The sequence below is a fragment of the Microchirus variegatus genome, assembly GCF_963457635.1.
Source record: "Microchirus variegatus genome assembly, chromosome: 23".
NCBI lineage: Eukaryota > Metazoa > Chordata > Actinopteri > Pleuronectiformes > Soleidae > Microchirus > Microchirus variegatus.
The window spans coordinates 15,538,915-15,676,384 of NC_139824.1; the positions used below are offsets into that span (position 1 = coordinate 15,538,915).

Consider the following 137,470-nt stretch of genomic DNA (forward strand, 5'->3'; position numbering starts at 1 on the left):
CCCGTCCTTTATCTAGCACTAATCCTTAGTTGGAGACAAGCCCAGCTGACACTGGGCAACAGGCAGGGTTTTACAGGTGCGACGACATATGGACAAAACAACCACACACATTCAATTTTACTCAGGAAAAAGTAAACACAATATACAGCCAGAGGTTCCACGACGTTAAGCTTTCATTCCATACAAGACTGAGATCTGGGAATCTATAAAATCCTGTTCAAATCCCCCATTATTGTAATACTTGGAAGTCTTTACTGTTCACCTTATCTGTGTTAAGACTACGACACAAACAACCTCTCACTGTCTGCTTCACCTGCCTCACAGTGAAGACAAAGAGTCTCTGGTCTTGGTGTTAGAAAGAAGAGCGAGGGTGAACGTTAGCGTTTGATAAAGCGAGGAGGAAAAACGTGGAATTTAAAAAAAAAAAAAGAAAGAAGAGGAAACGGGGATGAAAGACGGGGATAAACGGCGGGAAAGAGGTGCTGCGCTGAGCGCCGATTGAAGATGAGAGGAGCGAGCTGGAGACCAGGGGTTTCCCTGCACATCTCCCACCAGTGGAGAGCAGATGCTGGACCCGCAGGCCTCCACCAGCATGGAGCACCTAAAGTTGGCATCTTTTCAAACACACACACACACAAAATTCAAACACACATTATGTGCATTTACAGTGCACACACACCAGGACACCACGCATGAGTCGGGGTTAAAGCTCAGTCAAGTGATGAAAACACAGGGTCAAACAGTATTCTACACTTGAATTCATACACAGCTGGATGTGAATTAAAAGGTATTTATTTGTGTCCATTGGCTTTGATAAAAATGCATTAGGATTAAGATGAAACTACATGGCTCCTGGTTGCACTAATTATAATGTGGGTTACAATGGGGTTCTCATTCCTCTTCTTTCATTATATACTGCTGGTGAAATTCTGCATAAAAGTTAATAAAAGCAAACAATTGCAGACAGATTTGGCCACATATGGCAAAGCAGCAACCTGCTACTACTTATAATAAGAATAACGGTTATTATAAAGGACGGTAAACTTCCTTTAGTTTCCTCCCACAGTCCAAAAAACATGCAATATGGGGAATATTGGACACTTTAAATCAGGGGTCTCAAACTCAAATGACCTGGGGCCCAATGCGCATCTATTGTGGTCAAGAGGGGGCTGGCCTAGAGAACAAAAAGGTTCACAATATCACACGTATACTTAAAGGTGCATTATGTAATAAATCTAAAGCAACTGGCCATAAAATCATCCTAATATGTCACAGAGACTCAGGAATAATGTTCATATAACAAACTGAACTCACCAACAACAACAGTACAGCCACAATATTTGCATTTAAAAAAACCTTTTGCAGACTGCAAATCATGTTTATGTTTTGAAATCATGTTTTGGCGCCACCTACCGCCATCTACAAATCATTGCAATCAGTAGAGTCTCAGCTGCCGAGCAACCACGGGTTGCCAGTTACGTCAGAAAACGAAACCCAAAATACCTTGGTATTTTGAATTTGAATGTAGTAACCGTTTTTGGCCACATTCTTACATATGGCACCTATAATAATACTATTTATGATGCAAAATTAATGTATTAATATCAAAAACAGACATTTATTTTAAATAACATTAATAATAGTGTGGACAACTGTAATTAAAATTCCAATCCGGGAGCCGTTACGGCTACCGCCATTCGTGGCACCGGCCCTAACAACCGTATTTATATGTCATTGAATGTTGTATATAATACCTTTAATAATGGGATAATAATGACCAAATGTCTTATTATTACTGTTATAAAAAACATTGCTAGCAAACATATATTATATTCTAACACCTCGCTAGCAGCTGTGCCTCATCTACACACTGTGTTTAAAAGACGTGGGCCAAGTTTTTTGGGGGGCTGCATGTAATCGATTGGGGGGCCGTAGTGGAGGATAAAGCAGTATAAAATGGATGCTAAAACTATACCATCCCCAGATAGTCAAGCTGGCAGCTGTGAGCAGAAAAGAAACCCTCCAAAACAACCACATTATCCTTTGTCCCTTTCATTATAACCGCATCACTTGTGGTCATTTAACCACACGTTGCTCCCGTGTCTGCAGCGTTATGAATGGATATGAAAGACCAGCGATAGCCGATATGAAAGTGTGAATGGACATAAAAGCAGCTTTGAGTGGTCATCAAGACTAGAAAAGCTGCTTTATAAATACAGACCCATTCACCATTCTTCCTGTGTCTGCCCGCACAGCGATGTTGACTCATGCTGACAAAAAAAACACGACACTAAGAAGTAATAAGTGTCATGTCATTGGGATGGAATAAAGAGAAACTGGCAGTTTTCTGCTCCAGAGTCAGCTTCTATAATAGACTCTGAGAACATACACTACACACACACACACACACACACACACACGCTTCAATGACATGAGGGCCAGTGGGTCGATGATCATGTGGCAGCAGATGAGAGGCCATTAGGGTGTATGATAAATATTTGAAGTGTAGCACATGCAGATCTGAAAGCCATCAATCACTCTGTCGAGTCTGCGGCGAAACTGCGTTTGTGAGACCGATGGTGTCTGAGACAGTTTGCCGTCTTATGCAGGTGCAGTTTTGTGTCACAGCTGGTGTCAAAGCATTCACTGCAAAATTTGAAGTTGAAAAGTATTCAGGGTCTCTGCAGGTTTCAACAAGTCATATTTAAGACTTTTTTAAGACCACAATGAATACAATTTAAGACCCGTTTCAAATCCATACTGGCAAAAAAAGTACAAAAGACATGAAGGAGAATTGGAGCCACAAATCGTTGAACTCCGTAGCTGTGGGCTTTCATTAAGTTTTCTCCGCTGCTATGCTAAGCTGTAACACACCGCGGCGCGCGCACGGCACACTAGCTTGCTAGCTAGCACAGATGGCCTACTTTAGCTCCGTGTTGTAGTTACGTTATCGCATCCTCAAAAATAGAAACATTTCAAAGCGAGACTGAAGTTTATGCATGTTTTAAAGGTGAAGTAAGTAGTTTATAGCGACATCTAGAGGAGAGGCTGAAATTTACAACAACAAACTGCTCCTCTGCTCACCCCCTCCCTTCCCTGAGCGCTACGGTATCCTCAGCCGGTCAAATGACGTTCCCATTCGTCGTCTTTCTCCGTGTCAGCAGATGAGGTTCTAGTATTTGTTCAGATGTATAAGTGTGTCTTTTGTATATCGTATCTGCTCCGACAGTGGAGGCGGGACTTCCGCTACAAGTAAAGCGACGCTTGATTTGTTCTCTCGCGTTTGTCCTTACAGGCTCCCGTAGAAACATGGCGTCTCGCTGCTAACAGTGGCCCATGACAATGTTATTTTACATAATATATATAAAAAAGTGGATTTTGGGTCATATAAACCTATAAATACTACGCAGTGTCCCATAAAAGTAACGTAAATAGATTAAAACCTTTTAAAATTGTATTTAAGAACTTTTATGAGATTTTAGGAGAATTTAAGACATTTTAAGGCCTTATATTCAAATATTTGGATTTAAGACTTTTTAAGACCCCGCGGATACCCTGGTATTTCATTCATCCCAAAGGTCTCCGAATCTGCGTGCTCGCGTATTAGCCGAATCACACGTTTGTGAAAAAAGGCCACTTTAAAGAATCACACATCTTCAGATGAAGGTCAACAGGGGTCATGAGTTCAACGGGTCGTACGACTCAATCCTTCAAGTGTATTGGCCTGTTCTTTTTTGTGTGTAAGCTCTTTCCCTGAAGGCTTTTGTCCACCTACACTGAACCTCTTAACAGACAAAAGCAAGAAAAAGCTGATTCACATTCACAAAAGGGAACAGTGGATTCACCACCACTGTGCTTTGTTTGTGCTTATTGTTGTGATCTATCATCATCTGAGGGTCCGCTGGTACAGACGACTATAAAAATATCAGCACCAGACGCTGCAGTACCACGTTAGTGAGGTGATAACACCTTTCCCCCTCCAAGCTACAGCAGGGAATCCCATGGAAAGAGTCAGTTCAAGGCATCTCCTGAGGGGAATGAAGGTCTGTAGATGTCAATATTGTCAAGATCTTTTAGTCTGACGCTAAAATGTCAGCCTCAGGAGAAATAAGACGAGTCTCATTTCTTTACTCTATGATTATTATGATGGCAATAATCAAAGCTTCACCCTGTGGGTTTCCCGTGGATTTGTTAAGATATTGGAAGTCTGGAGCCAAAATGGTGGACTGGTATTGAGTGAAAGTTCCTTCCCTAGAGCCCACAATGAAAAAAAAAACAAAAAAACAAAAAACAAATAGAAGAAACCTCAGTGGAGGCAATTAAAAGACCATCACCTTCACCTGAGACAGCAACACGAACCACAGGTAGTCAAAGGGCAATTCAATAAATAAATAAGTGCTAGAATAAGTGTTGTGGCAGTGCAAATAAGACTTGACAAAATAAAATAATACAATTAAATAAATAATTTTATTAATTATTAATAATAGAATAAATATATGATTAGATGATTTGAGCTAGCAACAGCTTCTTTTAGCTAGCAACAGCTTCTGTGAGCTAGCAACAGCTTCTTTTAGCTAACTTTAAGCTAATAGATGGATAGATCTTTGATCTAGCAACATCTTCTTTGAGCTAACGTTAAGCAAATAGATGGATGGATCTTCTTTGGGCTAGCAACGTCTTCTTTGAGCTAGCAACAGCTTCTTTTAGCTAGCAACAGCTTCTGTGAGCGAGCAACAGCTTCTTTTAGCTAACGTTAAGCTAATAAATGGATAGATCTTCTTTGAGCCAGCAACAGCTTCTTTTGGCTAGCAACGGCTTCTGTGAGCTAGCAACAGCTTCTTTTAGCTAACTTTAAGCTAATAGATGGATAGATCGTCTTTGAGCCAGCAACAGCTTCTTTTGGCTAGCAACGGCTTCTGTGAGCTAGCAACAGCTTCTTTTAGCTAACTTCAGGCAGGCAGGCAGGCAGATATTGATGTGTATAATTTATTCATATTCTTTCAGAATTTAGCATTGAGAACAGCTTTTTTTTTTTTCCTTTTATGAAATCTTTCATTTATTTTCTAACACAAAAAGAAATGTGTCACCTAATGTGTGGGTGACATACTTCACCATTAGTTCAGTCAAATGAAATTTAAAGGGATAAATGAATGAATGAATGACTCATTCCTGGGTATTTTCATATGAACAATACACAAACCCAGTCCATTTATTGTAGTTTATGTCCATGTCTGTAAACCTATAGTCATAATAAAGCTTACATTATGGCATTGCCATGTCACTAAGCAATTATTTATTTTAAACCTTTCATAGGTAATATCCTATATATATATAATATATACCCCCCCCCCCCCCACCACACACCTTTTTCTATACAAAAAGTCATCCTGTTATATGGTATTATTGACAGTGAAGTACAGTTAAACTGTAGCAGTGCTGCATTATGGGAAATTGTCCAATTTTCAACCTACACTTCTTCATCTCCCGTTTCTCTCTTACTTAGCTTTATTGATTTGTTTCAATCTACTTTTCTCTCAGTGCTGACTATAAAGTTGTAAATATATTACAATTAAAATACAAGATGCATAAACTCGCAGGCAACTGGTAACAGTTAACAGTGGTATAGCATTCCTAAATGACTACACAATATTTTATTGTTTATGGATTCACACAGCACTGGCTTTTCTACTGTAATTGTATTGCAGAAATATACAGCAATGTAAAAACTTAGAAAAAAAAGTACATAAAAGGCAAGTGGCTACTATAAAGTTTCACGGCAAGCCCTTTACACACCTTTGTTGTGATTTAACCACAGCTGTAATCCCTCTTGTTAAGCAATCTAGATTAATCAAACCTCTGTTTTCACACAAAAGTCCTTTGATGGTTCGGCGGGAAGATTGTTTCCCTATAAATCAGCCATTGTCTCCCGTCCTTGAGAGTGGAGTCTCTTCTCACTCCGCCAGTCAAGAGATCAACTCCCCCGTGCCGTCCTTCAACGCCGAGCGGCGCCATTTGTGCAAAGTGACCCTCAGTCCAAGACCCTGAGGGTTAAAACCCTGTGTGCGTGTGTGTGTGTGTGTGTGTGTGTGTGGATGAGAACGAGGGGTAATCGAACCACTTCTTTTGAAAAAGGGGACAAATGTTGCATGCGGTTGCTGTGGAAACCTTTGTTTGAACATTACAGTAAAAAAGATCTCCATTCCTACACACACACACACACACACACACACTTCCTCCTCCCCCTCTCTTACTGTCATATTAGAGTGTACTTCTTGCATCAGTGATTTGAAAAGAGGCAGCAGATACATAATGAAGAGTCCTTGGATGCTGCAGCAAACAGCCAGCTTCTTCTCTTTTTTTAAAAAATCCTTTTTCCTGCCTGGGAGGGCTGAGTATAGCCAGATCTCAGGAGGATGTTGAGCAAGTGGAGAGGAAAAAAAAAAAGTTCATCAAAATACATATGAATATGAATGCAGGGATGCACACAATACAACACACACACACCCATCTCCCCAGGTGAGCGGCATTCACACTGAGAGTGTGTTGGTAAATTGTTAATATTGTGAGGTGCATTGCGGCTTATACATTTGAATGGTTCTTAAATTACATTTTAAATTTAGATGAGCTGTTTCAGGAGCTCTGACAAATGTGTTGCCCTGTTCGCCGTGTATGGGGAGGCGGGGGGGGGGGGGGAGGAGGCAGTGGAGGAAGCAGCCAATGGGGGGGGGGGGGGGTGGGTGTATGTCTACAAACACACGTGTATGTGTGTGTGTGTGTGTGTGTGTGTGTGTGTGTGTGTGTGTGTGTGTGTGTGTGTGTGTGTGTGTGTGTAAAAAATTAATTAACAGCCTTTCAGTCGAGCACATCCATTAACGGCATGTGATCATGCTCGGAGAAATTTAATGAAATTGAATGTTTGATATTGATTCTGCAATTTCCTCTGCAAGCTAACATTTGCACAGCCTCCTCCTCCTCCTCCTCTCATATATTTAATACCTGTTGGTGATCGTCAACAGTCGACTGTTCCCAAACCAGCTGACTCTGGATGTAACCCCTCAGTGCCGCAGGTGCACCCGTGGTAAACTATCGCGGGACTAATACACAACTTGTGTGTTTATAGGTCACATCCGAGTATTTTTATTGTTTGTTCTTAGGCCACACGTTTTGTATGTAATAATTGTGCAGGTCACAAAAATAGAGCGTAGTAGTTCCAAATCTCAAAAATTCAATCCGATTTTAAACATTACGAGTACTTTTTTGCTCATTTCTGTTTATGTAGATGGTGAAAATGAAAAAAACAAACACATATTCACCATTAACTAGGTGCTTACTAACATATATAAGTAGCATACTAGCACTTTATAAGTAATTTTTAAGCACGTGTTATTCTACATAACCTCATTCTACCTCTATTATGACATGAATTAAGATTTTTCCTACATAAGGTGTTAATACATGCTTAATATTTACTAATAAAGGGCTAGTATGCTACTTATATGCATTCATTAATGGTGAATATGTGTTCTCTTATCTAAAGTTATTTATATAATTTTTGTATGCCTTGATTGTTCTTTCTTTATTGTCTAATTTATACTCCCTTAAAGTGTATATTTAAATATTTCACTGTGGGTCTGAGAGGACGTAATTTCTGTCCACAGCATATTTGACAAATAAAAATGACAAAAAAAAGTGATATAATACACTCTATATTGCACATTCTTACACCCTCTACTGTACATTTTAACATAGTGATGTAAAATCCTCTGTGTTCTAAGGGTTAAATTCCTGTGATCCATACAAATAATGCAGCTGCGGTATTTAAAGCCACATATTTCACAAACTACTGGGTCAAAGAAGGGTTTTCGTGTAGTGATTTATCTGAGGTGAGCAGCTATAGCACAGACGCACAGATACTTCACCGCTCTACTATACTATTATTACTAACTCCAGGTTTATTCACAATGTGCTAAAGAGTAAAGGAGTCTGTGGGCCATCTACAACAGCACGCCTTAGTGAGCGTAGGAAAGATAGATAGAATGAAATAAGTCTCACTATCTCCATCTCGCAAGGTGTCTCTCTCTCTCTCTCTCTCTCTGAGCCCCGATGTACTGTAACCATAGCAACTGGCACCCAGCATCGCCTGAAGGGAACAAGAAAGGGATCCGTGATTCATATCCAAACACACAACAGCCTGAGAATCCAAATATACTTAGGTAAACTTCCACCCCCAGACAGTCAAGCTGACAGCTGTGAGGGGGAGGGGCCAAGCAGAGGGAAAACAAATAAACAAAAACAATCACATTATCCTTTGTTTCCCTTTTTCGCTGCAACCGCATCACTTCTTTTCCGTTTGACTCATAAGGTAACGAAGCACGCGACAGTATAAAGTAAGTAAAAGGTGTCATGCCGAGCGTTAACCTCTGTGATTACAAACCAACGCAATTTAAAGCGGACCTAGACCGGAAGTTCCAATTAACGCTGTTCTTTAGTGTGTATCTGGGTCATTACCTCGTTTACGAAGCCCTGAAGTTTCGAAACAAACAGTTCAGCCACTGCTGAGAACGCTGTGATTTATTGTAATCTCGGGCTCAGCGAGATCTCTGAAAAAACCCGGTCCGGTTACGTAAACATCGGTTCTCCTGAACAGCAGATCCTCCTGCTCCGGGCACTAGTCCGGGCACATCCGGTTGCGTACATTGAACCGCAGAAGAAGAATAACGTCCGTTGTGGAGGTGTTTCACGAACGACAGTGTCTTCTGACTCTGGGTCTGACTCCGGGTCAAAGTCATAAAAGGGACTGCGGGGGAGAGTCGTGAAGAAGCTATTTTTAAACACTGTTAAAACAATGTTTTGATAATGAGTAGCAGTTCATCCACCGCTCCAGAGGGGGGAGCTTTAACCCTATGTCACCCTAACCCCTAACTCGGGTATTGACCAATCACAAGACAGTTGGGATCTACGCTGGCTGGCCAATCACAACACACTCTGTCTTCTGGGTGTGAGATTTATGTCTGAAATATCGTGGCTCAGGACAGCGTCAGAAAAGACAGATTTCTATCGGCTCGTTTAAAGCAACTATGAGGTTTTTGACCATAAAAACAAGCTCATGTATGTAACTGGACCTCCATAAGTAACATATATGTGCAACAGGACCACTCTATGTGAGCTTTAAGACATTTCAGAACAGATAACGGGACGAGCACAAGAACAGTCGCTTAAAAATTAAGATTCAGTGTTTGTATAAAAAACAAATAAAGCAAATGCAACTTTTCAGTCGTGCAACTTTCTTGCCCCCCCCGGAAACCCCGCCGTCATCCAGAAATCACTTTATTAGCCAACAACAAAGAAGCCACAATTGTCTGCCAATAAAAAAAAAACCAAAACATGATAAGCCAGCCAGAACTACTCATATTTAGTGGCCAGATTACGGCGCTGAATCATAATAACCAAGATTGGAATCTCTTCATTACCAACCGTTCCCCCTGTTGTTGTCACTCACATTGCAATCTGGTCGCCTTCGCCACATTTTTTGCCTGCTCAAGTAAGTGGCGGCAATCAAGGCCGTGCCTGCTGGGCCCACTATACGGCAGCTGTGCCTCATTACCAATCAGAAGAAAAGGGAAGACGGGGCCTCTGGGAGGGAGACCCTGGGCTTGGACTGTGGTGTGATGTGCAGATGAAGCATAGAGGACGATGCTCTTCCTGTTTCTGTGTGTCCTCCGTGTTTTTTTTGTTTTTTTTTTACCGACTCTATATCATTCACATATGTCTCTGCTCTGTTGCTAAGCAACTTTTTTTTTTTTTCCCTCCTCTTTGTCATTCAATGCGTTTGGCTAGAGATTTTTGCTGTTTACGTGAATTAAATTACTGTTATAAAAGGTCACGCGGCAGCATAGTGTTTAGTGCTGTTGGTGCCTGGTTGGAATAAGACCTGGGTACACGGGGGGGTTTGCACATTTCACTCCCACAGTACACAAAAACATGCAGAGGTTAACCGAACACTCGTGGGTATGGGGTCTATCCCATCTTTTGCCCTGTGTCAGCTGGGATTAGACAATGGAATGGACGGATTGTAATTATATGTTAAACAAGTGCCAAAGTCATATATTGCACTACATCATAGTGGACTCGCCTACACAAGCAGGAAACCATGAGTTACTGCGAAACACAGTAAATCAAAATGACAGGTATTTCTCCATCTCTGTTTTAAAACATTAAATTGTTTGTCAAATTCGGGATGTGTCTCTTAATGCACCCGTGCATCTACCAGATGTCAACCAGAGCAGCGTTGGATTATTCTATAGGCCGTAGCTGGAAGCCATAGTCAGTCACATGATATATCTTCTATTCCATAGTGAATTACAGGTAGGGTTGAAGCAGAGCTACATTCTGAATTCAAAAGTCCAAGCCCTGTTCTTCAGATTTTTTTGGATACTTGTTCAAATGACAACGTGATGCTGAAAAACAACAAATATGCTCCAAAAAAAAAAAAAAAAATCACAAAGGCATAAAGTGAACCTACCTGTCCAGTAGAAACAGAGCCAACAGAGGCTCGAAATCCGTCTTCCGTTTGCAACCAAAACACCTGTTGTCTGCACCTTTTTTCTGCCATCGCGTTGCTGCAACTGTCTCACGGGGCTTTGGAACTTAGCGTGGAGTGAGATGAGATGAGATGAGATGAGATGGGATGGGGGGGTGTTGGGTGTTGATGAGCAGGTGGTGGTTGGCTGTGGTGTTATTTTTGCCTTTCAGAACAAAAATAAAGACAGATTTTGAGCGGCAGAAACGACAAGAAATCCATTCGTAGATTACAAAAATACAAATGAGGTCAAAGGGACACTTACTGTGGTCAGCAGAGACAGGAAACACACAGGCTAAACACACAGGTGGCTAACGACGCACAAGTGAAACACATCAACGCGAGGAAGCTAATCTTTACAGGAAGCAGACACTGAAACGAAAGGCAATGGTCGTTATTTCAAAATAAAACTGGATGCATTCATTGATTGGGTTACAATTGGGTTGTGAAGAGGATTTTATACAGTACAGTTAAGAAAATGTGACAGAAAATGATGAAAATGAGCACGGGTGTAACTTCTTCTATGGGATAAAGTGTTGTCATGACAACCCCTGATTTATTTGATGTGCTTTGATTTATTTACTGTTAATTTACGTCTTATTTTGACCATTTTGAGACCATCATCCTGTTTCGTCTTGGTTTTATTGATCACTTTGTCCTCCTTGTTCCTGCTCCTTGAGTTTCTTTTATCACCTTATACTCTGGCCTCGTTTAGTTTTCGCCTCTTTTGTTCAGTTTCTAATTAATTAAACACTCTTTACAAACAAATCTTGTCAAAAGTTTGTTTAAAAAAAAGGTTACATTTCAGAAACAATCTAATGAGGCTAAGGGAGGAATCGACTGATTCCCAACTGACACTGAGGCAAGTAAATATTTTGGTGACAGCAAACAGCATTGGTACAAAAGGACACAAGGCTTACTGTGTTATTATTTTGTACTGGTGTTATTCGTGCGGTGCATACAGTGCAATCACTCACGTACATGTCAGGGATTACTCCAGGAAAACAGCACCTCCGGGGAATGAGTGTGCTCGAAATATATGAATCTGTTTTCCATATTTTCATCCTAAATGATTTGGAAAATGCTTTTTTTTTTTTTTTTTTCAATCTGCGACACCTGCGCCATGTCGTCAGCTGCTGTGCACATTACGGCATTTAACATGTGTGTGCATGTACATGATGATAATGTGGTTTAAGAGATACACGTTGTGTGTAATTTAATGTATTTAAAACGGTTGTTTCATTATGGATCGAGATTAAGGTGGGAAAACAGCAGGTTGTCAGGTCCACTTGGTGAACAAAATGGTGAATGTTGAAGGTCATAATACTTGTGTATGGACTTTTATTTTGCGTTTTCTGCAGTCATATGACATATACTGTTATATACCTGACAGCAGCAGCAGCAGCAGCGCTGTACTTTCGCTTCAACCTTTCATCAAGTACAAACCGCACACAGTCGAGGGCAGGTGTAACCTGTGAGCCGCAATATTGTTAGCGTAACTTCATGGACTTTTCTTTTTCCACTTCTCGCACACACAATATCGCAGAGGTCAGGGACCGAACAGACGAGGTATCAAAACAAGTCGATACCTCGCTGCAGGAAAGTGGACGGACTTGAGGATGGAGGACGACCGCGTTTGTTGTCATTTGCGAGCGGATTTTTCGCAGCCTTTGCTGCACTGTATTATAAGCATTATTTATAGTGCACATATTATCAGGGTCTCTGCAGGTTTCAACAAGTCAAATTTAAGACTTTTAAAGACTTTTTTAAGACCACAATTACTACAATTTAAGACCCATTTCAAATCCATACAGGCAGTTTATGCATGTTTTAAATAAAAGTACCGTTAAAGCACATTTAAAGACAACCTCGGTTGAACCAAAGTGCTGCACAGTTATTAAAATACAATATAATCACACACAATCATAAATAAAAACAATAAAGGAATAGAATAGTAAAATAAATAATAATAAAATTAGAATTAAAAAAAAAAAAGTAAAAAAAAAAAAAAAGTATGCCTTTCAAAATTGCATTTAAGACCTTTTATTAAATTTTAGGAGAATTTAAGACATTTTAAGGACTTAAATTCAAATAATTGGATTTAAGACTCTTTAAGACTTTTAAAGACCCCGCGGATACCCTGTATTATGCAAAATCAACTTATAATACTTATATTTGTGACTCTGGAGGCCCTATGAGTCGGCAAAGTGTGAAAAAAAGATGACTCACTCATGTTTTTGTGGTCCAAGGAGATGAAACGCCATGTTGACTTCTGCGTCATTGCTACGTCAATCCTGACCGGAAGACCGGAAGTCCGCAAAGTGTTCTATTCTTGTCTCCACAGTGCAGCAAAGAGATGTAAACAAACTTCCCGCCTCGGAGGATTTACGTGTCTAGTGGACACATGTTATATATGAAGGCAATGTGCCGGCTAGAGCTAGCTTTTCCGAATGCTAACTGCTGTTAGCTGCTAACAGTTGCCCGAGCCTCTTCTTCTTCTTCTTCTTTCTTATTAATGGCGGGTTACAGCGTTTGTTTGCGTGTACCGCCACCTGTTGTACAGGAGTGTGTAAAGGGACTGGATGGGATAGACTCACATTCTCATTTTTGTAAGGAGAAAATAAATAATAAATAAGAAAAATAATAATAATAATAATAATAAATTAATAAATTAATGAATTAATTTTTTTTTTTTTATTTCCATTAATCTTGTATTCTTTAATTATTTTCCTCTGCATACTTTCCAGTATGTTGTGTATTCCTAATGTGACGTAGTTTCCTGTGTCTCATTTGCATTTAAGAGAGACAGGCGCTCAAAAGCGAGCGTTCTGAACAGTTTTGAACTTGCTGTGGTGCTTCATCCTTAGGGTATTTTGACCAAAGCATGTCACAGACATTATAATATGTATATAATATATACAATATTCATATAATACGTCTACTTTAAGTTAATTAATACATTTCAGACGGGACTTTGACCTTCTGTGTTCACACGGTATATCTGTCATATACACTGATGACGAGACCTCTCCGTCTCCCTCAGCCGTCCTGGCAATAATCTAAATGTCAGTGTTTTCTGGGCGCTCAGAATATGTGCTCAAAATAGCACGAGCGTCCATGTTCGGTGTGTGACTCACTCACAGCGGAGGCAGCAGCAGCAGCAGCAGCAGCAGCAGCAGAATCGCCGTTCGCCACCCGAAACCAAATTAGACAGGCATGAGGTCGTGACCTCCAAAAATGCCAGGGGGACGAATCGGTCCATCTCATCCCTCCAGCTTCCCCCGGCTCTGTATCCTGCACCGCTGCCACCGTTGACAAGGCTTTTTTTTTTTTCCTTTTTTTTTTTTTTTCTCTTGTCACCAATTAGAGTGAATTATTCAGGGTGGCCTGTGTTTACCTGTTAAGTGTTTTTCTTCCAATGAGCACTCTCACGGAAAATTGAGGTGAGGAGACGATGAGCGAGAGTGCACATGCTGCAGCACACAGGCTTAGGTTAGGCCACAGCACACACACACACACACACACACACAGACTCACAATTTCAGACTCACAATACACACAAAGAGTATATTGTTTTGTTTCCAGACGTCAGAGGAAGCCCAGTCGCTCAGCTAAATGAATTCCAATTCCTTGCTTAACCCTCAATCTCAAAAATCCGCGCTCCCTCTAGTGCAATTGCTGTCAACCACCCTTGGGAGCAAGGGCTACCCAGAATGCATTGCGTGTTTTGACGTAACAAAGATGGCGCCGAAAGCAGCGAAACGAGTACGCTACAAATTGAGTATTTTATTTGTTAATAGAGATATAAAAATGATGAAAACCATTGTATTATCTTAGTTTAGGCCCATATTATGGATTACTGACGTCATTGTTGCGTAACATTTATTTTTATTTTACCATCTTTTGTCAGTAGGTATGTGGTATTTGTATGAGTATCATCTTATAACTAACTGACAACCTAATAACTTGACTGACAAACGGATCGTACTAAATAATCCTGACGTAAATGTGTTCTTCTTCTTCTTCTTCTTTTTTTGGAGTTGACAGACTGGACGCAGCTTTCGCGTTATTCTGCCCCCTACAGTCTGAAGACGTATCTGCATATAAGGGGTGTCCCATTTCTAAGTGTACAAAATAACCCTCAACACTTGAGAAGAGAATTAAGAGAGTTTTGAAGTCATGTGTTCCATTCCAATCCAAACTAGGACGAGATGGGATGGAACTGTTGAAAATGCCATAGGCTGATTTAATCAAATTCAAGCGTTGCTTTAAATGCCACAGTTGCCTTAATTAACAGAGACCACAGTATTCAACGCTAACACTGGCTGCTGCTGGAATAGCGGCGTCAAATCCATCTCAGTGGTAGAAAAACAGCACAACGATCAGCTTTAGGACTTCAGTAAATCAATCAAACCTTGCTTCCAAATAAACACAATTAAAACATCGGTAAAATGTCGCACACTGCTGAAATCCAGGGAGGGAAGAAAAAAACCCCACAGTAGATTAGATTAGATGAGTAGATTTCTGCCTTTTAATTATGTTGCGGGGCAGATTCCCGAGAATTTCAAGAACATTTCCTAACACACACGAGACGACAGGAAGGATGTGCGGCTGCTTTTTTTTTGTAGTTTTCCACATTTAGATTTTTTTTTTTTTTTTTTTTTTTAAACTTGCCCCATTTAATTTTTAATCAAATGCAACAAACCGATGTATTCCCTTTAATTTCTACACCTCAGAGTCTGAGTGACATGTCACCTTGTAAGACATCATCCTGAATTCCTTCCCTTGAAGGAAGGAAACCAAGAGTCAGAGTTAGAGAGAGAGAGAGAGAGAGAGAGAGAGAGAGGGGGGGAGATAACACAGCCAGGCAGCACTAAGCGATCAGAGCACTCCAGCAGAGATATGACCCACATAGAGCGGCGCTCGTTTAATCAGACTGCTACTGGCACTGGTGAGGGAGGGGGGAGGAAACACAGGGACTATGTCAGTATTAGTTGGTTTCCAAGAAAACTTAAAGAGTATATTAATTTCTTTTAAATTTCGTTCTACGTTCAGACGTTTTTTTTTGCACCGTCAGTCTTTTTTCGTCTGCTCCTTCACCTCCTCACACTCTCTCTCGCCTCAATTTCCCCGTCCTAGACTCAAAGAAGATAAGAATAAAGGAGTGAAAGTCCTCAATATTACATAGATGCTGTGCAGAGATTACAATCCCAACTGAGTCCAAAGGATCATTTGTTGAGGGGCCAAATAAAAGACGGCATATTGCAAATTTCATTTTCGCTTTTTTCGATATTCATCATGGACCAACGTCGGTTGTTCTTTTCACACGTGTAATGAAAATTCATTGCCGGTAAACCGCCGATGCTAACCCGCCTGGGACGTGATAGGAGCGTGCGCTACGAACACAAACAGTCAGGATTATTAACCTCAGTGTTTTTTAAATATACGTCTAAAAAACAGCTCCACGGAGAAATGATGTATAATATATAATATACATCCATCCATCCACACCTAGGTCAAATTAGAGTGTCCAATTGACCTAATTCACCATATATTTCATGGTTTTTTTTGACTGTGGGAGGAAAACCCACGCATATAATATACATTTTATACATAATGACCTATTAGACCATTTACTTTGCATAACAAGGACATTTAAAGTCGTCGCCTGACAATCAGGCTCCTATTGGACGATGCTGTCAATCACACTGGCGGACATATTTCACCGTCTATTTCACTCTGAAAGAGGGAACATCATTTACAAACCTGACATCACGTTCTGTTGAGGAAGACTCCCAAAAGCAGTGATTTATACCATTAACTGCTCAGGAAAATGTTTACTGATGTTATAAATCAAGGCTCATTTTCCCATAGACCCTTCCATTAAACTTAAGTTTTAACAGAGGCTATAAACCACATTTTTATTCTTTTCGAGAGAATGGGAAGTCTTTAAAGATGCCTTCTAAGGTGATTATAACACAAGTTTGCCCCGCTGCCAACCTTTCACGTTACACGTTTACACTTTTATATAGAACACATTCTGACCCCATTGTGACGACTTTAATTGATTTAACAAAAAAAGCTATTAAGCGCATGTTTTCATTAGCATACGAATGAACAGGAAACGTGTTTGGAGAGGTCACGACGACTTTGACCTTTTATTATACCGAATGAATCCAATCAGCTGCAAATACAGGCCATGGCATGAGGCGTCATGTTTTATAACTTTATTTTTATAAAATAAAAAAATAAATATTAAATATATATATATATTTTTTTTATTATATATATTTTTCTTTTCTTTTATATATATATATATATATATATATATATATATATATTTTTTTTTTTTAAATTATTATTACTTTATTTTTATTATACATATATATTTTTTTATTTTATTTTATTTTATATATATATGTATATATATTTTTTATTATTATTGTTTTATTTTTATTTTATTTATATATATTTTTTTACTTTTTTATTTTATTTTATATTTTTTTTAATATTATTATTTTATTTTATATATATATATTTTATTATTCTTTTTTAATTATTATTTTATATATATATATATAAACTCTTTTTATTATTATTTTATTTTATATAAATACACAGTACAATATAACAATACTATAATACTATAAAACTATAATTTGATACCCTCTCACTGTATGCACAACAGACTTCTTAATTTAATTCCATAAATTCTGATATTATGCCGTCACTTACACCCATAGAGGCAACATTTCCTCCAGAAATGCTGAGACAAACATAAGAAAATAATGTCTGTTTTGGTATAAACGCGACTCATAATCTCTCCAAAAACAGCCAGAAATGCAGATCATTTGGAGTGAAATCACTGCTCGTCATGATAAATCTCCAGAGGCGTCACAAAGCTATGTCAGTAATTTATTTGTTGGCAAACAACTTTCACTGTTACAACAAATATTAGTTATGAGATCATTCAACTTGGAACCCATACAAAAAGAATAAATAATCAGCAATAATATTGGAATTATAATCATGAACGTAATAATTTAAAAAAAGAAACAAACAAACAAACAAACAAAAAAAATAAAAGAACCCAGTGCCACTTTATTTATTTACTCCTGTATAAAGCCAGCTTTCCTTTTCCTCCGAGCTTGTTTTGCGAACTTTAAACCAATAAACAGATAAATAAATAATTTCTCTCTTGGGGACGTGGACGAGGGGCTTTGTGGGATACAAGTGCAAACTAAACTTCATACATTTATCAACTTTCTTTCCCCCCCTCCCCCCTTCTCTCTCTCTCTCTCTCCTAAATAAGTAAACATTGGCTTTTTCCACATCGGGACAGTGCTGCTGTGTGCAGGTTTTCACATCTTCATCACACACACACACAGACACACACACACGAGCTCGCACGCACACACGCGCACACGCACGTGTGGCGTTTTCAAATCAAAACAGTGGAAATTCTCTCTGTTTTTCCCCCCGTTTAGAGATATTTTTCTAACAGCACAGCAAGATAACGTCAATAAAATATTTGGCAATAGAGAGGATATTAGTCATAAACCATCTTTTATAATTGTTGTATACGCCCCCCCCCCCCCCTCCCCTCACCACCACCACCCACACATTTTTCCTACTTGTGCCTATAAAACATTGGTTCTCAAAGTGCGGCCCGGGGGCCAATGGCGGCCCGCAGAAACATTTCTGGCGGCCCCCGCGGTGAATTGACAGTTGATAGTTTTAATCCAGGAGCGACTAAGCTTGTTAAATGTTTATTGGACATTACTGGATAATAAACAAAAATAGAGTATTTAAATGGTTTCTATATGGTGAATTTTAGTGTATTATTGGGTTATAAGCTGGTAATAAGCAGTTACTATTTACCCAGTAAATAAATGGTGTTACTTGGTATTAACCTGTAATTAGAAGGTAAGAACAATGGCCAAAATACTTAATTAACGCTTATATTACTTAACGCTAAACTGTAGAACTGCAATCTGGTCATTAAAATGATGACAAATGGGATATATTTCTGGTTTTTTTTTCCTTTGGTGGCCCTCAGTCCAATGTTGGGTTCCTAAATTGGCCCTCAGGTACCAACACTTTGAGAACCCCTGCTATAAAAGAACAAAAGAGACGAGACCCACTTCCAGCGATTTACTAAAACGTAGCATTTCCATAACTGTCTCTTTCACAATTTCCCTTTTATGTCTTTTTAAAAAAAAACAAAAAACGAATGAGTGGTAAAGTATATAGAGACAGTCGTGAGTGAAATAGTAGCTATAAAAAGGACCAGAGTGGGATGTGTGCAGGGTACGTGACGTATTCGTGAATTCATGAGCGGGTGCTTAATCGTCTTCCGTATTTACGAAAAAAAAAGAAGAGTGATATGAAAAGATGGTTCCCTGGTCATTCTGTCGTCAACTCACATCGTGACTACAGGACACATCGTCATCATCATCATCATCATCATCCATGACTTTGCAGAACAGTTCCACACACAAAAAAGGGGTTTGCAAACCTGAAATTAAAAAATAAAAGACTTGGTCATTTATGCATTTTATCTGCATCTGTATTCTGTACAATACATATAGAAACTTTGTGGGTTTTTCCTCGCGATCCTTTGATAACAGAAGAAAGGAAACAAAATCCATTCTTTTGCTTTTCTTTTTTTTTTGGAATGAAGTCTTTTTTGTTATAATAATAATAATGATAATAATAATAATAATAACGCTCCTTCCTTTTCCTCGGTGTGTTTTTTAAGTCACTTCACAACCTCGCGGGAATGTTAGTTACACGTACGAAGAAGTCGGAAACGTCGGCGTGATATGGTCACAGTCCGGGTTTTGTCCAGTAAAAACGTTCCTGGTTCAGAGCGTATATATCGTACACATCCTCCGTTTTGATTGGCGTGTGGTGGTCGGGAGGGGGGGGGGCGGGGCATCTTTGAATATCATCCCAGCATAAGTCAGACAAGAGAGACAGACGTACAGACAGACAGACAAGCAGCTCCTTTAGCTGGGTAGTAGTGGAGACTATGTTCTGCTAGAGGTCCATATTTGGGGGGGATTTGTCGGATCCGAGATTCCAATTTCAAAGTCACAGGTTACAAAGTTTCACACAAAAAAGTCTCTCAGGAACGCCCTCTCTCTCTCTCTCTGTGTGTGTGTGTGTGTGTGACAATACATTCAGTCCCTGCTTTATGACTCTGACCCAACACCACCACCACCATCACAGTTCGTGTCAAATCCAGTGCATCAGTCCAGTCCAGGGGGAGGCGGGGCCAGCTCAGGCTGCTGTCAGTCAACAAACAAAGAATGTCTTTCATTGAAATGTGGGGGAGAAGAGGAAGAGGAGGAGGAGGAGGAGGAGGAGGAGGAGGAGGAGGGGGAGAGAGTGTGGGGTTCAGAAGTCTGTGGGCTGGCTCTATAGACTGGTCACCAGGTGGGAAGGGTCTACGGGCGGCTCGTCGGGCGATGAGTCGGACTCGTCCTTGCTCCCGGACACCATGTAGCCGTCGCTCTCGCCGCGGCCCATGTGGTAGTAGGTCTGCAGCTCGTGCAGGTGATTCCTGGAGCCCAGGTTGGGCATGCTCTTGTAGTAGACGTCGTCCAGCTCCGGGGCGGTGGCGCTCTTGCACGGCTGCAGCTCCCCCGAGCTGTCCTCCTCGCCGTCCGTCAGGCCGTTCACCTGCGCGTCCTGCAGCTCGGTGAGCACCGGCATGCTGGTGTAGAGCGAGTCTCTGTGGCCGGGCGAGTGCGCTTGCTCGTGCTCGTGCTCGTCGGTGTGCTCGTTGGTCAGCAGCGGGAAGAAGCTCTCGCTCGTCGTCTCCTGGGGGATGCGACGGGGCCGCGCGAAGCTGTGCGGAGGCGGCGGCGGCGGCGGCGGGTGGCTGTCGGGCGGAGGGGGCCGCGGCGGCAGCAGAGGGGCGTTGGACTCCTCCCTGATGATCTCCAGGCCCAGGTTCTCGTCGTGGGGGAAGGCGGCGGGGTTGTCCAGCACCATGGGACCGTTGTCCTCTTTGCCGTTGCCCACGCAGCCGCCGACGCCACTGCTGCTGCTGCTGCTGCTGCTGCTGCCTCCTGCCAGGCTCCCTGGAAGACCCGAGGACAAACAATCAAATATGGCATTTTAAAATTTAAAAGCTGCAGTACGTAACTTTGGAATTTCCGCTGTTGATGTGATTATTCTGCAGTAATACAGAAACAATGCAACTATACTATATTTGTATGCTATTTGTACCAAGGTTATTATAGTTTTGACATTTTCATTAGTTTTTATTTAGTTTCTCAGTTTGATTTTTTATTTATTTCAGTTTAGTTTTAGTGAATTCAACAAATCATTTAGTAGTTTTAGTCTTAGTTTTTCAGGTATTCAGACTAAGCCTTGACTTGTAGACGCTGAAAAGGATGAAAGAATGTGTGACACCAAATATTGATTATTATTAAATCCTTTAAGTTCATTCTTTAACCTTTAACACCTGCAGGTAAAACAAAAGTATAAGTCTTTATTGCAGAATGAAGTTTTGGAAAAACGAAGCTGATTTTATCTACGATTCAGTTTGATTTTAGCTGGTTTTTTCGTTTTTTAAATTATTATAATGTGTTAAACTGTTCAAATTTAACATTTAACTGGTATTCGTGCACAATTACAGTGTTTTTTCCTCTTCAAAACTTTTTCGTTTTCTTCATTTTAAATTGTTAATACACTTCTTAAGAAAGTTATTGGTGCAAAAGCACCATTTTTGGCCTGTTTTTGAACATTAAATAACATCCTTTTTTGAGTTTTTGAGACAAGTAATACTTTTTTTGACTCAAGTATTCACGATTTTGGAGTTTATTTGCAATTTATGTGCAATATATAATTGTGTAATATTATTTCGCGGCCAGGAGGAGCGGAAGATGCGTAAACATCTATGCGCGTGCACAGCCTCGAGTGTATTGTTGTTCTCAACAAACACTGGGAGGAAAATGAAATACATTCATGCATTCTTTTTGCAGTCAAACTCTATGGACAAGATTGAATACTTCATGAAATCGCGATTAAGACTTTCTCAATACTTAATTTTCCCAAAATGCATAAACTTTTAATACCTTTGAAGACCCCACGGATCTTGAGTCCGAACACGCTAAAGCCCTCCGTCTAAAAACTCAACTAAAAAACTATTGAAATGACTTAAACTCACCTCCGTTGACCATGTTGCTGTTGACCAGCTTGTTCATCAGGTTGTGGTTGCGCTCCGTCGTCGCTCTCTCGTGGTTGTTGAGGTACGACGGGATGTAGTTGGACGTCAGCTCCTTCAGGATCTTCTTCTCCAGCGTGGTCTCTTTGTGGTTGCCGTGCGTGCCGTAGCCACCGCCAACGCCGCCGCCACCGCGGTCCAGGATCTGGACGCAGTCGCTCAGGTACTCGCTGCTGGCCATGCTGTAGTTGTTGGGATGGTTGCCGTTAAGAGGGAGCGTGTCCATGACGCTGGAGTCCCGGGCGTTGTTCAGGATGCCCTCTGAGGAGAGGAGAGAACATCAGTTAGCATAGCATAGCATGTGCTGTAGCACATAGCAATAGCATTAGCATAGCATTGATGATTTTCTTAGAAGGAAAAAAAGGTTAATTTAAAGGAAACCTTGGAAGTGCTTTCTTTACAAGGAAATATATATTGTTCATACACTTCTTATGAAAGTTATTCTGTGCAAAAGCACCATTTTTTGCACCATTTGAGACAAAAACTCAAACCAATGTTATTTTAAATGTGTTAAATAGTTCGAATTTCAAATTTAACTGGTATTTGTGAACAACTACAGTGTTTTTTCTAAATAAAACTTTTAGTTTTTCTTAATTTTAAATTGTTAATACACTTCTTTTTAAAGTTATTCTGGAAAAAGGTGCAAAAAGCACACTTTTTGGCCTCCTTTTGCAACATTTGAGACAAAAATTCAAACCAATGTTATTTTAAATGTGCTAAACTGTTCAAATGCAACATTTAACTGGTATTCATGTACAACTACAGTGTTCTTTCTAAATAAAAAGTTAGTTTTTTATTCATTTTAAATTGTTAATACACTGCTTATGAAGGTTATTCTGGAAAAAGGTGCAAAAGCAGCATTTTTTTGGCCTGTTTTTGCACATTTGAGACAAAAACTCAAACCAATGTTAGTTTAAATGTGTTAAACTGTTCAAATCTGGTGTTCATGTACAACTACAGTGTTTTTTTATCAATAAAACATTTTTGTTTTTCTATTTTAACACTATTTTATCACTTTTACAAGGAAATATAACTGCACAATTTATCCACAGCAATATTAAAAACCTATGAAACAAATAAAACAAAGTGTGGACTTATTTTGAGGAGAAATCATGTCTGAAAACCACATAAAACAGACAACGATAAATATAAAAGGCAGAGAGATAAAGACAAAGAAGAATAAAGTCAACGTTAGTGAAATAGTGGAGCCTTAACAGAGTGCGTACTTGTGTCTCGGTAAGGTGCTGACGGCAGCATGAAGGAGAACAGAGACACAGAACATTTTCATCAACAGGTTTCACAGTAATTGGATTCATAAATGAAAAATGAAGTCTGTTTTCACGGCCTTATTGTTAACTGGCAAACACGTATGTGTTGTATTACATTATTTACACAGACAAAAACACGAAGACACAAGAAATACACAGTCTATATACTGTATACACACACATTTATACATATATATATATACATTATTATAGGCGTGCAATATTAAAAGCAAGACACAAAACAAAAATGAAGCACTTGTATAAAACACAACACTCACACAACAAGTACAACAAAATATTTCATGGCTCCCAAGCAAACATATCAATGATTTAGTGACACTGTGCGTCCATAACATCAAATAAAAGTGATATAAATAAATAAACAAATAAATACATGAGCGTCTCTTTGCTGTTTTGATATAAATCATGATGAAAATATCATCCTCACATTTATGCTCAGTGGGTTTTTCCCCCGTGTGAGAGATTATTTTACTTGGGAGCCATAATGAGACCGGATCAGAAATACAGCCATTTTTTAACCCTTTAACACCGAGCTTTAACAGCGCATTTCGCATTACGCGATGATTTGTGTTATCATTATTTCAAAAATTTTATTTTAAATATGTTTTTTTACTGATCAAATTTCAGATTTATAAAAGTTCTTCTGGAAAAATTTGCAAAAGCACCATTTTTTGCACATTTGAGACAAAAACCATTGTTATTCTAAATTTGTTAAACTGTTCAAATTTCAAATTTAACTGGTATTTGAGTACAACTACAGTGTTTTTTCAAAATAAAAGTTTTTGCTTTTCTTCATTTTAATACACTACTTATGAAAGTTATTCTGGAAAAATGTGTAAAAGCAGCATTTTTTGGCCTGTTTTTGCACATTTGAGACAAAAACTCAAACCAGTGTTATTTTAAATCTCTTCAAACTGTTCAAATTTAACAATTAACTGGTATTTGTGCACAACTACAGTGTTTTTTCTCAATAAAAATGTTTGCTTTTCTTCATTTTAAATAGTTAATACACTATTTATGAAAGTTATTCTGGAAAAATGTGCAAAAGCAGTATTTTTAAAAAAGCACATTAAATAACAATAAGGCTTCGGTGTTAAAGGGTTAACAATTAAATAACCATGCAAAATCAAAGTCAGCGCTAACTCTGCACATGTTAAAAACATCGATAATAAGAACATCAGCCACACCTTGGGTGTTGTACATGCCCACGGCTGGGTTATTATAGACTGCCGAGTCCCCCAGGAGAGTGTTATAAGGATTGTTAGTACCATGGGGACGAAGGAGAGCATTAGTTATAAGATGATTAGCCATGGCTCCTGGTACAGGCAGATAGAGAAGAGAGAAAAGAGAAGCAACAGCCAAGTGGAGAGAGGAGGAGGAAGAGGGAGGAAGAGGGAGGAAGAGGGAGGAAAAGCAACAGCCAAAGTCAAGAGAGAAACAGAGAGGAAGCACTCGAGGAAAATAAAATAATTTTTAAAAAAAAAGGCAGAGCAGGAAAGGGATAGAGGATAAAGGAGAGACGTCGCAAGAGTGGAAGGAACAAGGAAAGGAAGGGAGGAGGGAGATGGAGAGTGAATGTGTGGAAGGAAGAGGGAGAAGAGGACAAGTGAATCAAACAAGCAAACATAGTTTTGAGGTGAGAACCAAGAAAAAAGCTTGACAAGTCATTCTGGCAGCCACTGCATACAGGCTGAGGAAGAGGAGGAGGAGGAGGAGGAGGAGGAGGAGGAGGAGGAGGAGGAGGGGATGAAAGAGAGAGAGAGAGCAGCAATGCTTGCAGAGTGCTGGTAGTAGTTCAATACGCTTGAGCAGAGAAGCATGACTACAGGATAGTTAATAGACATCACACACACACACACACACACACACACACACACACACACACACACACACACACACACACACACACACACACACACACACACACACACACACACACACACACACACACACACACACACACACACACACACGTGTCCTCAGGAGCATTTTCTTCACAAGGTAAGAGACAGATCATGTCTACAGTAAGACACTGCAGAGAAATATAAATTTTTTTTGTTGTCAAATTTTTGACATTTTTTGGGGACTTTTTTTTCAGTCAATTTTTGGACAACATTGTGGTATGACTTTTTTGACAAATTTTGAAAAAAAAAAAAAATTGGGGGGACTTTTTGGCAAATTTTCAACGACAACTTTTTAAAAAAAAATTTTAGTCAAATTTTGGACAACATTTTTTGAAAAACTTTTTTTCAAATTTTCGATGACAAACAGCGGTATAACTTTTTTGTCAAATTTTGGACAGAAATTTTTTTTAGACATTTTTTTGTCAAATTTGTACAAAGTGACTTTTTTGATAAAAAATGTTGTCAACCTTTTTTGTCAAATTTTTGACAAAAAATTGTTTTTGACTTTTTTGTCAAATTTTGGAAAAAAACATTTTTGGGACTTTTTTTGGCAAATTTTTGACGACATACCACTTTTTTTTTTGGACAAATGGCCCTGACAGCTCCTGAACATTTATCGCCATCCTTTTTATTTTCACGCTATACCTGCACTACTGTCATAGTCCTTCAAAATAAAGGTTGTAGGTGGAACTGGAAACTAAATATCTTCCTTCGCCGAAAAGGAAACAGTAACACTGTCCAATTGACTGGAGGAAGTGGAACACAACACAATGATGGATATTTGAGCACTCAATTTTAAACTAAAAAAGACTTCCAGAAACACATTTAAAAACACTCAGAAGTCATTGTTGTGTCTGCCACGCGTCACAATATCCATCCTGACTCACTAAGCCTCAGCGTGGACTCATTAGAGATCAGCAGCAGCAGCTATCTGCATCATACTGAAAACAGCCTCTGCCTCGCTAAGTGTGTGATAATTCAGGCACTGACACACACACACACACTCACAAACACACACACAGTCACACACACACACACCGTGCCTGCTTCAGCATCAATCTGTCATGCTAACAGCTTATTAGTGGCCTAAAGGAAACGAGGGCCACACCTCGACTTAGACGCTAACAAATGGCTATGATATATTATGTGTGTATATGTGTGTGTCATTCCAGGGACACGAATGTGTGTTTGTGTGTGTCAAAAACGTCTGTGTCCTCATTACCCTCATACTCATGGACCGTTACTGCGTCTTACTCCGGAGGCGACGGCCGAAGACATTTTCTAGAACACAGTGGAGTGGAATACGACGAGAGCTGAGCCTCACACTCATTTTAAAATCTGGATAATTACAGTAGCCTTGGTTTAATGAGACAAGCTCGGCTGCACACGGACGTCCTCAGGTGGAAAACACTGACAAACTTTGCTCCACTGCAGTGAAATTCACCCAAAACAGACACACAAACGTGGTGCGAAGTGACACTCGACTGAATAACAAAGTGTTCATTAACTCTCTGTGTTAAAAATAAAGTTTCTTCAAAAGAAGACGAACCATTAAATTAAATTAAATTAAATTAAATTAAATTAAATAAAGAAGTCGACTCTGCGTTATTTATAATGAAGTTGATGTTTTTTCCTTTAAAAGAGCAGCAGCGTCGTGATACTCACACCCTATTCTGCCACTCGACGAGAACATTTTCAGAACTTTGGACTCCTACCACGTTACTAAATGACAGCGCACGCTTGTGAACGCCTCCCCCCCCGCTATGAAGAAAAAGCAGATATGGTGACAGGGATGAGGATGTAAATGCTCGGGGTATCCCGCGGTTACCTCTGTTGAGCGTGGCGGAGCTGTTGATGTCTCCGGTGATGAAGGAGGACTCCTGTTTCCTCACAGTGTCGTTCCACATGCGCCTGATGCGACTCTGAGCACAGGGAGGGAGGGAGGGAGGGAGGGAGAGAGAAGAAGAGAGCGAAAGAAACGGGAAAAAGAAGAGCAGCAGTGATGAATGAACGGGGAGGGGAAGGGAGGAGGGACATGGTGACAAGAGAAGGAAAGAAATATAAGGATTTTGTGTGCAAATGAAGGGGGAAATTAGTGTAGGAGAGGCAGTAAAGAGAAACAGGTGGGGAAAGATAATCACCCGTCAATGCCATGGTTTTATTTTTACTTGATCTACCTGTGTGTCAGCATCATCATGTACATAAAGGCAGGGTTTTATCTCGGGGCTATCTCGTGGGAACGCTCCGGCCTCACCTGAGAGTCTGCTGTGCTGTAGCGTCCAGGTGTGCAGGCAGGTAAGCTCACCTGTGAGCCTGTGGAGTATCGGCCTGGGGTCCGCGACGTGGTCGTCTTACTGGACGACGAGATGGACGTCTCCACGCTCTTGCCGCTGCAGCAGTGAGTGCGCAGGCATTTGCCGTATTCTTTACGCACCTGAGGGAGAGAAGGTGAGAAGGAGTGTAAACAATGGAGGAGGAGGAGGAGGAGGAGGAGACACTGACTGACGACGCAGACGACACATTCGCGTTATCGAATTTACGCAACGGTTTCCAGCTGCTTCTGAAAGCTGAGACGTTGCACGTCAAAGTCGACGTGTGGTTATTACGGTAATTTCACTCGCACCGTTGCAGGAAGCTGTGAATCAGCGGGAAAAAAAACGCCTGTAGATACTGTAGTTTCCTTTTTTAGCCTGTTTTTGCACCATTTCAGACACAGACTCAAAGAAATGTCATTTAAATGTGTTAAACTGTTAAAATTTTCATTTTTTTGCAACATTTGAGACAAAAACTCAAAGAACTGTTATTTAAATGTGTTAAACTGTTAAAATTTTCATTTTTTTGCAATATTTGAGACAAAAACTCAAAGAAATGTTATTTTAAATGTGTAAAACTGTTCAAACTTTCATTTTTTTGCAACATTTGAGACAAAAACTCAAAGAAATGTTATTTTAAATGTGTTAAACTGTTCAAATTGTCATTTTTTTGCAAAATTTGAGACAAAAACTCAAGCAAATGTTATTTTAAATGTGTTAAACAGTTTAAATTTTCAATTTTTTGGCCTGTTTTTGCAACATTTGAGACAAAAACAAGCAAATGTCATTTTAAATGTGGTAAGATGTGTTCAAATTTCAAATTTAACACATGTTCATGTACAACTACGGTGTTTTTTCCAAAGAAACCTTTTTGTTTTTCTGTTTTAACATGGAGTGAATTGTAAATAACTGTCAGATATTGCAAGCGATCCTGGGAAAATAGGCAAAAGCACTTTTTTATGGACCTTTTATGGTTACTATTATTACGGTAATTTCACTCGCACCGTTGCAGGAAGCTGGAGAATCAGCGTCTTTGTCGCCAGAGAGGAGAGAGTTTGAAAGAAGTGCCTGTACATACAGTTGTTTCCTTTTGTGGCCTGTTTTTGCAACATTTGAGACAAAAACTCAAACAAATGTTATTTTAAATGTGGTAAACTGTTTCAATTCAAAGAATTTTGGTCTGTTTTTGCAACATTTGAGACAAAAACCCAAACAAATGTTACTGTAAATGTGTTAAACTTAGATTGGATGGTCTTAACTTGACAGAGTTAGCTGTTAAATTGCTTCAAAACCCACCACTGAGCCTAAATACGCCATTTCTGCGATATATATATTTGTCTGAAATCAACACGCTCCTGAGGGGGACATATACGACGCACTCGTACACACACAAAACATCTGCATTGAGACGCAGTCAAGTTTGAACAAATAGGGGCTGTAATTGCTTTTTAACAAGCTCGTTGGACTGGCAGACGACGTGTGTTTTTCTGTTTGAACAGCTGTGTTCGTCGCTGAGCATCCTGGGAGAAACCCGTAGTTGGGCCGCGGCCAAAGACAACCTCTGCACTTGTGAGGACATCTCTCTGGATACTTGATCCCAGTGACCTAACACATACCTAAGTATGCTGCATGCTGACATTCACACACACACACAGTTTACTACACCTAAAAACTAAAAACTCTCTGTGGAACTGCAGCCAGACGGGAGAATTAAGCATTTTGATGAATTTCTCTTTCCACAGCCCACTCGACAGTGTGTGGGAGACTGTGTAAAAATATTTGAAGGGATGTGTAGGCTCCTCCTGGAAGCCACATGCAGTATAATTCAAATTTTAAGTGTACTCGCAACGTGCCTCGAAGCATTTAGGCCACGCAAATCAAACGCACGGTTAAAAATGTATAGTAAGGGTTGTCTTTTCAAAATAAGAGCGGGGTTTGAAGGAGGTCAGTGTAATATATGTATAGTTTTTGAAAATTATAACTGTTTTTAAGAATAGGAATAGCCTTTATTATACAAAATTAGAGTCCTTTGGTGCGTAAGAAACATAATAATGTTATAGTACAGGAATAAATAAGCTATATGGTTAGAAAAGAGGAGAATGAAGAGGTGTGGTTGCATTTCTGTGGTATTAATAGTTATGCTAAATATAAATTGGGACGATATATACAACTTTTATGATATTGCAGGATATGTTGTAATGTTTAAAAGACCTTGTCCGATGATGAAAAACTAAAAGTAAAGTCTTTTCTTTTACGGGGGGTTTGACCGATAAACTGCAAGAGCATCGGCTCACTTTGTTTCCTGCTGTCAGACAGTGAAAAGTGAGCGTGAAAAAAATAAGAGCGCTAGGGTTTTTACTGAGTGACCAATCAAACCCTGTGACAGATATGTGTGTGTCTGCCTCACCTTCTTCTGCAGTATGCAGTGGAAGATGAAGATGAACATGCCCTGCAGAGAGTTGAAGATGGTGAACAGGTACGCCATGATGACCGTGCTCTCGTTGATGTACATGAGGCCAAAGGCCCACGTCAGGCCCAGCAGGCACAGCAGAGCGATGGCCCCGATCACCCAGGACCTACAGAGGAATGACAGGGAGAAACCATGATATACTCAACAACAATACTGTTTTATGTGTAAAGAGTGAGTTTATTTTGAAGGTATGTACACGACCGTTGAAAAGTTTGGGGTCACATGTACGATTTGTTTGTGTTTTCCATTAAAAGTCAGACTTTTATTCATCAAAGAGTTGCAAAATGTAGAATATATATATATATATATATATAAGGAATGTAAAGGCTAACATGATACAAACGCTGTGCAACCTCGTCAAGCACAAAGCTAATGTTTTAATTTTCGATTAGCATTAGCGTAGCTAGCTGTTTTGTGACCGTCAGCCACTGGCGTTTGCAGGCATTTGCGTTGTGCCTGATCTGATGGGGTTGCAAAGTGTTTGCATTACGATATCCCTACGCTAATGCTAATTGTAGCCTCGCTAGCTTACCTTTGGACACAGGTTCGCCAGGTTCGTGGCAAAGTAGTAGCATGCTAATGCAAAATAAATATGTGCTCGCGTATTGGTGAATGGACGAGTTGTTTCAGTGGAACATAGAATCTCTAGATTCTGGAATAGACTAGTCCTTTACCACATTAACAATGTGAGCTAACTTAGAAATGTCCTTATTTTTTGAAGGAAAAACGTCTGGTTTTTAATGGAATATGTACATAGCTGTATAGAGGCCCATTTCCAGTGTTCTAATGGTACATTCCAGTGTTCTAATGCTACATTGTGTTGCTAATGGCGTTAGAAGGCTATTGGATGATTAGAAAACCCTTGAAAACCCTTGTGCAATGATGTTAGCACAGCTGAAAACAGTTTTGCTGGTTCTTTGACTGTATTTTCTATTCATTTTGAAACTCTTTTGATCAATAAAAGTCTGACCTTTAATGGAAAACACCTCAAACTTTTGAACGGTAGTGTAAGACTTTTCCCAGGATGTCGGGGGGAATACCTTTTCATAAGCAGGCCTTGGAAGTCGCAAATGCTACGCTAACAATTGAGCGGAATTAAAATTCCATCAAAGTTTCTGCGGCTGTGAAACCTTAAATACCTGCGCCGTAAAAGGCCAAACGTCAGAGAAACTGTGACACGTCCACGTGATACTGTACGAGTGTGTGAGTGTGTGTGTGTGTGTGTGTGTGTGTGGTTTCACTGAGCAGTAAGTAGACCCACACACACATTTACAGCCATTATAAATGACATTTCCCAGTAAAGGTCAGGTGTTTCAGGGTCTACCACAGCGACGACGATGATGGCTGTTAATTTGATCGGCTGAATTGGCCGGTGATCACCTCTCGTGTGAAGACAAAGCAAAGGAGGTGAAGAGAGAGAAAAAGACAGAGGGGTAGATATTAGAAGAGGCAGCAGGAAGGAGGAGAGTAAGTGAGTGAGACCGAGGTGATTGATTGGATGTTGCCCTCTGTGGCACCGCTCAGGCGAGACAGAACCTCCAATAAAGCTGCTCTGACGACCCTCTATGATAACGGCTGTGCTCATCCCTCCGTTTCACCTCTCCGTCCCCTGAACCCTCGTTTTCTCTCTCTACAGCTCTGTGTCCTCTCGTTTGTTTCTCGCCATGATCATAATATTTCACAATAGCACATCGGGTCTACATCGTTCACAGGAGCTCACAAATCAGACATGGAACAAGTTTTCTACAATGGAGGTTAATGGTTAATGAAGGGATATATAAAGACTAAAGACAAACACAACGTCAAACAAACCAATAACCAGTTAGCAGATTTTTGAGGCTAACATTTCGATTCAAAATTGATTTTTTCGATTCAAAACGATTTGATTCTTAATGATTTCTGCTTCAAAGGTTTAAAACATGTATCCACGTTTAGATGGAATTGTTGTAACTGTTGCACAAAAGCAATATAACATTATTGCTCAAGTAACCAAAATAAAGATGACTCTTTATTAGTGCTGGGCACGTTAGCGGCAGTTAGCGGCGCGCGTGACGTCATGTTTAAGTGACTCACGATTGTTAAAAAGAGTCTCTAAAGTAACGCTAAACTTTAAAAACACACATACGCAGTTACACAGGTACACTGGTTATCTGTAGGGCACGCTAATGGCGCTAAACGAGCTAACACAGCTAACGGAGCTAACTGGTAAACGTTGCCTGTAATCTGGTGCCAAAGCACGTAAAAAACATGACACCGATAACAGCGTCAACGTTAACGCACGTTAACGCGCGACGTCTTTCCATGATGACTGACCGGAAAAAAGACACGCGTGACGTCATGTTTACGTGACCCCGGATTGTTAAAACGAGTCTCTAAAGTAACGCTAAACTTTAAAAACAGAGGCACACATACGCAGTAACACAGGTACGCTGATTATTTGTAGCGCTGCTCTTTTCTTTTAAGTAAACAGACCGCTAATGCAGCTAATGCAGCTAACGGAGCTAACTGGTAAACGGTGCCTGGACTCCGATGCCGCGGCATGTAAACATGACGTCAAACGCGTCTTTTTTCCAGTCAGTCGTCATGGAAACGCGTCATGCGTTAATGTGCGCTAATGCTAGCGCATTAACGTGCTCAGCACTACTTTTTATATACAGTCTATGGGGCAGTAGTTTGCAAAGCAGAAGTCTTTAAACATGCCTTCTCGGCGTGCTAAAGGAGCTAACGGAGCTAACTGGTAAACGGTGCCTGGACTCCAGGGCTGCGGCACGTAAACATGACGCCGTTAAAGTCATTTTATATCGATTCTGGATCGTATTAAATGAGAATTGTGATTCTTATGTGAATGGATTTTTTTGGCACGTCCCTAGTTAGAGACAAAAGACAAAGAAAAAATAATAGCATGATGTGTTCAACAAGTAAATGAACCACCAAACGATTTGGAATTGATGAAAAGCTATTCAGCTCTCTGCAGCACACACACACACACACACAGAGGGGGGAAAAGATATAAAAGCATTGTATTCTAAATTTCATTTTAACTTTCATTTGGCTTTTTGATCACATTCCCATGGACCGCAGTGGAACAAAGGCTGCCCTGCTTTTTCAGTCTTTGTGTCTGAAACGCTTCCCACTTCAAGTCTCACATAAAAAAAAAAACTGCCGTCGTCAAAGATAAATGGGCAGTAATATTTAAACCACACAAAAATCAAAACGACTACGCCATTTGGTCATTTGCATTACACATTCAGAGCCGTCGAGCTCGCGCCGCGGCGTATTGTTTGAAACAGACTGAGCCTTTTTGTCTGGAGACGACAAAAAGAGAAAAATAACACAATCCTGATTGGTTAGCTTAGCATACGCAGCTTCAGCGCTCTGTGGGGATGAAGTCATATTTCAGTGATATTCTCTCAGGCTGATCTGAGTAACAGTGACATGAACAATTCAGTGAGTGGTGACTTGAACAAAGGTGAAATGTGTCCCAGGCGACCCATTATGTATGACAAAAAAAAAAAAAGAAAAAAGACATTACATTTAAAATGGGAGAGTTTGACATTTTGGGAATCCAACTTTTTTTTATTAGCATTATCCGAGGAGTTCTATAAGAAGATCAATATCGCGGCTCGTGTCTTACACTAAAAAACCAAAGTGCAGCCGGCAACCTTTGAGCTAAGCTTAGCACAGCGGCGGGAAAACATCTTCACTATTAACTTTTTAACTGTTTCCCACAAAACGTGCCGTTGTAACACGTCGCTTTTATGAATGAATTAATGAAATGTCATTATCGCATCATGTGTATTATCATGAAAATGCCCTCACACCTGATGTTGCTCCCAGAATAAAAACATCTTCATTGTCGACCGGGTAATTATTACAGGGTAATTATTACCTGATTGGTAATTGAGCACTTTTTGTGCAGTGTGTTATTTCAAGTAACAAAGGAATCAATTAAAGCACTGTTATTTAACAAAGTGTTTGGCCAGGCTCATTTTATCCTCCTGCTCCTAACCTTAAAAGTTATTAGTCTGTGTTTTTCTTGCTACTACAAACTATATCTAGTACTAACATGAGAATGGTATCATCCTTTTTATCTTGACAATAAAGACTGTAAGTAGAGCTGAAACAATTCATTGATTAATCGATTATTAATCGATTATGCCAATTGCCAAATCTCTCCCCTGCCTATGATAGGTAACATTAAAATAGCAATTTTTTTGCCTCTTTTTAGATGGAAAGAGTAAAAATTCAGACACATTAAACGGCTATAGATTGTTAGCTTTTGTTTTAGTTATTTTGCTTTAAATAGCTTGAATAGTAAAGCACATTATGTATGGGATAAAAAACAGATTACTAAATTCATCGTCAACTATTCAATGAATCAGTTTGAAGCTTTTTTCATGATTAAAACAAGATTTCTGATTGTTTTAGCTTCTTAAATGTGAATATTTTCTTTGTTTCTTTGCTCCACATAACAAAGAAATCATTCAAACTGAATCATTTTGGTTTGTGGACAAAACAAAGACATTGGAGAACATCGTCATTTCCGTTTCTGACATTTTCATTCATCAATTAATAAAAATAACCGTTAGTTGCAGTTCTAACTGTAAGTGCATTTGTCCAACTATTAATTAAAGGCGCCATATGTAAGAATGTGGCCAAAAACAGTTTCTACATGCAACTTCAAAATACAGCGGTCTTTTAGGTTTCGTTTTCTGACGTAACTGGCAACCCGTGGTTGCTCGGCAGCTGAGACTCTACTGACTGCAATGATTGGTAGACGGCGGTAGGTGGCGCCACATGCCAAAACATGATTTCAAAACATAAACATGATTTGCAGTCTGCAAAATATTTTTTTTATTGAAAATATTTTGTCTGTACTGTTGTTGTTGGGGAGTTCAGTTTGTTATATGAACATTATTCCTGAGTCTCTGTGACATATTAGGAGGATTTTATGGCCATTTGCTTTAGATTTATTACATAATGCACCTTTAAATTGCTTTTACACACAATCACGCACAATTTTCACCACTGTTTCCAACCGTTTACGTGGAGTCTTATGCACACGTGTACTTACTTGATGTTGTCCAAACAGCCAGAGTCTGGTTTGAGAATGGCTGTGTGATGGAACATCTTATACAGCGCGATGCCCAGGAAGATTACATTCAGCTGAAACACACACACACACATATATATATATATATATAAGTTAATATTTTGCAGTGATGAAGCTCATTAAAGAGCTTTTGTCCACCTAAAAAAGTCAGTGCATTTGATTTCATTTTCCCCCTTGCAGCAGTAATTGTCTTGGGGACGCTATCAGCAGCGCCATCAACATCCATATACTGTATGTGCTGAAAATACAGCAGCAGCTTAAGTGTCAGGGAGAAACACAGCAGTCAAACAAGTGCAAACCACTGAGGATCATTGCTATAATGAAAATCCAATTCTCAGCCGCTGCCTATATTCTCCTGGCCCACCTAACGCTTCGATAAGGCGCTTTAATAATGTCTCATCTGGGCTGCTGCTGCTGCTGCTGCTGCTGCTGCTGCTGCTGCTGTGTTAGATGTATAAAAGGTGTGTGTGTGTACGTTAGCATCACAACAGAGCGGTCCCACCTGCGCGGCACACACTCACAGAGCCAGTTAGATCTGCGATCGTCTGGGCTGACATTTCTAAAATGAGTACAGAGCAGGAGAGTGTACACGCTGACATTCAACTAATTGGGAACATGTCCCATTTCATTCATTCTGCCTTTCTCAGAGCCTGTGTTATTTAATGTCTTTATACACACACACACACACACGGTAAATGTCCTTCTGTTTGGCCTCATATTAGATTTCTGTAAACTTGTACTCGTAACAAGCGTCACAAAAATAGGTTTCCAGATTAGTAATCCTGTTGATGCCAAATTCCTTCCCCGTCTATGTTAGGTATCTTCAAAATAGCAGCTGACATTTTTTCAGCTCTTTTTAGATGGAAGGAGTGAAGATATTTCACGCGACACATTCAATGCACCGATGTTTTGGTCATTTTGATGCTTTAGATAGCTTGTATTGTAAAGCACATTATGCATGGGATTAAAAAAAAATAGAGCTGAAACATGCTTTCATTTAGCGTTTGAAGCTTTTTTCATGATTAAAACCAGATTTCTGATTGTTTTTGCTTCTTAAATGTGAATAAGATAACAAAGAAATCATTAAAACGGAATCATTTTGGTTTGTGGTCATTCAAGAACATCGTTGTGTCCAGATTCGATTAATCGTGAAAATAATCGACAGATGAATCGATTATGTCAATAGTTGTTAGTTGCAGCTCTGCACCAAAAACCTAAACCTATTACACAGGTCGTATGCAGGAATTTGTGTCCGATATTTAAGTTTTTTTTTTTTTTTAAACAGTGCCTCCTAGTGGTTGTATAAATGACAGCAACTCGGTACCTTGAATGTGTCGTCATTCAGTAGCTTCGCTGAGATTTCCAGCAGCTGTTCCACGTTGCACACGCTAATTTTTACGAATTTTCAGTATGAATAATAATAATAATAACAATTTTATTATAGCCACTTTCTTGACACTCAAGGTCACAAAACAACAGTAAATAAGACTTCATAATAAAACCAATAAGACGACATAATAATACTAATAAAACACCATAAAAATACTAATAAGACTACATAATAATACTAGTAAGACTACATAATAATACTAGTAAGTCTACATAAAAATACTAATAATAATAATTTTTACTGTCTAACCCTGTCTTTTTTTTAAACCCTTAACCCTAACTTTACTAACACCTATGTGCTAAAAACATACCTATGGATCTTATTAAGGGCTTCACATTTGAGTTAGTGGACATGTGTAAGCATGCATGTGTGTGTGTGTATATCTCACCATGATGATGAGGGTGGCAGGACCTATGAAACTCCAGATAAAGTACGTGTCCAATCGTAGCCAGCAACTACAGAGAGAGAGAGACACAGAGTCACATCATATGTGAGGAAGAGGAGGGAGGATTTACCTGCAGAGCACAGAGGATGCACACACACACATAGTATAGTATAATATTATAGATAAAGGGGGAAGGGCTTATATTATATGCCACACTATATCAAATAGGTGTCTGGTGTCAAACTGGTGTCAATGGAGAAGTGAAAAGAGACGGAGAACGACGTGAAAGGTGTTACAGCACAGTGTATGCCCACCTCATCACACACACACAGAGGGGAGGGGGAGTGTGTGTGTGCACCAAGGGATGAGGAGCACCTGTGATTAATAAACCCTTACTTTACCACCCCCCCCCCTCCCCATAGGGCTCAGATATATGACACAGACGCGTTCTGCAGTTGCAAAAATATGACTTGAGTTATGGATGAGGCCCTCACGTCATCACAGCAGGCTATTTATGGAGGAGTCTGAGAGAGAGAGAGAGAGAGAGTGGCTGTGGAGAGGTTAAAGGACAGAACACACACACACAAGCACGCACAAACACACACTTTATTCTCAGAATTCTCACTTTAAATTCAGAATTCTGACTTCATTCTGAGAATTCTGACTTTAAACTCAGAATTTATTCTCAGATTTCTGACTTTATTCCGATAATTATGACTTTAAATGCAGAATTTATTCTCAGAATTCTGACTTTATTCTCAGAATTCTGACTTTAAAGTCAGAAGTCTGAGAGTAAAGTCAGAATTCTGACTTTAAACTCATAATTCAAATATGTATTTCCTGTGTGGCACTAATCCTCTTCCGTAAAAAGCAGTAAGTCAGTCATGTGACTCATTTATAGTCACATAGTTCAGTCCAGTGTTGAAAATGGCGCTGCTTATCATGTCTGACATTCCAACATTTGAAAACCAAACCCGTGCAAATATCACCTGCCTTCCCTGCTGTGTCACCTTGACATATAATGCACCCCCATTTTTCCCTCCTTCATATTAGCCAGTGGCGCTGGGTCTTAACATCCCCATAATGAAGGTGGCTATGACTTAGCAAAGGAACCCTTACTGGTGGATACAGCGACACAGTCGGGGAGCCATAATGGAGGGCTCTCTCTAATGTGCTGGAAATTGAAAGATTAATAATTCAGAAGCAGCTGGTCATGAATCAGTTGGCCATTTCTGCTCCGCTGTTTTTTCCCTCTCTGCGTCCCTGTGGGTCTGACCTCAGCGGAGGTTAGTTAGAAAACTTTCTTTCCTCTGCTTTTGTGCTGCACTTGATGAGTGGACAGCAATATTTACACTTTACACTAACCTTGTGGTCAGAAATGTTTCCCTGTGTGTGTATGTGTGTGTGTGTTTTTGCATATTTGCTTCTTTTTGGCGATGAGTTTTTGTGGCTTACCCTCTCCTCGTGAATGATTGTCCATTTTCAAGACTGGACCAATAAATGAGTCACATGACTGAGTTACTGCTTTTTATGGAAAAGGATTAGGGCCACACAGGAAAAATATTTGAATACTGAGTTTAAAGTCAGAATTCTGAGTTTTAAAGCCAAAAATTCTGAGTTTATAGTCAGAATTTCTAAGTTTAAAGTCAGAAATTCTGAGTTTAAAGTCAGAATTGTGCGTTTTAAAGTCAGAATTCTGAGAATAAGTCACAGTTCTGAGAATAAATTCTGCGTTTAAAGTCATAATTCTGTGAATAAAGTCAGAAATCTGAGAATAAATCTGAGAATAAAGTCAGAATTCTGAGAATAAAACATCTTTTTCCTGTGTGGCCCTAATCCTCTTCCGTAGCTTTTAATGAAAGGTGCTTTTTCTAAGAAAATTGCCGTCAGATTATTTTAAATCCATGAAGCACACGTTCATGTTCATTTGAGGGATTATTTTGAACGAGGAGGATAATATTGACATTGAATGTGATCGGTTACATACTCATACATGATCTCACTGCCACTCGTGTGATATCACTCTTTGAAAACCTATCATTTCCTTTTGCCACAACCGTTGTCATGAAGACAAGTCTCTTTGTCTCTGTGTCTCTTTGTGGCTAATGGAATGCAGACTCTGATTATTCATCCAGAGCTTTGGCATTCAGACACTCATGTTTTAATGATCATCCCACAATGAAATATTGATCTAAGTGGCACGCGCACACACACACACACACACACACACACACACACAGAGACAGAGTGGTGTGTGGCTGCTTGATGCTTAAATACTGCTAATTCAACCTTTTCCCTTGTTTTCACCCTCTCTGGAGGTGATGTGTAGCTGGAGGAAAAGCGGCGACAAAAGGCAAAACAACAAGAGCATGTGACTCATATGAATGATTTAACAGTTCTACTCTATAGTGTCTTGTCATTTTTTCACTCTCTATATATGGAGCAGCTCATTTATTAAAAATGGAGGGAGAGTTATATTTTTTCCTATAATGCAAGTGTCCACATTAACAATGTCCTCTTTATGCACTGGGGTTACGAAGGAACTGAGGAAGGGTCATGGACGTGTATACTGCACCTATATATATTATATATACTGCACATTTATGTGCTGTGTGAATAAAAACGTGGCCTTTTATGGCCTTTTTTTTCAAAGTCGTGACATTAGCGGCGTGGACTGGTCGTGGGTGTGAAACTGTTGTTATGTTAACGCCAGCGTATTTACCTTTTTATGCAAAACACTGTACTTCACACACTAGCCTTCAAAAGCTTGGGGTCACACATTTCCTTATTTTGTTGAAGGAAAAGCACAACATTTTCAATGAATATAACATTGAATTAATCAGAAATACACTCTATACATTGTTAATGTGGTAAACGGCTATTCTAGCTAGCTGCTAGCTCTGTCAGCTAGCAACATAACTTGAAAAGTCACGGACGGATTTGAATGAAATTTTCAGGAAATGTTCGCAATGGGACCAGGAACAAGTGACCACATTTTAGGGCGTGATCCGTAGATGTTGCACGCCGGCCGGCAGGGTTTATTTTGTAGGCTGCCTTGGTGGAGGTCTGTGCTCTCCGAGTGCTTTTCTAGTTTTTAATGGAATATGCACATAGGCGTATAGAGGCCCATTTCCAATGTTCTAATGGTACATTGTGTTTGCTCATGGCATTAGAAGGCTATTGGATGATTAGAAAACCATTGTGCAATGATGTTAGCACAGCTGAAAACAGTTTTGCTGGATCTTTTATCTTTTATTTTGAATAAAAATCATTATTTCTAATCTTGTCAATGTCTTGACTATATTTTCTATTCATTTTGCAACTCTTTTGATGAATAAAAGTCTGACTTTTAATGGAAAACACAACAAACTTTTGAACAGTTGTGTATATGAATGAGATGGTGGCTTCCCCGCCCTCTCTTTGTTTCTGTGTAAGTGAATCCTGCAATAAATAAGTTAACTGTGTGCTCTTAATACACTGCTAGATCGACTGCTTTGTGCAGAGCCGTTTCTTGCTATATGCGGACTATGCAGTTGCATAGGGCCCCACAGCCACCAGGGGGCCACCAAACTCATATTTTATTAGATTTTTGAGGATTAAAAGTACCTGTCTTTATTTGCATGTATTGGATGCATTCATTATGCATATATTTGTGTTTGTGGGGTAATCAGAAAAAGTTAGGAATCTCTACCTCGAGTTTGAAAAAAAAATAGGGGCCCCCAAATAGCTAGAAACGGCCCTGGCTTTGTGCTCCCTCCAACGAAGCCGTGCCCAATCCGACAGACGACCGGCCGACCCTCCATTCTCTGTCACACATGACTCCAGAAATCCTTGTATTCTGCCATTCAAAGCCTTCTGTATTCAAACACTGTTGCCGCTGTGCTCGTGGTGGCACCACATGCTGCTTCTCTCCCCCCGTCTTCCATCCTTCTTTCCCTCTCAGCCTCTCTCTGAATTGACTCTTCAGATGTGCCACAGCTTGTACAGTCCACAGCCACAGTGGCAGACACAGCCAAAATGACAGCAGGCACTCCAGACACCCCCCCCTCAACCACCACCACCATGCACCACCACCCCCTCCAGTCATCCACGGCTCCCTCCCTCCCTCCACCACGCTATCCTTACTTACACTCGGTCAGTTCCGTAACTCCTGTAGTCCACGGCGGCGGAGACGGCCACTATGACGGCAGGCACTCCGTATCCTGCCAGGTAGAAGTACTTAGTCCTGGAGTGTTCGCTCTCAAACACCTCCACCAACATGATGTAGAGCTGCACGCCTTCCAGGAACATCCAAGTGAAGGCTGCCAAGAAGAAGAAGTGGAGCAGGGCTGCGAAGACAGCACAGGCAATCTGGGGGGGAAACAGAGAGAGAGAGACAGAAAAGACGGGGAGGATTTAGAAAAACACAGCCACATATACTCAAAGTTTGGGCTCACCTGTACGATTTTTGCTGTGTTTTCCATTAAAAGTCACACTTTTATTCATCAAAAAATAGAGTCAAGACATTGACAAGACTAGAAACAATGATTTTTATTCAAAATAATAATTTTGCCCATCAAACACAAGGGTTTTTAAGGGTTTTCTAATCATCCAATAGCCTTCTAATGCCATTAGCAAACACAATGTACCATTAGAACACTGGAAATGGGCCTCTATACACCTATGTACATATTCCATTAAAACCAGACGTTTTTACCACATTAACAAAGTATAGAGTGTATTTCTGATTAATTTAATGTTATATTCATTAAAAAAAAGTGCTTTTCCTTCAAAAAATAAGGACATTTCTAAGAATCTGTGTGCATATTCTTCTAATTATAAGCGTTATTTTAATATTAGAAGATGAAATACACTAATAACTAAAAAACACCACTTTTACATTTCAAACTGCGCCCACGAACACGAGCTTGATCATTATTTTCCGATGACCAGTTGCTGCAAAGTTGGCAGAGCAACATTTTTTTTTTTTTAAATGTTTACTCACTTGATGGTCAGCGGTCGACCACATTAACCACTTATATGAATACAGCAGATTTAGTTAAGCGTGGCGTTCCCGGATTAAATTGAAAACAGACATTTCTGTGGGCGGCTGCTGAACAAACCATATTGGTGTATTCATATTGGAGTTTTGATTTCCAGTACACCGTTTGTGGTTATTTGAGAAAGTATTGCAGATATAAAACATACTATACATATGAGTTAGTTGTTGGTATAATCCCCTGCACTACAGGCATATTCCATGTTACTAATAATATACTTGATAATCTTTTAAATCTTCCTGAAAGCGTCGCTGAGCTTCAGTCCACACGAGCATTTGTTAGTCATTTACTCCCCCCCCGCCTCCTCCCCGCTCTGGCAACAGTAGCAGGGGATCTCCGCGGTTGTGAGGAGGATTTTTCTAAAGGTAATTAACATCTACAAACAAAGCCTATTCGAGGCAGGGATTGTGAAGAATGGGTTCAACCTGCGTTTGACCGTTCTTGTTACAGAGCTGTCAGGCGGTTTTCACAAGGAGGAGCGAGAGAGTCCTGGCAGACATGTTTACTACACACGGTTTTTATTTTTCACTGAAAACGGTCGCTTTATTTTCCCTCTCCTTGCACAAATACGACATACATACAGCGACACTGGCGTTCAAAAGTTTGGGCTCACTTAGAAATGTCCTTATTTTTGAAGGAAAATTACTTTTTTTCAATGAATATAACATTAAATGAATCAAAATGATTATTTTGAATAAAAATCCTTATTTCTAATCTTGTCCATGTCCTTTTCTATTCATTTTGCAACTCTTTTGATGAATAAAAGTCTGACTTTTAATGGAAAAAATTTATAGGTAACAGTACACTCTTAGAAATAAAAGTGCTAATTAGAACCATATAAGGTTCTTCGGCTTGTCATCATAGGAGAACCCTTTTTGGCTCCAGGTAGAACCTTTTTATAAAGGTTCCACTAAAACCCCTTTGGAGGGTTCCATTTTTTTTTAAAACCCTTTATTCAGGAAAGGGGTTTTAAAGGGTTCTCTGGATCAAAATGGTTCTTACTGGAACCATTAGTGTTACCAGGAACCCTTGAAAAACCCTCAGACCTTGTAGAAGAACACCTTTGAAACCCTTATTTCTAAGAGTGTATGTCAGCTGAGATAGAAGCAGGTAGAAGATGGCTGGATATTCCACATTAACAAAACCCAACAAGAGCACACACTGAATTAAAAAGGCTGTGTATATTTAATATGGAGGAGAATCCCTCATCTTTTATTTGTTATAAGCTAAAATAAACACAGTGCTGTTAACACGTGGGTTCGATCAGGTCTTTATCAACGAGCTTAAGGTTTCATTAGCCTCCTCCTCCTCCTTCCTCCTCCTCTGTTGTTGTGAGTTGTAAAAGCGTGAGCACATGAGCAGTGAAGGTAATGCATCATTAACTGTAATAGAACGTCCCTGTGTATGCTCATGTTTGAGTGGTGTGAGTGAAAAAACACACGCAAAGTGACCAATTAGCTTATAACTACTTTAAGTTTACATGCATTTGCACACAAGCAGCAGTGACTGCGCAGAGGAGAGCGACCGCTGTTTAAACCGTAAAAAAACATTTTTTTTCAGTCGAGCTGAAACACGCGGGGCCTTGAGAGGAGGTTTGGCCGTGAAGAACAACTGCCGCGCTCAAAGAGATGTAAAGAGTACGGCACTTATGCACTACAGCAGATACTGGAGCATCACACGCAGCAGCTGACTCTGAAGAAGAAGAAGAAGAAGTCATTGTAGGCTACTTGACATTTTGATGCACGCCATGACATACGGCCAATACAGCCGACACAGCAGCCCAGAATAAAAGCCAAGGTTGGTTTGAATGTCGACGCGCGTTATTTGACCTCACGCGACCTCTGTGCTGCAGCTGCTGTGGAATATATCTGCTCTGCTTTCTTTCAGCCATGAACATACACTACACTCTTAGAAATAAGGGTTCCAAAAGGGTTCTTCTACAAGGGCTGAGGTTCTACCTGGAACCATTTGCTTCTGAAAAACCCTTTCCCAAAGAAAGGGTTTTCTTTTCTTTATCCATCCATCCATCCATCCATCTTCTACCTGCTTCTGTCTCTTACAAATAAGGGTTCCATAAGTGTTCTTTTACAAGGACTGAGGTTAGAACTGGAACCATTTGCTACTGAAAAACCCTTTGCTGAAGAAAGGGTTTTTCAAGGGTTCTTGGTAACACTAATGGTTCCAGTAAGAACCATTTTGATCCAGAGAACCCTTTAAAACCCCTTTCCTGAATAAAGGGTTTGTAAAGGGTGGAACCTTTATAAAAAGGTTCTACCTGGAGCCAAAAAGGGTTCTCCTATGAGGACAAGCCGAAGAACCTTATATGGTTCTACTTAGCACTTTTATTTCTAAGAGTGCATGTCCAGGGTGAACCCCCGCCTATCGCTGAAATAAAAGTGCTAAGCAGAACCATATAAGGTTCTTTGGCTTGTCCTCATAGGAGAACCCTTTTTGGCTCCAGGTAGAACCATATTAAAACCCTTTATTCAGGAAAGGGGTTTTAAAGTGTTCCCTGGATCAAAATGGTTCTTACTGGAACCATTAGTGTTACCAAGAACCCTTGAAAAACCCTTTCTTCAGGGAAAAAGGGTTTTTCAGAAGCAAATGGTTCCAGGTAGAACCTCAGCCCTTGTAGGAGAACACTTTTGGAACCCTTATTTCTAAGAGTGCAGGGCTCACACCTGTGGTCAATTTAGAGAGTCCAGTTTACCTCATCCCCATATTGCATGTTTTTGGATTGTTGGAGGAACCTGGAGAACCCCCCCCCCCCTCCACACACACAGAGAGGAGAACATGCAAAGCCCCATGCAGAAATAACCTGAGTCTTCTTCAGTCATTTCCTATGTCTGTATTCAATATGCCGATCCTGGATTAAGACTTTAAGCCTCATTTGTATGCTGCAAGTTTTTACCCAAAAAAATCAAAGTGGACTGATTTTGAGAGGAGATATTCTCCTTTAGTTTGACGGCTAAATATTATAATATATGCACAATCGTGCAGAGTTTGATGAAGAGACAAAACATTGACATTGAGGTTTGTCTTTGTTTGTGTAGTTGAGATCGTTTTGTTGTTTTTTTTTGGTGTGTATGCATGCTGCTTTATTGGTGTGTGCCATTCTCCTGTTAATTACTGGTGACTATTTGTGACCTCCATTAACATCCTCACCGTCGCTTAGCTCACAGCAGGTTAAGCCAGTTAATTCCAGCAGGAAAAAGTAAATGACTTTGCATAATCAGCCGGGTTGTGTGTGTGCGTTTGCGTACTTTTGCGTGTGTGTGTCTTTACCCGTGTGTGTAATCTACACTGTGTGATCATTAGAAATGGAAATGAGCGACTCCTTTGCCCCCTAAACTCATTGTCTCGCAGACATTAGGTAATCGTCTCTGGCTGAAAACCGCACCGTCGTTACGAAAGTGCGTCCGTTAGCGCTACCGTTCAGTGATTTAGGAGCGACTCTTTTAGATCACAGCATTGCCGTGAATGTGGCGCTCTATCTACGCTCTGATTCTTCTATATTCTGCTGCTAAAATGTTTAATGCAGTTGTCGGTTAGACTCCCTTCTTTTATGTCCCTGACCTTTTGCTGAGCAGTCGCTGCTTTATTTTTTACAGAATTTTCTCAGTATTTTTTTTATCATCTCCCTCTCTAATGCTAAATTCCCCCCTCATCCATATCTGTCCACTGGCTCACCATGTGATTTTTAATCCATTTACTGTGTGACTAGTTAACCACTGGTTAGCACAAATAGCTGAATTAACAATATTCAGTGTTTAGATGATGGAGTTTGTGTAAAATAACACAGTTCAGCTCAGGATAAAAGCATAAAAAACGGTGCCGTGTTCATGTTCCAAGATCCAAAAAAAAGGTGTCAGTGTTTAACGGTGATCTGTCCCTCTCATCGCGACTCAGTGCTGAGTCATTGTCTTTTGCAGCAGCAGCAGATCCACTGGTTTTGTTCATCCTTGGCATCGATCAAAAATCATATTGTATTCTCCACAGCGCTGCCAAGTAATATGCCCTCCTCGATACTCTCCTTCCTCTTGAAATTGCTGTGCTACTTCCATTTGAAATGTGGTCAGTCATGACGAGCTGCAGCGGCGACGTTGTCACTTATGTTTTTCCATCTGTCTTTTTAAATAACCACGTGGAATAAAAGGGTAAAGAAGGCTCGAGTAATATTGTAGTTTTGACCAATTCTGTCCTCTGTAATTGCTCCTTTTTTTGGCTTATCCTGTCTATTCTACTGCCCTGAACTCATCCGTGCAAGTGTTTACCACACAGAATGTTCCCTTAGCATCATTGTGCTGTAGTTACACTACTGAAATGTCTTTATTTTTGAAGGAAAAGCACTTTTTTTTCAATGAATATAACATTAAATGAATCATAAATACACTCTATACATTGTTAATGTGGTAAATGTGGTTAATGGATATAACTGAAAAATCTTCTTCAGCTCCCACTATAATAATACATACTTCCTACGGGCACTGCACTAGTATAACACATTTTGAGAAAGAAATTAAAATTTTGAGAATAAAAAAAAAAATTTGAGAAAAAAAAAAAATCTTTTGGGAAGAAAAATTAAAATTTTGAGAAAACATTTTAAAATTTTGAGAAAAACATTTTTTAATTTTGAGAAAAAAAAATTAAATTTTGAAAAAAAAAATTACTTTTGAGAAAAAAATTAAATTTTGAGAAAAAAATTAAATTTTGAGAAAAAAATTTAGTTTTGAGAAAAAAATTAAATTTTGAGAAAAAATTTTATTTTGTACCGGCTAAACAAAAAGTTTGTTAAACTTCTCACCGGCTGGTCGGCTCTGTTGATCCCGACCAGGAACAGCGACTCGGCGATGAACAGGCTGATGCACAGGTTCTTGTGGATGGTGTTGCGGTCGCTCTGCAGCCCGCGGAAGAAGCAAAAGGTGAAGATGCAGATGAGCAGACAGACCAGCGACAGCAGGATGCCCACCCAGGTGATCACGTCGAGGAGCAGGTCGTGCATGCTGTCTGCTTTCTGTGGAAAAAAAACACAAAAAAAGAGCGACATGAAGGAGGAGGAGGAGGGGGGAGGCGTGTTATTCAGTGTTTGATTTACCAACAAATCAAAATTGTCGTAACATGCGACGCGCCGCAGAAACAGACAGTCAGACGTCTTCCCTCCCTCCCCCGTTGACTGATGTGTGCGTCTGGTTTTGTGTCGCAGAGCGTTCAGGGCCACAGTGTTACGCTGCGCTGCACAGGTGTGCTGCTGCTTCTATCCATCAGTGTCTGGCAGCGTGGCAGCCAGAGCAATGTTCATTGCAAACATTGCACTGCTGTGATGGATCTACTGCTCAAAACCACCCCCCCCCCCCCCACCCCCACCCTCACCCTCACCACTGTGTTCACACAGGTTGGCCAGGCTCGCTCTGACCATGACCCCTTTAGAAAATAACACACATCCTCCGATCCGGAGGGAGCGTCACACATTATCAAGAGGAACGAGAGCCGATTTTTGTTAAAGACTTTAAGTCTTAACGTTAACAAAAGGTGGAGACAAAAAAAGTACTTATCCCACACACACACACACACACACACACAGCAGGACAAAGAGGTTTTTAATTCACTTCCCACTCTGACCTGTGGGCATTAAAATATAAACTTTATCATCATTCAAATAATAAAAGAAAGATTTGCAATTTAAGAGGACAACAGCTTCAAAATCAGAGCTGCAGAAATTAATGATTATTTTAGTAATTGAGTTATCTGTCGATTATTTGCTCGATTAATTGATTAATCGATTGTCAAACGTGGAAATGACGTTGTTCTAAATGTCTTGTTTTGTCAATTAAACCAAAATTATTCACTTTCAATGATTTCCTTGTTATGTGGAGCAAAGAAAGAAGGAAAATATTCACATTCAAAAGGCTAAAACGACCAGAAATCTTGTTTATTTGCTCGATTAATTGATTAATCGATAAATCGCTTGTCAAACCTGGAAATGTTCTCCAATGTCTCCAAAACCAAAATGCTTCCGTTTTAACGATTTCTTTGTTACGTGAAGCAAATAAACAAAGAAAATCTTCAAATTTAAGAAGCTAAAACAAAAAGAAATCTTGTTAATTTGCTCGATGAATCGATGAATCGTTTGTCAAACATGGAACTGACGATGTTCTCGAACGTTTTAATGATTTCGCTTCTTAAATATTTGCATTTAAGAAGCTAAAACAACTGGAAATCTTGTTTTAATCATGAAAAAAGCTTCAACCTAAACGATTAATCGACGATCAAAATGGTTGACGATTAATTTAGCAATCGATCCATTTGTCCGGCTTGTCATGCACTTCATATCTGAGTGCATATTTATTTTACTAACCCAGTGTCATCATCAGACGAGACAACAAATCAGCTGTAAAATTCCCTCTGCCAAGAATGATTACTCAGTATTAAAAAGACTATGAGGAGTTATCATCTATTTTCCTCCCTTCCTCCCTTCCTTCCTTGTTTCCTTCCTCCTTATCCAGGATCAGTTTGACCAGCATCACCAGCCTCTGCTAATGAAATGATGAACAACTGACCCTGTGATGTTGCCCCTCCCACGTCTGGCTGGCAGCAGCAGCAGCAGCAGAATGTGTGTGTGTGTGTGTGTGTGTGTCTACCTTGACCTCCACGTGGGCCATGAGCACGGCAAAGCTGGTGAGGTGTGTGCACGAGCAGCTGGTGTGTGTGCGGTTGGTGGCCAGCAGACGACAGTCCTGAGTCGACCAGAATCCCATCATGGTGCGTTTGGAGTAGCTCCAGAACGAACAGTTGGGATTGAAGTTTTCTTCTGAATTCTACGAGAGAAGAGAGAGAGAGAGAGAGAGAGAGGGTATGAGACGAGATATAGAGGAAGACATTACAAGAAATGGAGGGGGGGGGGGGAGGGGGGGGTGAGAGCGGAAGTAGACACACAACAGATAGTTAGTCACAGAGAGAGGTGGGAGGCAAGAAGCATGGAATTTTCACGGCAGCCAAAAAAGAAGAAGTGAGAAAGTGGTGGGAGGAGGAATTGGTCGGGGAAAGGATGGAAGAAGAAGAAGGAGGAGAAGAAGAATGAGCGAGAGGAGGAGAGAGGAGTCAAAGGCACACGACGACAACACGACAACAAACAGAAGGGACAGAATGAGAGAGCGCAGCAACAAACAAACACTGAGCCATAGCAGGAGGTGACAGTGTTGTGTCAGTCGCGAGCGGACGATCTGCGCGTGTTGTGTAAACTGCTGAAGCTGTGTGCACGTGTGTGTGTGTGTGTGTGTGTGTGTGTGTACATGTGTGTGTGTGTTTTAGCAAAGTTGTCTCAAAATGAGCAAGTGAAACTGCTTGGCGTGCAACAGAGACGGATCATGAACAGGATCAGTGCGTGTTTGTCCGCTAAGTAAAGTTATATAAAAGTGTCCAGACTTCTGCAAAACAAGCTTTATGCAGGGTGTGTTATTGTTGGTATTATTTATTTATTATCTTCTGGGATGAGTAAAAATCAGTCTGGGTCTAAGTCAGGTCTGATCAAAGCAAGTCGCAATTCAATGCAAGAAAATTGCCCAAAAAAATGTTGAAATAAATATATATATACATATACATACATATACATGCATATATATAAAATAATATATATATATACACATACATACATATTATTAATATAATATAAAATGTATTATTTTATACATTATAGGTGCATATATATATATATATATATGTATATATATATATATATATATGTATATATATATATATATATATATATATATATATATATATATATATGTACATAATGGGGAAACTGCATGGCTACATGTGTCATGTTCTCATTTTTCCAAGTCAAAACCAGACTTTTTCTCACTGTATAAATGCCTAAAACTATACATATACATATATAAACACACACATATATATATATACATACACATACACATATATATATATATATATAAAATGGGGAAACTGTGTGTCACATTCTCATTTTTCCAAGTCAAAACCAGACTTTTTCTCGCTGTATAAATGCTTAAAAATATACATATACATATATATACACACCTATATATATATACGTATAAATATATATATATATATATATAAAATGGGGAAACTGTGTCACATTCTCATTTCTCCAAGTCAAAACCAGACGAATGCTTAAAAAGCCACGTCTCTGTTTAGCGCTGTTATCTAATGATAAGGCAGACGCTCTGTTATTTGTTATTGTCAGCGAACCCCGTGGAGACTCTCAAATATCCATAAGCGGAAAAACCGCTAACATCAGTTATTTTGCAACTTATCTGCCCTTCATGTGGCACTGCTCCGTTTCCCTTCTACTTAAGACAAAATGATTTTTCTTAAAAAGCCACGGCCCCTCGCTCACATTGTTTTGTTACTTATTTTCTAATTGACAAATGTTAGGATTGCATTTTATATCACAGCTTTTGGGGGAAAACAAAAACATGAAAGTGACAGACTTTGTTTGTGCCAGACGTGGAGAAATAAGAATTACTTTCCTTTTCAGCCCCAGCCACAATTTCTCACCCATTGGGCAAGTTCTCACTCACTGGGTTATTGACTGTTGATGTCACTTTAAACTTGACAAACACCACCAAACTTCTTTTTGAATACTTTTTCTCATTTACAAAGTTACCTGCAGATGTTTGACAGTGAAGACCACAGGCTCAGACAGGTAAACCTTGTTGCTCTCCTTGTTAATGGACGCCGTGATGACCGGCGAGTTGACGATCACCGAGTAGTTCGGGTAGAGGGCGGCGCTGCTCATCCTGACGCTGGCGTTCTCCGTCGACAGGTAGGCGCCCAGGTTCCTGTACAGAACGAAGGCCATCCTGATCTCACCTGCGAGGAGACACACGTGTGAGGAGCTTTAAAGTCGTGAACTTTACTGTGAAAGAGCGGAAAAGGAAGAGGAATCTGTCGCGTACCGTTTCTGCCGTGCTGTTTCAGAGTGCTGGCCGACAGCTGGATGGAGTTCCCGTGGAGCTCGGACTGAGGGAACGTCAAGTCGGCGAGGTTCCCGTCCGTGCTCAGCCTGGCCACTTCTAACTCTGGAATTACACACACACACACACACATCATATAATAATAATGATACACATCCTGGCATTAGCATAGCATGTTAATGTTAGGATTTGTTTTGCAGCCTCTTATAATAACCATGTTTTCCCACTATGGTATAGGATGATATAAAGGTTTCCCATCATCCCGGAAAGTAAACATGTATCGTTTCGTGAAAAATAAGGAATTTTAGATAAGATTATAGGCTCTGACGCAAAATAAATGAATCACTAGGACTGTATGTTGCAAGGCAGACAGGATTTTGTTAGATTCTACACATATTTATCGATATAGTTTCTTTAACTAGTTGGTTTTGGGATACTGGATATGTGTTCTCGTAGATTATATCATTGATAATAACGAGTGATGGTACTGAGAATGTGTATTTTCTTTGTGTCTGTATGTATGTATATGTATATTTATAAATATATTTTTATATGTGTTTTCATATATTTTATTTGATTTTATTTCTTGGTCAAAAAATGGAAAACTCAATAAATAATAACAATAATAATGAAGTACATATAAATAATGTCTATAATAAAAAGTGTCTCACAGCAGAACACAGACATCAAATACAGTAAAAAGTCGACAAACTTCAGAGTGAAAAACATCAGGGTGGATAATCCAGCCTAAATCTGTTGTATTTGTGGGAATCTAATTTCAATCCAGGTTCATTAGCTCATTCCTGATTAAGGCCGTGTGTGTGATAACATTTCTAATTAACACCTGAGGTGTGTGTTAAATCAGGGCTGAAAACAGGATTGTTTACTGCAGCTTTGGCTGATTTTGCCAAATTTTAACCACTTTGAATTAAACCTTTTTAATGATTTTAATAACGATTTCAAATTACATTCCAATGTTTGATTAATTCCTGCTTGATTTTAAATGATTTTGATTTATTTCTATGATAGATTTGTAAAGCACTATGTGTAAGAATGGCGCTCTACAACTACACTTGCCTTGATTTGTGCTTTTTGAATGATTTGGGTGATTTGGACACTGCTATTGTGGCGGATATATATCTGTATGTATACATATATACATATATACACATACATATACTGTGTATATATAGTGTTCAGGCAATAGGTGTCACACAGAGGAGATGCAGGCGGACGTAAACACAGATACTGATGAGCAAATACTTGCAGAAAGAAAGAGAGTCCCTCTCTTCCACATGAGCCAAACTAAATATTTAAGCTATGTACACACACACACACACACACACACTCATGGCGGCAGGGTATCAAAACACACAGTCTAATCTAATTAAAGGATCCTTGTCATGACAGTCCTCCTCCTCCTCCTCCTCCTCAGAAACACCCTTGTTCATTATCGTTATCACACGCTCACGCTGCGACCGCTGTCACCATCGAAATCGATGATTGGGCTCCAATAATAACGCAACGTATAAACACAATAATAGCACGTTTTTGAAGTATTGTTGAAATAAGTGACTCCTGTCACTCGCTCTGATCAGAAAAGGTGGTGATGGGTGTTGATGGGCGGGGTTAAAATGTGCAAATGTGCAGGGAGAGAGAAGAAAGAGGAACTGGAGAGTGAGAGAGAGATGAGAGGCGGCATCAGGCCAGTTATGAATAAAACTGCAGAGATAATCACGCTGGATCTACCCACTGGATTAGCTCGAAGGGAAGATTAACAGCAGAGAGAAAGGAAGAGGAAAAAGCGATGGACCCAAATTTTTTTCCCCACTAAAAAGATAATTTCCCGTTTTTTTTTTAAAGTCCTTTTTTTAAGAGACGCGCTAGCCTACGTCTTCAAGACTGTTTATGTAAGCGCTCGTGTTTATGTGAAGAACTGGAGGAAATGCAAGTTCTAAAATAAAATTACGGAAGGTGAACGCGCGCGTGGGAGGACGTTTGATGGAAACGAGGCACAAACTTGAAGAGAAGTGGCGTTGGAAGGACTGACAGCCGGATTCGTCTGGAACAAAAACATAATGTTATCACCACGCTGTGCGACTTAAATAGCTGTGATTTCACTGCCTACTGATGTGAAAGAAGAAGGAAAAAACCTGAGAGCATCATTTGACATTCCACCATCAGCCTTAAGCGCGCACTGATTCAGCCTTATTCTCTTACTCATTAGCTTCTTTCTGCCGCTCCTCCTCCTCCACAAGAGAGGTTTTCACGTCTGAGTGACTGAAGTCCAGCGAATAATACCTAGATCGGAAGTTCCAATTAACGCTGTTTTTTAGTGTGTATCTGCGTCATTACCTCGTTTAAGAAGCCCTGAAGGCTCAAAACAAACAGTTCAGCCACTGCTGAGAACGCTGTGTTTAATTGCAATCTCGGGCTCAGCGAGATCTCTGAAAAAACCCGGTCCGGTTACGTAAACACCGGTTCTCCGGAACGGCAGATCCTCCTGCTCCGGGCACTAGTCCGGGTACATCCGGTTGCGTACGTTAAACAGCAGAAGAAGAATAACGTCCGTTGTGGAGGTGTTTCACGAGCGTCAGTGTCTTCTGACTCTGGGTCTGACTCCGGGTCAGAGGTCGTCAAAGTGACTGCGGCGGGGAGTCGTGAAGAAGCTATTTTTAAACACTGTTAAAACAATGTTTTGATAATGAGTAGCAGTGCATCCACTCACAAGACTGTTGGGAAGGCTCTGTGCTGGCTGGCCAATCACAACACACTGTCTTCTGGGGGTGAGATTTATGTCTGAAATATCGCGGCTGAGGACAGCGTCAGAAAAGAGTGATTTCTTTCGACTCGTTTACAGCAACTAGGAGGTTTTTGACCATAAAAACAAGTTAACGTATGTAAGTAGACCTCCATAACTAACATATATGTGCAACAGGACCACTCTATGTGGTGGATCATCGAGGGAAGCGACTCGCGTGGTCTGAGTGCGGATGAAACGACGGCTCAAATATTACAGTATGTCATCGTCTGAAGATGACAAGAAAAGATGACGGGAGGATCAGTTAAAGAACACGAGGTGAAGGAGAGACACCGTAATCACTACCTTATCTCTGTTTTGTCAATTCCTCCTACAAGTGGAGGAGAAAAGAAGACATCTGAAGAAATAAATAGATAAATAAATAAATAAAAATGATTGTCTCTGGGAAACGCCTGCTTTATAAGCCTCAAGGCCAGTTTTTCCTCTCCATGTATTATGTTAGATTAGATTGGGTCTCTGTGGATCGTATCCTTCAAAGCCTTTCAAACAACATTCTGGACCTCTTCATCATGACCTCCCTTTGACAGATGTATGTGCCTTCTCTAAATAATAGAAAGCTGTTGCTAATGTGGTCCAAATTCTATGAAATGTTGTATTTATTGCACAATGTTGTCTAATATTTGGATTATTTTCTCTCTCTAGCCTGACAGGTATTAATGAAGTGCAAATATTTGTAACTGGACTATAATGAACTAATTTAGAGGAATTAAATATTATCACAGCAGGATCGAGGTTGCACATTGTGTCATTTTTTTAATAAAGTGGAATGAAAGGTGTCACAAAGTATACACCTTTTTAAAATATAAGAATTCAGATGTGGCCGATTCTGATCGTGCGTTAATTCATGCGTACAAATGATGTCGTTTGTTTTGTTTTCCTGTCCCGAAAAGGTTCTTTGTGTCTTTAACACCCCTTTGTGGTAAATTAAATTGAATATATTCTGCTATCAGATCACCTAACAGCGTCACGCTCCACTTGCACGAACTCTAGCATAATATGAGAAAGAAGCATCATTCCGCCCTATTTCAACTCGTGTCCATTCACACGTACGGAAAACACGTGAATGATGATTTATTTATTTATTTAGCAACTGTGAATGTCTACTTTGCTGCTACTAATAGAGATCTGAGGTGGAAGGTTCCTGCTGTCATATAATGGCAACACTTTTTACTAAAGGCGCCATATGTAAGAATGTGGCCAAAAACAGTTACTACATCCAAATTCAAAATACCGAGATCTTTTAGGGTTTTATTTCTGACATAACTGGCAACCCGTGGTTGCTCGGCAGCTGAGACTCTACTGACTAAGATGATTGGTAGACGGCGGTAGGTGGCGCCACATGCCAAAACGTGATTTCAAAACATAAACATGATTTGCAGTCTGCAAAATATTTGTTTTAATGCAAATATTTTGTCTGTACTGTTGTTGTTGGTGAGTTCAGTTTGTTATATGAACATTATTCCTGAGTCTCTGTGACATATTAGGAGGATTTTATGGCCAGTTGCTTTAGATTTATTACATAATGCATATAAGTGCATATAAGTGCTTACTAACATGCATATAAGTAGCATACGAGCCCTTTATTATTAATTATTAAGCACCTTATTCTACCTTTATTATCACATGTATCTAATCATCACGTCACTGACTGTAAATTAGTGGACTGTTGTTTCTGAACAATGGTGATTATGTGCACCTTAATATAAAGTGTTACCCACATAATACATCATGACATTACATCATGTCATACACGTCATATTTTCAACAGCCTTTATGTTGTTATACGATCTGCAAAAGAATAACAGAGGAATCTAAGAAGCATCATTACTGCCAAAATGACTCTAAAGTAGACAAAACATCACCGCTGCATATTTCACACTTCTACTGTAGTGCAGTACAACACTGGGACTACACTTGGTGCCTTGCTCGAGGGCATCTCAACAGGATCCTCGACTTGGAAGGCACCAGAAAGAGTACTACTCACGGATGTTGTCGCTGCTCTCCTGCACCGTGTCGGTCTTGAGGAGGTTGTCGGCCAACATGAAAGCGCCCGTCTCCACCGTGTCCAGGAGCAGCGTGGCCGAGTGCAGCTGCTCGCTGGTGGGCAGCTCTCTCCACGCCGGCTGGGCGCGCGGCTGCAGCAGATTATTCACCGTCTCCACCATCGCCTGTGGCAGCAGCAGCAGAAACACAAATGTCACATGGAAAGAAGCTCGCGTGTTAACACTTTAATGCCTGTGAGGCTGCAGATGTAAAATCCCTGTATGGAGGCAGGGCAGCAGTCTATGGGATGCACTGACATGTCATGACAGAACAAAAAACGAGGTGCAGACGTAGCATTCCAATGCAAACAAAGGCAGGAAGTTACTCAAAGCAGTAAGACTGAACATAAACGTCTCTTTTCTATGCTTTTTAATGTATTTTGTAAAGCACTTTGTACTGTTCCTGTTAAATATCTCTTCATTAAAGGTTGTTGTGAAAGAAAATGCATCACAGATGTTTGTAAAAATCAAGCTAGGCTAATTAGCTGATCGCAATCGCGTGTGTTTTCAGCCACAAACCTGTTTCTTTTTCTTTTATTTTTTCAATCTTCTACTGGTTAATGTTTTATTTAAAGCATTTTGTACTTAGTAATGGTAGTTACCACTTTTTTCCTGATAAATATCTCTTTATTAAAGTTTGTTGTGAAAGAAAATGCATCACGGATGTTCTTAAAAATCAAGCTAGGCTAATTAGCTGATCGCAATAGCCGTGTCTCTACAGCCACAAACCCGTTTCTTTTTATTCTATTTACGTTGATTTTCTTTTATTAATCTTCTATTACTTGATGTTTTTCATACATATATTACCTGCTTGTTTGTAGTTTTTTGATTTTATATCTGAATTTTATTGTATAAAGGTTTTTTTTTCTATGCTTTTTTAGACGTAAAGCACTTTGAATTACCTTTCCTTGCCTTACTCCACACTTAGTAATGGTAGCTACCACTTTTTCCCCGTGTTAAATATCTCTTTATTAAAGGTTGTTGTGAAAGAAAAATGCATCACAGATGTTCCTAAAAATCCCGCTAAGCTAATTAGCTGATCGCAATCTCCGCGCGTCTACAGCCACAAACCTGTTTCGGTTTGTTTTTTTCCCCCCCTTTTTAAACCGTCTTATCTTGAAGTTAGAAAGCGTTTGCTTGGGGGTTCTGGGAAGAAATTAAGAGTTTCATCAGATAATGTCTGCTGGGTCATATCCAGCAGTGCAAAAACAGTTTTGAAACCCAAAAAATATGGAACCAAACTAAACAAGGGAAGATCTGCTTGACGCGTAGATGAAATGCTCTTTTGTGAAACGGAACTCGCGTCGTCTCCGGCTCGCGTTCCTTTATGCTCGTAAGAATGAATCTCCTCGTTTTCAGACGTGCGAACGCCACGCGTGCACACGTTATCTGAAGAGAGATAAAGGACGAGGGGAGTCAGTGGAACAAGTGGAGAGCAGAGGATAGCGATAAAAAACAGTGGAGGGAGTCGGGCGGTGACAGGCGTTCCACTGGGAACAAGGGGAAGCAGAAAGCGAGTGCTATCAAGCACACAGATCTCAGACTCCCCCGTCTGTGCCTCGCTCTTACTGTAGGCCGCCCTCTGCACACATGCAGAGGCGATTCTAGAGTCTGTAGGGGCCCGAAGCAAAAATTCCCAGGGGGCCCTTCCTTCCAACCAGTATTCATCACCATTGTGTTATAAATAATCTGACACCAACGAAAAATGTATGAGATCAAAATAAATTAAAAAAAATCAAAATTATTGAAATAACATGGAAACCTTGTAATTAAAAAGTATGTGAAACTATAAATATATAAAACAATAAAATACTGTAAATAACTGAAAAAAACACATATATAAACTGAGTAAAAAAGATGCATTACACTGTAAATAATCCTCTTCATTTTCCAACTTGCAGAACGATAACTTCACACAGGTTAACGTGAGGTGGGGCCCCTTTAGGGGGGGTTTCCTATTGAGATGTCATTGCAAATCGGCCATTGTTGTTTAAGGGGGACGGGGAGGCGTCAGTAAAAACAGGCTCCGAGTGTCGGGGGCCCCCTATCGGCTAGGGGCCCCCCAAGCATTTGCCTGCCTTGCCTGTTCGCAAACTGCGCCTCTGCACACATGCTTTACTCTTCCAGGGGGAAAGTAACGCAGGTGCCATTAAAAAAAAAAGAAAAAGAAAAGAGGGGTTTCCTGTAGGGAATTTGCAAGGGCAGAGAGGAAGAGGAAGAGAAATCTCTTTATTGGCATTTGCATCGTGGACCTTTTGACCTCCCTGTCAATGCTGCTCTGGGTCACGGAGAGGAGGAAAGACGGTGAGCGCGGTTGACAAGACGTAATGTGTGTGTTTGTGTGTAAAAGGAAAATCTCCCAGAAACGTGTTTACACAAAATCATGCGTCGCTGGCAAACTCGTACCTTCCTACCTGTTTATTTTCCGGGGGCGACGTCGTATTCCAAATGTAGATACAGTATTTTTCGCGCGCACGAGACGGGGTGTTTAGTCAACACGCCGCGACGATAATATGATGTCCTCTTTTAGCACCGCTAAGTTAATTAGCTGGAATGCATATCAGATGAGTTTGGGAGGGCTGCGTGTAAACAAAAACTAATTAATCCGCTGCTTCGGCACACAACCAAACACAAGCAGGAGTGCATAGGAAGCACACACACACTCACACACACACACACACACATGTCCTTGTACAGCATTAAAGTCGCCATATGTAAGAATGTGGCCAAAAACGGTTACTACATTCAAATTCAAAACACACAGGTCTTTTAGGTGTCGTTTTATGACCTAACTGGCAACCCGTGGTTGCTCGGCAGCTGAGACTCTACCGACTGCAATGATTGGTAGACGGCGGTAGGTGGCGCCACATGACAAAACATGATTTCAAAACATAAACATGATTTGCAGTATGCAAAATATTTTTTTAATGACAATATTTTGGCTGTACTGTTGTTGTTGTTGTTGTTATTCCTGAGTCTTTGTGACATATTAGGAGGATTTTATGGCCAGTTGCTTTAGATTTATTACATAATGCACCTTTAAGATATTCTAACTCTAACGTTTTTATGTTTTATTTATCTCTGATGTACAGCACAAAGTTGGATTGGATTGGATTAACCCATTAAGCTCTTTTAATGTGCTTTCACTTCCTGTGGTTTTATAGGTTTCATGATACAAGTACAGACACACACACACACACACACACACAATTGCGCAATTATTCTTTTTAGGACACAGCATTGACTTAAATTAATTTGGATGGCCTGAACAAAGTCTAACCCTAACTTTAACCCAACCACAATTCGAATCTTAGCACTAAACTTAACCAGTTCCTTCAAAATAAAGTTCTCACGACTGGTCCTGATGAAATCAATGTTTATACCAGAAAAGTAATACACGTTTAAAATAAAACTGAATCGTGGTATTCTTAAATTGTTGTACAAGCCCAAAACAAGTGATCAACTAACGTGAACCAGACAGTTGCGTTTTACTTGAACCCTCTATTATAGTATTATAACCTGAGCGTGAAACATATGCATAACTCCAAAAGTAAAAAAGCAGATTTTCTTGAAATCATCTGGGGACGCAGGTCTGAGCCTAAAGGAAGAAATTCATCAAATTTAGAGGTGCTGAGGGGAACTGAGCAGCCTGAGCGGAGGTTTGCACTCTCCTCTTGATTCTTAACAGCAGCTGACACACACTTTGAACCCACCAGGTCTTAAAGTATTGTATTTGCATGTGAGAGTGTCCATATATAGGTGCATTTGTTTAATGTGAAAATGCTGTACATGTGCTCCGAGAGTATATTGTGTGCAGGGGTCGGAGGTTGGGGCAGAGCGAAGCATTGCAGTGCATCATTCTGCTCCACTTGCTCTACAATAGCAGCTCAGGCAAAGGCAGAGGAGACGATGTTGTGTAAAGCTCATAAAATCTGACAGCAGTGGCTCGTTCTTACTTTCCATTCGCTAACACTGCTGCTGCGGCGTTAAAGTGCGTCAGATAACTCCGCCCTTTCCTGCTCTCAATAAACTCTCTGTTGGATTTTTATTGAACTTTTGATTATCTGGCATTTATTTCATTTCATTTCATATGATTTTCCGTTTGGGGTCACTTAGAAATGTCCTTATTTTTGAAGGAAAAACACTTTTTTTCAATGAATATAACATTAAATTAATCAGAAATACACTCTATACATTGTTTTTTTTAATGGAATATGTACATAGGTGTATAGAGGCCCATTTCCAGTGTTCTAATGGTACATTGTGTTTGCTAATGGCGTTAGAAGGCTATTGGATGATAAGAAAACCCTTGAAAACCCTTGTGCGATGATGTTAGCACAGCTGAAAACAGTTTTGCTGGTTTGAATATTTAAATAAAAATCATTATTTCTAATCTTGTCGATGTCTTGACTATATTTTCTATTCATTTTGCAACTCTTTAGATGTATAATAATGTGACTTTTAATGGAAAACACAACAAAAATTGTATAGGTGACCCCAAACTTTTTGTACATCTTTAGGGAAAGAGGAAGAAGGGATGTGTTTTTTTTCTTAAGGTGCAGGTATCTTCACATCAGAAAGTCAGAGATGGGATAATGTACACAACTGTGTGTCAATGCGTGTGTGTGTGTGTGTGTGTGTGTGTGTGTGGTGCAGTTGGTGACATTTCTATCTGTTCAAGTATGAGGACTTGAGGGCAAAAATGAAGACAGGTTTTTTTTTCCCTCAAAGAGGGGGAGAGTCTCTGCAGAGACAGATAAGAGTGTGTGTGTGTGTGTGTGTGTGTGTGTGTGTGCGTGTGTGAGACAGATAGAATGCACACACACACACACACACACATGCACACACACACACAGTAAATGGGGCAGAAGTGAAGAGCTTTGAAGCGTCGGGTTGATCCAGCGTAAACACTAGTGCAAGAACAGACTAGAGTGGAGCTGCTCTACTACACTGGGCTACACAAGGGAACACAAATGTGCACACATACACACACACACACATACAGTGCGTGCACACAAGGACACACTGTAAAATGTCAGCGCCGCAAACAATAGTAGTTGTTGTTTTTTGTTTTTTTATACTAGCCTAACTAAGCTCTGAGAGAGTGCGTGTTCTCATCAGACTTATCTGTCAGTTGTTGTTGTGGAGTTTGTCTTCCCCCGCTGACGGGAAGAGTTCGCCGCTAAATCAGCCTTTAAATTCTCAGCGTGCCACGTCTCTGACCCGCCGTCAATAAATAGAGGGCAAATTAGACATTGTCATTGAGCATCACCGTCTTCCTCATCGCCGTTTTCCCCGCGACTCGTCTTTCTGTGTTTAATTCCTGCCTCTTCCCCTCTCTCTCTCTCTCTCTCTCTCCATCAATCCACTCCACAGCATCAAAGCCTCTCCACGCCAGCAACTTCATCATGAATAAATTGCCAATTTACAATACATGAAACGAGTCCCCGGTTCCCCGAATGAAGAGGAGGAGGAGGTGGTGGTGGTGAGGTGAAATGGGAGGGAAAGACAAAAAAAGAGAGAGAGAGAATTCAATTATTTTTGTCTCTATTAGGAACCCAAACCTCCTGCCCACTCTCCTCACTTGGCAATTAGTGCTGTAGATAATTAACAAGGAGAGGGCAGCACCACACCACATCCCTAAGCACACACACTTCTATCTGGCAGAGTCAGGGAGTGTGTTGGTATCATTTTCTTTTTTTTCTTTTTCCACATTTTAAAAAAAAGGGCGAATTAATTAATCGATCACTCCAACTCTCCTGCAGTAACCACCGAGTGTGTGGATTCTAATCTGGAACTAGTTTGTTTTTTAAAAAGAGACGCTCGTTAGAAACGGCGGCGGTCGTCGGATTAAAGCGTCAACACGTCTGTGACGGCGTGAGATCACTGTTGAATATTATTATCTATGTGTGTGTGTGTGTGTGTGTGTGTGTGTTTGTGTCAGCCTGCATAAGCCATGTTGTATGATGACTGCTGACTGCTGCTGACGTTAAGACTTTCAGGCGGAGGAAAAAGCCTGCATCAGGAGAAAAAAAACAGCGAGGCCATCGAGAGAGAGTGTGTGTGAGTCTCTGTGTGTGTGTGTGTGTGTGTGTGCAGTTACAGAAAGAAACGGCACTTTGCAGCCTACGACGGTTACGCGGAGTCAGGTGGGGTCTTTTCCTGAGCTAAATAATGATTTTATCGCACCACAAACGTGACCTACATCAGGTCCTGAGAGAGAACGTTTCCTCAAGGAATTTAAATCTATGCATCCACTTATTTTGTTCCATCTATGTTTGTTTATTTTCTTTTCTTTTATATATATATATTGCTGCTCATGATGTCCTCACCACTGTTACACTGCTGGAAATCTAATTTTCTCTGAGGGAGTCATCCTAAGGGATCAATAAAGTCAAGTCTAAGTCTAATTAAATAATAAAAACGTTTGAATATGAAAAATAAAATGTACAAAAAAGATCTTTTGACACACATAAAGACATATTTTTAGGTGTAAATAAGTCAATCTTGTTTGGATCTACTTTTCTCTTCTCAATGTGAAGTTACAGAAGTTTACACACTTTTTTTTTAGGACTGAACCGAGTGCTTTTACTTTGAAAAAAGAACAGGACACGCGCTGCGTTTGTAGCGTACTGTACGTGACAGACAGATGTGGTGAAAGATCACTTTCTCCGTCTATTTTTTGCCGTGAAACGCGCACTGGTTTGTGGTTAAAAATAGACGAGAGCTCTTCTCTCTATCGAGAATAAAACCCCAGTGCGTGGCTCACTTACTTACTCGCTCGCTCGTTTACAACGCGTGTGAAGAAAAGCACGTCTCACGTTTGCATTTCCTGGACCTCTGGTGCCATCACGGTTAGAAAAGCTGCACGTTAAAATGCAAATGCTCTGTTAATTAACAGTGAATTATGGTCCTGATAGGGCAGGGTCGAGGTCCAGATCCGGAACATGAGCCCACGGTGTCAACATGAACAACGTCAACAAAAACTCAGCAATACAATACAATATAAGCCGGTATGAGCACAGAATCTGAGACGAAAGAATCTGCAGAGGCTTATCCATCATACGCAGTCCTTTCTCTGTAATACAACAGCAGAGAGGACAGTTTACGGAATAGAGATGGATCGCCAGTCATTCGCTTTCAGGTATGAGTGATTACAGAGCTGCAGACACAGCAACCAAACAGATGATGATTACTGATATTGATCGTGTTGGCTGATCAGCGCCATTGATTCAAAAAATAGTTAAATTAAAAATAAAAAAAAGATGCCAGCAAACCCTTTAAGGAGACTAAAACTGTTTTATTAACAGTTATCCAAGGACCAGAAGCCGACTCCTCAAAGGGTTGTGTTGCAGAATTCTACAGAGAGCTTTGTAATTTGTAAGCACACACACACACAACATACACGAGCACAAACCACATGCAGGGTGTGAACACAAAAAAAAAAAAAAAAACACACACACATCAGACTATGGTGTGGAAAAGTAATCAAGGACACCAGGAAGTAGAAGAAATACCTGTGTGAAAAACCTGCAGGACCTTTCTCTCTTCTGAAGCTGCAAATTCAAACAATCCAGCGGTTAGCGACATAGCACCTCTCAATCACACACACACACACACGCACACACACACCCCCACTTCATTAACATTGCACAAAAAGACTGGAACATATTGTCTTTCTCCTCACTTCTTCTGCTCTTTCCTCTCCTTTCTTTTAAACCACCTCCTTTTTTTTCCATTTTCTACTCATACCTTTCAGTGAATTGATGGCATTAATTAGCGCGTGCACGATTTGTTCATATTCAATCTCCTAATGTAAATGATTTTTAATAAGCTGGCGTATTACTCGATTTGTTTATAATTCGGCCAATAAGAGGAAAGATTTCCTCGACTTTTTCAACCTCTAACGGGCGCCGTTTTGGCTCAACAGCCAAATACGAATGAATTGATTCCATTTACAAGGGCAGAAAAGGGATAAATAAAGAGGAGTGAAGCTAAAAACTTTACAGTGACTGTACCGTCCGTCACTGTTGACCTCAGCTGAGATGACCAAGAAACAGTCAGTCAGTCAATTATCCGGCCAGGCCAGCCATCGAGGTTCCCCCCCACTGATTTAACTCAATACACGAACAAAGTATTGATGTAAAGTCTTCCCGCTGTAGTGAAACACATCCTCGGCATCAGTTTTCCCACTATTGTAATCCTGAAATAAGCACTCGAGCGAGCTTGTGACGTTAAAATTTGGACTATATGTTTTAATGAGCGAGGCAGTTTGATTCAATTTAGGTGCTGATCTGAAAAGAGTGGAGGCATCCAGCCAGAGGCTAAAAGCAGATATCTATCACCCATAACGTAGAGCAACACTTGTTACAAAGACTCAAACACAAAAGAGGATAAAATACTGTCTATGAAAAAGCAGCTATTTTGTGCATGTACACACTAACGTTCAAAAGTTTGGGGTCACCTATACAGTTTTTGTTGTGTTTTCAATTAAAAGTCAGACATTTATTCATCAAAAGAGCTGCAAAATTAATAGAAACTATAGTCAAGACATTGACGAGATTAGAAATAATGACTTTGCTTTGGTCAAAGAACCAGCAAAACTGTTTACAGCTGTGCTAACATCATTGCACAAGGGTTTTCAAGGGTTTTCTAATCATCCAATAGCCATTTAACGCCATTAGCAAACACAATGTACCATTAGAACACTGGAAATGGGCCTCTATACACCTATGTATCCATAAACTAATATTATTCTGTTGGACAAACTTGTAAGTTAGAGTTGTGCCAACTCAAAATTCTGTTTTCAAACAGTTTGGCTAACTTTTTAAAAACTTGAGAAATTTTGTTGGGCTATAAACTCAAAAAAAGAGTTTTTTCTATTTTTTTTACAGTATACACATATTCCATTTAAAACCAATTGTTTTTACCACATTAGCAACGTATAGAGTGTATTTCTGATTGATTTAATGTTAAATTCATTGACAAAAAAGTACTTTTCCTTCAAAAATAAGGACATTTCTAAGTGACCCCAAACTTTTGAACGGTAGTGCATTTCTTCATTTAACTCATTCATGCTACTCATCTTATGTAACTTAAGTATTCCTCTTTCAGCCACTTCCTCCTCTTCCTGTCACTTCCTTCCCCTTAAACACACCTCTCTACACCGTTAACCTTCCAGGATAAGTGTATATATCCAAGTACCTTTGTGAGGCTGCGGGCAGCGCTGTCTTTGCCCCCGGGGGTGAGGTTCCTGAGCTGCACGTCCAGCAGTTCAACCAGCTGGGCCATGGCTCGCACCGTGGATGGCACGTCGCCAGGGCGCAGCATCCCTTTGGTCTGCTCGGCCAGCTCCCTGGCTACGATCGCTGCCGTCTCACCTGAGCGAAGCTGCGAGCCAAACGAGGTGACAGGAAGGAGGAAGAGAGCGAGAGAAGAAGAAGAAGAAGAAGAAGGTGAAGAGAGAGCGAAATTCAAGCAGAGACGTCAGATAAATTGTCAGAAAAATCGGGAAGAGGAGGAAGAGTTAGTCGGAGCAGGACAGCGGGAGAGGACATTAGGAGAAGAGTAAAGCAGCAGACAGATGGATAAATGAAAGTAAAGGACAGGAAGGACGAGGAGGACAGAGAGGTAAAGAACAGATTGGGTTAGAGAGAGAGAGAGAGAGGAGAAAGGACAGATGGGTAATGAGACAGACAAGAAAGTTAAGTGTTGAGGGATGGAGGTGAGAAAGTCAAGATGAGACTAGGTGAATTCAAAGTGTGAATAAAACCATTTATTTTATTTATAGTGATGGGCACGCTAACGCGCTAACAGCGGTTATGCATGGCGCGTTTCCATGACGACTGGCCGGTAAAAAGACGCCATGTGTGACGTCATGTTTACGCGACTCCCGATTGTTAAAACCAGTCTCTAAAGTAACCCTAAACTTTAGCGCTACTTTACTGTACCGTTGCTCTCTTCGTTTAATAAACAGACCGCTCCAGTTCGACTGTAGGCACGCCAACGGCGCTAAAAGAGCTATCGGAGCTAACTGGTAAACGGTGCCTGAACTCCACGGCACGTAGACATGACATCAATCGCCTATTTTTCCGGTCAATCGTCATGGAAACACGTCATGGGTTAACTTGCGTTAAAGTCAGCGCATTAACGTGCCCAACACTAGCTTTTATATACAGTCTATGCGTCACATTTGGCAGTAGTTTGCATAGCAAGTCTTAAAACATGCCTTCTCGAATGTAGGCGTGCTAACGCCGCAAAAGGAGCTAACGCAGCTAACGGATGCTAACTGGTCAACGGTGCCTGGACTCCGGTGCCGCGGCACGAAAACATGACGTTAACGCGTGCCTTTTTTCCAGTCAGTCGTTATGGAAATGTGTCATGCGTTAGCGTTAGCGCGTTATCGTGGCCAGTGCCACTTTTTATATACAGTCTATGCGTCACATGCGGCAGTAGTTTGCAAAGCAGGAGTCTTTAAACATGCCTTCTCAACTGTAGGCGCGCTAACGGCACTAAAGAAGCTAACGCAGCTAACTGAGCTAACTGGTAAATGGTGCCTGGACTAAAGTCGGTCATCATGGACATGCCCAGCACTACATTTTACATTATACATTGAAACTATAAGGAAAAGATACAATGGTAGCATTTTCCCCTTTAGCTACATAAGAAATCTCTGAGATCTCAAACAGGAGTCAGATAACAAATGAAGATGGAAACATAGCCTCAATATTCGCCTGAGGTCAGTGCATTTTAATGCTCTATCCAAATATATCCGTTAAACTAGGGCTCAGCGGTTTGTCCCATTCCCCCCCCCCCCCCCCCCCAGCAGCTTTTCTTTCAGACTTACTTTCTGCATGATGTGGTTGACCCAGGGTGACGTGCAGTTGCTGAGGTCAGGCCCTCGGGGGTCCCAGTAGCCCATGCGGGCCATGCACACGTATGTGGCCACACCTTCAAGACACACGCAAGACAAACAGGGTGAGACAGCGCTGACATTTACCAGGTGCCCGGGGTTCACCGAGCAGATTGTGTGTGTGTGTTCAGTGTGTGTATGTGTGTGTGTGTGTGAGTGCGTGAATGGAAGCTGAATGAACGTTGTCATGTGAGCTAATTGATTAGAGAAAAAAGGGTTGTCCTGTAGTGGGTGCGTTTGTCCATTTTACCAGAATAACTTCCAATATTGGGCAGTTATTTACTATTTTACTATTATTATTTTTTATTTATACAGTATTTTATTGTTTCATTGTTTGTTCTTAGGTCTATTAGGTCACACGTTTGTATGTTTTATTTCTTTCTGATTTCATCTGTTGTTGTTTTTAAAGTGCTTTATAAATAAAGTTGGATTGGATTGGCAATTTACTGCACGCTAAAATAGTGTATTAAGAATTTAAAATGAAGAAAGACAAAATGTTTTATGTAATAAGTTGAACAGATGTATGTATGCATGTTAAATTAATTTGAACTGCATACAACATATTTACAAAAACATATTTTGTACAGGCGTTATTTTCAACACCCTCCTCTTTTATTACCGTAATAACCACATGTTGATTTTAATGTGCACATTTTTTAAAACATTTTCTGACATTTTATGGACCAAACGATTAATCGATTATGAAAATAATCACTATTTGCAGCCCTAGTGGCTAAAAAATGCAACTGCAGATGCACTCCCACTCGACAATACTGAAAACCACTATGTTTTCCCCTCACCCACACACGTATCTCCTTACCCAGCGTCCCTACAGGGCAGGGCTGCTTGGCCGTCTGACCCTGCTGTGTTCTGGGCCACGATATGTCGGCCGTCAACCTCGGGTTGCAGAAGTCTTGCGGCGGCAGCGCGGGAGGCTGCGGCGCCGCCGGAGGAACCTGCGGCGGGGGAACGCGTCCTCCTCCTCCTCCTCCTGCTTTCTGATTGGTGTCGGGGATCTGATTGGTGTCGGACGCCGAGCCGCCGATGGGAACCAGGACGGGCTGACGGATCGTGGTCGTGGTCCGGTAGCGCTGGCCGGGCGAGGTGGTGAGGAGAGGCCTCGGGGTGGTGTAGAAGGGAAGGGAACGGGTCGTGGTTGTGCGGCTGGTCGAGGAAGAGGAAGAACCTCCGCTAAGTATTGGACCTCCACCTCCTCCTCCTCCTCCTCCTACGCCTCCTTCCCCTCCTCGGTTAGGCGGCATCATAGGAGGTGGGCGATAGTCTGAAGAGAAAAGACAAAGAACATGGTTTTATATTCACGTTAACACCTGGTTTCTTAAAGCCAAAGTTTGTTCTCCAGCTTCTGTGAGTGCAGACGTTTTTATGAGTTCTGCACGTCAGGACAAATTTACTCCCATGAGCAAAGAAATAAGAAGAAAAAAAGCAGAATCTAAAGTGAGCAAGTGTACGTATATATACACGCAGGGATTCATTTATTTACCGCTAAATAAACAGCTTTGTCAGGGAGAAACCGATGAGTCTGACGACTTCTAGCGTCGGTGTTTTCATCCTGGATTTGTTTCCACGCACTTTATTTATTGTTTGTTGCTCACAAATGCAGGTAACAGTTGAGTCAACACTTCACGTCGCTCATGAGACCTTGCTGGTAGAAGAAGACGCGTTCTTTGAGTGTTTGTGCGTGATTTATAAACCTGTGACATCGGAAGATGCTGAAAGACACAGTCTTTTATTGTCAATGATTCATTGTTAGGGCTACATGACTCACAATGTCCCTGTATATAAATAAATAAAGAACGAATGGATGGACGAAGAGTGGAGGCCACGCGGCACAGCAGTGGCTAGCAATGACGCTAACATAGCGAGTTATCGGTTTGAATCCCAGTTCGACTAATGGCTTTTGTGTGCGATATTAGAGGAGAAACATGTTATGAAAATGGAGATAATTATGAACACGTTTCCCTCCATTTCACCGTGAATTGTTCTACATGGTCTCAAATCACTCAAAAGTTTAGAAATGTCCTTATTTTTTGAAGGAAAAGCACTTTTTTCTCAATGAATATAACATTAAATTAATCAGAAATACACTCTATACCTTGTGAATGTGGTAAAAACGTCTGGATTTTAATGGAGTATGTATTATATACTGTTAAAAAGAAAAAGTTTAAAAATGTGTTTAATAAACAGACTTTTCCAGTTCAACTGTAGGCGCGCTAACGGCGCTAACGCCGCTAAAGGAGCTAACGAAGCTAACTGGTAAACGGTGCCTGGACTCCGGTGCCGCAGCACGTAAACAAAGCGTTTAAAAGAAGAAATCATCGAAACTGACATTTTATGGAACAAACGATTAATCGAGCAAATAATCGACAGATTACTCTATTACGAAAATAATGGTTACTTTTAGCACTATTAGCATTAGTTAAGCATTAATACATAATGAATGAATCAGGAAAACACATATAAATGTGTTTATAAATAATGAATTCAATATCTATTCATGTTTAACTAATACTAATAGTCTGTACTTAATTCTAGGAGCAAAAAATATAACGTTTTTTAAAGTTTTCCTTGTTGTTAAACATCTCCATAACGTTCTTGTGTTTGTCCATGTGAGACCTTGGCGTGCCCTAACCCATATGTCCAACACATTGACATTGAAGGACACTATATGAGACATATAGAGTGTCTCATATACTCATATACAACTGTGTGTAACTGCAATGAGGTTGATGTTTGTTGAGTGTGTCATGGAGTGTTTGTGTGCGTTATAAAAATAAACTCGTGCTTGAGATTATCGACTGTGAAGCTGCAGCTGTCTCTGCCATGGATTTTTGCAGTCAGGAAAGACACTATTTCTCACTCTTTATCTCTGTCTGTCTGTCTGTCTGTCTGTCTGTGTGTCTGTGTGATTGAATGACAGCCGCGTAACATCCACCTCCTCCTGTACGTTCTGTTCTCTTCCCTCCACAATTCAACCCAGTGTTTTTCCCGTTCCTAAACTGTGCTGCTACCTCTGCTTCCCTGAATCACCGACGCACCTATATCCTCGCGCGTTCTCCACGGAGCGTCGACCATCAATCATGCGTGGCAGCGGCGGCCTAGGGACGAGCTGTCAATCTGTGTGTGTGTGTGTGTGTGTGTGTGTGTGTGTGTGTGTTCAAATAGGAAGCTCCATTAGCAACACTGCCACAACAATATAAACGTGTGTGTGTGTGTGTGTGTGTGTGAGGTTGATGTCTGCTGTCATTTGAGTCCAAGGTAAAAACACAGAGGCCAGAGCACTTCACTGCCCTCCTCCTCCTCCTCTTCCTCCTCCTCCTCCTCCTGTTCTCTTGACATTTTCCACCTGATTTGATTCATTTACTCCTCTTTTGACGTATATATATATAGATCTATTTTTGCCAACATCTCTCTCCCATGTGCTTCTCTTTTGGATTGTGTGGAGAACGACGGGGGAAAATGACATAACGCCGCTTCATGAAACATTTATAAAAAAGGAAAAGGGTAGCGGTCGTACGCTCATAGGCGATGACATGTCTCCTTTGCCTTTAAGCTCGGGACGCTGTGAGTAAATACAACGCGACAATTTCATGATGTCAGCCAACCTGAACCTGAACGACGTTGACCCAGATCCGCGAAAACAATTGTACGATACAGAGCAAAAAGCACAATCACAAAACTTCTTAAAGGTTTAAATCGGAGAAAGAGGCATAAAATGTTGTCTGCCCTGTTCTTCATACGGAGAATACGGTCCTTGGTACTGGACTTAGAATCATGCATCATTATATCAATATTGATTAAACACTGATTAAACACTTTGAGGTGGAAAAGATCCAACTGGGATTTCATTTGGGAGGTGTGAGGCGCGCATGGTCACTGTATCCTGGGTAAATTAATATTGAAGCCGTGTTGTTGTGGCCCAGTGTTTAAAAGTCATATTAAATTAATACACTCTTAGAAATAAGGGTTCCAAAAGGGGTGCTTCTACAAGGGCTGAGGTTCTATCTAGAACCATTTGCTTCTGAAAAACCCTCTCTCTTTTGAACCCCTTTCCTGAATAAAGGGGTTTAAAAGAGTTCTTGGTGGAACCCTACAAGAGGGTTCCAGGTGGAACCTTTATAAAAAAGGTTCTACCTGGAGCCAAAAAGGGTTCTCCTACGAGGACAAGCCGAAGAACCTTATATGGTTCTACTTAGCACTTTTATTTCTAAGAGTATATTTAGTCATACACTCTTAGAAATAAGGGTTCCAAAAGGGTCCTTCTGCAAGGGCTGAGGTTCTACCTGGAACCATTTGCTTCTGAAAAACCCTTTATCTTTAAATCCCCTTTCCTGAATATAGAGTTTTAAAAGGGTTCCTGGTGGAACCTTTATAAAAAGGTTCTACCTGGAGCCAAAAAGGGTTCTCCTATGAGGACAAGCCGAAGAACCTTATATGGTTCTACTTATAACTTTTATTTCTAAGAGTATATTTAGTCATATACTCTTAGAAATAAGGGTTCCAATAAGGGTCCTACTACAAGGGCTGAGGTTCTACCTGGAACCATTTGCTTCTGAAAACCCCTTTCCCAAAGAAAGAGTTTTTCCAAGGGTTCTTGGTAACACTAATGGTTCCAGTAAGAACCATTTTGATCCAGAGAACCCTTGAAAACCCCTTTCCCGGAAAAAAAAAAGGGTTTTAAAAGGGTACTTGGTGGAACCCTCCAAAAATGGTTCTCCTATGAGGACAAGCCGAAGAACCTTATGGTTCTACTTAGCACTTTTATTTCTAAGAGTGGAGAACAATACCACAGAATACCAAATATTTGATTTTCTGTCACTTTCAAAGTCAATGAATACGTTTTCATATCATTTTCTAACTAAACGTGAATTAAAAGAGTCTGGAAAGTGTAATTTTAACAATCCAAAATGTGTGTAAACATCTGGTGAATAATAAGTTTTCCTTCTATTGTGTTGTTTGTGTTTTCTTGACCTGTCGTGAGTCTATTCAGAAGTGAAACAATGGCAGCGTGGCAGTAAACTTCTTCCTGGAGTTGCTCATGTCTCACCACACATGGAGGGGAAACGCTGTCAAGGATGCTCGCACATCATCATCTGACATGCAGACAGACGTGTGTGTGTGTGTGTGTGTGTGTGTGTGTGTGTGTGTGTGTGTGTGTGTGTGTGTGTGTGTGTGTGTGTGTGTGTGTGTGTGTGTGTGTGTGTGTGTGTGTGTGTGTGTGTGTGTGTGTGTGTAAGACAGTTGAGACTGTTTCTTCCTCAGAGAACACCCTTCATGACTTTGGTAAACAGAGAGATCGTAAATCCACGACACAAAAGGTAAAGCAGCAGAGGAGAGAGACGGTGAACTTCCCCGGGGATTTTTAACCCACATTGGACAAACAGACTCCGAGAGTGAAGTGAGGAGAGAATTTAAAAATAAATCCCTTCCTTTTATCTGCGGGGTCAACAATGAAAAAGCAGACGGTAAGACGCTGAATTACATCCCCGCGCGCAAATGACCTGAACTGAAGCCATCGGCGCCTTGGATGCGACCGTGTGCGGTAATCACTGAGCCACCACAGATCGCTGCGAATGATTACTTTTCTGGCAATTTGTTTGAAAGTTGCTATTGCTCTTTGCCTCTACACACACACACACACACACAGCACCATGAAATAAATAGTATAGAGGAACAGATCCAGAAGGGTAACAGCAAAAATGATAATCTGACGAGAGGACACCGATCTTTCTAGGCTGGGGATCGTAAGCACATCCACGTCCAAGGCTGCGTTCTGCGATAACGTACTGCCCCTTTGGCACATTCACACGCTCACTTTTAGATGCTTTACACTCCATTGTACGCCGAGCAACTCGCGCCAAACACATGCCTGAGCAGAGATGTTCTCATTCACTTACGTGTAACGCACACACACACAGGGCTCGTGGCTCAAGTGCGCTGATAAAACACAAACGGAGCACACTTCAAAGTAAAGCAATTCCCCAGGAGATAAAGATCAACCTCGACGAATATAAAGCCTCCCCCTTTCAAAATGGCTGCCAGGCCGTTCCGCGGCTAACGTTTCACACATCATCACTCGACAACAACTGCTGGGCTAAACCAAATTGTGCAAGCGGAAGTTTACCAATGACGTGCTTTGTCCTCAATCAGGAGGAAGATCCCACGTTCAAAGCAAAAGCTGGAGAGTGAGACCAGTTTTTCCCTCTCTATAATAATAATAATAATAATGGGAGGAATCGTCAGCAGCATTACAGACTGGAGCCTGCTGTTACAGACGGGCGTCAAATATAATGTCAGTTTTACAAGGACAACTATGAAATTCCTTCCTTCATCCAGCAAAATCCTATTGTATTAGAATAAAAAAAACTGTAGCCTGTTGCAAGTGAATCTGTGGCCGTTCCCCATCATTCATCATAATAATCCATCATTCGGGAATTAAGACTGTATCCAGACATGGAGTGGCAACACTCCATGTGCTTCCTCCTGGTGCTTTGTCGAACACCCGCTGTCTGGAAGAAGAAGAAGGTCCAAGAACTCACTTCTGCCAAACGCAAAAACCAGGGATATGGATGTGGTCGAGAAGAGTGGTGACGACAACTGGTGCTGAAGCTGCTGAAGGTGTGAAGGACGTTGCGTTCACGTGACCTTGTATGAATTGGAATTAAATTGAGTTACCGCAGAGGGATTTGGCAAATTGATATTTTACATTCTTGCTTTATCACTTCATGAAGTCACATGAGGTCTGATTCATTGCTCTCGTTACATTATGACTTTATTCTCATAATGTTACGACTTTGTTCTCATAATGTTACTACTTTATTCTCATCATGTTAAGACTTTATTCTCATAATGTTACAACTTTATTGTCATAATATTATGACTTTGTTTTCATAATATTGTGAAATTATTATTTTAATAATATTTTAATATTACGACTTTATTCAGGAAAAATTATGACTTTTTCTCGTTAAATTATGACTTTTTTAATATTATGACTTTATTCTCAATATTACAACTTTATTCTCATAATATTTAAACATTATTTACGTAAAATTATGACTTTTTTTTCTCATAATATTACTACTTTACGACTTTTTTAATATTACGACTTTATTCTCATAATATTACAATGAAACAGTATTACGACTATTATTGCAATATTGTTATTCTCGTAAGATTACGACTTTATGCTCATAATACTACAACATTATTAACGTAAAAAATAACGACTTTTTCTCTCATAATATTACGACTTTATTCTCGATAGAGTCATTGTTTTATCCCTCTTCAGTTTGGGTCTAATACTGGTATATTTTAAACGGATGGACGTGAATAAGACAATATCACACCATCACCTTCTTTTGTGTGTCATATAACACACTTGTGAAGCTTATATATATAACTTTTATTATACAATTATAAAACATGCTTGCCGGAGCTAAATCTCCTCGGATGAAAGAACACTTTTACGCCCTCGCGCACAAACACAAGCGCACACAATGTGACGAGTCAGCGATGTGCTGCGGGTTAATCTAATCAGTGATCTGGTGAAAGGGGCCCCACCACTTTAACCCTTCAACTCCTGTTATTCTCTCCAATTTAGGGAATTGTTTGAAAGATGTCTTTAGCCCTTGCTGCCTGATTGCAATCTGTTGCCAAAGCACAGAGTGGGAGACGAGAGGGGAGGTGAGGTGAGGAGAGGGGGGGGGGGGGACCACGGAGTTAATACGTGGAGAGAGGAGGTAAAGACAATAGACCCTCAATGCTTGACTTCCTTAGGAAATGGAACTCTTGTGATAGAAGCCATTAAGGGTTCAAAGGTGACACCTTAAATATCCTTCAACTGACAGCGTGACAAGAAGAGGTCACCCCTTGATGTAGCGGCATATTGAAAAGATTAGACTCGAATTCCAGTGTCTGGTTCCTCTCTCATGTGGAACATATACATATATATATGTACTTATATATATATATATGTATGCACATATATACATATATGTACATATATACATATATGTACATATATACATATATGTATGTACATATATATACATATATGTACCTATATACATATATGTATATAGGTACATATGTACCTATATACATATATACATACAGTATATGTATATATGTACAAACATATATATACATATACACTTACATATATATACATACATATATATATATGTATATGTATATATGTACATACATATATATACATGTATGTAAATACATGTATATACAGATATGTAAATACATGTATATATATATATATATATATATATATATATAAACATTTCACACTTCACACAATCAAAAACTGATGAGATCTTTAATGAACTAAATTAATTAAAAATGTGATCTGATCACGAGGCATAATTCCTATAAATAACTACTGTTATTCTTGTTTGTACTGTCTGAAGCAGCTCATTTGGAGCTAATACATGCTAGGCTATCTGAATAAAGCATGTTAAAATAATGTTGCATAGACTGGACGCTGTCAAAATGTTGTTTTGATTAGTTTCATATATATATATATATATATATATATACATGTGTGTGTGTGTGTGTGTAAAATGTGGGACTGAGGCATAATTTTTCGAATGCTGAAACACACGTTTCCATGGCAACGGTCACAAACAGTGTGCGCTAACCACGCGCGGAGCCTCTTTCCTGCAGTGATTTATAAATAAAAAAAAACCTGCGGTGACATCACCTGTTACATAACGGACAGGAGACAACCTGAGCAACGTGGCCTCAGATAACATAGAGCGCGTGCACGGATATACGGGTTGTATTATCACAGTTCCACACGTTGCTAAGCTAACCCCCATTATCTTAAAATGTGAGCGACAGAGAAGAAAAGAAGAGCCAGTGACCCAGTGATGAGGAGGTGTGTGGAGGGGGTGGGTCGTGTGTTAAGATCCACTAAGCGTGGCCCTTTGCGCCTCTCCAAAGATGCAGATAACATGAATTATTTTGCGACTTTGTTGGGGGAAAAACTTTCTTAAGTGTGGCAACGGCAGACTGGAGCTGATAAATAATTCAAATGCTTCATTGGAGCCATGCTGCTTGCGTAGGGCAGGCATCTATAATATGCATGTAAGAAGACGTGATGAAACAACTCCATAAACAGTAGAGTGTGTGTGTGTGTGTGTGGAAGGAGAACAGTGTGACGCAAAAAGACAAGTGTCTTCATGTAGGCACGAGGCCTCTATCACATGTACATCTAAGCTGCATTGGATTAAACAGCCGTGTGTGATGTGTGGGAAATGGGCCTGGGCTGCAGAAAGAAAGGAGGACAGATTAGACGGGCGATAAGGACGACGGCGAGAGACACAAAAGAAAGATATATGAGAAAAGGAAATATTGAGATTCCTGCCATTATGAGTGTGTAAGAAAGAATAGAAGGGGGGTTTTTAACAAACAATGACATGTGAAACAATAAATGTACTAAGGTTTAGTCACTTCCTTCTCGTGAAAAACAAGAATATGCATTTCAAAAAGATCATTTTTTTCTGCGGCGTTCTGCTTCAAACGTGTGATGGAATAGATTAAATGTGAATATTTATATTAACTGTGTGAAATAAATCCGAGTTTAAATTCCTATGCTTTATTTAAATCTGCAAGACGATGATGGGGGCGTTACGCTTCGTCTATGTATTGTTGTCGATAAAAAGAATTAAAAGTAAAATGGATATTGTTTCTGAAGGATTTGTTGTTTATTTAAAAACAAACAAGGAAATCTCAAGCATCTTTAATTATTGTCTTACCATGACAAAAGAACTATTGAAATACTAATTAGTCATTATATTCTCCCCCAGAAGCATGAAATTACTGCTAAATTGATGAACAGAAAACTAGCTAAAAGGTAAAGTAGCAGTTGCCAATTAACCTTAATTTTGGCACAGCATTTGATGTTATTTTCTTACAGTAGTTTAAGCCCAACGCTCAGAAAACACATCACTTTTCCACATGGCCTGTTTGTATTTATAATGTTATGACTTGAGTTAAGCTAGCAGCTACATGTAGCAGCTAGCTTAACTCAAGTACGTGTTTTGTCAGACTTAGCGACTGACAAGCGATGTGCATGGAAACATGGCTGGAAATTGAATTATTCATAAAATGTTTGGTTTAAGAAAAAGAAAATATCTATATAATCAAACTGCAATAAATGAGAATTGCAATACATATCGAATTAGCACCCAAGGGTTGTGATATTATCAAATCAAAACAAAAGCACATCGTCCCGGACCATTCCTCATCTTCACTGTGAATCAGAAAGAAGATAATAATGTGCGACATCATATGCACACATTTAAAATGTTCTGTTATCTACTTTTCTCGGCTTGATGACCACTCAAAGCTGCTTTACGCTACCGTTTTCGCCAGGAATTGAACCCACAACCCTCAAGTTGTACGAGAACTCGCTTGCTACCATTGCCATAACAGAGCCAAAGTAAATGTTACATTCAGACGCGTGCGCTAAAAGATAAATCCATATAGTCAAAAGTCTGCAAATGACTCAAAACGACCTCTTCTTAACTGTCCAATGAGCGAATGCAATGCAGTAATTGGAGCTCTATTTGCTGTATCCCAATTATGCTATAAGTTCTCAGTAGTCTCTACCTTCGCTTACTCCACGTCCAATTTCCTGTCTCATTTTTATATCTTTAAGACGTCCATATGAGCCTGAAACCCTTAGAGTGGAAGCTAAACAAAATAAACAAACAAAACAAGTTTGACCCCTGTATCCACAACCGTTTATCCTTACTTCATCGTGTAATTAAACCTTAAATGGATCAACAGCCTTTGAATTGAATGATGGGTAAAAAAAAAAAAGGGCAAACCAGAAAATAAAATTTCCATGGATCGACTTAACATCTCATTTTGTGAGGAATGAGAGAATCATGCAGCGAAAGCAGTTAATTTATTCCCTGTCTTCATTGAGTGAAGCAGTGGAGGGGTGGTGGTGGCGGTGATGGGGGGGGGGGTTAAGCAGCGTGGCAGCATTGATTGTATGTATTTATCTCTGACTGGTCAGCAGTCTGGCTTGTTGCCGCGCTTCTAGAGGTCACTCCCCCACATTGAATCCCAATTGATTTCATCTTTAGAGCCTCCCGAGACACCGTGGAGCTCCATTATGAGAGTGATCACACTGGAGAGTGTGTGCGCCCGTGAACACGCACCACACGCGCACACTCCTGTTCGCATTCAGAGAGAAACACCAACACTCACAAATGAATACTATAAATACATTAGCGCGGCTGGCTTTTAGGGCACGTGCGCGCTATTATGCATGCATTAACGCAATGAAGTGCTGAAGTGACACGCGTGCGCTGCTGATCGGTATAAACTGAGTTCTACGCTGTCTCTCTCTCTCTGTAATTCCTTGTTCTGTGGCTCTAAACTGTGTATAAGAGCATGTGTTAACGCAGACATCATTTAATAAGACATGCAGCCAGACTCTGCCTTGACCACTCAAGAAAGGTGCTGAAAGGCAATTACGCTACGTACAAAATAAAAAAAATAAAAACCCTTCAGACTCCCGGGGCCGGAGCTCTTTCATCCAGAGGGGGAGGAAACGAGGGGAGAGGTAGATTTTAAACATCGCAAAGGATTTGAAGGAGAGTCACTTTGGATGAGAGAGAGAGAGAGAGAGAGATCCTGTCTCTGTGCAACAACACTGGTTTGGTGAGAGATATTTAATTAAAACAACTGCTGGATGTTTACTTATGGAAGAGGATAAGAGCCACGCAGGAAAAAAACATTGGAGTTCTGACTTTTAAACTCAGACTGAAAAAACTCAGAAAAAGTCATAATTCTGAATTTAAAGTTTGAATTCTGAGTTTAAAGTCAGAAATTGTGAGTTTATTCTCAGAATCCAGACTTAAAAGTTAGAATTCAGACGTTATTCTCAGAATTCTGAGTTTAAACTCAGAATTTCCGACTTTAAAACTCTTTAAAGTTGGAAGAGTTTAACGTCGGAATTCTGAGATTTAAAGTCAGAAATTCTGAGATTTCAAGGCAGAAATTCTGAGTTTAAAGCCAGAATTCTGAGTTTAAAAGTCAGAAATTCTGAGTTCAAACTCATAAAGTCAGAATTCTGAGTTCAAACTCATAAAGTCAGAATTCTGACTTTAAATTCAGAAAATTCAGAATTCTGAGAATATAAATCAGAATTCTGACTTTAAATTCAGAACATTCAGAATTCTGAGTTTAATTTCAGAATTCTGAGCATAAAGTCAGAATTCTGAGAATAAAGTCAGAATTCTGAGTTTTAAACTCAGAGTTTTAAATTCGGCTTCATCAGCTTCATCAAAGCTGGGAGATTGGACCGTACCAGTGAAGGTTCAGGGTAGGAGTTCAGTGGGAGTTCAGTAGGAGTTCAGTAGGAGTGTTCATCAACACGATGAACAAGTATGTATTCATGAAAATGATTGAATTGATGCAGATTTAAAATAGTGTGTTCAGGTCATCGGGATCTGTATCTCCTGTATTCAAGTGCTATCAGTTCCTCTCCTCTACATTCTCTGTTGGCTCCATTCAAGAGCAGAATGCATTATAATGTGTTATGCAGCAGACAGAGCTAAAGAGAAGGCTGGTGAGTGGTACAGTGAAAAGGCAAGATGCATTTACAGTATGTAAGACTCAGCGTTATTATCAGATCCAGGCAAAGGTCAAGGTAGTCTTTTTGATGCCTTTGCGAAATATGCTTTACTTCGATTGATTTCCACAAATAGTAGACACAAAGCACGAGTAATTTCAATGACACTCTCTTTATCTAAGACCAGCCTCATAAAGTATTCTCAAGGTTTTTTTTTGAAGTCTTATAACATGCACATAAGTGTGAATGCTGACAGCACAGATGGTGCTTTTCATTTTCTATTCTTTACAGTCAATTTTGCATAGTAGGGAATATTGATGGCTGTATCAAGGTGATATATAAGACAAAAAAAAGTAACGCACATTACTCATAACGTTTAATAAACAGACCGCTCCAGTTCGACTGTAGGCACGCTAACGGCGCTAAAGGAGCTAACACAGCTAACTGGTAAACGGTGAGTAATTTTTGCGTAGTTAATAATAGGCAGAATATTGGTGGCTGGATGAAGGTGATATATAAGACACGTTAACGGGCTAACGGTGGTTTACGGCATTCACGTTAACGCACATTAGCGCATGATGCGTTTCCACGACGACTGACTGGAAAAAGACACACGTGACGTCATGTTTACGTGACTCCCGATTGTGAGTCACACATACACTAGGTACGCTGGTTATTTGTAGCGCTGCTCTTTTCATTTAATAAACAGACCCCTTGAGTTCGACTCTAGGTGGCGCTAAAGGAGCTAACTGGTAAACGGTGCCTGGACTCCGGTGCCGCGGCACGTAAACATGACGTCACGCACGTCTTCTTCCAGTCAGTCGTCTTGGAAACACGTCATGCGTTAATCTGCGTTGAAGTTGACGCCGTTAACGCTTCAAGCTAGGTTTATGGTGGACGTTGTGTGCCGGGCACGAGACAAAAATAACGTCATATCCTGTGTCGGACAAGGCGCGTGAGCTCCAAAAGGTGTTGCGGCGCCACAGCGTCACGCGCGGGCATAAACAAGACTTTAACGTGCCGACCACTTAAAAATAAAAACACACAATTATAGTGGAATTCTTTTGTTTTGAGGAGAGAAATAAGTGCAGCCTACCGTTGTTGCCAAAGTCCAGCGAGTACTTGACCACGTGGTAGTTATTCCACACGTACAGCAGGTTGTCTCTCGGGTTGTAATCCACTGCCGCGATGTACTGGTAGGAGTTGGGAAACGGGATGTTGACCGTCATCTCCTTGCTCTTGTCCGTGTTGTACACGTAGTCTATTTTGTTCCCCGTGCCTTCGTTGTCGTCGTCTTCGTAGACCGTTTTGACGACGTACAGGACGCCGCAGATCATGAAGGCGTTGGAGGCCGAGCGCTTGTCGTACGTGGTGTCCCAGGAGCCCTCGATGCGCAGCGTGTACGGGTTGAGCTGGCTCACCACGATGCGCCCGTTGTTCTGCTCCGTCGCGTAGATCACCCACAGTCCGTTCTCGTCCACCGCGAGGTCAATGTCGGACTTGCCGCCCCAGCGGTACGGCGAGGTGTCGTGGTAGTTGGCGTTGGCGATGATGGCCTCGCCGCTCTTGATGCGCGTGCGCAAGTCAAACTTGACGATGTTGCGCGTTCGCTCCTTGTTGAAGAAGAGGGCGCCGTCGTACACGACGAAGCCGGTGCCGTCCACGCGGTGCGGGAGTTTGTACGTGGTGGTGGGACGACCGGCGATGAAGTCCTCCTTTGACGAGTATTCTGTCAGAGTGTCCGTGCGGTACGGCGTCCACGGCATGTAGTAGATCTTCTCCGAGGCCTGCAGCGGGTCTTTGCACCACGCACCAGACTGGTGATCCGACTCGAAGAGATGTTCACTTTGATGCACTCCTCGCAGGATGCCCGGGCACAGAAAAACTGAAATGACAACAATTTGACATTCAAAAACACATATTTTTTGCAGTTTCGAACAATTCCTCCTCTTAAAGCTCCCATAGATCGGACGTTCCAATTAACGCTGTTTTTTGGTGAGCATCTGCGCCATTACCTTGTTTATGAAGCCCTAAAGTTTGCAAACAAACAGTTCAGCCGCTGTTGAGAACGATGGGTTTTATTGTATTCTCGAACTCTGCAAACGCTCTAAAAAAGCCTGGAATCGTGACGTAAGGATCTTGAAAAGCAGACCCTCCTGCTCCGGGCACTAGTCCGGGCACATCTGGTTGCGTACATTGAACCGCAGAAGAAGAAGAACGACTGGAGTAACTTCCAGGTATTGGCCAATCACAAGACAGTTGAGAAAGCTCTCGTTGGCTGGCCAATCACAACACAGTCTGTCTTCTGGGGGTGAGATTTCGGTCTGAAACAGCGCGGCTGACGAGAGCTTCAGTGAGGAGAGATTTTTATTGGCTCGTTTGCAGCACTTGGGAGGTTTGTGAGCATAAAACAAGTTAATATATGTAAGTAGACTAACATAACTCACATATATGTGCGATAGGAGCACTCTATGGGAGTTTTAACTATGAGTGAGCGACAACAACAAGAGACGATGACTGTTTTGTGGTTGGGATGTTATGTTGTCACTGTCATTCTTGAGGAACAACAACAGCAACAGCTCTACCTCCTATTCAGCAGATAATACGCTGCTCTCACAGCTAAGAGAAAAATGGCACATTTTGTTCTACTTCCCCCCACCTTTTCCTCAATTCCCATTTCTCTCCTCCCTCTATGGTTCCTCATTAGTCTCATGGCTCTTTCTTCTTTCTCTCTCCTATTCTATTTCTGTCAGGAACGACCGACCGTAGAAGCAAACATCGTCTTTTACAGCCTGCTGTTTCTGTGATTGTTACAGTAATTCATCCCCCCACTCCGCGTTTGGTATTCCCATCTTGGAATACTCGGGCTTGTGTTTTTTTATGAGTGATGTGGGAGATGTCGTAAATTCTGGGAAGCCAGTGTGACCGAAAGTCATAGGGACCTTTGTAATTTTACTGGAATGCTGTCACACACACACACACACGCACAGACAGGCCAGATGTGCATTGTGGTTTTCCCATTCTTCTCCGTAATATGATTCCAGATCCCACACAGAGGCCTCGGGAATATTGATTAAGCGTTCATTGGGCTCGTCAAAGTGCTGGCGTAAATTTCATATCACGGCGCAGCATTTGAAATATTAAATGTCAATGTAATTCTCTGTTTATTGGCTCATTATAAAAGCACGCTCCACCCGTGGAGAGTTTGTTAAGTGACATTCTACACGATAGCATGGAATAATAAAGGCCTAGAGTGTGTCTAATGAGTACCAGTGTTTCTAAATTGCCTCTATATGCCGAGATCAAGCTCTTAATATAGCCGCAGTGACTTTGAAAGAGATGTCATTCCGCCGTGAAGAACAGAAACGCTCCAGGCATCAAAAAGTGACTCCCAGATCCCAGATTTTGAGCCTCAAACTTACCTTTTTGTTCGACTTCTGCACGAGCCATCGTCATCATCATCGAAGGAAACGTGGGGGAAGGGTGGGGGTAAACGGAGAAAGGAAATAAGACACAAGACAAAAATAGATTAATGACACAATAATAAGAAAATCACGATAATACAATCTCACGTCTTCATAATCGTTCTCATATTTCATCCTAACCTTGTGAGAGTGCCAGGATGCTCTCCATGTGCGATTGGTAATAACGTTACGTAAAAGCGAGGAGAAACGAGGAGACTGCAACGCTGCAACGGGGGGAAGCTATCTGACGGTAATGCATCTCACACATGTCACACATGGAGATCACGGAGAGAGGAGAGGAGCGCCAAAAGACGACTCTTACCGTAAGATTCCAGACAATAGAACAGGACAGAAGTACAGCAGCAATAGAAAATGACCTGAGATAATTACTTCTTAAACGTGAGCTAAAAGCAAAACAGTAATGAAAACCCTTGGAAAATTGATTTGATTTCTCAGATTGCATTTCAGTCAATGAGGCAAAAACTGCTGCCTTAAAACGCTCCGAACAGCAGGGGTGAGCTGCTTTGTGTACAGTGCGTCACCGACTCTGTGTGTGCAGGTGGTCGCATATTGAACGCTTCATTTCCAGCCTAAACTCTGAGTCGATTATGTTCAAAGCTGTTATGCTCATAACTCTGAACCAAGGTTTTTCACGTCAGAGCATCCCTAACATATGAATTCCATTCCACCTTGCTCCCTAGGGGGACGCGGAGGAATGTGAACATGGGAGAAACCTAATCCTGGCCGGCCCATGGGCGTCCTCCAGGGCCTGGGGGGCCTAATGTGTGTGTGTGTGTGTGTGGGGGGGGGGGGGGGCTAACCCATAAAAACAAATTATAAAAGAAAAAAAAAAGTCAAGGATTTAAGTTTCCATCAATGGTATATTTTCATTTTCAGGCATTTACGTATTTGTTCAGTTTCACGGACCATTTATCGTAACACTAATCTAAAACATTCCTTTATTTATGGACTGAAACAAAGTCATTTTTGATTTTTGCTTAATCCTCTGAGGTAAGTGCATCTCATATATCAGCTGTCATTAAAAATACATTAAATTAAAGGAACAACAAAATAAATATATACCATATATACATATATATACGTATATATATTATATATATATGTGTGTATATATATGTATAATATACATATATATACACACACATCTATATATATATATACACAAATATACATATATATACATATACATATATGTGTATTATACATATATATACATATATACACATTTATATATATACATATATATAAAATATATGTATATATGTACAGTATATTATACATATATATACACAGATATATATATGTATATATATATTCACAAATATACATATATACATACATATACATATATATATATATATGTATATAAAAAATTGTGTTTGGCTTATTCCTATACAGCATTTTATTTTGTTGGCCATGTTATTAAGTTATGCACAAACATGAGTTTGACTGTGATGAGGTGTTTTTGCAGTGGCAGAAAAAACATGACAAAACACGAATTAAATTTCAGTTTTCACATCACCTATAAGGAGATGTTGTCACGTACAAAATAGGATCATTAAAATGTGGCTTCACGTGGAGGAACGCTGTCTGCTGCAAAAACAGAAGAGGGAATAATAAAAAGTATATTAAAGAGTAACTCAAACCCCGTGGTCTGAGGCGAACTCTGGGGGTGAGTGAGCACCACAGGGGGGCGTGATGATGATGGAGCGACAGCGGCAGCTCGCTGTGGTATTTCCGCTGCCAGCTCAGAGCCGTGACACAATAAGTTCACGCGCTCACACGTGACATTCGTCACGCCGATAAGTGATAAGTGATAAAAGTCAGCGCACACAAATGAGTCATCTACGAAACGATGATGACGCGACGGCACAGCTCATACACACAGCTGTCTTGAATTAGCAGCCTAACCCCATCAGCCAATCAGAAAATAGCACTCACTGTTGCCGGGAAGATCCAGCTAATACGAATATTCAAATGTAGGGAGGTGTTTAGCCTGAGAAGGCAGTACATGCATCCATTTTAAACACGATTCAAATACTACCAAGAAAACTACACTCAGTAGAACCGTATAAGGTTCTTCGGCTTGTCCTCAAAGGAGAACCCTTTTTGGCTCCAGATAGAATCATTTTATAAAGTTCCACCTGGAAGCCTTTGGGAGGGTTCCACCAGGAACCCTTTATTCAGGAAAGGGGTTTTAAAGGGTTCTCTGGATCAAATTGGTTCTTACTGGAACCATTAGTGTTACCAAGAACCCTTCCTTCGGGAAAGGGTTTTTCATAAGCAAATGGTTCCAGGTAGAACCTCAGCCCTTGTAGAAGAACCCTTTTGGAACCCTTATTTCTAAGAGTGTACCAAGAGTCCTGGATCACTAAATACCTAATAAACACTAATAAACCTTATACACTAGTTGTAACCTGGGAAAAAGTGGTTTTAGTGGTTTAATAACTGGTATTTTGCCACAACATTTCAAGCCACAAGCCACAAAAACGTGCTTTTTGACTTGCAAAGACAGTGATTGACAGGAATAATTTATCACAGATGAGGGAAACACCGTCTCCGTCATCCGAGTCCAGCATTTGATGAAAACCGCTAAGCATCTGTAATGAATGATTTCCTCACTTTTGACAAATCAAAAAAACAAACATGCTCCAGTGCTGCAGTAGCTCGTCACCATTATATAGTCGGTCTATATAATTATAATTATGTTTAAAAAAGTGAGTGAATTATTCCATGCTTGCACTTCAGTCAAAGAGGCACATTGCAATTCAGAGGGGTTAAACAGCTGAGGGTGCCTACGTCTGCTCCATGCCCTTGTGTCTCAAGGCCATCGAAGAGAGGAAGAGGAAGAGGAGAGGAAGAAGTGTTTAAAATCATTTCCGATTGCTGCGTGTTTATATATAGCACAAGTGTGCTCCATATTGCATACATTCTTTAACACACTAAAGCAGATGACGGGACATATACGCAAGCCACACACACACACACACACACACACACACACACACACACACACACACACAGACACACACACACACACACACACAAGCCGCCATTAAATCCTAAGGCTCATGAAAAATGCATGGTAACTCGCGCAGCTTAGCACAACTCGCGATAAATAAGCAATCTGTGCGAGGAGATCGTGTTAAAGTTTAAAAACAAGTGTGTGTACACGTACGCGCGCGCGTGTGTGCGGTGGAATGACAGATATCGATGTGGCAAACATACATAGGCATGCACACACATGTAAAAACCACAGACGGGGATTAATGACACTGAATAACGCATCACCCGAGGCCCCCCCGACACAGCCTCCCACACGCCGAAGACAAACATTCAAGTTCAAGGTTGCCGGCAATTAAAGGATTTCCGATGAAAAAGTGTGCGGCGGCAACAGGTGAAACCAAATGGCACAGGAAATGTCAAACAAATGTCATTCAATTTGTATTCTCATTGTTTCATTAGACTTGGTTGCGAGGTTTTTTTTTCCTCAGTTTTTTTTTTTTTTTTTTTTGAAGCATCTGTTTTTAATCTCAACACAAGGGTAAGAAAAGTTTTTTTTTGTTTTTTTTTCTCCCCCCACAAATCACAGTCATTCATCTTTCAGAGCGCAGAGAGTTGACAGAAGAGAATATAGGTTGGTGAGACATTTGTCGAAAACCTCAAGGTTTCGTCAAGGTTAGCTGCAGCGAGCACAGTCGGTGCAATAGATGAGAAGTCTTTTGTACTAATCCACAAACTGTGGGTGTCTATATAAGAAGGAAAAAAAAGGGTGGTGGTGGAGGGGGAGGGGGGGGGGGTATGGACGATGACAGCCCTGCAACAAAGCATCTTTTCAGGCTTTCTCCTCTCAACTGGATCCTGCCAAGGTGTAGCATATTTATCTGTTTGGCGTGTTCCAGTATCTTTAAATGATCCATTTGGAAAAACCTCCTCGTCCTCCTGCTCCTGCTGCTACTACTCTACAACTGAATGGTTCGTTTTCGCCGCTACAAAAGGAAACAATTATACGGCCGGGAATGAATATTATAAAACAAAAAGCAGAACAATAACACAAACGGCAAATCTCCGCATATATTAAAAGCCACAATATGCATCGGGGTATAGCGTCAATTTCTCAGATTGTTTGTAATCACAAGAACCTGCACCTTGGACACCTTCACTGTCTTTTTCCCTTTTCATTTACAGTGACTGTGCAGCGGCGTAAAGATAATTAGCTTTTTATTAAAAAACATTTGGTTTATTAAGGATATTATCATGATATTATGGGAATAAAGTCATAATAGTATGAGAATAAAGTCGTAATCTAAAGTCAAAACCTTATGAGAATAAAGTTGTAACATTGTGAGAATAAAGTCGTAATCTTTCGAGAATAAAGTCGTAACATTATGAGAATAAAGTCATCATATTATAAGAATAAAATCATAATAGTATGAGAATAAAGTCGTAACATTATGAGAATATAGTCGTAATCTTTCGAGAATAAAGTCATAATATTATGAGAATAAAGTCGTAATCTTTCGAGAATAAAGTTGTAACATTGTGAGAATAAAGTCGTAACATTATCAGAATAAAGTCGTAACATTATCAGAATAAAGTCGTAATATTGTGAGAATGAAGTCGTGACATTATGAGAATAAAGTCGTAACATTGTGAGAATAAAGTTGTGACATTATGAGAATAAAGTCGTAACATTATCAGAATAAAGTCGTAACATTATGAGAATAAAGTCGTAACATTATCAGAATAAAGTCGTAACATTGTGAGAATAAAGTCGTAACATTATGAGAATAAAGTCGTAACATTGTGAGAATTAAGTCGTAACATTATGAGAATAAAGTCGTAACATTGTGAGAATAAAGTTGTGACATTATGAGAATAAAGTCGTAACATTATCAGAATAAAGTCGTAACATTATGAGAATAAAGTCGTAACATTATGAGAATAAAGTCGTAACATTGTGAGAATAAAGTCGTAACATTATGAGAATAAAGTCGTAACATTGTGAGAATAAAGTCGTAACATTATGAGAATAAAGTCGTAACATTAACTTTTTTCCTGTACTATTATGACTTATCTAGGTAAAATGATGACTTTTTTCTCATGATATTATGACTTTTTAACATTACGACTTTATTCTCCTAATATTACGAATGAATATTATAAAACGCATACATTAAAAGCAGTAATATGCACTGGGTATAGCGCAGACCTATTTTTCAGAATGTCTGTAATCACATGAACCTGCACCTTGTGCACCTTCTCTGTCTTTTTTCCCCTTTTCATTTCCATTTCAAACACACACATAATATGGAAGCAGCCTTAGTGTGACTGTGCGGCGGTGTGAGGATAATTAGCATTTTTATTAAAAAACATTTGTTATATTAAGGATGTATTCATGGTGGAGGAAAAGCAGTGCTCGTGAGTGTGTGTGTGTGTGAGTGTGTGAGTGAGTGTGGCACAGACAACGAGTGGCGACAGCAGCCTTACCACCATTATCTCTGATCTCCAATCAGCTCAGCCCCGGCTATAGCTGGCAAGGTCATTTGTGGACACAGACGTTTTCCCCCCCTCTTTTCTGTCTGTCTATTTACTTCAGCATGTACCTCCTCCTCCTCCTCCTTCCTCCTCCACCTCGTCCGTTCTCTGCGTTACATCCTCTGATTTCTACCACTTCACCCTGCACAAACCCAGTCCTTTATCAGTTAATTCATTCCTTCTGTTCCTCATCCGCTGGCCTCGTCTAACCCTATTTCTCTCTATCTCGGCTTCAGCTGTGACTCGCTCTCTGTCCGTCTCCTTCTGTCCTCTTGGTTCTTTTCCATCTTCCCTCGCTTTTCTCTCTGGGAAGCCTGCATATGTGCATACACACACACTGTACATGCATGCACATGACAGCGCGACCATAGCTGTTTACAGTCGTCTCCACGGCGACGTGCGCTCTCTCTCTCGCTCACGTCATCGAGATGAAGTTATTCCAAAGGTCCAATTTGACAGAAGTATTTAATTGGACAGACAAGAGTAGTGATTTTATCTTTTAATTAGCTTTTCTGTGGAGCCAAGTTCTATTGTCCAAAATAAACTGTGTGGATATTGCACAACATATCACTGATTTATACACTAACACACTAACTGGTAACGAGGTTAATGGGTTCATAACGGTGGTTGAGAGCCAGCGTCTCCTCTATGACAACTAGTAACTGGTTTTAACTTCAGAATTTTTTTTTTTTTTTTTTTCTTTTAAGAATAAAGTCATTAAATTATGACTTTTTTCTAGTCATATTATGACTAGAAACTTTCTTATAATATAACTTCATTTCCGTAAAAATTATGACTTTTTTCTCATAATCTCGGAATGACTTGAAATTGTGCACAGTAATAGTCGGCATCGCCCTGAACAAGGATCCGTTGAAAATATTCGCAAACCTCTTAAGGAATAATTTTCATGAATTTTTGAAATTCAGGAAATTTTCCATTTGCCCTGATACACTTTGACAGTGAGCTGACTTTCTTCTTAAAAACAAAAAGTATCTTGGAATGATTTGAAATTTACCATCATAATAGTCGGCATCGCCCTGAACAAGGATCCGTTGAAATCATTAGCGAATATCTAAAGGAATAATTTTCATGCATTTTTGAATTAAGGAAATTATCCATTTGCCCTGATGCACTTTGACAGTGAACTGACTTTGTTCTTAAAAACAAAAAGTATCTCGGAATGACTTGAAATTTACCATCATAATAGTCGGCATCGCCCTGAACAAGGATCCGTTGAAAATATTTGCAAACCTCTTAAGGAATAATTTTCATGAATTTTTGAAATTCAGGAAATTATCCATTTACCCTGTGACAACTTTATTCTCATGTTACAACGTTTTTCTTATAATATAACAACTTTATTTACGTAAAATGATGACTCTCTTCTCGTAATATGACTTTTTTAACATTATGACTTTATTCTCGTAATATTATGACTTTATTCTCAATATCACAACTTTTTTCCTCATAGTATTACGACTTTTTTTCCTCTTCAGTTTAGTCCTAATACGGCGTCGTATGTTTTAAACAGATGGACGTGAATGAGACGATATGGCACCATCGCACTTCTTTTGTATGTCATATAACACACTTGTGAAGATGACACACACATATATACATATACATATATATATATATATACACACGCATATATATATATATACACGTGTGTGTATGAGAGCTACCGTGGAAGAAACACTCAGCGTGGCGGTGTCTGTGTGCTAATATATGGATATTTATAGTGTGCCTGCAGTGCTATGAGGAAGTATACACAGGTGGCTAATTACTGCCAACTCTGGCAGGCTACTGTGGTGCACGACTGCCACACACTTATACCACAGGAGAGAAGAAGAGAGAGAGAAGAAGAAGAGAGAGAGAAGAAGAAGAAGAGAGCACTTGGTTTGAGCTTTGGAAAACAGCCAAAAACATGCAGGAGAGTTTAAGAGTTGTGAAGATGGTACAAGCCAAAATAGCTCAAGGATAAAAAAAAAGAAAAAAAAAGTAAAAGGCAGGTGAAGAGAGACATTTTTTCCCCTCCCTGCACATAATTTAATTACCTGTTCTACTTTGTGATTTGTTTACACTATCTCTGAAGTGGGGAGCTCAACCTGAGCATCGGTGTTCAGGAAATTACAACCCTGCCGTAAGGAAGTGGCGTCTCCCTGGAGCTTTGTGTGTAGCAACACCTCAACCATCGCTGGTGTTTACGCTCAACAGCCAGTTCGCCCAATGTCAGGGGACGCGTATCGGAGTTATAGACGTCCCTCGGCGACGTCACAGTCGTTCGAGGGGAAAGTCAACTTTCCTGTGATTTGTGAGACGTGAGAAGTGTTTTTTTAGGACTGCGACGGTTGGATCGCGCTGTCGTTATATTTCAGAAAACTAGCCTCTTTTTATCGATCCGTCTTGATTTACGACGACATTATGGAAGGATATTTCATCGCTTAATGTCTCGCGCAAAAACACGTATCTTTCACAACAATTGAGCTGACGGCATTGATTTACGACGTCAAGCGTTGTCTGCTTTGATGACTCGTTCTCCAGGGCTGAAGGAGTGTCTTTCAACGATTTCTTCGACTTTATTATTATTATTATGAAATTTTATATTAAATTGCTTTCACAAGTGTATCGGTTTGTGCTTGTGAAGGGTCGCTTTGTATACTGTTTTAAGGGAAATGTGAGCTGTATTTAAGGGAAATCTGAGCTGTATTTAAGGAACTTCAAGTGTTTTGAAGGAAATTTGAGGTGTATTTAAGGAACTTTGAGGTGTATTTAAGGTATTTAAGGAACTTTAAGATGTATTTAAGGAACTTTAAGCTGAATATAAGGAGATTTAAGTTGTATTTAAAGAACTTTAAGCTGTATTTAAGGAACTTTAAGTGATTTGAAGGAAATTTGAGCTCTATTTAAAGAAATTTGAGCTGTATTTAAGGAACTTTAAGCTGTGTTTAAGGAACTTTAAGCTGTATTTAAGGAACTTTAAGCTGAATTTAAGGACATTTAAGATGTATTTAAGGAACTTTAAGGGAAATTGAGCTGTATTTAAGGAACTTTAAGGGAAATTGAGCTGTATTTAAGGAGATTTAAGCTGTATTTAAGGAACTTTAAACTGAATTTAAGGAAATTTGAGGTGTATTTAAGGAGCTTTAAGCTGAATTTAAGGACATTTAAGCTGTATATAAGGAACTTTAAGCTGTATTTAAGGAACTTTAAGTGATTTGAAGGAAATTTGAGCTGTATTTAAGGAACTAAGCTGTATTTAAGGAACTTTAAGCTGAATTTAAGGACATTTAAGCTGTATTTAAGGAATTTTAAGGGAATTTGAGCTGTATTTAAGGAATTTTAAACTGTATTCAAGGAACTTTAAGCTGTGTTGAAGGAGCTTTAAATGTTTTGGAGGAACTTTAAGCTGTATTTAAGGAAATGTGAGCTGTATTTAAGGACATTTGAGCTCTATTTAAGGAAACTTGAGCTGTATTTAAGGAACTTTAAGCTGTATTTAAGGAACTTTAAGTGTTTTGAAGGACATTTGAGCTGCTTAAACCCAGCTCAGATTTACATACAAACACACAAACATGCGTGGTGTCATCGTCTCTAAGGCCTCGTTTCACCCTGATACAAACGTGTGGTGGTTTTTTTTGTTGACTATTCAACGCCGTGCAAACATTTCTCGAGGCACAAACACACCCACAGGAGCCAGGTAGTGTATCAGAGCGCTACCTGATCCAGCCTGGACACTTAGTCAGAACACAGAAACTGCTAATGTACTGTCAGAGGCTCTCTCTCACTCTCTTACACTCTCTTTTCCTCCACTCTCTCTCACTCTATCTCTCTCTGTGTGTGTTAGCCGAGCTCTCCGATGACTTTGGTTTCAGATGCTGTCTATTTTTATGGGTCGAAACGTTAGCCCCGACAGAGCCATTGTTTATCAGATCACCGTGCAACTCATCTTCCCTTGTCATATTTTTTTTTTGCATACCGTTTGGCCTTTTTCACGGCGCTGGATCTACGTCATGCCGGGGCGTCGCCGTGTTTTCACACAGTCATGCAGTTACATCAAAGATAAAAAGCACGGAACGCGGAGACAAGTTTCAAATGAACGAGACGAGAAGCAAAAACACACACACACGCACTGACAAATGCTCTGCTGTGTGTGTGTGTGTGCACGTGTGTGTGCGCAAATGCTTGGTGGAGCATTAAGCAGATATCGGGTTGTGTTTCCATCTGCTCCAGAGAGGGCTCTGATAGTCCTATTATTTAATCTGCTGGTCATTCTAGACGCCAGGCAAGAGCCGTTTAGCCAGACATAATTGAATGCTTCAGTGTGGGAGATCACCTTGGCCCGTCTATATGGACCGTGATGCCAAGGCCCTACACTCAGAAAAGTGTTAGACAAAGGGATCTACACTTTTGATTTATGCAGAACTTTATGTGGGGAAACGGTGATTTAATACTAAAGTCCGTAACGGCAGGAGCTCACATCCGAGTTTTCAACAGTTTTCTGGCAACACTGAGACCCGCGGACAAGATGAATGATTATTTTTTGTTGTTGTTGTTTTTTTGCGATAAATAATCCTCTCCAACGTTGCGTATGTCCTCCTGTCATTAATGACTTATAACTGCTCCACTGCAGAGCAAAGAAAACATGTCATCAGCAGTGACACAGTGCCGCATTATGTCCAAATACTGGACATTTTAATTACTCAAAATACACATTTTTAATCGTTACTCACGTGAGATGAACATTATAATTTATATGTCAGATAAAAACAACCTGATAAAGTGTGAAAAATTGTTTTCTTTTTAACTAAGTGAACGTATTCAGTGATGTGTTTTTGGTAAATAATACTAATAAAGCACTTTTCCGTCCAAGTGCTTTACAGCTGATAAGAACATAATAGAAATATACACAGCGCTGATAAAATTACAGACACAACTTATAAAAACAGGGAAATATTAAAGCGACACTAAGAAAGGACAAAAACAAACCACAAGTGCATTGTACCAGCACAGCATTGTTTTGTTTTCTAAGTATTCTGCTTGGTGGACAGAAAATATAAACATCATCTCCATGCAAACCAGAGTTTTTAATTCTTATTATTATAATTTTTTTTTAAACAAAACACAATGACAATGCATGTTAGTATTTTGGCTTAACAGTGTAGTGTGAAACGGACAAAACATGCAATTTAATCAGCTGACCTAGATTTTGGAGAAAGTAACCCTGTACAAGTCAAAATAACGTTCCACAGTTTCTGGAATATCTCACACCCATGTCACTTTAACGTTTCACTACAGCGAACACGACCTCCCAGTCTGTTATCACACAAAGGTCAAAGGTCACGTGACCATCTGTCATCGCTCGAGCCTGTCCTTCTTTTACATCCATCCTGTCTTAGACTTCCTGAGAGGCTTCCTGTCACGTCACGTACATTGTACCGTCACTTACAAATTTCCTTATTTTTGAAGGAAAAGCACTTGTGGTAAACGACTATTCTAGCTGCAAACGTCTGGTTTATAATGGAATATGTACATAGGTGTATAGAGGCCCATTTCCAGTGTACATTGTGTTTGCTGATGGCGTTAGAGGGCTATTGGATGATTAGAAAACCCTTGAAAACCCTTGTGTTTGAAGGGCAAAACTAATATTTTGGATAAAAAAATCATTATTTCCAATCTTGTTAATGTCTTGACTGTATTTTATATTCATTTAGCAACTCTTTTGATGAATAAAAGTGTGACTTTTAATGGAAAACACAACAAAAATTGTATAGGTGACCCCAAACTTTTGAACGGTAGTGTACTCTGTGTTATTGTTGTCAAGGTAACATAAAAACTGTACTAACTGTCACTGATAATACAGTGTGAACGAGGAGGCGTATCAAAGTTGCGACAAGCAGTAGTTTCCTTCTAGAAAATAATGAAAAACGTTAGCACTTACTGTAAGGGACACACTCGTACTGGACTTCCAGGTATTTGTATGTGCCCGGGCAGGGGTCAGGGAAGACGTCTGGTCCGGCCACCACTGCACACTGTGTGCGGTTGTTGCATCTGCGAGTAGAAACAAGAGGCAGGTATTTTAGCCAAGAACAAGAGTTAACTGAAATAAAAACGAAAAAACTTGCAGGTGTTAAAGGTTAAAGAATGAAATAAAAGCATTTGATAATTTGATAATCCATATTTTTTGGTGTCGCACATTCTTTCATCCTTTTCAGCGTCTACAAGTCAAGGCTTTCTCTTCATACCTGAAGAACTCTTAAGACTTAAAGTCAATAAAAAGCTGAACTAAGACTACTAAATTATTTGTTGAATTCACTAAAACTAAAGGTGAAATGAAAAAAGCAAACTGAAAAACGAAATAAAAATCTGTTTAACAGCCCTAACATACATTAAATCCTCCTGATATAATGACGTGTGTTTAAGGACGTATGAATGATAAAAATAGATCAGACACCTATATGCACACCTGTACTGAACATTACACATACACAAGCGCTGACATAGCTACTGAAGAGCTGTCGAGTAAGAACGTTATTCAGTGTGTGTGTGTGTGTGTGTAGTGACAACAATGACCAATGGCATTAACAGCATTCTGCCCCAGACTCCAGATAATTAATTCTAATTATCAAAGGAGTGCTCTGTCTCTCTCTCCTCTGACACACAAAGAGTAAGTATTTTCTCGTTTTAGCACAGGTTATGTAAAGCACCTGTGCGTAACTACGCGTCTCCGAGGGGGTTTCGCGCTCGCGTGGATGTATATTTTATGCGCCGCCATGCATGCATGCATAAAAATACAGACGTGACATACACTGTACGTGCAGAGAAAACGTGCCGAGATGAAACCCATGTATGACCACGATAGATGTATGTAATAACTTTATCTTAGCTGTTATCTGTTTTATACAAAAATACAATTGTTGTTGAAAATGTGTCTTATCTTAAAGGGAAAGGAGTCAACGTCTCAACACCCCCTTTACTATTTTTTAAGCCCACTATTTTATATGACTGGATTTGTTATTCTGCCCCTTTTTCCAAAATAACTTTCATTTTCCATATCTGGAAGTTATTCAACCTGTGATTGGACGGTCGTTCAAGACCTGAGGTTCTGCCGTAATGACAAGTATATGGCTGCAAAGCTCTATTTCTCTGCTTTCTGGTGTCCATCCATCCATCTTCTACCACTTTTACTATTTTTGAATTTTCTAGATCGGTCCAGGAGTCCAAATCCTGTCATCGCCGATCAGGTTGTCCACAGCATAGTTCTATCAATGATACACCTGGATGGTGTTCCACCTGGAACCCTTAGTGTTACCAAGAACCCTTTTAAAACCCTTTATTCAGGAAATGGGTTTTAAAGGGTTCTCTGGATCAAAATGGTTCTTACTGGAGCCATGATTGTTACCAAGAACCCTTGGAAAAACAAATGGTTCCAGGTAGAACCTCAACCCTTGTAGAAGAACACTTTTGGAACCCTTATTTCCAAGAGTGCATCTGCCATTTCCACTCGCTATGAAGAGCCTCCGACAGCTACTTTGTTTGAAAACTAAATATAAATCCTCCTACTATTCTGGTAACGCAGTAGCAGAAACACAACAGGCAGAATTGTACAGCAGTCCGTCCACCGATCCTTGCTGGGATTGAACCAATCGATACAATCGCGGTGTCCTGATTTGTTCGCCCTATATAAAAACGGCCTTACATTAAAACCGTGAATTAAAGTCTTATTCCCACTTTAAGAAAAGCCTGACGTGCCACTTCCTCTCATCTGAGTATTTGCTTTCAATTAGTACAAATGTTCTCTCTCTCGCTCGTCTCCTCTCCTCTGCGCACACACACACACACACACCTGTCAAACAGGTGACATTTATATTAAAAACATTCAGATTCCTCCATTGAGATATTGTTTTTAATGAGCATGCCAAAGCCCTCAAGTCTCTTCTGTTTCTGTATCACATTTGACACATTTGCATAATGGAATATGCATGAGCGCTAATTTCATTTTTATTCAATGTTCAGCTATAGCACAGTAGAAGGTACAGTAGGGCGAAAAGAGCGATACCTACTGTATCATACTGTGCTTCAGTGTTGTTGATCAACTGGTCAAGAGACTGTTGGTTTAAAACAAACCTCTGTTATATTCTAACAACAATACTAGACTACTCTTCTCTCCTCTTCTTCCTCAAGTTGTTTTATTCTTGCCTCTATGATTTAACATTTTTTTGCCCTGGTACAGTAGGCGAAAAAAGCGATACCTACTGTATCATACTGTGCATCAGTATTGTTGATCAGTGTTGCTGTGGTCAAGAGTCTGATGATTTAAAACAAACCTCTGTTATATTCTAACAACAATACAAGACTACTCTTCTCTCCTCTTCTTCCTCAAGTTGTTTTATTCTCGCCTCTATGGTTTTACATTTTTTGCCCTAGTACAGTAGGCGAGAAGAGTGAAACCGGCTGTATCATACTGTGCTTCAGTGTTGTTGAACGGTGTGGCTGTGGTCAAGAGACTGACGGTTTAAAACAAACCTCTGTTATATTCTAACAACACTAGACTAATCTTCTCTCCCCTTCTTCCTCACATTGTTTTTTCCTCAAAAAGAGTGATACCTGGTGTATCATACTGTGCTTCAGTGTTGCTGATCGATGGTCAAGTGACTGACGGTTTAAACTAACCTATTATATTCTAACAATACTAGACTAGTCTTCTCCCCCTTCAATGTTTTGCCCTAGTACAGTAGGCGAAAAGAGTGATACCTGCTGTATCATACTGTGCATCAGTGTTGTTGATCGATGTGGCTGTGGTCAAGAGACTGACGGTTTAAAACAAACCTCTGTTATATTCTAACAACAATACTAGACTAGTCTTCTCCCCTCTTCAATGTTTTGCCCTGGTACAGTAGGCGAAAAGAGCGATACTTACTGTATCATACTGTGTATCAGTGTTGTTGATCGGTGTGGCTGTGGTCAAGAGACTGACGGTTTAAAACAAACCTCTGTTATATTCTAACATACTGTGCATCGGTATTGTTCAGGCACATATAAGTGAGTCCAACACACACAGAAAAACACAATTGAGGCCTTTAAAACTGGTCATGATGTCATCTCATCACACTAAGACACAAGGATGAGGGATTACAGCTTCCTGTCTCACTTTAAACTCCCGAGGTCAAGCCTGCTTGCCAAAGGTGCAAAGTGTAGGATTGATTATTTCCCTCCAACACAAACTTCAAGGAGACGAAACTCTGACACTAAGAGCCACAAAAGAAAAGAAAAAAAACTCCTCATCCCCTAAAGAGGATGAGGGGAAATAATCTCACTGACACAAAAGGACACTATTGATTTGGTCAGTGAAAACAAATGACACTGAAAAGTCATCGTCCCAAAGTCAACATCTGAAACACATCACACATTAAAAAAAAAAAAACAGTGTAGAAGCAATAAAAGAATGTGTTTGAAGAACGCTAAAATGGAGGAAACTGAGGTTTTTGCCTGTGTGTTTATTTCTGCTTTATGATACAGTAAAAAAAAAGAAAAAAGACTTTGTTCTCAGGACTTTCACGGCTGAGTCATTAAACACTGAAGGTTATTGACTGGTAAAGAGGCCGTAGAGCAAAGACTCAACAATCCCTCCATATGCTGTATATCCCCTCTGCTACCTTTGTCTATTTTCGTCTGCTCTTCCCTTTCCTTCTGTTTTTTTTCTTCTTAAGCCCAGATAATAAACCAATTTCTTCCACGGCTTTTGTCGCCTTCCCTCTAACTTCCTTTGTCTCTCGTTTCCACCGTGTGGTGTTATTTCGCTCTGTTTATCTATCTTAAACCCACTTAGCTGCTGTTGCTTAAGTCACACCCAGATATAATGTGGTGTAGGCCTCATTCTTTCTCTCTCCCACTGTCGCCGCTCCCTCCTTAATATTTTCCTCATCCCTGCCTCCCTCAGGCCATCGTCTCCCACAATCCCTCCATCCCTGGTAAAGCTTACGCTGACGTCACCGCTCTGTCTGAGCCAGGACTCTGACTCAGATCCAGAAAAGACTCCCTTATGTCGCCAGAACTTCCCGCTCCTTCTCTCTTTTCGCTCTATTTTAGCCTTGTTCTTGTGTTTTTTTAGTCACGGAATGATAAGAACAAGCCTTCACCCCCTGAAGAAGAGGAGAGAAGACTAGTCCATTATTGTTATTAGAATACAAGAGAGGTTCAAACCGTCAGTCTCTGTCTTGACCACAGCCACACCGATCAACAACACTGAAGCACAGTATGATACAGTAGATATCACTGTTTTCGCTGTTTTTACTGTACCAGGGTAAAACATTGATAAGCACAGAGGCGAGAAAAAACAATGTGAGGAAGAAGAGGAGAGAAGACTACACTCTTAGAAATAAAAGTGCTAAGTAGAACCATATAAAGTTCTTCGGCTTGTCCTCATAGGAGAACCCTTTTTAGCTCCAGGTACACTCTTCGAAATAAGGGTTCCAAAAGGGTCCTTCTACAAGGGCTGAGGTTCTACCTGGAACCATTTGCTTCTGAAAAACCCTTTACCGAAGAAAAGGGTTCTTGGTAACACTAATGGTTCCAGTAAGAACCATTTTAAAACCGCTTTCCTGAATAAAGGGTTTTAAAAGGGTTCTTGGTGGAACCCTCCAAAATGGTTCCAGGTGGAACCCTTTATAAAAAGGTTTTAAACTCTCTTAGAAATAAAAGTGCTAAGTAGAACCATATAAGGTTCTTCGGCTTGTCCTCATAGGAGAACCCTTTTTGGCTCCAGGTAGAACCTTTTTATAAAGGTTCCACCTGGAACCCTTTTGGAGGTTTCCACCAAGAACCCTTTTAAAACCCTTTACTCGGGAAAGGGCTTTTAAAGGGTTCTCTCAATCAAAACTGTTCTTACTGGAACCATTAGTGTTACCAAGAGCCCTTGAAAAACACTTTCTTCAGGAAAGGGTTTTTCAGAATCAAATGGTTCCAGGTAGAACCTCAGTCCTTGTAGAAGGACCCTTTTGGATCCCTTATTTCTAAGAGTGTACCTGGAGGCAAAAAGGGTTTTCCTATGAGGACAAGCCAAAGAACCTTATATGGTTCTACTTAGCACTTTTATTTCTAAGAGTGTAGAACCTTCCACCTGGAACCCTTTTGGAGGGTTCCACCAAGAACCTTTTTAAAACCCTTTATTCAGGAAAGGGGTTTTAAAGGGTTCTCTGGATCAGTGTCACCAACAACCCTTGAAAAACCGTTTCTTCAGGGAAAGGGTTTTTCAGAAGCAAATGGTTCCAGGTAGAACCTCAGCCCTTGTAGAAGAACCCTTTAGGAACCCTTATTTCTAAGAGTGTAGTCCAGTGTTGTTGTTAGAATATAAAAGAGGTTAGTTTTAAACCGTCAGTCTCTTGACCACAGCCACACCGATCAACAATACTGAAGCACAGTATGATACAGAAGGTATCTCTCTTTTAAAGCTAATTCTAACCCTAAAATTAAAGAAATGCACACACACACACACCTCTGAAAACCTTTCACATATTTTCAAAAAACAAACAAATGCGTCCACAGACTTCTTATGTGTGTTTTTTTTTCCTCCTCAGTGTTGGCAGAAAAGCTTTTTTTTTTTTAATTAGCATCGCCACATCAAAACAAGGCAGTGGCCTGGATACCGCCTTGTCTACTGGCTTTCTTCCCTGCAATGTGCAACTCGCTCACTCACACTCACGCCTCACACTCTCTCACACACTCACACTCTCTCACACACTCACACTCACACACACACACACACACACTCACACACACTCTGTATTCACTGACAAAGCCGAGCAGTGGCAGGCAGGGAAAGCTTGGATGCTGCAGCAGCGGCTGCTGTTGTTATATTCTCTGATGTTTTTCCACTTTGTTTGGCAGACCCCCCCCCCCCCCCCCATCCTTCACTCTATCCCTCATATAAACATAACTGACTGACTGATGATTTGATGAGGCTGACGCAGGAAGGCGGCGGCGGCGGCGGCGTGTGTGCGAGCAGATGTAAAAAGGAATAAATATTTGCGTGTGTGTCGGAGAGTGTTGGCGTCTTCCACCATTGAGTGCAGATGTGTCGAAGAACTATGTAATTACAGAGCAAAGTTAGAGCCGGGAACTAATCCTCATGAGTTGAAAGAGCCGTCTGAGATTGAGTGACACACACACACACACACACACACACACACAAAAAGCCATCGGCGTATGTATAGTCTTGTGAAATCTAAAATTCAAAATGCACTCCCACCGCTCTGCATCCGGCACAATCGCGCGCATGAAACGCACTTAACACATTAAAAAAACAAAATCCTGTAATAGACAGTCAACACACACACATATAGACACAAAAGACTGTACTTGTACATCAAAGTGCAGCTACATATGATATGTATGTGTGTCATGAATAACAAAACAAGAGATTTTTATTTATATAGCATCTAAGAGATTGAGCGCACATTTAAAAGGGTGTGTTTTTCTACGGAAGAGGATTAGGGCCACAGGAAAAAAATATTTGAATTCTGAGTTTAAACTCAGGACTAAAAGTCAGCATTCTGTGTTCAAAGTCAGACATTCTAAGTTTAAACTCAGAATTCGGAGAATAAAGTCAGAACTCTAAGTTTAAACTCTGAGAATTTGTCAGAATAAAGTCAGAATTCTGAGAATAAAGTGACAAATTCTGAGTTTTATAGACAGAAATTCTGAGTTTTAAAGTCATAATTCTGAGAATAAAGTAATAATTCTGAGTTTTAAAGACAGAAATTCTGAGTTTTAAAGTCATAATTCTGAGAATAAAGTCAGAATTCTGAATTTTAAAGACAAATTCTGAGTGTGACCTAATGGAATAAGAAAACAATAAAATACTGTAGAAAATATAGAAGCACATAGAGATTGCATGAAATGGTGTTCATTAAAGGTAGCTAAAAAACCCTCAAATGTTAAATATAAACAGTATCTTTTTTTAGATTAAATGAATACTGAATAGTTGTATTATTTCTAATGCCACTTCCTGGTTTTCCTTCTTTGTTTGCCTGTTCCTGCACCTCTTCCTGTGCACTGCTGGCTGGGCATGGTTTCCGGATTCCACGCGTCACCACCGATAAATAGTCCTACAGCTAAAGCTGCTGAGAAATACTCAGCTTGTATTTTTGTATGCATATGAATGACTATAATTATAAAGCGGTGTCTATGTATGAGTTAATCATCATTCTCTGAACATAATGAGGAAATGTTGGGGCTTTTTTTTATGATAAAATGTCAACAAAGTGTATGAAACTTGCAGTGACAAGTCCATTACCAAGCATTTTTATTAATAAAGGATGAGCCGCCTGCTTGCATTCAGGAAAAAAAGTGCACCGTGGGCCTCAGACACAACATGTTTATTTTCATTTCCATCCAAAACCACAATCTCTCCCCCCAATCAAACCACAGACATCCCATGGGTGTGTGAAGCCTATTTCATTCACCTTCAGCCTCCGGAAAAAAAAAAAAAAATTGCTGTCTCTAAACTTAATCCATGCAGCGATGACACTGCCACCGCAGCATAAATGGAGAAAAAAAACATGCACACTTTAGCAGTCAAGTCTATAAATGTATTTTCGAGGGAATTTATTCACTGCCACGCCTCATAAATTCACACGTTCATAATAACACAAAAGCAGTTGTCGCAAATTATGACGCGGCAATTCAACGACGCGTTCATACGGAGGAGAGGATTACGGCCACACAGGAAAAACATATTATTTTATTATTATATATTATACGTGTATTATTCTGACTTTAAACTCAGAATTCTGAGTTAAGAGCTCAAATATTTTTTTCCTGAATTCTTTAAAGAATGAAGTCAGAATTATGAGTTTAAAGTCAGAATTATGAGTTTAAAGTCAGAAAAAAGTCAGAATTCTGAATTTAATGTCAGAATAAAGTCAGAATTCTAAGTTTAAAGTCAGAATAAAGTCAGAATTCTGTTTTAAAGTCAGATATTCTGATAAGGTCAGAATTCTGAGTTTTAAAGTCAGAATTCTGAGAATAAAGTTAGAATTCAGAAAATAAAGTCAGAATTCTGAGTTTTAAAGTCATAAATTGTGAGTTTAAAGCCAGAATTCGCAGAATAAAGTCAGAATTCTGAGTTTTAAAGTCAAAATTCTGAGTTTTAAAGTCAGAATTCTGAGTTTAAGTCAGAAATTCTGAGAACAAAGTCAGAATTCTGAGTTTTAAAGTCATAAATTGTGAGTTAAAACCAGAATTCGCAGAATAAAGTCAGAATTCCTAGTTTTAAAGTCAAAATTCTGAGAATAAAGTCAGAACTCAAATAGATTCTTCCTGTATGGCCCTAACCCTCTTCCGTACGTTCAAAGACACATAATTGTGATCACAAAATTGTGTCTAAACCCTTTTAAAAATATATATATTTATTTTTGCATAATTAAAAAGGGCAACACTATATTATTACCTGCACTATTTGTCGTAAAATGTCATAAATGTATTTCCTGAGTATCTCCAGGCTTCTGTGTGTGGTTCAGAGCACTGAGGGGAGCTCATGGTGTGCGTGGTGTCAACACTTTAGTGTTTGCTTGTTCACACTGTACTGTATTGTGTGCTTAATCTCTCTCTCTCTGTTGTTAGCCGTTCATCCAACGCTCCTGCTTCTTGCTTGACAGAAAACACCGCTGACAGATGGAGCTATTTTCACAAACAATCGCATCATTTGACGAGAATCTTTTGTGAGATAATGCCACTTTCAATTACATCAATTGTCAAAAGACTATTAAAACTGAACTGCTCAAAAGCGCTTCCTTTCGTGAGACGTTATTTCCCATGGAAATTAAATTGAAATGCCCATACTGGGGGGCAAATATAGTTTAGCAATAACATAACAAAAGGAAGCAGGAAAAGATGAATTTCAACAGGGCTTTTTTTTTTTTTTTTTTAATGTCCTGAGGGAGTTCAGGAAACCCATTTGACAGCAGAGCATAGTTACTGTATCTGGCTACAGGATAAAAAGCTGTTAGTCTGGCCGTATACGCTCTCTCTCCGGCTATCACTCTCCCCCTTTACTCTCTGACACACACACACACCATGCACGACATATGAGATTCTCCCACTACTGGCCTTGTTTCAGCTTTATTAGCTCCCTGATGTCATTATACACACATATATATATATATATCTATAGTGGGCTGTTTGGAGATGGACAAATGGGAGTGATGGGAACGGATGTTGAATGAAACGTGCGGGGAGGGAGGGAGGGAGGGGAGCATGAGGAAATGGGATGAAGTAAGTAAAATGAAGAGTGATGCAGGGATTGCAACTGACAAAAGTAGTGTGTGTGTGTGTGTGTGTGTGTGCGTGTGTGACTGTGAGACTAATCTGTGTCTGTGTCGACCCGTGGGGTACAGTGAAGCAGACACGTCGCCTCCTGTGCCAGCAGCGCCGCCGCCGCCGCCGTACCACACATGGAATATATATATATATATAAATAAAAAAGAAAAAGTGACAGATCTGTTGCTTTCTTTTTCGCCCACACACACACACACACGGTGTTACCTGCATGTCTGTCAGTTCTCGCACAGCCTGTTAGACAGGCCACAGGTGAAATAATGTTGTTTTCCCGACTGGGGAAAAAGCTTTGAAAATGTGTTGCATTATTAATATTTGGCTACAGGATGTCACTCTCACCCCCCCAAGTTTTTGTAGAAGTATATGAGAATATCATGTTGTAGATGTTTGTGTGTGTGTCCAATGTATAGATTCTGTCAAAGAAACTGTGCATACGCAAAATATACGGTTATCTGTATACGAAAATGACAGATAACCGATGATCGGAAACCCCGTTTATGTCAAGCAGTGTTCTAATGTTACAAAGTAGAAATACTTTGGTACTGTACTTAAGTAGAATTTCACATATTTGTACTTTACTTCGTTATTTTAAAGTGCTGGCCACATTAACGCATGGCGCGTTTCCATGACGACTGACCGGAGAAAGACGCGTGACGTCATGTTTACGAGCCGCGGTTACCAGTTAGCTATGTTAGCTCCTTTAGCGCCGCTTAGCATACCTGTGTACTGCGTATGTGTGCCTCTGTTTTTAAAGTTCAGCGTTACTTTAGAGACTCATTTTAACAATCGTGAGTCATGCTAACGGCTAACGCCGCTAAAGGAGCTAACTGGTAAACGGTGCCTGTGCACTCCAGTGCCGCGGCACGTAAACATGACGTAATGCGCGTCTTTTTCCGGTCAGTCGTCATGGAAACGCGCCACTCGCTAACGTGCGTTAACATTGACGCCGTTGGAGCGTTAACGTGCCCAGCACCATTATTTATATTTCTGACAACTTTTACTTTTACTGCACTACATTTCCAAAATAAAATGTGTACTTTTACCCCGACACATTTCCCCTAACCATCTTCCGTTACTACAAAATAAAAGTTGGTGACGTAATGCCAGTTTCTTTATTGTTGGCAGTTGTTTCGCTGCAAATTTCGGGTACAAGTGGACTTAAAACACACCAGGGGCCCGTCGTTTACTCGTTGTTTACTCGTTGCGTCCCCCTAAGACGTTACCTATCCTTGTTCGAATGATACCGCTGCTTCCTCACAGTCAAAAAAAACATGCAGTTGACCCTGTGATGTACCCACTTTTCCCCCCCATGTCCATCTTTTGTCAGCGTATAAAGCAGTCGACAATGAACGAGTGAGAGCTGATGCAACTTCTATCCATAATTATAACTCCTACTGGAATAAAAAAGTCTTTTTTGGTGTTATTTTATCATAGTTCACTGTTATTATTATGCACTTTCTTGTGCAATGCAGATGAAATAATGCACAGGAAACCGCGTATGCCCTCTCTGTCTCACAGGCAGCCTGACAGCCAACTATAGCTACAGTTTCTAAACTCCACCATCTCTACTCTCCTCTCTCCCTCTCCCTCTTCCGCCGGTAACCATGGCAACTTTCTACGTCGTCCGATTCCAGGACACAGTTGGGGGAGTCTTCCTCCTGAATCCACCTAGCAACATTCCTCTGCTTGGCATCGCTCCGTGATTCCTCGCTATACCATCATCATCATCCTCCTTCCTATTCGACAACAATTTAAGCACAGACCACCTGCAGCTCCTGCTAAATTTAGCATTTAATGCTAAAAGACGCCTCTCCAGTATAAGACGCCATCATAATGATCGCAAGCCACACCAGAAACAAAGGATTCAGTCAGACCGGGTGCTGCTGATGCATGGGGAAAGAAAAAGGAGGTAGCTCCTTATGTCCTGGTGTGGCTGTGCACTTCAGTGTCAATGTCAACGTCTCACTTCAGTCACTGCCTACATGCCAGCGAGTGTGTGTGTGTGTGTGTGTGTGTGTGTGTGTGTGTGCGAGGCAATGACTCACATGTTTGTCTCTGATATGTGTCAGACTTGGTGTCTGTGTGTGGGAGACGGAGAGAGAGAGGGAATGAAATCGAGGGTGCGTGTGGCGTCTAGACCGTTCTCAGGCAGCCACATAGCTTAGGTGCTCAGCGAAGCGCCGATAACCTAATAAAGGTTAGCAAAGAGCTGTCGCGGGCGCAGCAGGAAACGGGGTCAGGCGGAGGAGAGACGTTGACAAGTGGAAATCCAGAGGTACAACAGTTGTCACTCAGGGTGAAGTTATTGCTCATATTCGGCGTGTGAGCGAGGACAGAAATATATATACGAGGTGACGAAACCTTTGAGCTCAACGTCGCTGTGTCTATTTCCAGGAAAAGACCCATTTTTTAATTGTCTTCACTTCTGTATTCTCTCTCAATATATATATATATATATATATGCACCTATCTGCATCAGTATGTATGCATGCATGACGTGCATGTGCATGTAGGCCCTAATTACCTCACTGAGCAACGGTGACAGTCGGGCCCCTAGGGTGCCTCAGGGCATCTCTCCTGTAACCATGGTGACTATAAGGGTGGCAGCAGCAGCACACGCTTTAGCACACATTATTAAGTAGGACATTTCCTAGATATAACCCTCGTTCGGTACAAAATAACAAGCAATTGTTGTAATTGTTGATATCCCGGTGAGTCGGCGACCACGACACACGCCCAAAACGCACAACAACGAACCTCAGAAATGTTCAACTTAACAACAACACTACTTTACTGTAAATCGTGATGCATTATGGGTAAAAGCACAGGAATATACCTTCTAATACACAGGGAGGGGGGGGGGGTCTGTGTTCTGCTGCTGTAGACGAGGTGTTTTACATCTAAATGCATTCAAGCGAGTCTCCAGGAAGCAGATTTAAGACCTAATGGTGCAGACACACACCAGAGGAGGAGGAGGAGGAAGAGGAGGAGGAAGAGGAAGAGGAGGAGGAGGAAGAGGAGACATGTGACTTCACTTCCACTTATTAAACCTCGTCTGTCAGTTTTTCCTGTGTCGTCAGATGAAGTTTTTGCCGCTCCGAGTCAGAGGAGGAAACATTTCAGCATTAAACCAAAAAGTTGCACGGCGTTCGTTTACCTCATTATGCTAATTTAGCCCGTTAACGAGCTCCGGAGGAAAAATGTGATCTGCTCCGTCTGTACAGACGTGGAGCTACTGTGTCTGCTCGGTATATAATATTTAATTTCTGAGTGACCTTATCATCGTCATCATTATTATTATTATTAATAATAATATTATAACTATTCATTTTAATCAGCGATAAGTCAAGTTTTATACAGAGTTTGGCTTCAGTCTGTAAACATTAGCTAATTAGCTCAAGTGAAGTTTGAGCTAACGTGACGTTTTCTCTCAAACAAGACGACACGAGTTACACTGAATTTAGCCGGTGTTCGCCAAAAAATTGGATATAACAGTATTTTAACTTTATTATCGGAGTTATGGTACACGAATAATTCACTATGCAGTGGTTTAGCGAACCAGGGCTAACTGCTTTAAAGCCAAATTCATAAGAGTAGCTGAATTATTTTGTATGTTATTGCTTAAAATGCGAAGAAAATTGCGGCGTTTTATTGTTTCAGTAAAGAAAAAATTATTTATTACATTTCTAATATATATTTTAATACATTAATATACACACAACACTTATTAAATAATTGTAATAGATTTTACAATATATTTGGTAATATAAAAACAAGAATATGACAAACCATATCGAACTAATTAGCAAATGTTTTACCTAATTATATTATGTCTTTTGCTGCCAAGTAAATTCTGTACGTGCAATAGAATACATATATAAAAGATAATTTTGTAAAACTAAGTTACAGTTGGATGTTACTGTATTTTACAGTAATTACTATCAAATTTACAAGACTTTAATGGCAACTTTTTTTGCGTCATTTTCTAAATAAATGCTAATGCTAATTAAATGCTTAATAAATAATTAACATGCATTAACAAGAAAAGTACAATATAAAAAGATCTCAACACTGAGACTATATTAATAAGTTGTGTAACAGCTTGTATTACTATAATATTACAAAATGATTATCACACTACTATAATGTTAATACTGAACTGTGTTGTAAGCATTTATTCATCTCTCATCTACATCTCTACTATTATGTGTCTTGCCTCTCGGCAGATTAAGTGTACGAAGTATACGACTTAAAAAGTTCCTTTATGGCATAATTCATTGTTCACACAGTTGTGGGACTGTGTGTGTGTGTGCGAGCGTTGGTCTGCAAAATCAAAAGGTCTTTTTTTTTCTATAATTCAGTCAAAAGGAAAGAACTTCACAGGTTTTCATGCCTTTACCAAGTCTCAAGTGAGAATGGTTCAAAGATGTGAGGGCGAACACCGTCTACCACACACGCACACATACAAAAAGCGTTAGACGGAACGTGAGATGTAACATTTACGCATGTGCACACACACACACACACACACACACACCGAGACATATACACACACACACACACTCGCTCGGTGCTTTGAAGGCTGAGACTAAAAAGAAGTTGACTGAGCTTGAGAAGCTTTCAGTTTCTGTGTGTTTGTGTGTGTGTTTATACACTACTGTTCAAAAGTTGGGGCTCACCTATACAATTTTTGTTGTGTTTTCCATTAAAAGTGAGACTTTTATTCATCAAAAGAGTTGCAAAATGAATAGAAAACATAGTCAAGACATTGACAAGATTAGAAATAATGATTTGTATTCAAAATATTAATTTTGCCCTTCAAACACAAGGGTTTTCAAGGGTTTTCTCATCATCCAATAGCCTTCTAATGCCATTAGCAAACACAATGTAGCATTAGAACACTGGAAAGGGGCCTCTATACACCTATGTACATATTCCATTAAAAACCAGACGTTTGCAGCTAGAATAGTCGTTTAGCACGTGAGCAATGTACACTCTTAGAAATATAAGTGCTAAGTATTATTTTTTTTTTTTTCTCAAAATACATTTTTTTTTCTCAAAATATTTTTTTTTTTCTCAAAATATTTTTTTTTTCTCAAAATTATTTTTTTTTTTCAAAATTATTTTTTTTCCTCAAAATTAAAAAACATTTTTCTCAAATGTTTTTGTTTTTTTCTCAAAATATTTTTTTTTTTCAAAATTATTTTTGTTTTCTCAAAATTAAAAAACATTTTTCTCAAATGTTTTTGTTTTTTTCTCAAAATTAATTTTTTTTTCTAAAAAATTTAATTTTTTTCCTCAATTTTTTTTTCTCTCAACCTGTATTTTTTTTCTCTTAAATTTTTCTTTTTTCGAAATTTTTATTTTTTTTTCCCTCAAATTTTTTTTTTTTTCTCTAATTTTTTTTTTCTTTTTTCAACATTTTTATTTATTTCTCCTTTTTTTCAGAAAAAATGTTTTACCTCAAAAATGGAATGGTACATGGATGTACATTGAGGCAAACTTTTGAACGGTAGTGTCAGTAAAATATGGATCATGGTGGCCTTTAAACACTAAGGTTTTATGGAGGAGTCATTCTTTAGCCTTATACACAGCAACAAGCTGCATCATAAGCCCCGCCTCTTTCCCCTGAGCAAAGCGTGAATGTCAAAAACCTAGACATCAGGAGGAGGAACAGACTGAATAAAGTAGGCTGTTGAGAAGCAGAAAAGAGGGGGAACAGGTCTTAACCTATGGTCTTTCTTGTCAAAGTAAAGTTTCCCGTTTGTGTTGAGGGACTTTTTCAAGAGGGGATGGGATGGAGGAGGTAAAGGAAGACGGACGGGGGGTCAAACAAGGTGACAAGGTGGGATCGGCGGTGCAGAGTTGTCAGGGGGAGAAAAGTCTGTTTGAAGTCCAGAAGTAATTTTCCAACAGTGTGAGCAAAAACAGAGTCTCTGTGCGATGCCTACACATTCTGCAGTGTCCACACTTACAGCCTCCAGTGACTGTGTGCGTGTGTGTGTGTGTGTGTGAGAGACTCTGTTCACAAAGCACTCAAGTATCAGTACGGGACAAGGAGTGCATTGAGGAGCATCTCCATAGGAGCCATCAAGTCACTTTTATGTTGGTTGATCGCTGCGACTCCATTTTGCGCCGGCTTGGTGTTTCTCTCCCTGTGCAGAAGTAGAAGCGACAACCCAAATCGTCTGTTCCTCCCCGACATAACGCTTCCCCCGTGACATCTTAACGCCGTCTCAACGACACCCTATAGCTGCGAGCGACACCAAAACACAACGGGAAAACGATCGTCGTTTCAGTGAACGGAGCCAAATTTAGCCGTTTCCTCATTAAGGAAGAAAAGTAAAGCTCAACTTGAATAAGGTTAGAATTAAGAGAACAGTGGCCATTTTGAACGGGAGCGGCTTTAGTTCAATACCTGATAATAAAAAATAAAAAAAAGGGGTCATTTAACTGATGCTGAGGAGTATATCGCTAGAACAGATTAAGGCTAACTTTCATGGCCATAGCTTCGTTTCCCCCCCTTCAACCCAGCGTATCCCAACGGGGAGATAATCTGGGAAATGCAGCGATATCAGGTCCTCTCTAGGTTGCTTGAGAAGCCTTGTGAAACCCTCTGGAGATATGAGGCTTTGATATCAAGACCAATTATGTGGTGTGGCGCACACACACACACACACACACACACACACACACACACACAGAGGCCTTGGAGAGAGAGGAAAACAAAGAGAGAATGTGATAGTGAGGAAACACTGGGCAGGCGGAACATGCTCTGATTTTATCAGCCAGTCGAGCTGGACTTGAAAGCCAAAGACGCTACAGACACAGAGAGAATGGGAGAGTGGAGACTAGACTAGTCTGAAACAGACTGACCAATGGGATTGTTCTGGCAGGAAAGAGAGTCACACACACACACACACACACACACACACACACACTCAACTTACTGCAATTTGGGCAAAAGCTAATTCAACACACACTTTCTGGCATTAACGACACAGATTTTACAGATGGACTTATTTCCTTTCCTTTCCTTTCCCTTCTATTCGTTCAGAGTCATTGTTGTTCAGTTTAAAGACGTTTATTTGACCGCACCCGATGAACCAGTGACGGAAAAGAAGTAACACAAAAAAAACACCAAAAAAAGTAGATCTATTTACAAATTTACAAGAGTTTTACAAGTTCCTATTTAAGGCTGGCTTTACGCGACAACGCTCCACAAAATATTTTATCAGCGGTGCCTTTCGTTTAGACGGCAACATCGTTTCTGGGGCTTAAAGGCGCCATATGTAAGAATGTGGCCAAAAACGGTTACTACATTCAAATTCAAAATACCGAGGTCTTTTAGGTTTCGTTTTCTGACGTAACTGGCAACCCGTGGTTGCTCGGCAGCTGAGACTCTACTGACTGCAATGATTGGTAGACGGCGGTAGGTGGCGCCACATGCCAAAACATGATTAATGCAAATATTTTGTCTGTACTGTTGTTGTTGGTGAGTTCAGTTTGTTATATGAACATTATTCCTGAGTCTCTGTGACATATTAGGAGGATTTTATGGCCAGTTGCTTTAGATTTATTACATAATGCACCTTTTAATCTTAAAAATGCTCCACCAGTCTGTTCCCGTCTAAAGGGTTGGAAACGCAAAAGTGACGTTGACGTCAGATCCATGTGCAGTACAGCCAAACAACAACAAAACATGTCGGATTGTAATCCATCAGTCGGACATTCAAGTCGCCTCAGCTGCTACTTTGCGCTACTAGAGAGAAGTGGAAGGAAGTTTCAACGCTCCTGGTGTTGTTGTATGGCAGTGCTTCACAGTGCCACCTAGCCACCTGGCATGCACACTACATCAAATTTCACACACTTTTGCGTCACCGTGTGTGCATGCAGATTTCTACCCAAAGACGCTCGTCTAAACGCGGAATAAAAATTTGGGAAACGCAACGGCCACTTTTTGCGCTTTGTGTTCAGATCGTTGTCGTGTAAAGCTCGCCTAACTCTTGAAGCAGACCCTAACTTTAGCAGAAACACAGCGATAATACTCTCTCTCTTTTTACTTCCTTCTGCGTACCACGTGCCACCAACTCTACACCCCCAGCAGGCACAAAATGGCGGCCTTACAAATGCTAAGCCCCTCCCACACTGAGCGTTCTTTCTTCTGAATAAAACCAGTAAGGAAACCCAGATTCAATGTCATCGTGAAAAGAAAATATTAATTAATCGTTCGATTAATCGATTATTTGAAGCTTTTTTCCATGATTAAAACCAAATTTCTGATTTTTTAGCTTCTTAAATGTGAATATTTTCTTTGTTTCTTTGCTCCACATAACAAGGAAATCATGAAAACTGAATCATTTTGTGGACGAAACGAGACATTCGTGAACATCAGTCATTCATTTCCAGGTTTGACAAACACTGATCAACGCTTTTTAACATTTTATGGACCAAACGATTAATCGATTACGAAAAGAATCGTTAATTCTGACCCTGTTAACCTGCCATAAATGAATAATGAATTCAGTCAGGTGGTCACACGCCCCTGTTTTGGAACACCAGCGTTTATGGCGAGTGTGTAGCGGTGTGTAGCGCTAAGGTGTGTAGCGCTAAGGTGTGTAGCACCCTCGCTGCAGCTATGATGGACCGTGGGGAATGGATTATGGTGGTGCTTATGTTCCGATGCAGAGAAGCAGAACTGGACTGGGAAATGCGTGCGCTCTCAGAAATCTACCGTGGGTTTTTCTGTGAGCATCGGTGCACATATACTCATTCGCAGCCTTTTGCAACACAATCACACACACACACACACACAGACACACACTCGCCAAAAATACACTGTATGTGATAAACAGTTGTTTCCAGTCTGAGTCACCTCCACCGAGGATCCCTCAAGATCAAGTTTAGCCTCTGGCTCTGCTAATTGGAGCTTAAAGTCTGGTGTAGCCCCTGGCCAGTGTATGCAGCACATGCTGCTGTGTGTGTGTGTATCTGCATGTGTGTGTATGGATAATTTATGGATTGCGAGGCCTGTCGGAGAGAGAGGGAGAGAGAGAGAGAGAGAGAGAGAGAGAGAGAGAGAGAGAGAGAGAGAGAGAGAGAGTGGCCACACAAGCTACAGCTGCTCGAGCAAGTGGTTTGGGACTGAATCAATCCAAAGCAATCACAATCAGAGCAGCAGCACATGACGGAGGACAGGTGGTGTGATATATATACAGCAGCACAAAGAGGTGACGCCACATCATATTCACATTATGGGAATTTTTCACCATTTTTGACATGTCAGGATAAGGCAGTGTTGAATGTTACCTCCCCCCAAAAAAATGCTGAATTAATTCCAATCGGTGTTTCTGCTGCAACTTTTATACACTTTTACACAGTACTACCATGATACTATTAACTAGGTGCTTACTAACATGCATAAGTCGCATACTAGCCCTTTATTAGTAAATATTAAGCACGTATTAACACCTTGTGCAGGAAAAATCTTAATTTATGTCGCCATAGAGGTAGAATAAGGTTTTGTAGAATAAGGTGTTAATACGTGCTTAATGATTACGAATAAAGGGCTAGTATGCTACTTATATATATTTATTAAATATATGTTAGATTAATTGCATTAGGTGTGACTCAGCTTTTGCTAATGTGCTTTTCTGCAGCAACTTTTCAAAATAAAATGAAAAAGGCCAATAATGTGGATGAGAGACTGTATTAATTTTAAAGTTTTGTGTTTGTTTAATGAAATAAATGAATAAAATGTTTGTTATATACTTAAATAAAAAGTCAAAACTCAGCATATACAGTACTATATTATAATATTAAGCTCGTATTAACACCTTATGTAGGAAAAATTATTGTCGTAATAGAGGTAGAATAAGGTTATGTAGAATAAGGAGTTAATACGTGCTTAATGATTACTAATAAAGGACTAGTATGCCATTTATATAATTATATATACAGTATATTATGTTAGATTAATTCCATTAGGTGTGACTCGTGTTTGCTAATGTGTTTTTCTGCAGCAACTTTCAAAATAAAATGAAAAAGGCCAATAATGTGGATGAGAGACTGTATTCATTTTAAAGTTTCGTGTTTATTTAGTGAAATAAATGAATAAGCTGTTTGTTAACACTTTAGATTAGGGAACACATATTCAGCATTAACTAAGTGCTTACTAACGTGCATATAAGTCACATACTAGCCCTTTATTAGTAAATATTAAGCAAGTATTAACACCTTATGTAGGAAAAATCTTAATTCATGTCGTAATAGAGGTAGAATAAGGTAATAAAGGGCTAATATGCTACTTATATATGTTAGAGAGCAGCTAGTTAATGGTGAATATGTGTTCCCTAATCTAAAGCGTTACTATTTTTAAGTGTAGTTGTGCCTGAAAGTCTATGAACCATGAGGTCTTGTATAATTTGGAGGAAAAAGTACTTCAGAGTTGTCTTTTCAGTCTCAAGTGAGACTGGTTCAAAGCATCACGATGAGGAGGAGAGGAGGTGATCACACACACTGTATTACCAGAGTCTTTCCATTCCCTGATAAGCTTCTGCAGTGGTGTGGTGTTGTCGTGCATATACAGGAACCGAGAGTGGTGCAGAAGTGGAAACATGTGGGGGTGAGGGTCAGGGGTTAGAGCCGTTTCTATCAATTTTCAGTCACTTATTTTTTTTTTTTCTCTCTCTTTCCATTCCACAAAGCACCGGCTGGCCCCCGCGACACTGTGTCATTCCTGTTGCTTTGTGGAAATTGTGAGAAACGCTGAACTATTTTCACCTGGTTGAATGCGAGATTTAACAGCTGACACTGGAAATATGCAATGCGGCTCGGGCCTCTCTGAGATAGAGGAGCGTCCGTTTCCTTTTTGCTGTGCAAATAAGTGAGTAGGGCTGCAGCTATCGCATATAATCGAGCATTGGACCAATTATTTTTCGATTAATCGAGGACGCAAAACGCAAAATTATTACTATTGTTTATCTGATTACTCGATTCGTCAAGGAATAATCGGTAGAATACTCGATTACAAAAATATTCTATAGCTGCAGCTCTAGTGAGCTACATTAAATCAGCTAACATCAATGTTTACGTTAGCAAACTTTAGCAACTGGATGCAGATTTACAGCCTGTTTCACGCCGCCGTGCTAGCTGAAATCCGGATGTGCGGTGTGCGTCTGCTAAAACGTCCATGTGGAAGAGGCTGCGTGAGATAGGAACTAAAAGAATCCTTGAGGCAGAGTTTTTGCCTCAAGGAATTATTTGTAATCGAGTTACTCGAATCAATCGTTTCAGTGCTATCAGCGAGGCCATTTCAGAGTGTTCCTGTTTCGTCTGGGGCTTTTTTTTTCTGTGTGTGCAATGAGTCAAGCTTGCACATTTTGTAGCAAAAGTGCACCACGGGACATATTTAATTAAAAAAAAAGGCAACACAGGTAGTCCAATTTAAGACTTGGAGAGATTAACTTTTCACACAAGAGATCACACTTTTATATGCGTTTGAACTTTTCACATCAAGTCATTTAGTAAAATAAAAAAAAAAAAAAAAATGTCTAAAAACTGACCTGAGAGACATGATCTTGTACGCGTCTGGCAGGTAGCAGCGTGTATTCTCCATCTGCGCGGGGTCAGAGTCGCAGATCTTGTCGTCGGTGCGGCCGTAGTTGGCGCTCTCAATCATGATGACATCTGTGCCCGGGCATCGCAGCTCTATAGGGTAGGATTCACACGACAGCTCCCTGCGCACCACTGCCATGGGGATCGGGGCACGGCCATCGGCTGGACAACACAAACACAAACACAAACACATTTGTTATTGAATACAATGAAAAACCGTCTCCTCCCAACTACTACTGTATACTTCACTACTCTGCATAAAGCATGAACGTCTAAATTGAACAAGCAGCGGCCGTGTTCAACCAAAACCGTATTTGTAGCCCTGTCATATTGACTAATTATCCACAGTCAGGGGAGAAAACACAAAGGCAGGAGGAGATGTTCCATAAGTCCATGTCCACATGTTGCAAAGGAAGTGACTCGATAATTACAGTTTTGCAGTTAGCAGGTTTAGACATCATTTTAGGTACAGAATAATTGCCTGGCAAATTCAACGGGCAATTAGTCGTGCGGTGGAAATTATTCCAAGATGGGCGATGCTGAATTATTCTCAGAAGCTCGGGAATTTTTTCGATGCGTACTTCCAGCCCTTATTGTACTGAAATAGGAAACGTCATTATTTCCAATGAGGGTGAATCCACTGATGTGTCCCAGATTCTTTTCCATACTATTATTCCTAATGGGAGACAGCAGAAGCCTTCGCAAGCCTCTCATCTGCGGTGATTTGACGGCGCATGTGCTTTTCCCTCGTCCTGTCAATTTCCAAGGCTGCGCGAGATGTTTGAACAATTCGCTCAAGGTCCTCTCATTCTGTTGCCAATCCGATCTGGAGTTCTAAGGAGAGAGGATGTCACGTTGCAAATGGAATCGAATTGATTCCTTAATTTTATTTGCTTGTGGTTGAATTCCAGAACGAGAAGATGCTACGTCTAGGGTTCTTCTGCCCTGCATGTTTTAGAAGTGTTCACACCTGACTTTAATGATCAGGCTTCTGCAGAGCATGTTCAAGGAAACTTCTAAAACATGGAGTGCAGTGGGTCCCCAGGACCAGGATTGAAGAACCCTGATGTAAACTCATAGTCCGTAGTCTTGGAGAACAATTTTTTGACGTATTTTGTGCCTAAAAATGTAACCTACATCGATCAAGAGAGAGAAAAAATCTCACAATTTCTACTCGTACATTATGTTAAAACACCAGATGCATTGTTGTCTAGTGAGGTTTGGCTGCTGATGCTTGATGTTCCAAGGGATTTTGGTTGTTGTGGTGCTCAGTTGTTGTTATTCTTATTTCTCAAGAGCCTCAAAGCCCTGGGGGGGGGGTTGGGGCTGTAGTCACCATCCTTTAATACGCTAGATCAGCTGAGGTATTCACATATGTTGTTCCACCTCTGCCAATAATCTCCTGGCTCGACGGTGCCTGTTATGCAGAGTGAGTGCATTGTGCTTTATTTTATTTCACATCGCGTTCCGCGGGGCAATTGTTGTCGACCGGACACATTTGGGAATCTGAGCTGTGTCTGGTGCAATATGCAGAATGCAACGCAATAAAGCAATAGTATATTAAATCAAACAATCTGTTGTTCCAATTCCGCGCACAACAAATGAACGAGCGACACTTTCAAACGCAGACCGACAACATCCACACAAAAAGGTGAGACACCGCACTGACACTTCCTCGTCTCTCTCCATGTCACGGTGACCATAGCAACCACCCCTATCCTCTCCCCTCCCTCGGCTCCCTCCTCGTTGGCCGGAGGAGCGTCATGGTTACACGAGCGCCGCGAAGAATCTGAATGAGCTCGATGACACTCTTCCCGGGCTTGACTTAATACTGCCCTTCAACACATCACACACACACACACACACACACACACACACACAGACACACAAATGCTGGACGTAGTGGCATGTGGAGGCTGAAATTCGCAGCAAGTTTCGTGGATGTCTGCATGATGCGGGCACTCGAGGGCATTATATTGATAATGGCAAGCACTAGCTTAGAGATAAGACTGATATATAAGTGACATTTACAGAAAATGTCCTCTCTAATGAATGAACACACACACACACACACAACTCTGCAGGCTATGATTAGACCTTTTATTCAGTTCAGACTCTGTATCTCGGTCGCCGCGAAGGATTTAACGGACCTCCTGCGTGTTTTTTTGTGCCTGTAAGAGAGTAGCAGCGCTCAGGGCAGTGGGTCATTTCTCTGTTAATATGAGCGGTCGGTTAATTAATTTTCCGATGACTGTGTCCGTGTCGTGTCTTTTCCGCCTCCCTGACCGTCGTGAACGCGAGGGGTTAATTGAAGCGTACAGTGGATCGATACGCAATATTGTGCGCGAGGCGGGTCGTCTGGACTGGGCTTTTTGGATCGGATGTCTTCGAGAGTGTCGCCTTACAGGATCCCCCCCCGCTGAGGGGAATGAATAAAGGCGGCGCGATGATTACGACACAATAGAAACGAGCGCCGTCTGGCAATTAAAAGCCACTCTGCCTTTGTAAGGTGCCCGGCTAATGCTCTGAATCTCTCACACCACCATCGTGTTGTTTGTCACCTATTAATTTATGTGTTTACATCAGCAGCCTCACCTATAAAACCGCCGACACATTATATCACCGAGTTAAGCGCGCACAGTCGTACGGACACACGTTAGTATACGTCAATATTCAACTCTCTGGCTTCACACACGTGCAATAAAGTACAGGCCAGCGAGTGCATGTTAATGTGCCTGTCATTAGTCGTGTAAGTGGTGACAGAAAGTTGGCAGCGGCGGACAGTACAGACAGTCTTATTCAGACTCTCTCGTCGCCTCTGGGGTGGGGGGGGGGGAGGCTGAAACAAAAGGATATTGATTTTTACATTTGGGCCAAAAACAAGAGCGAGAGAGAGTGGCAAAAGAGGTGAAGAGATGGAAAAGAAGCAGCGGCAGAAGCAGCAGCAGCGAGGGGGTGAAAAGAGAGGAGGAGAGAGATTTAAAAGGTGATCTCTCACTTGAACTGCCACGGTGTTTGGCTACTGCTGGTGTCTGACACGTGGGTGTTAGAAGAGAAAAATATAAAGTGCATGCTAGAATCGTTTTTCTTATTGTTATTTAAATCATAATATAAAAACTAGGACTGATCGTAGGACTCGCAGTCACGATAGGGCCCTCGCCCCACGCAACAGAAATGTTCACGTGGTTCTGTTTACGTTGACGCTTTACAAAAAGTGGAACTTTTCCGGCCATTTAACGTCAAATTTGTCGGCGCGCTGAGGCCACGCCTTTTTAATGTAGAGAAAATCCTTTGACAACTTTTAATCATTAACTCGTCTAGAACATATGGACCGAGTTTTGACGCGGCTAGCTCAAACGTGTTAGGACGAGTTTGTTCAAATGCGTAGACTAGCCATTTTTGTTTTCCCAAAATGGCTGACTTCTGGGTGGGCGGAGCTAATGGAAGTACATTGGAAATTTGTTTGGAATCATGATTGCAACAAGGGTACCGAGTTTGGTTAAAATCGGAACAACGATGTGCTACTTACACACGATAGAAAAAAATACAACATTTAGAATTTAAACACAATTTGGCCACTTTCTCTTGCATCAAAAATTCTCAAAAAATGACTAGAGAAACGTTAGAGGAAGCCGGACAAACTCACCACATTTCGGCCTGATCGGACGACTTTTTTCTGACCATGACCTGACTTCTGGGGGCGCTATAGAGCCCTGGGGCTTATGGACAGGTTTGTGCCCTATTCCATTATCACATTTTTCACCGATCGGACTTCCGCGCCAAATTTCAAGAGTTTTTATGCACGTCAACCCCCTCAAAAATGAGAGCAGAATTAAATCTACAAAGGGGAGCTGCTGCCTTTATGGTCAAAATCTGTTTTAGTGCAGCTTTGCCTGCATTGTTATAAATAATAAAAGTGTAGGTTAAACATAAATTACTCCTCTCCACATAAAAGCTTGAGGAGGTGCTGGACTACAAAACCATCTGCACACAGTCCACCCTATTTTTTTTTTATTATTGGTTAGAGAGCATGTTGTTAGTCAGATTCCTGGCTCAATAAATAAATGTTGCACAGACCAAAGCGTGCAGATGTTTTTCAAATCACTAAAGTCCTAAAAACGATTACAAACCTATAAATGGTGACAGAATACTGCACGCTATTTATTATCCCATGGCGGGCCACAGATAGCTTAGCTACATAGCTTTTTGTTTAATTGTTGACAAGGAAAATACAGAATGTCCACATTGCCAGTTTGTTCGACCTCTGCTGTAATTTTCACGGTTCATTATTAGAATTTTCTTTCGTATCCAACATCGTGATCTACTCTGTCAGATTAAACACCGCTCCTGCCAGAATATCAAATCCTGAGGGGGAAAAAAAACAACACAACATTCTTGTGATTTTTGTTGTTGTTTAAAAACCCATGCTATCCCATTTTCCCTTTCATACATACTCACACATCCCTGAAATAATGACACAGAGACGCAGCTTGCCGGAGAAGATCGAGTGCTTGCCGCTGCGAGTCCTCAAGCTAAACTCTCTTTGTTTCAACTAATCCTCGCTAAGTATAAACAGCGCGATTTGCATATGTCGACTTATTCCGGAGACATTGATGCAAATACCTTTGACTGAAACACATCTCTCGGTGCTAAAGCAAAGCCCCCGTGGTGTTTGTGCGGCGGTGACTGCGAGTACTTCCTGTGATTTTGTGCTCCAGTGTGTGTGTTTTACAGTAATATCTGGAAACCATGTGGGTGTACAGTACTTGACTGTTTTTTATAGAGGATGACGTGTGGACCAAAACCCGGTTCAAATGAGGTAAAAAACCTCATTCCACAAGAAGTGGTTAAGGTTTGACATGTGGTTACGTGGTTTTCGGTACAGATACAGTTGAGGATTAAATGATTAGCACGCTATAAAAATGTCACAATGGCTGTTAAACAGAGCAAATCATTTAGAGCTGAAACTATTCATCGATTATTAATCGATGACTAAATTAACCGTCAACTATTTTGATCGGTTTGAAGATTTTTTTCGTGATTAAAACATGATTTCTGATTGTTTTAGCTTCTTAAATGTGAATATTTTCTTTGTTTCTTTGCTCCACATAATGAAGAAATAATTTAAACTGAATCGTTTTGGTTTGTGGACAAAAACGAGACAGAAAATAATCATTAGTTGCACCTCTAAAATCACAGCTTTTTCAAACACCCCAATTTTTTTTTTAGATACGTCCATGATTTGTCTTTGCACACAGAAATTAAATTATCCCACAAAAAAACTAAAAACTACTAGGGTCATAATTATAAGCTCCCTTAAGAACTGACCTTTCCACTGAGCCGTAGCACAAAAACCACTGTTGTATAATGACTGTAGAGCTCAAAACGTTTTTAAAAAATCAAGATAAACTCAGGGTTATCTCCAAATAATTACACACAGTAAAAAAAATTTAAGACAGTGTTTGAGCGGTCACTTGAGAAAAAGGATAGTTGACGCTCACAAAGCAGGCGAAGGATACACAAAGTTAGCACGGCGTTTTTAAAAGAACTGTCAACAACTCAACTGGAGTGACTTGGTTTTTGTGTAATAATTTAATTTCTGTGTCAAATAGTCAAATAATAATAAGTAAAAGTATCCATAATAAAACTAGGATGTGTGGAAAAAGCTGTGTTAAAATGCTCACATTAGCACAGGCTAATTAGCCATCGTTAATCATCTGATTATTTCCACCTGTGAAATCCTGTACAATATCAGGTGAACTCTTAAAATGAGTAAAAAAGTTAAAAAAATAACATTCATTTCATTAAATTTCAAACCATATCATGTGTTAAAATACTTAAAATGGTTTAGCATTAGCTTACCGATAGCAAGCGGAGCAAGCAAAGTTGCGACGAAGAGCAGGCATCTGATCCACATGACGTCTGACGTTGACCCGGAAGTAGATGCGGAGGTACTTCCTGTTGAGCCCAGACGCTCGTGTGGTGAGCGGTTTCTCTCACAGCTTAGTGTTCCTGACACCATACAGACCTGGAAACAGACACCGCAGACACAGATTATTTAACTTTAAGTGTCATATAATTACAAATTAAAATGTTAAAATCTTTACTTGGACGTAAGGTGTGCGCAAAATGTACACTTTTTTTCCTGTAACACCACACACACACACACACACACACCATTCATCTACATCAAACGATTTATCTTTGGCAAGCAGAACAACCTTAAACATTTACATTTTATAAACAAACATCTGTTTCTCAGTCGCTTACAACAACACAATGGAATTCACGGCATTGAACAAGCAACGCAGCGCATTGCGAAAAAACGAATGTGAAGAAAGAACTTGTTAAATATTCCCTCACAAACAAGCGTCAGATCATAACTGATGATGCTGTTTGAACAACAACAACATGTTCTTACACTTAGAAGGTTTATGCAGCGATGGAAAGGAAGGAAGCGAAGGGACGTTTGCTTTTAACGGCAGTTTGATGCTTTAACAAACAGCACTTTACTCTAATGTCACAGAAACCGAGACGGTAATCAATAATAATCTTAAACAATACAGAGCACATAGTAGAGCATGAATAAATAGTATAGTGACCCTCTATTCTCTAAAATATGAAGAATATGCAGGGGAAATTGCTAAATTGCCAATCCAATCCAACTTTATTTATAAAGCAATTTAAAACAACAACAGTTAAAGCAAAGTGCTGCACATCAGAGATAAATAAATAAAATGTGTGACCTAATAGACCTAAGAACAAAAAACGTACAATAAAGCAAGAAAATACTGTAGAAAATATACAAACAACACAAATAAACAGGTCACACAACAGGACACACAATCTAACACACGTTAACGCATGATGCATTTCCTTGACGACTGACCGGAAAAAGAGTCATGTTTACGTGCCGCGAAACCGGAGTCCAGGCACCGTTAACCAGTTAGCTCCGTTAGCTGTATTAGCTCGTTATTAGCTCGCCGCTAGCGCCACCTACAGTCGAACTGGAGCGGTTTGTTTATGACACAAAAAGAGCAGCGCTACAAATAACTAGCGTACCTGTGTTTTTAAAGTTTAATGTTGCTTTAGAGACTCATTTTGACAATCACGTAAACGCGGCGTTAACGCGACAAGCACTACTGAAAATCAGCAAACTTCATGTACATTTACATTCTTTTCAACCATTAGACATCCATCATTATTTATGTGACATATAGTTGATATGACAACAACTTAGATAAATAATTCCGCCTCTAGAAACGAGCTATCGTCGTGTGTGTAGTCGGTTGTTTTTAAGCAAAAAAGGTCTTTAAAGGAACGGGAACGTTTCGATCATCCGCCGCAAACGAGGCGGGAACGTGAAGGCAAAGCGTCGCACAAACTCCTCCGAGGATTAAGTAAATGTAAAACTTCCTTTTCCGACGTGTAGAAGTCTATTTTCCACTTTGTTGAAGATCATCCAGTATCAGATAAGTGGCTATAAAACGCCAGGAAAACCTCCAAGGTGACATCAGCAGCCACAGGTGAAAGCACAGCTAATTATGATGAAGTGTTGTTAGCGCTCTGAGCTGCTGTCCCACATAACAGTTGACAGAGTTGTGTCATTAAAACTGAGTGATTTTTTTTTTTTCATTTATTCAACCGTCCACACTGAGCGACAGCACAAAATAATAAAAAAAAATATCCACATATGTGAGGATATGAGGCCACAGATATCAATAGCTGTGTCGCACATAAACAGGAAGTGAGACCCTCTGTTACTTCTGCATTTAAAAATAAGGTCTACAGTATAAAGCAGGCACATTAACTAGATAATACGTATTTTTTGCATACTTCTTATGCTCTATTTTCCCTTTACTGAAATTCCCTTTACTGAAATTCTTCTTCTTTGGTGTTGTGCGGCACTAAAAGTAATCCGTAAGGCTGTGTTAAAGTTCCTCCAGGGACCTATAATTATATTTCTAATTCTGATTCTGACACGGAACGATCAGTTGAATTGTTAGAACTAGTTCTAATGGGCATTTTCAGACACATCCGAGTGGTTCATTATTATTTTTAAGTTGGTTTTAGACCTTGAATAGTCCCGCATTATGCCACTTGCTCTGATTTGTGGCTTTCGCAGCTTCTGTACAGTTGAAATAAAGTGGTTTCCATATTCCAACAATGCATAAACACCGTATAAATGTGTTTTAATATGTGCTGCATAATGACAAGGCTTGTCTGTCTGTATCAGGATTCCCTTCACTTGCTATTCTACATCAGTATCAAAGTATGACATGTATGGATGTTCTCATCTAATTGCTCATTTCATGGTCTATCAGCGATAAACAATTAATGAGAGGACGGTCTGTGAGATTAGTCACGGTAATGACAGACTGGTAAAGCATCATTTATCCTGTTTTTTTTTTGTTTTTTTGCTTGATCACTTGACCATTCGCTCATCCGGCCACTTTCTCATCTTTCTATCGTCGCCAAGAAACTGGGTTTTCCCCAACTCTTATTATTATGCAACACAATCCTCCGAGTACATGTCAAATAAACATCGCTTTAGGATCTCAGTGTTGACTTTTCTCAAAGGGCCCATGTAGCATTCATGTCTGTGTGTCCGTCTGTCTGTCTGTCTGTCTGTCTGTCTGAGAGAGGACGGCCACACAGCCGGGGACAGATGGAGTGAAGCAGACAGCCAGAGCCATGGGAAATATATCATGTGTAAGCGAGACTATTGATCAGCGTGACCGTATCATCGCTGGTCCAGTTGCGACAGGACAATAGCCAGCCAGCTTTGTCATGCTGTGGACGGCAAATGGCTGTTTTGGCAGCGTCGTCTGCCTCTTAGCTATTAGCAAGAACAGCAGATTTTTTAAACGGAGGCTATAACCGTGCTGTTAGAATGACAGAGACGACGCGTCTAAAAGACTACAGACGCAGAGGTTCATGTAGACTACAAGATGCACTACCTCACCTCCCTCTTGTCCTTTCTGTCCCACATTTTTTCCTTTTACCCCAACCGGCCTAGGCATAATGGCCGCATAGCTTTGAGTCCGATTCTTCTTCCTGTTAAAAGGAAGTTTTTTCTCTCCACTGATGCCTAGTGTTTGCGCCTAGTAGAACCATATAAGGTTCTTCGGCTTGTTCTCATTGGAGAACCCTTTTTGGCTCCAGGTAGAAACTTTTTATAAAGGTTCCACCTGGAACCCTTTTGGAGGGTTCCACCAAGAACCCTTTTAAAACCCCTTTATTCAGGAAAGGGGTTTTAAAGGGTTCTCTAGGTCAAAATGGTTCTTACTGCAACCATTAGTGTTACCAAGAACCCTTGAAAAACCCTTTCTTCTGGAAAGGAACCTTTTGGAACCCTTATTTCTAAGAGTGTATGTACAGTGACTTGAGAAAATGTATGTCATGATTTGGAGCTATATTCAATTCAACTGAATATTTGGGAATGGAGACAAACACAAGGATCATTTTATGTTGTCAGAATCTATCAGGAATTACTGTTATAAAATAGTCAATGTGTCCTATTGGTATTTTTTTTTATGGATTATGAAAAACACTCCATCTCTTTTCGTCTGTTTACACAAAGATACTCCACAACTTTATCACTAAGGAGACTAGATCTGCACCATAAGGAGTCAATCGGGGACGCCCAGTCTATTAAACCTGAAAGACAAACACAGGATTAAACTAAAAGCTATAAAATCTAGATTGTTTATCAACACATTTGATCATTTACATGTATAAGACATAAGATATTACATAATAAAGCCACAGTCTGTTGATCTGTTTCACTCTCCTCCAACTGCACTTGGAAACAAAAATGTCCTTGAGCTGTTTCCCCTGCTCTTTGTTGTAGCTGCGGCTTCTTTTTCTGTGCTGCGTTTTCCATTTTTCCTTTTCTTTGCTCAAAAATCTGTATCTGTGCTCAAACTTCTTCTACAACAAGAGGGCGGAGGGTGGAGGGTGGCGCTGCCCTGCGTTTGACAGGTTTGATTGACATCAGCCTGACAGCCGTCCTCCCCTTTTGGTACAGTCATTCGATCAGATGCATGCATTTACTTTTAGAAAAGCATCAGTCTAGCGCCGATTAAAACGCAATCAATACGCTACTTTAGACCTTTTTTGTTTGTTTTAATGAGACCTGATCTGGTGGCAACACTTTGTTTTAAAGCCAAAAATTTGTACGATTTTTTTAAGTAAGTAAATAGACCAGAGTGTGATTTCCTGACAAATCTCTAATGGCACCCAAAGTGCTACAACTACAATAGACTCCCATGCGTTTATTCCCACCCTCGCTTTAACATCTCAACACGCTGACCTGCTTTTGATTGATTGCTCCCTAACTCTGTCGAACACGGGCAATCTGACCAGCTGCCCACATCCAGACACAGGAGGCACACGGCTGACATATGGCCGGACGCCACCAGCCACAGCATTCCGCTGTTCCATAATTCAAAAGCTATTCCATCACAGCGTATGCTCCACCCGATCTCATCCATCAGTTAATTAACCCTCTCTCTTCCAACCACAGTTGTCTCCATGCAGTCAACAGCTTCGAGCCGTCCAGGATTCACTCAAATCACTCAAGTTATGCTCATAATTCAGCAAACGCTACGCACTCCCATATGTTCTCATCGTCCATGGACAAGCACGGTCACCCCGAAGCGTTTCCCCCCCCCCCCTCCCCCTGTTTCTATCAAATGCTTTGTCTCATTATCTTAATGTGTTGGTTGGTTTATATATTATTAATAAACAGGCGGTAATGGGCGCTAATTATCAGAACATATGTGATGTGTTTACAGCCACTATTCATCAGTCGATCGCACACGCACATAAGGTCTGGCAATCGTCTCGTGAAACCCGCTCACTGTTAAAAATGATGGAATAATCAATTTATACATTTAAAAAAAAACAAAAAGTAATTTGGCATTTCCTATCATGGGCTGGTTATATCTCAGTGGAGATCTGTGGATAAGCAGCGCAGCATCTGCATAAAAACATCAGCTAATAAGCAGAAACAGAGCAAAAACAATCCTCTGATTTACCTGCTGTTTGCTTCCATCCCCAGATAAATAAATCTCCTTTTGTTCGGAAATCTTAACCTCGAGCACATTTTTCTTTCAAGGCTACTATGGATAGTCTTTTATAAGGCCGTTAACGTTCTTGATACACATATGTATATATATTTACGAGGTCATTTAGTCTCTTATGTTGTGAAATGAACATCATATTTTTGCACAAATTTTGCAGCCGATTTAGATAAAAATAAAAATAATAATAGTTATAGAGGGTGCTAGCATAGACCTTAGTTATAGTAGCTCTCGGCATATCCTGGTGTGTCGTGTTTTTTACTAGATCAGAGGGATTAGAGCTGCGACTAACTAGCTATTTTTGTAATCGAATAATCTGTCGATTACTTTCTCGATTAATCGTTTGGTCCAGTGATCTGTGTTTGTCAAACTTGGACCTTGTGCTGTCCACAAACCAAAATGATTCAGTTTGAATGATTTCTTTGTTATGTGGAGCAACGAAACAAAGAAAATATTCACATTTAAGAGGCTAAAACAATCAGAAATCTGGTTTTAATCATGAAAAAAGCTCCAAACCGATTAGTCGATGATCAAAATAGTTGACGATTAATTGTTTCAGCTCTAAACAGGATCAACGATTGCTTTCGATGGAGCGAATATGGAAATAAAAGTGCACAGTTCGAAAAATATAGCAAACATAACTCACACACACACAGAAACTTTCGCAATCAACATCCAGAGAAGATATGAAAATAGAGGAATCCATTCAAATCCATTGTCAAAATAGTTGACGATTAATTTAGGAATTGATTAATATTGTTTCAGCTCTAAGAGGGATTCTTCTCAACTGTTTAACATACCACTAAGAAGTTGTTTTTCCTGCTCTGAATCTTCATTTCCTTATAAGGGTCAGCGTTAGCAGAGATGTTGCCGGGGCCACATCCAGACTACGCCTCCACACACTTTATCGCATGCATCCGTGAGTTAACTGATGTCGGGGCTGATTCTGTGCACTGAGGCAGCCTGACTCTGTAACACTGTGTGTGTGTGCGCGTGTGCACGTGCGTGCGTGTGTGTGTAGCTGTGTGTGTGTAGCTGTGTTTGTGTGTCCCTTAACGAGACTCATGCCCGTCACCGCACTCCTCATTCGGGGATTCTTTCCTTCACTAATGAGTGCTGAACCGGACTTGACTACATTGTCAACGGACGTCACGCATGCACGTGTACACACACACACACACACACACACACACAATTAGCACTAGGAGACGAGATCCCTTTCTCCCTCAGCCTACACACAAACACACACACATGCATCTACGCTGGAGGCGTACACAGCACTTGCATTGGGAGATGCTGTTAATGTAATCGATGGTAGCAAAGCTAAAAAAAAAAAAAAAAAAGAACCTATACATGTTCTCCCTAATTAGAGAAAACCATAAAAGGGCGAGCTGCAGTTCTGACATGTTACGAAACATCATCAAACATCATATCCTGAATGTTGAATCATAAGACTCTCAGCAGCTTCAGCAGTCACTCTCCTCTTTTTTCCCCCTCCCCCTCTCCATTTCTCTTCATTTGTTTTTGTTCCACCTTCTCTCTCTTTATTCTCTTCAGTTGTTCATTCTTTGCTCTGCTGGAGAGAAGTCTGAGCGGAACAAAGCTCAAGGGGCCGTGCACCATGTTCAGTAAAATGGCATGTGTCTGCCAAGCTACGGTAAATTACCTCCAGTTGGCTTGCTAGGTTGGGTTTAACCACCATGGACCATGTCTGTATGTGTGTGTGTGCGTATGTGAGTGTGTGTGTGTGTGTGTGCGCGCGCGTGCATGTTCTAGGTATTACTGATGCTGTAGAGACCTAAATCTGTTTACACAGTCACATTATGGGGACTTGTACGGAAGAGGATTAGGGCCACACAGGAAAAAAAGATTGACTTTAAACTCAGAATTCTGTTTTTATTGACAGAATTCTGACTTTTAAACTCAGAATTCTGACTTTTAAACTCAGAATTCTGACTAAACTCAGAATTTATGACAATGAACACTTTATTCTAAAAATTCTGACTTTAAAACTCAGAATTCTGGGTACCCGCAGTTCTGAGTTTAATGTCAGAATTTTGAGATTAAAGTCAGAATTCTGAGTTAAGTCAGATTTCTGTGTTCAAAGTCAGAACTTGAGAATAAAGAGAGAATTCTGATTTTAAAGTCAGAATTCTGAGAATAAAGACAGAATTACGACTTTAGACTCAGAATTCTGACTTCATTCTAAAAATTCTGACTTAAAACTCAGAATTCTGAGTACCCGTAGTTCTGAGTTTAATGTCAGAATTTTGAGAATAAAGACAGAATTCTGAGTTTAAAGTCAGAATTCTGAGAAAAAAGACAATGGGCTGAGAAAAAAATTGCCCTAATCCTCTTCCGTAGACTTCTTATGGGGATAAAAAAAAAATACCCATACTGTAAATTATTACATTTTTAAGACAAAGACATGTTGTATGGTTAGGTGTGAGGTTCGTCGACTATTTTGAACATAATTAAAACTGAAAAATTATTATTATAATTATCAACACAACAAAAATTGTACAGGTGACCCCATAAACTTTTGAACGGTAGTGTCTCATGATCCTAAACACAAAAAACAAACCACCACGAGAGTGAGTTTGAACAGAAGACAGACCTGTTGCCCTGTGCTGGTGTCGCCTGAGATCCTGATTGGCGGTGAGTGGACGCGCAGTGGGACCAGAGGCTCAGAGAAAACATACTGTCACCTCACGGCAATATGAATGTCCTGACATGTCGCCCACACCGCGTATCTGTACTGCCACATGTATACCGGGTGTTTTGGCGGTGGGGGGGGGGGGTTCACATACATGTCCGCTCAGACCACATTAAAATCACATTTAATAACGAGTCAATGTCACCAAAACCTTGACTCAACAAGACAAACGGTCATTTTGAATCTATACTATCGCTATTTGATATTCAGGATGCTCCCACTAGCAGTTTTCAAACATGTACACGCATGTGTATGTGTATGTGCATGTGCATGTGTGTGTGTGTGTGTGTAAAAAGGTGGGTGAGGGGCTGGTCTCAGTGTAGGAATGTGCACAGTCGTCACTGCTGTGCCCTGAAGACAGAGAAGTGGCCTGGCAGGCAATTTATTTTACACAGGGCTGGTTGTAAATCCTTTTGTGTGGCTTCTCGGCAAATAACTGCAGAGTGCTGGAGTGCAGCCTTAAAGGTGTAGGTCACCCCCCACCACCACACACACACACACACGAGACATGTCGCGGTCTCAATTTTGACGCCACCGTTTACTTTAACTATATTTATCTTTTTCATAATTTGGTCATAGCATTTGTGCAGTTTTATACATATTTGTTTACAGCCTAATTTTATAGGACACAGTTATTTCACATAATTATTTGTAGAATCATTCCTACTTCTAAAGTCACGTTATCTATCTATCTATCTATCTATCTATCTATCTATCTATCTATCTATCTATCTATCTATCTATCTATCTATCTATCTATCTATCTATCTATCTATCCATCTATCTATCTATCTATCTATCTATCTATCTATCAGCTTAAAGTGAGCTAACAGAAGTCGTTGCTAGTTCAAAGAAGACGTTGCTAGCTCAAAGAAAATCTATCTATCCATCTGCTTACATTTATCTCAGGTAAGTCTCAGCGTATCTATCTATCTATCTATCTATCTATCTATCTATCTATCTATCTATCTATCTATCTATCTATCTATCTATCTATTAGCTTAAAGTTAGCTAACAGAAGGCATTGCTAGCTCAAAGAAGACGTTGCTAGCTCAAAGAAGATCTATCTATCTATCCATCAGCCTAAAGTTAGCTAACAGAAGGCGTTGCTAGCTCAAACAATACGTTACTAGCTCAAAGAAGATCTATCTATCTGCTTAAAGTTAGCTAACAGAAGCTGTTGCTAGCTAAAAGAGGCCATTGCCAGCTAAAAGAAGCCATTGCTGGCTCAAAGAAGATCTATCTATCTATCTATCTATCTATCTATCTATCTATCTATCTATCTATCTATCTATCTATCTATCTATCTATCTATCTATCTATCTATCTATCTATCTATCTATCTATCTATCTATCTATCTATCTATCTATCTATCTATCTAAGCTTAAAGTTAGCTAACAGAAGGCATTGCTAACTCAAAAAAAGATCTATCTATCGATCTATCTAGGCAGAATAAAAAGAGTCAGGCCGCGTTTTCCTTCATTTGCATTTGGCACGAGGAAAAAAACTGCTGTTTTAAAACCATCTCTTCCTTCTAAAAATCATTCTCACTCATACGACTTCAAAGCTCCAGGCTTGAGAACCTCATTCTCCTCATTCTCTCCCTCTCCCCTGCATGTTAGACATTCTATGCCCATAAAGAAAGATTGTCTTGGGAGGCTCTGGCTTTGACCAGACCACTGCAGTTTCCGCATGGCCGCCTCGGGGCTGCTCTGACGACGCTCTCAGAAATCCAATGCACCGAAACCACCGCGAAGATCCGCCGCCGCCCGCCCGCCCGACGACCTCGGCGCCGCCGTTTTGATTCCTCATCACCGGGACGAGACACCGCGCTCTGAACTTTCTAATGCTCCGGTCTAATCAACTCCCTCCACCCATGAGAGCAGGGGGGGGGGGGTATGAGGCTGAGCTGTGCGAGGAAGAACGGCACAAGAAGAAAGAAAGACGAAGGGAGAGAGAGAGAGAAAAAAAAAAGGCAGAGGAAAATAGAGATGGAAAGATAGGATAAAGGAGGAGTGACAGAGAGATGGGGCAGAGAGGATGGCAGGAGGCAGCCAGAGAGAGGGAGTGCCAAAAGCCATTAGAGTGACTCGAGGAGAATCTTAAAGCCAGTTAATAACCGAGGGGCGTTTATCTTTTTATTTATTATTATTCCTGTCCATCTGTAAGGCTTAGTATTTGGACAAAGGGTCGTAAAACAAGCGCTAAAGAGCCACAAAACCAGTAAATAAACAGCAACTGATTAAGCATTTGGTCCATAAAATGTTAAAAAAAACCGTTGATCGGTGTTTGTCAAAACTGGAAATAACGACGTCTTCGAATGTTCTTGTTTTGTCCATAAACCAAAACGATTCAGTTTTAATGATTTCTTTGTGTTGTGGAGCAAAGAATCGGAGGAAATATTCACATTTAAACAATCGTAAATCTTGTTTTAATCGTGGAAAAAAGCTTCAAACCGATTAATCGATGATCAAAATAGTTGACGATTGGAACAATGGTTGCTTTTGATGGAGCAAATATGGAAATAAAAACGTACGGCTCGAAAAACACAGCACACATAACTCGCACGCACAAGGAGAAACTTTAGCAATCAACATCCAGAGATTAGAAAACAGAGAAATCCATTATCATTTAAAAGGAACAGAAATCTTTAAAGATCTGTTTTGTTAGATATATGATGCTCTTTGCAAAGTATTTATCGCGACAAAGGAGCAGATTTAACCAGATTTATTCCTCTTTCTGCTCTCTTTCATTCAGAATACGGACATTTAGTGTTATTTTAAATTGTTCCTTCCTTGTAATTTTGTGCTCATTTTGATGATCCAGTATTGCATTTGTTGACATTTAAGCTTTTAAGATAATAGTTAGTAGAAAAAAAATAATAGTAGAAAAAAAAAGGAAAAAATATTTCTTTGCATTTTTTTTTTTTATTATTATTATTTTATTTACTTATGATAACAATAATGACAATCAATATATATCTATATATATTATTTTAAATATATATATATGTAAGACCCTACAGTATTTCAGATACAGGCCCCTACCAAACGGTTGAGACGTCTGTTCATAATAAACCTGGTTTGCATAATTTCTAAAGTACAACATTCCCAAGTCACATTAAGTGTTAGTGAGTTTAGCTTGGTGCATTTTTCAGTGAGATATAGGAACTTAAAGTGTGATCTACCAAATGGTTGAGTAGTACCTTAAAGGGTTAACCCTTCCATTGTGTGTCTGTGTTGTCGGAACAGTGATCGTCATATAGCGGCTAATTTTTTCTCACCACTACTCCACTCCGCTCCGCCTCGTCTCCAAAATCTAGAGCAGGTTGATCGATTCCAGGTTTTTCTCCTTGGCAAGAAAAACAACACAAACTAAACAACTCAGACGTATGCAAATGCACAAAACGCAAATGCACAAAAGTCAACCGTTGTGCAACACACATGCGCGACGGCGGTGGTTTTTAATGCCGCACGCCTTAGTGCGGTCGGCTAAGTCGCGAGGAGAAGCTAATGGCTCGCAAAACTGCCTGTGATACAATCAATTATGTCAAATAGAGAAGCAGTGATCCGGATTCCACTGGCACGGTTGTATTTTTCTTCCTTTTGAGTCATCTGTCTTCTCCTTCACAACACCCTCACCCCCTCTCTCCTCTCTCTGCGACTGTGTGCTCTAAACCCAGTACTGTCACAGTGGATCCGTCACAAAGCCGTGCCTCAGAGCCATAGGCAGAGAGGCAAAAAATGTGTGTGTGTGTGTGTGTCCGTGTGATTGTGCGATTTTAAGAGGGGGAAAAAGGGGGGGAAGAGACAGAGAAAAGGGGAGAAAGTTGTGTCATCCGGCACAGAGAACAGCCACCTCAGCAGTGACTGTCGTATTCAAGGGGAGACAAAGAGGCTTCTGTGACCTTGATGTAAACCGTCATCAAAGGGCAACATTTGGGAAGCAGTAACCAAGTAACAAGTAATGTCATATTTTTGTATTTACTCTCCTAATGCTAGGCTTTTTCTTTTATTTTCATTTCTTTTTTTGATTTTCCATTTCAAAGATTCAAGATGTTTATTGTCATAATAGACACAGACGTCACACTGTACGTCAAACTTTGCACTTCTCCCTAGTCACAAAAAAAGTAAAGAATAAGGTACTATGGTAAACTAAGGTGTGTATATATATATATATATATATATATACACACACACACACACATATACACATATATGCATATACACATATACACGTATATATGTGTATATGTGTGTGTGTATATATATACACAAATATATACACATATATGTGCATATATATATATATATATATATATAAAAGTAATAAATTAAAATAAGGTACTAAGGTAAACTAAGGTGTGTGTATATATATACACACATATGCACGTATATATGTATATACACATGTACACATGTGTACATGTGTATATATATATATATATACATTACACATGTGTACATATGTGTATATATATATACACAAACAAATATATACACATATATGTGCATACATATATATATATATATACACACACATGTACACATGTGTACATATATATATATATTGAAACCATATATATGTATATATATATATATATATATATATATATATATATGGTTTCAATAGAACTCTTCGTTGGGTTGCCAGTCCATCACAGGGACACAACAACCGTTCACTTTCACATCTACGGTCATTTTAGAGTGTCTAATTTGACCTAATTCCCATATTGGATGTATTTGGACTGTGAAAGGAAGCCGGAAAACCCAGAGAAAACCCTCACACACACACACACACACACAAATACACACACACACACACACAGGGAGAACATGCAAACGCCATGCAGAAAGACCCTTGTTCCAACCTGGGGCACAAACCACTACACCAACTGAAGATGCTCAGCATAAATGATCAGATTCCTACTACGAGGCAGTTTTCTCTTTCAGAAACTCTGGACATATCGGAATACATTTTCAGGAAACGTATGCACACAACAAAGATTATTTCAGAATCAGCGATGCCAAGTTCAAAAACGTTATTATGCAGATTGGCGGCGGCTATGCGGATTTCTGCATAAGACATTAGAACGGAACATTTCGCCTCCTGCATTTGCAAAACAGCTATGAACTCAGTATATCAGAGTCCTGAAACATTTATTCAAAAAGGCTTTTCTGGGGCGCTTACTGGGCCCCTGTTCATAATTTAATAATGCATAAGTACCAACACTGGTGTATAAATATAAAAGGAGGCACTTAACGCTGGATTGGACTGCTGAGGAAATGGTTTTAGAAAAGCAGAGAGAGATCTCACTGAAAGAAGAGGACATTGTTTGCAGACTGTCACCTTAGCGCCGGCGCGCGGAAAATGTGCTCGTTGGACACAAAAGAAATATTCATTTTCACAAAATGTAGTAGAATAATGGTAAAAAAAAAAAAAAAAAAAAAACTTAAAAATACACTGTGCCGTCTTTTGAGTCACTGTGTGACTGCTCTGCTGCACAGAGCAGCGGCTTGTGTAAAACGTCTCATGACAGATGTCCACAGCGATACGGGAGCGTTTGTCAGCAGGCGCTTTTTGATTAGACGTTACACATTTCACTTTCTCTGCAGGAAACTGAAGAAGAGATCCTCCTCTTCAAAGTTAACTGGGATTGAAGAGGCACGGTGGTGCAAAAAAATATCTCCCTAAAAACAATAACGCCTAAAAATCAAGACGGATTACTGTTACCTGCAGAGCCGTGGCGAGTTCCAAGGGTAAAAATAGCTCCTTCTTCTTCTTTTCTTATTTATTTATTTATTTACTGGAGTTAAACATTTAGCGCTTTTGCCTTTGCAGCAAGAAAACTGGGGTTCGCGACCCGGTCAGAACAAAGGTTCCTTTCTGCATGGAGTTTGCACATTCTCCCCATGTGTGATTACTAAATTAATCGTCAACTATTTTGATCATCGATTCATCGGTTTGAAGCTTCTTTCACGATTAAAACACGATTTCGGATCGTTTCAGCTTCTTAAATGTGAATATTTTCTTTGTTTCTTTGCTCCACGTAACAAAGAAATCATTAAAACTTAATCATTTTGGTTTTTGGACAAAAACAAGACATTTTTCTGACATCTTATGGACCAAACGATTAATCGAGAAAATAATCGACGGATTAATCGATGATGAAAATAATCGTAAGTTGCAGCTCTAATTGTAAATAAACGAACGATTATTCACGTAATCGGTTAATTTGTCGATTATTTTCTCTCGATTAATCGGTTGGTCTTTGTTGTTCTTTGTTATGTGGAGCAAAGAAACTCAGAAAATATTCACACTTAAGAAGCTGAAACAATCCTAAATTTTGTTTTAATATTGAAAAAAGCTTCAAATCGATTATCAAAATAGCTGACGATTAATTTAGTAATCGATTAACCGTTTCAGCTCTATTTGTTTCTATGTGGCCCTGTGATGTACCCCGCCTGTCGCCCTATGTCAACGTCATGTGGAGGCTAAAGCGATAAAGTTAAACATTTGTCAGTCTTTGCATAAAGCTATAAGCAATTATATGTAAAGAGCAATATGTATATTAACCACGACATGAAATGCAACTACGATCCTTCCAATCATAAACAATGGTGTTTGAAATGCAAGAACCACTGCTGTGTGTGATTGCGGCACCGCGTTTACGCCACAACTGTTGCATTTTTGATAAGCTGTATCCATCACTTTACCAGATGACACGGTGAGCTCCAGCAGGATGTACGGGTGGGTGATTTTTTTTCAAGCAATCAATGGAGACGGCAAAGGTAAACACAGTGCTAAATGTCAGCTATAGTGATTGCGCCAGCCACAATATCACCTCAGGGCGGGGGGGGGGGGGGACCCAAATAACCCAAAAATCAATAATCCAATCATTTCATATTCAAATCACGAAGGATAGGATAGCGGTCCGGAGCTTATTGTAGATTCATATCCCTGGTGTGCTGATGTATTCCAATCAACAAACCAGTGCGGGCAGATGCATTCAAACAGCAGTCATTCAAACAACCACAACCATCATGTCTGCAATACATTTGTTTTAAATGTTTATCATCGTCTGCATGTGATGCTACGGAAGACGATTAGGGCCACACAGGGAAAAAATATGGCATTATTCTCAGAATTTTGACTTTATTCTCAGAAATTTTACTTTATCCTCAAAATTCTGACTTTATTCTCAGAATTTTGACTTTACTCTCAGAATTTTCACTCTATTCTCAGATTTTTGACTATAAAACTCGGAATTTTGACTTAATTCTCAGAATTTTGACTTTATTCTCAGGATTTTTACTTTATTCTCAGTTTTTTTCAGAGTCTGAGAATAAAGTCAGAATTCTAAGTTTTAAAGTCAGAATTCTGATAATAAAGTAAAAATTCTGAGTTTAAGGTCAAAATTCTGAGTTTTAAAGTCAAAATTCTGAGTTTAAAGTCAGAATTCATGAGAATAAAGTCAGAATTCTGAGTTTAAAGTCAGAACTCAAATATATTTTTCCTGTATGGCCCTAATCCTCTTCCGTATGATGCAGACGTGCACGTCATAAACAGTATGTTGTGCCATCTTTAAAGACGTATAAATATATTTACTTTACATGTACGTGTTGATGTGTCTTAAATAGGCTATCATCACAGAATATGCTGTCATGAATGTTCAAATAAAAGAAGAAAGAGCAACGTTATTGCATCACTTATTTCATCAATGCTTAATTGCGCCAGTGAGGGATGTTTTATATATATATATTTTAAAAAAAGTGCATCTCATATTCAGTTTGCAGTGAAAGGTCTCAAACATTGATTCCCCTCTCAAAAAAAACGCAGTAAATCTGGACAGATTCGTGCTCTGGAAACATGAGCAGACTTTGAGGATTACATATGGACAGATTAGAACATCTGCAGAAAACATATCTTTGGTTTAGTCCTCTAAAATTGTAAAAATAGACTCAGCAACACACATGCTTTCATGATATTTTTTCCGATTTAGGCCTCTTTTTGTGCAACACGGTGAAACGCGTACATAGCACTATATGTGCGTGTCGTATAAGCCTTCTCTGACTTGACGGAATTAAAACAAGTACTGAAATAACTTTACTAACTAGTGTTATTGTTGAAATTTGTGTTGAAGCACCCAAATAGAACAACAAATCTCCACAGTATGCGCCAGGGAACGACTGAACTGGTAAACAGACAACATAGAGAGGTGGGGGGGGGAACATCTGTTGGTGCATCTGCTTATCATCACACCAAGCCCATTGGAAATCTACATTCACAATACAGTCAGCCGTACGCAATTAGCACTGGTTCATAAACAGAGCGCCATAAACAAGAGGGGGAAAAGACACAGTGGGGAGGAGGACGTCATCGTCGCTGCCATAACTTGTTTTGTTTCATACAGACTTCACACAAATAAGACGGCTCATCCTTCCAGGGACACGGTGGCTCTAAATAGCTGCTTCATCCAGGTTGTTGACAAAGAGGCGCTCCATGGGCTATTCCCAGTTGTAGTGTGTGTGTGTGTGTGTGTGTGTGTGTGTGTGTGTGTGTGTGTGTGTGTGTGTGTGTGTGTGTGTGTGTGTGTGTGTGTGTGTGTCTGTAA

At 40.1% G+C, this 137,470-nt stretch overlaps 1 protein-coding gene across 1 annotated transcript; it reads right to left on the reverse strand.

The window, feature by feature from the left end:
- Positions 1-20,002: 20,002 nt before the first annotated feature.
- On the reverse strand, positions 20,003-121,074 carry adgrl3.1 (adhesion G protein-coupled receptor L3.1; the record flags this gene model as incomplete). Its single annotated transcript, XM_083909738.1, has 24 exons — positions 20,003-20,670; positions 21,762-22,079; positions 23,045-23,062; positions 24,295-24,423; positions 26,840-26,933; positions 27,266-27,445; positions 29,731-29,899; positions 34,868-34,959; positions 36,685-36,751; positions 40,811-41,031; positions 46,525-46,734; positions 48,359-48,535; positions 50,368-50,573; positions 50,660-50,782; positions 55,483-55,666; positions 63,058-63,096; positions 64,745-64,930; positions 66,387-66,490; positions 67,273-67,734; positions 80,174-80,962; positions 82,500-82,514; positions 94,042-94,151; positions 115,001-115,214; positions 120,915-121,074. The coding sequence occupies 24 exons, from the start codon at positions 121,072-121,074 to the stop codon at positions 20,003-20,005; spliced, it is 4,935 nt and encodes a 1,644-aa protein (XP_083765864.1).
- Positions 121,075-137,470: the final 16,396 nt, after the last annotated feature.